This window comes from Dipodomys merriami, unplaced genomic scaffold, assembly GCF_024711535.1.
Source record: "Dipodomys merriami isolate MVZ:Mamm:240054 unplaced genomic scaffold, mDipMer1.0.p SCAF_5, whole genome shotgun sequence".
NCBI classification, from domain to species: Eukaryota; Metazoa; Chordata; class Mammalia; order Rodentia; family Heteromyidae; genus Dipodomys; species Dipodomys merriami.
This window is the reverse complement of record NW_027206068.1, coordinates 28,876,011-29,019,076: the sequence shown is the minus strand read 5'-3', so window position 1 is coordinate 29,019,076 and position 143,066 is coordinate 28,876,011. Positions and strand designations below refer to the sequence as shown.

The 143,066-nt window shown below is 40.1% G+C and overlaps 4 protein-coding genes, 2 long non-coding RNA genes and 1 pseudogene across 15 annotated transcripts in view; 3 read left to right on the top strand and 4 right to left on the bottom strand.

The window, feature by feature from the left end:
• The window catches only part of Dnajc2 (DnaJ heat shock protein family (Hsp40) member C2), a 36,458-nt gene extending 15,198 nt beyond the window's left edge, over positions 1-21,260 (top strand). For all 3 annotated transcript variants that reach the window (XM_069996308.1, XM_069996309.1, XM_069996310.1), the window contains 14 exons: positions 4,363-4,461; positions 5,809-5,950; positions 7,963-8,043; positions 9,914-9,979; positions 10,931-11,022; positions 11,424-11,545; positions 12,710-12,859; positions 15,120-15,208; positions 15,397-15,466; positions 16,982-17,166; positions 17,901-18,001; positions 18,084-18,191; positions 20,435-20,589; positions 21,130-21,260. In XM_069996308.1, the coding sequence (XP_069852409.1) occupies positions 4,363-4,461; positions 5,809-5,950; positions 7,963-8,043; positions 9,914-9,979; positions 10,931-11,022; positions 11,424-11,545; positions 12,710-12,859; positions 15,120-15,208; positions 15,397-15,466; positions 16,982-17,166; positions 17,901-18,001; positions 18,084-18,191; positions 20,435-20,589; positions 21,130-21,204 (1,535 nt within the window). In that variant the 3' untranslated portion in view covers positions 21,205-21,260. The remainder of the gene's footprint in view (positions 1-4,362; positions 4,462-5,808; positions 5,951-7,962; positions 8,044-9,913; positions 9,980-10,930; positions 11,023-11,423; positions 11,546-12,709; positions 12,860-15,119; positions 15,209-15,396; positions 15,467-16,981; positions 17,167-17,900; positions 18,002-18,083; positions 18,192-20,434; positions 20,590-21,129) is intronic.
• On the bottom strand, positions 21,202-36,101 carry Pmpcb (peptidase, mitochondrial processing subunit beta). Its single transcript, XM_069996311.1, has 13 exons — positions 35,967-36,101; positions 35,130-35,270; positions 34,078-34,164; positions 33,640-33,769; positions 30,870-31,068; positions 30,466-30,545; positions 26,250-26,362; positions 25,435-25,578; positions 23,298-23,458; positions 22,042-22,127; positions 21,826-21,914; positions 21,632-21,707; positions 21,202-21,544 (listed from the first exon to the last, which is right to left on the bottom strand). The coding sequence occupies exons 1-13, from the start codon at positions 36,063-36,065 to the stop codon at positions 21,480-21,482; spliced, it is 1,470 nt and encodes a 489-aa protein (XP_069852412.1). The 5' UTR covers positions 36,066-36,101; the 3' UTR covers positions 21,202-21,479.
• Positions 27,578-28,381, bottom strand: LOC138810076 (low molecular weight phosphotyrosine protein phosphatase pseudogene; annotated as a pseudogene).
• A 16,917-nt stretch (positions 36,102-53,018) lies between the features above and the next one.
• Positions 53,019-68,704, bottom strand: LOC138809599 (uncharacterized). 3 transcript variants are annotated; one of them, XR_011366901.1, is made up of 5 exons: positions 68,468-68,704; positions 57,207-57,385; positions 56,201-56,282; positions 55,636-55,819; positions 53,019-53,891 (listed from the first exon to the last, which is right to left on the bottom strand). It is a non-coding gene; the product is annotated as an uncharacterized lncRNA (long non-coding RNA). The 3 variants fall into 3 exon arrangements; XR_011366900.1 differs by having other exon boundaries at positions 57,220-57,385; XR_011366902.1 differs by having other exon boundaries at positions 57,224-57,385.
• Napepld (N-acyl phosphatidylethanolamine phospholipase D) lies at positions 68,557-105,085 on the top strand. Of its 5 annotated transcripts, none has more exons than XM_069996304.1 (6): positions 68,557-68,719; positions 86,816-87,122; positions 94,252-94,567; positions 94,805-94,898; positions 97,818-97,932; positions 101,574-105,085. In XM_069996304.1, exons 2-6 carry the CDS (start codon positions 86,829-86,831, stop codon positions 101,703-101,705), a joined length of 951 nt encoding a protein of 316 aa, XP_069852405.1. In that variant the 5' UTR covers positions 68,557-68,719; positions 86,816-86,828; the 3' UTR covers positions 101,706-105,085. The 5 variants fall into 5 exon arrangements, with proteins under 5 accessions (XP_069852405.1, XP_069852404.1, XP_069852403.1 ...); XM_069996303.1 differs by having other exon boundaries at positions 94,252-94,898; positions 101,574-101,731; positions 102,045-105,085; XM_069996302.1 differs by having other exon boundaries at positions 94,252-94,898.
• Positions 105,086-105,176: 91 nt separating this feature from the next.
• On the bottom strand, positions 105,177-119,345 carry Armc10 (armadillo repeat containing 10). Its single transcript, XM_069996307.1, has 6 exons — positions 119,025-119,345; positions 116,910-117,058; positions 115,878-116,012; positions 113,318-113,494; positions 108,149-108,220; positions 105,177-106,827 (listed from the first exon to the last, which is right to left on the bottom strand). Exons 1-6 carry the CDS (start codon positions 119,161-119,163, stop codon positions 106,573-106,575), a joined length of 927 nt encoding a protein of 308 aa, XP_069852408.1. The 5' UTR covers positions 119,164-119,345; the 3' UTR covers positions 105,177-106,572.
• Positions 119,346-119,504: 159 nt separating this feature from the next.
• Positions 119,505-126,058, top strand: LOC138810075 (uncharacterized). Of its 2 annotated transcripts, none has more exons than XR_011367016.1 (3): positions 119,505-119,625; positions 122,125-122,168; positions 125,714-126,058. It is a non-coding gene; the product is annotated as an uncharacterized lncRNA (long non-coding RNA). The 2 variants fall into 2 exon arrangements; XR_011367015.1 differs by lacking the exons at positions 119,505-119,625; positions 122,125-122,168 and adding exons at positions 124,003-124,312; positions 125,015-125,454.
• The last annotated feature ends 17,008 nt before the right edge of the window (positions 126,059-143,066 follow it).

Sequence of the window (143,066 nt, the reverse complement as noted above, 5' to 3'; positions counted from 1 at the left end):
TTTTTCAGGTGAATTATTTCAAATGTTAAAGGAATTTAAAATGTTCATGCTAACCATAAACTTTTGGAAAATTCATTTTATGAAGTTATTATAATTAGTTTCATTAAGAAATAATTATTGGCAAGATGGGAAGATATATGCTATTTGTAGTTAATGTAAATCTACCTATAAAACCAAAAGTGCCTATATGCCGGGAAAAAATGCAAAAATGATTACCATTTTTACAAGTTAGCAACAAGTACATTAGAAAATACAGTCATTGTAAATGTAACCCTTGGAATACCCAGAAAGAATAACCGTTGAATAAAACATAAAACTTACTGTGATAAAGGAGCCACTTATCAGTGGAAAAGGGAAAGAAGATAATAGATAATAGTAGGATTTTGAGAAATAATAAGTTTGAAAACATCCTTGTCTATATTTCAGAAAATATTTAAAGAAAAAATTTAAACAAAATATTTATTAATTTATTTTTGGGTCTGGTCATGGGGCCTGAGCTCTGGGCCTGGGCGCTGTCCCTCAGCTCTTCAGCTCAAGGCTAGTGATCTACCACTCTTGAGCCACAGCACCACTTCTGGCTTTTTACTTTTTGCTTATGTGGTGCTGAGGAATCGAACCCAGGGCCTCATGCATGCAAGGCAAGCACTCTACCACTGAACCATCTTCCCAGCCCTTAAAATATTTATGAAACTAAAAATATTGTAAGTACTAGAAGAAACCATAAAGGAAACAAATCAGTAAATGCAAATAAACATTTAAAAAAATGTAGGCACTGGTGGCTCATACCTGTAATACTAGCTACTCAGAAGGCTGAGAGCTGAGAATTGAGGTTCAAAGCCACCCTGGGCAGCAAAATCTGTGAGACTTATCTCCAATTAACCACCAAAAAACTGGAAGTGTCGCTGTGGCTCAAAGTGACACTAGCCTAGAGCAGAAAAAGCTCAGGGACAGACCGCACCTAGGCCTTAAGTTCAAGCCTCACAATCACAATCTAGGAGTGAGGGAGATAAAGTGTAAACCTAACCTTTGGAAAGGAAAGATTAGCAATGGACATCACATGTAATGAGAGGCAGAGGAGTGAGACTGCCTGAACCAGAGCTTAGCTTGGTCAGAAATGAAACAGGTTGCTATGCCTCCTTTTCCTTTTCTGTGAAATAAAGAAAATAATAGTTCGTTCTTCATAGGGTTATTGAGGTAAAGAGGCCTGCCACGTATTAATGCTCAGTATATTAATAGCCAGTTACTTTATTTAAAGTTATTCACACAGAAAGAAAATCAAGACAATCACTCTTCTTCTATGGATAAAGGATAAAAAATAGATACAAAAAATTGTAATCCTAGCTACTGAGGAGGCTGAGATTTGAGAATCAAGGTTCGAAGCCAGTCTGGGCAGGAAAGTCAGGCTCCATCTCCACCAAACCAACAAAGAGGCTGGAAGTAGAGCTATTGCTCAAGTGGTAGAGCAAAAGAACTCAGGGACAGTGGAAAAGCCCTGAGATCAAGCCCCAGGACCTGCATAAAAATAAAAAATTGTTGAGTACCATTAATAGTTGCTAGTGAAGTTGGGATGAAAGGGATGTTAACTTAGGAGAATGAAGTAGTGTAATGTTTGAAATGGAAGCTGTTCCTGTATTTATTCATTGCATCTCTATGCTTTATCCTGAGAAGAAAGTACTTCTACTCAAAATAACTCAATATTATTTCTAATACAATCCAATTATATAATAGAAATGTTTATAATCAAATATATTTGAGATCCTCTACTAAGTATTCACATTTTTTTAATGTTAACTCAGAAAAATAAAACATGATATAATGTTTTAAAAAAAAGCAGAATATAAGCCAGGACCAGTGGCTTACACCTGTAATCCTATCTACGCAGAATCCTGAGATTTGAGGATCCCAGTTTGAAGAAATGGAGGTGTGGCTCAAGTGAGAGAGTACCAGCCTTAACCAAAAATCTAAGAAATAGCATCCAGGCTCTGAGTCCACGCCCTAGTATTTATATTTATAATATAAATAACATACTTTTACATAGGAAATTATTGCACATTTTGTGGTCTGAAGGTCAGTCCTACAACTTCAAGCCTGTTAGGCAAGTACTCTGCCACTGAACTCTGCCAGAAACACAACTGAATGTTTAATTCGTATATTTAAGGAAGAAAATGCCTACAGCAAAATAGGTCAGAATATCAAGTAACTGTCTTTGGAAACTTACTTTTGGCTAATTCTTAAGCTAATTATTTTATTTTGCAATTTCCACATTAAATATGCATAGCCTTTACCTCAGAGAAAGATGTTAAAATTAGCATTATAGGGGCTGGGAATGTGGCTTCGTGGTACAGTGGTAGATTCTCAAATCTCAGCCTCCTGCATAGCTAGGACTCTACCCTCAATAACCCTGTGAAGCATGTATGAAGCCCTGGGTTCAATTCCTCACAGTGCCAGAAGTGGCACTGTGGCTCAAGTGATAAAGTGATAGCCTTGAGCAGAAGCAGCTCAGGGACCAACCATGCCCAGATCCTGAGTTCAAGCCCCAGGACTGGCAAAAAAAATCAGCATTATGGCACTCATAGGAATAGGCAGAAAGTTTTTGAAGAGACCCAGGGACACAGCACAAAGGAGAATGGCTTGACAAATGGGATTACATCAAACTAAAAAGTTTGTGCACAGCAATGGACATAGTTACTAAACTAGAAAGTCAGCCAACAGAGTAGAAGATCTTTGCCAGCAATAGGACAGAGGCCTAATATCCAAAATAAGCATAAGAATGGCAAAGAAAATGCTCATCATCCCTAGCCATAAAGGAAATGTAAATTAAAACAGCTCTGAGATTCCATCTCATCCCAGTTAGATTGGCTAATATTGTAAATTCGAACAACAAATTTTGGTGGGGACTTGGGGAAAAAGGAACTCTATTGCACTGTTGGTGGGAATATAAACAGGTACAATCACTCTGAACAGCAGTCTGGAAGTTCCTCAGAAACCTAAACATAGATCTTCCTTCTGACCCAGCCATACCATTCCTAGGCATCTACCTAGGACATCACAAACTAGGATACCATAAAGATACTTGCACATCCCCGTTCATTGTTGGCACTATTTTTGTTGTTGTTGTTGTTTGTGGGGCTTGAACTCTGGGCTTGGGTGCTGTCCCTGCTCTCTTCAGCTCAAGGTGAGCACTACCACTGGAGCCATAGCGCTACTTAACAGTTTTCTGCCCAGGCTGGCTTTGAACTGCGATCCTCAGATCTCAGCCTCCTGAGTAGCTAGTATTACAGACGCGAGCCACCAGCACCCGGCTTGTTGCACTATTTATATTAGCCAAATTGTAGAAACAGTCCAGATGCCCTAGGATAGATGAGTAGATTAAAAAAAAAATGGTATTTATACATAGTGGAATTAGAGAGACTAATAGGTCATTTGCAGGGAAATGGATGGACCTAGAACAAGTCATCTTTAATGAGATAAGCCAAGCTCAGAGAGACAAACAGCACATGTTTTCTCTCAGAAGTGGCTTCATATGTATTTTTTAAATGTATCTATTTTTAAATATATATTTTTTTATTGTAAAGATACTGTACAGAGGGGGTTACAGTTACATGAGCAAAGTAATGCGTCCATTTCCTATCAAGCATTGTTACCCCCTCCTTTGTTTTTCCCTTTCCTCCCCATCTCCCTTCATTTGTATTTTTAACTTACATTGTTATTGTAGATACAAAAAGTATCAAAACTGTCCAAAAATTCTTTGAAACTGTGGCTACATAAACTGTTCTTTTAAAGGATCTGCATTTTGATTTACATTGCCTGATTAAATACTACCAAATGTTAGCTATTTCATTAAAAAACTCTCAAAATGTGAATCTTGAACTTCAACAGTAACTTATATGATCATTATAATTATATATAGTAACTATAATGATTATCTATTTTGTGTGTGTCTGTCAGTTCTGGGACTTGAACTCAGGGCCTGTGTATTGTCCATGAGCTTATTTTTTTTTGCTCAAAGCTGGCACTTTACCATTTGATCCACAGCTCCACTTCTGGCTTTTTGGTGATTAATTGGAAGATAAGAGTCTCTCTTTCATGCCTTTGAACCTTGATTCTCAGATCTCAGCCTCCTGATGAGTAGGTAGGACTACAGGCATGAGTAACCAGTGCCCTGCTCCTTTTGCTTATTTTAATATCCAGGTTTGAATATAAAAATGTTTGCCAAGATGACTAATGTTCTTTATTATTTAAGAAATAAGATATCTTAAACTTTTAGTTTGTAGTATAATAGTATGAATTTAGAGGTAGTCTATAGCTCATCCTTATTTTTAATTTTGATGCCTAAAGTGACAAATCTGATTCATTTTGTAGATAAAGCAATGGTTTTAAAACATCATCCAGACAAAAGGAAAGCAGCTGGGGAACCAATAAAAGAAGGAGATAATGACTACTTCACTTGTATAACTAAAGGTAACAAAATATAGTCAGGAATTTCTCATGCCTAAATTGGGTTTCCTATATGTAGATGTAGTTCATTTACCTATCTCATGACTTTGTATGTGTGTGTGTGAGTGTGTGAGTGTATGAGTGTGTTAATGAGTTTGAACTCAGGGCCTCAACCAGCAGCATCAACACTTAGAGTTTGTTAGAAGTGTAGAATCTTGGATTTTGTTCCAGAACTATTTATTATTGGGAATTGAATCCAGGGCTTTGGGCCCTTGCTAAGCAAGTAGCGTTCCTTTAATCCTTTCCTTTGTGTTTTGTTTTTGAGATAAAATCCTTTTGACTAAACAGGCTAGCCAGACATCTTCCTATCTGTGCTGCCCAAGTAGTTGGCATTACAAGCATTTACCATCACACCCAGGTCCCAGATGGTCTTTTTTTTTTTAAGTTGGGTCTTACTGTGTTATTCCGTTTGGTAACCTGCTTCAGGCTCCCAAGTGCACTGATATTCTTAGAAGTGATATATTACTATAGATAACCCATTAAGTGTGTTTATTGATTGAACTACTATATATAGACTACCAAGAACTTTTGCCACTTGAGATTCTTTATGGAATTAACTATTCCTCAGCTGTGCTAGTTTAAGGTGGTTGAGTTTGGGGGTGTAGTTTAGTGGAAGCATGTCTGAGACCCTGGGTTCACTCCCCAGCATTGTAAAAGACAATATGATTATGTCATAGTATAGGCTCCACAATTTATTGGTACTTACATTGTCGTAACATCATTAAATAGATTGATACAGTCAATCGCCACTTCTGAATATTTCCATAAGTGTGATCATACATTTTATACTATTTTTGTGTGTAGTGAAGGGTGAGGATGGGGATTGGGGATTCATGACTTGCAATAGTGTCTTGTTATGTAGACCAGGCTGGCCTAAAACTTGGGGTCCTTCCTGCCTCAGGCATCTAAGTGCTAGGATTATACATGTGTGATACCATGCTTGGCTTGATGTTGTTTCTTAAACCTCATACATACACCCTTCAAGTGTAGTCTTCAGCCCACTGTTATACAATGCTTAAGGAGTGTAAGGTTTTTACATCTTTTACAGTATTGAGATCTTGGAATTTTTTAGGTTCTTCCTTCCCAGAGTCTGCTTTCTTGAGTAGTTAATACTTAAAACTTATCACTTATGTACCAGTAGTACTTAAAGGAGCTAAATACATAGTTATATCCAGAAGTACCAGCAGAACTGTTACTAAATTTAATTCTCCCTCAAAACACAAAAATAATTTCAACTGTAAAAATTAGTAAATTTTTTAAGTTTAGTGGTGTTTGACTCGTGGTGGTGTAATCTGACCTTTTTTTTCTCAGCTTATGAAATGTTATCTGATCCAGTGAAAAGACGAGCATTTAACAGTGTAGATCCTACTTTTGATAACTCAGTTCCCTCTAAAAGTGAAGCAAAGGACAATTTCTTTGAAGTGTTTTCCCCAGTGTTTGAAAGGAATTCCAGGTGAGTTAAAGCACCCTTTCTGATCATAATGCTGTATTGGCTTACTTTTTATATTGAGATTTCTATTATTTTCCACTGACAATAGTTTTGTTTCTAATATGTTAGCATAGGCTCTCATTTAAACAAAAGTTCTGCATTTCCATAACGAAATAATGAGATGTTTTTCTTATACATTTTCTTTGGGGAAGCCAAGAGTGGTGGTTAATGCCTGTAATCCTAGTATTGCAGAGACTGAGGAAGTAGTGAATGTTATCCTGAGCTACATAGCAAGACCCAAATATAAATAAATAAATAGAATTTTTAAAAAATATTTTATTATATTTATTTTTAAAATGTTTCATTAAATAGTGTAAAACTGTTTAGATGACAGGACTTTTTCTTTGTTTCCCTTTTATTAGTGGCTATACTGTGTGGCTCATTGTCAATTGAGAAAACCTTTGAATTCTTTAAAGTATGTGGAATTTGTTGCATTAAAATGTGTTTTAAAATAGTATACAGTACCAATATTCTAGTCTTTTTTTGTTGTTGTTCCATCAAAAATATCCCTTAAAATTTATATGTTAGCTTAGTTGGAAATGAGAGCTTGAAAACCCTTTGATGCGTCTTCCACGGAAGAGATTCTGAGTTTGAATACTTTCAGTTTGTTTTTGGTTGGTCATGGGACTTGAACTCAGGGCTTGGGTCCTGTCCCTGAGGTTTTTTTTTTGCTTAAGGCTAGCACTGTACCACTTTGAGCCACAGCTCTGCTTCCAGTTTTCTGGTCATTAATTGGAGGTAAAGTCTCGGACTTTCCTGGTGGCTTTGAACCTCCATCCTCAGTTTTCAGCCTCTTGAGTAGATTACAGGTGTGAGCCACTAACTCCTGGCTTACTTTTAGGGATTGCACTGTGCTGCGAAATTTGCAAACTACTTTGATGTGAGCAGTTTAGATCCATAGAATATTTTTCTTACCCTTCCTGATATTTATTGTGCAACAGCATGATATAAAGGTTTAGTGATTGTGTGTGTGTGTGTGTGTGTGTGATAAACTAGATAGCATGAGTGAGTAGCAGTGTAAGAATCTTTTCAGAGGTAATGAGTGAAGTGCTAAGCCTAAAAGACTGGCGCTAAGGTGGTTGGTGTTGTAGAATTGGAAACCCATCTGTAAATATTAACATGATTCGTGCCTGGCATTGGTGGCTCACGCCTATAATCCTAGCTACTCAGGGGGGCTGAGATCTGAGGATCATGGTTCAAAGCCAGCCTGGGCAGGAAAGTCTGTGAGACTCTTATCTCCAATAAACCACTCAAAAAACTGGAAGTGGTGTTGTAGCTCGAGTGGTAGAGCGCTTGTCTTGAGCTGAAGTGCTGAGGGACAGTGCCTAGGTCCAAAGTTCAAGCCCCAGGACCACCAAAAAAAAAAAAAAAAAAACTAACATGATTGGGAAGGCTAGGCCTACAGCTTGCTGCCTACAGCTTACAAAAGGAGCCTGAGAAAAAACATGATTTGCTATTTTGTTCCAGCCTGTGGCAGCTGCTACATTGTATTTCGTGGAATTAAAAGTAACTAATGGGTAGAAGACCATTTGTCTTTTGTCCCTCCCCCCCCCCCCCCCTTCCATCCTACCCTCAGTCTCTTTTTTTTGGGTCCGGTCATGGGGCCTGAACTCTGGGCTTGGGCGCTGTCCCTCAGCTCTTCAGCTCAAGGCTAGCACTCTACCACTTGAGCCACAGCGCCACTTCTGGCTTTTTTTCTTTTTGCTTATGTGGTGCTGAGGAATCGAACCCAGGGCCTCAGGCATGCAAGGCAAGTGCTCTGCCACTGAGCCACCTTCCCAGCCCCCCCTCAGTCTCTTTTTTTAACACCTTTATTTATTTAGCACATCACTGCTGCTGGCTGGCCATCCCCATCTTTTGCTTGGATGTTATAGGTGAGGGAAGTTAGAGGGATTGGAAAAAGCCTAGTTTTTAATACATAAAGTTGTAGGTTGACTACATAGTTTTGAGTCAGATTATTCTTATTAATATTTCAGGTGGTCAAATAAAAAAAATGTCCCTAAACTTGGTGATATGAATTCATCCTTTGAAGATGTAGATGCATTTTATTCTTTCTGGTAAGTAGATTCACTACTGTTATTACTTTACTTTTTTTAATAAATTTACTGTAGAATCTTTACTGAACAAAAAGCACACTGTTCAGAAATGAATAAAGGTTTTCATGCATGTATTGTGTATTTTCAGTGTGATATTTAGGCTTCTGTGATTTTTAGTCTAATTAATGTGATGTAGATATCAAGCATTTATTTAAAAAATAATTAAAAACAAGTGATCACTTGAATTCAATAAAACAACACATTTCCATTTAGTTATCTTCCTACTTAAGAGTACTTGACCTAGATAGTGTTTTTTGGGTAACTAAATCTTGTGTGTGTGTGAGAGAGAGAGACAGACAGACTAGAGATTGTACTTGGTGTCTGAAGTTTGCTAAACAGGCTTTCTACTATGTGAACCACTCAGCTTTTTTTGCATTGTTTGTATTCAAAAGAGGGTCTCAATCCTATAATCCTAGCTACTCAGAAGGCTGAGGTCTGTGGATCAAGTTTCAAAGCCAACCTGGGCAGGAAAGTCTGAGACTTACCTCCACTAAACTACCAAAGAAGCTAGAAGTGGAGGAGCTAGTGGTAGAGCGCTAGCCTTGAGCTTTTGCTCAAGCACTAAGGCCCTGAGTTCAAGCCCCAGGTCTGGCACCAAAAAAATAATAGGGTCTTGCTTTATGCCCAGAGTGTACTGGACTTAGATCCGTCTACTTGTACTTCCCCTCATCACTGGGGATAATGAGCACATCGCTGTATCCAGCCATGTGCTTCCACTGTGACTGGGATAACAGGAGTGCACACTGCACTGTTGATTGAAGGGAGTTCCTAAAACTTTTGTTTTTTGGTTGGGCTTGATCTTGAGCTGCTATCCTCCAGTCGCCATTGCTCAGATAGCTAGGATTAAAAGCTTGAGTTCCTGCACCTGACTCTTAATAGGGACAAGTTTAGCAAAATTCTTCCTGTGTCAGTACTGGGCTTGAACTCAGGGCCTGGGCATTGTCCCTTAGCTTTTTCACTCAGGTTGGTGCTCTGTCACTTGAGCCACAGCTACACTTTGAGCTTTTTGGTTGTTAGTTGAAGATAAGAGTCTTACAGACTTTGCTATCTGACTAGCTTTGAACCTCAGTGCTCAGATCTCAGTCTTCTGAGTGTTGGGATTGCATATATGTCACCATGGCAGATCCAAAATATTTGCTGTGTACTATACTTTCTTATTAAGTATTTAGTGAGTATGGAAATATAAAATTGCTATAGAAAACAATGACAAGATTCAGTTTTTATGTTTCTTTTCTTTTTTTTTTTTTTGTCAATTGTGGGGCTTCAACTCTGGGCCTGGGCGCTGTCCCTCAGCTCTTCAGCTCCAAGCTAGCGCTCTATCATTTGAGCCACAGCATCACTTCCAGTTTTCTGGGGGTTTATTGGATATAAAAGTGTCATGGACTTTCCTGCCGGGGCTGGCTTTGAACCAAGATTCTCAGATTTAAGCCTCCTAAGTAGCTAGGATTACAGGTGTAAGCCACCGGCGCCCAGTGCCCAGCTAAGATTTAGTTTTATCAGTTGCAGTTGTTTTTACATTCCAAGGACAAACTAGATATAAAATGACTATGACTAGCCTTGATAGCAAAAAGATGTCATTTTTGACTGAGAGGCGCTTAGTATACTGTACATTTTCATACCAAAAGCCATGTCATTTATAAAAGAAGATGACACTGAGGAATTGAGCATACTGTTTGTTTAATACCAGAAGGGAGAGAAGGGAACCTATTTATACAATTTCATCTACTCTTGATTACCATTCTTTAAAATTGCAGGTTTCTGACTTTATATTATAAGGATATTTTTCTTTTTTAAAAAATGTTTTTCAATTGTGTATTTCTGTCTATATTAGGTATAATTTCGATTCTTGGAGAGAATTTTCTTATTTAGATGAAGAAGAAAAAGAAAAAGCCGAATGGTATGTATGCAAATCATGGTATCAGCAGGAGAACGTTTGTTTGGTTCATTTTTTTTCTTTTTTCTTTTTTTTTGGCTAGTTCTGGGGCTTGATTGAATTCAGGGCTTAGGTGCTGTCTCTGAGCTTCTTTTGCTCAAGGCTAGCACTGTACCATTTTAGCCAACAGCACCATTTCCAGCCTTTTCTGTTTATAGGATGCTAAGGAACCAAATCCAGGGCTTCATGCATGTAGACAAGCACTTTACCACTAAGCCACATTCCCAGCCACATTTTATATTTTTTAAATAGTTGTGTTTCTGTCATTTTATTTTGTCTCAATAAGTAGCCCAGGCTGGCCTAGAATGATATTCCTGCTTCAGCCTCCCAAGTGCTGGGAATACAGATAAGTACACTATGCCTGGTCAAAATAAGTTTTTTAATACAATATTTTGAAATTCCTTCTCACAAGTTAAGCTACATAGCTAAATCAGTAATTGAATAGGGTATGCCTATGATATTGCCTAGGGATGTAATTGTCAGAGTAGTTCAACCTAGCAAATTATTCTTTTCTTGGTTGTTTAGCCTAGAACTTACTTTTTCTGCAATGTGTAAGAAAATTCTTTTGGACATGAATGTCCCTCAAAAAATCAAAATTAATACTAAATAAAATCACTCTTGGGCTGGGAAGGTGGCTCAGTGGTAGAGCGCTTGCCTTGCTTGCCTGAGGCCCTGGGTTCGATTCCTCAGCACCACATAAGCAAAAAGAAAAAAGCCGGAAGTGGCACTGTGGCTCAAGTGGTAGAGCGCTAGCCTTGAACTGAAGAGCTGAGGGACAGTGCCCAGACCCAGAGTTCAGGCCCCACGACCGGACCCAAAAAAAAAAAAAATCACTCTTTAACTTTATAGCCTTCCAAGATGTTATTTATATATTTTATTTATAACATAGTTTGTTTACAATATTTTGTTTTGTAGTCGTGATGAGCGAAAATGGATTGAAAAGCAGAACAGAGCAACAAGAGCACAAAGGAAAAAAGAAGAAATGAACAGAATAAGAACATTAGTTGGTAAGTATAATTAGTGTTGTTTATACAACTGTTTTCAGTGCTCTTTTGCTATTTTCTAGTTTCAGTTCAACAAATCAGTTTATAAATACAATGCATCTTAATCATTATTACCCCTTCCTTCATTTTTCCCCATGTCTCCCAACGATACCCATCCCCTCAGGTCATGTGGTTCCATTTTCACATCTGTACATTGTATATAATAACTGTATTCACTTTCTCTCTCCACTTGTCCCTCTTCGCCTTAACACCCTTCCTCCTGTAATAAAATATATTTCAATTGTTTTAAATGTTAGAAATTCAAAGGATTATTATCTTGCCCATGTAATTGTAACCCCTCTATACGGTATTTTCACAAAAAAAGAAAAAAAAAGAAATTCAAAGAATTGATTTATTTTTGGTAGACAATGCTTATAGCTGTGATCCCAGGATAAAAAAATTTAAGGAAGAAGAAAAAGCCAAGAAAGAAGCAGAAAAGAAAGCAAAAGCTGAAGCAAAACGGAAGGAGCAAGAAGCTAGAGAAAAAGTAAGCTGACATTTGGTAAAGTTGGACTGTAAATGCTCTTTAACTTTTTTTTTTGTTTTCCTTTGTTTTTGTTAGTCATGAGACTTGAACTCAGAGCCTAGGCACTGTCCCTGAGCTCTTTTTGCTCAAGGCTAGTTAGTGCTCTACGGCTTTGAGCCACAGTGCTACTTCTGGTTTTTTGGTGGTTCATTGGCAATAGAATTCTCATGGACTTTCCTGCCCAGGCTGGCTTTGAACTGCAGTCCTTAGATCTCAGCCTCCTGAGTAGGATTACAGGTGTGAGCCACTGGTTCTGGGCTTGTTTTTCTTTTTTGTCAGTTGTGGGGCTTGAACTCTGGGTCTGGGCGCTGTTCCTCACTCAAGGCAAGCTCTCTACCACTTGAGCCACAGTGCCACTTCTGGTTTTCTGGTGGTTAGTTGGAGATAAGAGTCTCAGGGACTTTCCTGCCCTGTCTGGGCTGGTTTTTTTTTTTTTTTTTTGTAGGTCGTGGGGCTTGAACTCTGGGCCTGGGCGGTATCCCTCAACTCTTCAGCTCAAGGCGAGCGTTCTTCCACTTGAGCTACAGCGCCACTTCCAGTTTTCTGGTGGTTTATTAGAGATAGGAGTTTCACGGTCTCTCCTGCCCGGGCTGGCTTTGAACCTTGATCCTCAGATCTCAGCCTCCTGAGTAGCTAGGATTACAGGCGTGAGCCACCAGTGCCCGGCTCTGGGCTGGTTTTGAACCACGATCCTCAGATGTCAGCCTCCTGAGTAGCTAGGATTACAGGTGTAAGCCACCAGCGCCCGGCTTGTTTTTGTTTTTGTTTTTTTTTAACAAAAACGAAAACAAAACCCCAGTGATCTGGAAGCAGAGAATTGGGTATTACTCAATCTGGACAGGTTAGTATAATTTATAGTTTAGATATACCTTACCAGCAGGTTTTGAGTAAAAACATATTGTATGAAGTCCTTTGATTCTATACTTACTTTTAAATGTCTATTACAATTTTCTAATAAATGTAGAACTCTACCAACTGTTTTCCTCAGATTATCCTTTAGACTTCATTCACTTGATATATCCTCTTTTTTCTAATTTGTTAATATTGAGTTTTAAAAATAAGATTATAGAACATTTAGAAATTCTAATTTTCCTATTAAAGTGATTTTACTTATCAATTTCAAAGCAAAGACAAGCTGAATTAGAAGCTGCTCGGTTGGCTAAGGAGAAAGAAGAAGAGCAAGTTAGACAGCAAGCATTACTGGCAAAGAAGGAAAAAGATATCCAGAAAAAAGCCATTAAGAAGGAAAGGCAAAAACTTCGAAATTCATGCAAGGTATGTCAGATTGGTCAGACAGACCCTGGGGATAAGTAAACCAGGTTCTCAATTAAGCTTAAAAAGTTTTCTTCTTATACTATACAACTATAATTAAACAGGTATACGTTGTATCCTGAAATATTTAATTATGAGATTACTGAAATGATTAATATTCTGATATTCACATCTCCTTGATTATCTCAATAATGTCCTTTTACAGTTGGTTTAAGCAAATTTGAATTTAAATAAGGTCAATGAAAAATCTTCAGTTGTTGTAACCTGCTTAGACAACCTAATCGAAAACTGGCCCTATCAGCAGGCTTTGGAACAGATTCAATAAAAATGCAAGTGTTGGTTATCATCTTCAGGCATTTTAGTTTGTTTTTTTTGGGTCCGGTCATGGGGCCTGAACTCTGGGCCTGGGCGCTGTCTCTTAGCTCTTCAGCTCAAGGCTAGTGCTCTACCACTTGAGCCACAGCACCACTTCCGGCTTTTTTTTTTTGCTTATGTGGTGCTGAGGAATCGAACCCAGGGCCTCTGGCATGCAAGGCATGAGCCACCTTCCCAGCCCCTTCAGGCATTTTAGTATCACATAATACTTACTAGGTAGAAGATTCGTTTTAGAAGGATGTAGTGTATAAAAGCAATAAAAGCATGGGCTCATGGGAGGTTGTGTGGCTTGAAGTCATTTGCATACTACTTGCTAGCTGTTGGGCCTTTGGGAGGTTATCTCATCACTATGATGCCTCACTTTCCATGCCTATACTATCACTGAAGTAATACCTAGTTATACATTTGAGAGATAATTCCCATGTACTCCTTGTCACATTCGGCATATAATGAAAACCCGATAAAATGTCAGAAGGCCAATTAGGAACTAGCAAAGTTGCATAGTACTCAAGATTATGCATAAATGGGACAAAAATTCTAGCATTTGGTAACCTTGTTCTATTGCTTCTTTCCAGCATGAATTAATTTACTTATTAAATAACTTGATGAGGGCCTGGGAAGGTGGCTCAGTGGTAGAACGCTTGCCTTGCATGCCTGAGGCCCTGGGTTCGAGTCCTCAGAACCACATAAGCAAAAAGAAAACAGCCGGAAGTGGCGCTGTGGCTCAAGTGGTAGAGTGCTAGCCTTGAGCTGAAGAGCTGAGGGACAGCACTCAGGTCCAGAGTTCAGGCCCCACGACCGGACCCAAAAAAAAAACAACTTGATGAGCATTTACTCTATGCTTAGCAGTTATTATAAATATGTATATGACATAGTCCTTGCCTTCAGAAGTTCACTGATTTATTAATAGAAAATTACAAGAAATATATAAACAATTCAAACACTTAAAGATGAGTGCTAGAATATGGTACCAAAAAGACAGTCAAGGAGGGCTTTATACTGAGCAAGAGCCAGAGGCCAGGAGTTCAAGCCCTAATACCAACATAAATACACAAAAGGAAATCTTTGTTTCTAGTATGATTTAACTAGTACAGCAATATGTACCTGGGATTCGAGATGAGAGATGAAAGTGTAAGAGAATGCAGAAACACAGAGAAATAAGATTTAGTGAGTTAGGGGTACCTGAATTGATGAGGAGCCAGGTCCTAAGTAGGGCTTCACATGTCTTTTCAAAGGTAATTTTTCCTAATGCCTTCTATTCCTATTAAAATTCTTTTTTGTAGTTTCATGCTTAATGGATTTGTTCAGCACAGTAGGCAGGCAAAGTTAAAAGAGGATGTTATATAGACTTTCTTGGATCCTTAGTTGCTTTTTTTTTTGTTGGTCTTGGGGCCTGAACTCTGGGCCTGGTTGCTGTCCCTCAGCTCTTCAGCTCAAGGCTAGCACTTGAGCCACAGCGCCAGCCACTTCTGGCTTTTTCTGCTTATGTGGTGCTGAGGAATCGAACCCAGGGCCTCATGTATGCGAGGCAAGCACTCTACCACTGAGCCACCTGCACATTCCCAGTTCCTTAACTTTTATGATATCTTTATTTTTTTTAATAGTGTTTTTGTTTTATTAGCCTACATTAGTTGTACAAGAATATTCAGTCATTTTGAGTCATCTTCTTTTCTTGTTCTCTTCGCACTTGGTATAATGCCCTTTATCACTAGCCGATCAGGAGGACATCTGGTGACACACAGGACATTGTGTAAGAACTTACACAATGAAGTTTACATCTGAAGTCTTTCATAGGCTCAGGCTTCATAATTGAGTAGCTAATACATGTGGATGTATTTCTGAATATCAGTAGATACAAGATTAAAGTGTTTTCATTTTGTGTTTCTAGACCTGGAATCACTTTTCAGACAATGAGTCAGAACGGGTTAAAATGATGGAAGAAGTGGAAAAACTTTGTGATCGGCTTGAATTAGCAAGGTATCTATGTGGAACTATTATTGAGGTCTGAGTTCAGGATTTATTTTTATCCCATGACCTTTGTTTATATATTTATTTATTGTGATGCCTAGGAGTCAAACCAAGGGCTTCGTGAATGCTAGACAAGTGTTCTGCCACTGAACTATACCCTCTATCGCTCATCTGTTTTTTTTTTTTTTTTCCTTTAGCTTACAGTGCTTGAATGAAACACTCACGTCATCTACAAAAGAAGTAGGAAAGGCTGCTCTGGAAAAACAGGTAATAGACACAGAATTTCTACTTTTATTAAGCATTTAAATATTTTATCCTTTTTTACCTTATAGGTTACTAAAGGCAAAACAATGTTTTTATCTTGCATTGCTTATACTCAGTGCTGTTTATTTAAATTTGGTTAAACTTACTTTTTAAATCATAAATAGTGTTTGATATGTGATATTATAGTTTTTACAGTCATTATTTGAACAACTAATTCCTCTAGTATATTCATAGGATAACACTTAAATCCAAATCTTTGTTCTATCTAGTCTGTACCTTTATTTGAAAATGAGGAGTCAGGCTGACCCAGGAATTGAATTGATCTCAACAAGTATTGCACTGTATATGTGTGTACATACATATAAATATATGCACATGCCTAGGTGCTTTTGGAGAAATCCCCAGTGCTAGTGCTGCTACAGAGGAGCTTGAGTTAAAAAAAAAAAAAAAAAAAAAAAGCTTGAATAAAAAAAAATGGAGGGCCAGTGGCTGTTGCGTGCTTGCCTTGCATGCATGAGGCCCTGGGTTCAATTCCTCAGCACCGTGTAAACAGAAAAAGCTGCAAGTGGCGCTGTGGCTCAAATGGTAGAGCACTAGCCTTGAGCTGAAGAGCTGAGGGACAGTGCCCAGGCCCAGAGTTTAGGCCCCACAACAGACAAAAAAATAATGGAGGGCCCACAGTAAATGCTGCAAGACAGGGAGGGCCACGTCATAGGGCCAGGATAGGCTCAGGGAAATCCTTGTGGAAAAGACATTGCTGAAATGAAGGTCAAGTCATTACATGAACTAAAAAGTAGAAGATTATAGTGAGTATAACTAGGAAATGAAGTTGGTTAAGAAAAATAGAAAAAAAATAAGTAGGTTTCTACTACTAGTAGGATAGTTTCCATTACTGAAAGATCTTCTAACAGAAGGGTCTGCACTGTATTTATTATGTTACTAGTGAGAAAGGTGCAATAGGTCGATTTCAAGTAGTTCTAACAATATCATTGTAAGGTTCTGGATTATGAGGGACGAGAATTCAACTTTAAAATTATAGGAATTGATGACTAGTTCTAAGAAATTGAAGAAGATAAATGAGACAAAGACAACAAATGACAAGCATTAAGATCATTCAAAAGTTTCCTTATGAGTAGCTGTGGTTTACAGGTATGAGCTACTGTCTTGGAAACTTTTTTTGCAGATATCCTTTTAATGCCCTTAATTTAATATCCTTTTAGTGCTCAGCTTATGTTTATAAGCTACAAGTATAGGGATAGCACTTATATAATAGCAGTCACTGTCCTATATTATTTTTTCCTCTTGTAGAGAATCTCTTGAGTATTGGTCAAGTTGTAGATGGCACGTGAGTCTGGGAAAACAGGGTGAAAAGCTGATACAAGTGTGAGTTCAGCTAAGGAAGAGTATAGGGTTAGAGTGAGGATAACATTGAGCTGAAACTACAAAGTCTCAGCAATAAATGAAGTACACAGTAGCAAGATCCTTGAATACCCTGACGTACCTGTACTATTTATGTAGATAGAAGAAATAAATGAACAAATTAGAAAAGAGAAAGAAGAAGCTGAGGCACGGATGCGACAAGCATGTAAGAACGCAGAGAAGTCAACTAGCGGAAGTGGGAGTGGCAGTAAAAACTGGTCGGAAGATGATCTACAATTGCTAATTAAAGCTGTGAATCTCTTCCCTGCTGGAACAAATTCAAGGTATTGGCTTTCATGAAACTTTTCAACACATACTGGAGCCTGGGGATGATGTAGCCAGAACTCTCAAGTGTTAGGTATTGTACAAACTTAAGAGATAAAGCTTCTGCCTAGAAAGGCCACTAAACTATGGGTAGTAACGGAAAATATAAATCTGCTTGTCTTATCCATTATATCAAGATGCTTCATCGCATCTTGATAGCAAGATGCTTCATCCATTTCTCTGGAAACTGAAGATCATGAAACTAAGTGTTGATGGCTGGTATTGGCTTAAGCCATCATTATGTGCCAGAAAATGGGCTTTATGTCCTGTGGTTTCCTTTGCTAGTTTGTCCTTTGGTGCTTTCCACCTTTAACCAGAGCTTACTTTATAGTCTAGTTTAGAAACTACTCACAAAAAAGACTCAGATCCAACCCATCCGCATTCTGTGGATGAGAAAAGGCAGTGTTTATATAGTTTCCTTAAGAAGTATGTGGTGGCATGCACAAATGTGTGGCTTTATTCCTTTTTTTGTATCCAGAATCAAAAAGGTTTTACCCAAATTTAAAATGAGGACTGTAGTTGATTTAAACATTAAAAACACAAGGTCTGTAGTCCAGGAAATAATGGTGTAGATTAACAGCTTAATAAGACCAATTTAAAGTTTATCCTATAAACCTTATAACTAACCCTTCTTTAGTAAAACAATGGATTTTTTTCCCTTAATAATATTGAACTTTTATACCATTTGCTCTAGATGGGAGGTTATTGCAAATTATATGAACATACATTCTTCGTCTGGTGTCAAAAGAACTGCCAAAGATGTAATTATCAAAGCAAAGAGTCTCCAAAAACTTGGTGAGTTACATTTAAAAAAAAAAAGGATGCATATCTTTTTAATAATTTGTAAGATTAAATGTTACAATTTTTCATTTCTCAGATCCTCATCAAAAAGATGACATAAACAAAAAGGCTTTTGATAAATTTAAAAAAGAACATGGAGTAGTACCCCAGGCAGATAATGCAGCACCTTCAGAACGATTTGAAGGTAAATTTTTGTGTTTCTTTAAGTTGTTAGCCATGGTTTGCAGGCTATTTGAAGACACACAAGACCTGGGATATAAGTTAAGAATAAAAGTTTAGAGGCTTGGAAGATGAAAGCTTTGTTTTGGGGAGGGTTGGGTGGGAGGTGTTGAGTTTTGTCTTTTAAAAGAAAGTCACAGATTGACTAGCCACTATTGAATTGTAGTTTTCTATTCAGATTCCATACTGTGCTTTTTCAATAGTTGCTATAAAAATCCCATTAAGATAGCTGAACAAATTATAATACCTGGGGCTGGGAACATGGCTCAGTGGTAGAGCGCTTGCCTTGCATGCCTGAGGCCCTGGGTTCGATTCCTCAGCACCACATAAGCAAAAAGAAAAAAGCCAGAAGTGGCGCTGTGGCTCAAGTGGTAGAGCGCTAGCCTTGAGCTGAAGAGCTGAGGGACAGCGCCCAGGCCCAGAGTTCAGGCCCCATGACTGGACCCCCCCCCCAAAAAAAAAAAAAACAAATTATAATACCTTATCTAGTTATTTTCCTAATTTTGAAAGATGTACTATACTTGTTGACTGAAACTTACACTGTGCTGATGAACCAGTCCTCGACATTGCTACAACTAGGCAAGCACTCATTACTGAGTGCCATTTCTCACAGGAATTTTGTTAACATTGCTTTATTTTGACATTGTGAAATTACTGGAGAACAAAAAACAATTGGATGTCACTTTTTTTTCCCACTAGTACCAGGGCTTGAACTTGTTTTCACTCTGTTTGCTTTGAACTGCTGTTCTTTGATCCTAGCCTCCTGGGTAATTAGTATTACTGTTGTGAGCCACTGGCACCTGGCATGCTTCTACCTTTTTTTAAAGAGGAATCTAGCTAACTAAAAATATTAAGGCATGTTTTAGACCACTAAAATGACATCCATCTAAGATCTTCATGGAATTAAAAGGATATCCTCAAAAAAGCTTCAAAGGCAGTAGCTTGTACCTGTAAATCACAGCTAATCAGCAGATAGAAATCAGGAGAGACCAGCCCTGACAAACCTCACGAAGTGGGATCTAGTAGTCCTTACTTTAATCCCACCTGTTCAGGATACATTTGGGTAGGATCCTGGCCAAGAGTCAGCAAGCCTTAGTACTTTAACAACAAAAAAAGTCTTTATCTGCCTTGAATACAGATAATATGTTCTCTGCCTTGCCATGAGTGCTATTTCTCTTTTTCAACTAGGAGATCAAACCCAGTTTCACAGAACATCATTTTAAGCAGTAATCAGAATGTTAGTTGTGTAAGATGCTACTGCTTTTGTTGTATGAGCTGCCACTAGTACATTATGTTACAGTAATCAAGATAGCTTTTCGACATTTAATACTGCATTTTACCCTCAGAGGTGGGTTAATATTTAGTAACTTTATTAAATACATTTATTCCTGACATGTTTTCTCAAGTGTAAGAAGTTTATTTGAAGACCTGCTTTAATGGCTTTACTAGAAGTACTCAACATTGGCTCTACAGATTTTAGCAAATATATTGAAAAGATAAATTACAACACTGACTAATTGCAGCTTACCTCAATAGCACTCTGTAGTACTCAAGTTTTGGGTACTTGGCAAAAGGTACTTGGGTACTGTAGCAAAAAGTTTTCTGTGAAAGAACTTCCTCTAACCTGTAATGAATAATCAGAAATCTTGACTTATCTCAGAACTCACAGGGTTAAGTAATTCTCAGCTTTCCATGTAGCTGGGACTACAGGTCTGCATCACCCAGCCCAGCTTTTAAGTGGTGACTTTGTATTTCTGAGCACAAAAGTTCAGCTTTAAATGTAATTAAAAAAAAAAGATCTGGTGAACATATTAGGTCTGAAGAGACTAGCAGGTATTTCCTATTATACTGTGTTTAAAAGGCCCTCAAGATTAATTTCTATACCACTGCTCCATTTGTTCACCTTTGGCTCTCCATTTCTGTGCTGCACCCCCACCCTTACCAAGATAGGTAAATGAACAAACAAGACAAACAGAAAATAAAACAAAAATAACAAAGGGGGAAAAAAAGATTAATTTCTGGGGAGGGAATTGGTTTTCTTCTCTTCATCACGTTTGTATATATTTCTTACCTGTTTGCTCAAAACTACACATGCCAGACTAAAATGGATAGCAAGATACCTATGTACCAAAAAACTCACCTGGGGAAGTGTTCAAAGACAGCTCTTCCTACCTACCAAATTTTCAAATAAATATTTTTACTAAACAGGTCCATGCACAGATTTCACACCTTGGACAACAGAAGAGCAGAAGCTTCTAGAACAAGCTTTGAAAACATACCCAGTAAATACCCCTGAAAGATGGGAAAAAATTGCAGAAGCAGTTCCTGGCAGAACAAAAAAGGATTGCATGAAACGATACAAGGTTTTTTAGCATTTATAGATTACTTGATCATTTAAATTGTAACTTAGGAAATAGTTACCATTTTAATTTTGCATGCTAATTGAGTGGTTACTTAAGAATAGTTAATGGGTTTAAGTTACTATAGAGAAATGACTAGTAATGAAAAAACTTATTAATGTTACAATACTATTATACTTTTTAAAATTATTAACATAGTAATTACAAATGCTTAGAAAGGCGCTGGTGGCTCACAGGCTCACGCCTGTAATCCTATCTACTCAGGAGGCTGAGATCTGAGGATTGCAGTTCAAAGACAGCCCAGGCAGGAAAAGTCTATGAGACATTTGTCTCCAATTAAACCACTCAGTAAACCGGAAGTGGCACTGTGACTCAAGTGGTAGAGCACTAGCCTTGAGTTGAAGAGCTAAGGGACAGTGCCCAGGCCAAGAGTTCATGTCCCATGACCGACAAAACAAAAAACAAAAAAACAAAAAAAACAACGAATGGATTATGTCTATTTTAAAACTGACAGCTTCTAATGTAAACCTTTCTCTCTCTTAGGAACTTGTTGAAATGGTAAAAGCAAAGAAAGCTGCTCAAGAACAAGTGCTAAATGCAAGCAGAGCCAAGAAATGACATAATGACAATCTTTATTATGTGTCCATTTTTATAATAAAACTGAAAATACTGTAGAGGGATGTGTGCTGCTTCCCAACAAGTTTCCTCACACAAATACCAATCATTAACACAAAATGGTTATCAGGGTGGCAGTCCAGTCCTTTGAAAATATGACTCAATAAGTTACTCAAACTTCCAAGTACATTTTTTATTTCTCCCTGTAGGGACTGACTGACATGTAAAGCCTGCAGGTCTCATAGTTATTGTTGGGAATATTTGATTATACTGGCATTTTAATTTTGAGGCCAGCACATGTTACTGCAAATCTGGTTAAAGTCTGGTAGTTGCTCAATGGGACCTGCAAATGAAAAGTAATATAATTAAAACTGAATTACAGAAAAATACATGACCAACTTTGTGCACAAGAGAAAGGAACTTGGCTTACCAACAGCAGCGATAGCTGGACTTTTGCCATAAATATATTTGGTACATATTTCTCGAACCGTCTCAGCATTCACAGCCTGAAACAGAAAAGGTGTCATTAACATTCTATATTTGGAATTTTTAGGAGACTGAGATTTAGACTATTTTTTAGCTTCTCTTTAACAAAAGACCCAACAGTATATAAAGGCTACTTACATCAATTCTTGCTTCAAGTTCAGGGATTGGAATTCTTCTATTATAACACAACATCTGTCTACCAATATCTTCACAAATTGGAGTTGAGCCTGTTAAAGAAAGTGGTAAACTAAATACTGGAATATAGATCAACCATGTATGATGATGGTTAAGTTAAGCTTTTTTGTTGTTGCAGTGCTAGGTATACTAGGCAACTACCTAAGTCTTTATTCTTACCATCAAGCTGTAACAACATGTTTGTTTTTAGAAGATTTTTCGCTCGTGCAACTTCATTCTCAGTGACACTTGTACAGAGTCGCATCCTAAAAAGAGGTTAAAAACTAGCATTGTAAAGTAGTCGGAAAATGTCCTGCAATCTGTAAGTTTATGACTTAAACAGAAATGACACTCTATATATTATACCACGACATAAGAGATTATTATAGTTAATGCCAGATGTCATTTTTTTACATGATAGTCTAGCCTCATTATAGTGGAAGAACCAGACACTGGTGACTCAACACCTGTAATTCTAGCCACTCAGGAGGCTGACATGTGAGGATCACAATTCAAAGCCAGCCTGGGGGAAAAAAAATCTGCAAGAGTTATCTTCAATTAACTATCAAAAAGTTGAAAGTGGTGCTGTGAATGTATGGTAGAGCGCTAACCTTGGGCAAAAAAGCCTCAAGGATAGGGCCCTGAGATCTCGCCACAGGATCCTGGCAAAAGAATAGTGGAGGAAAGAACTAAAAGTTACATTGTTAGCCCTTTTGCCTCAGACTACTGACTGAAACACTCATATTTGAAATACGATTTTTTTTTTTAATGTTTTGCTGGTCCTAGGGCTTGAACTAAAGGCCTGGGCGCTTTCCCTGAGCCTCTTTGTGCTCAAGGCTAGTGCTCTACCTCTTGAGCCACAGTGACACTTCTATTTTTGGGGATTTTTTCCCCCCCAGTTTTGGGGCTTGAACTCAAGGCTTGGGCACTGTCCCTGAACTTCGTTTGCTAAAAGCTAGCACTCTACCACTTGAGCCACAGCACTACTTCTGGCCTTTTCTGTTTATGTGTTATTGAGGAATCAAACCCAGGGCTTCATGCATGCTAGGCGAGCATTCTTATCATGAAGCCACATTCCCAGTCCATCACTTCCATTTTGAGTAGTTCATTGGAGATCAGAATTTCATGGGGATGATTCTCCTCAGATCTCAGCCTCCTGAGTAGCTAGTATTAAAGTGTGAGCCACTGGCGCCAGTTAAAACACAACATTTTTCTTTTGACAATGACAACTTTAGATTCATTTTTATAATCTTAGATTCCCAAGGCAGATAAATTTTGATTCTTTATCTTCCAAAAGATGAACTTTCTGCAGTACATAACAGCTTCACACATAATTTAAAAGAAATGTCTTTAAAAACACTGGTAACCACTGGTACTGCTTTGAAGGCTAAAGTTATGAGAAAACTGCCATAAGATTTAAACTACATATTTCTCACCATTCTTTTTGAACAACACGTAGCATGTCTGCAACCGTTGCTGGTTCACAAACCATATAGAGCCCCCATAGTCCTGTATCAGTGTAGGAAGTATTGAAAGACTGGAAGCTGTGGCAGAGATTGCCATGACAAGTGAGCTGGGCCAGCTTGCTAGATAAATTCTGCAAGAAAACAAGACTTGTAAGTATATACATTCAAATCGCAATGAACAAGGAGATACATGGCAAGTAGAGAACTCCCTAAAACGCTAAATAAACTACATCTCAATTGTAAATTTAAAATTCAATAAAACAACTATTAATGATCTAGTCCAATGTATAATGTAAAAGCAATGAATCCTTATATGTATGTAATGTAACAGCTATACCTACTTTAAAAAATCCATTGCAGCTTTCAACCCATTAGAACTTTTAGTTACAAATGCTTAAGGGCTTAAAATTATGCTGGATATAAAGCTTAAGATATTCTCATGACATACAGTTTCATGACATCTTTCATACAAGTCAATACTCTTGGAATTTCACTTACAGAAGAGCTATAAAAATAGCACAGTACAAAGAATCTCTTCATTTACATTTTCCTGTAATTTACTGTTGGCTTTATTTTTACTTTATATGTTTTTCAAGTTATAAGATCCTGCTAAACTTTGAACCTAGGGCCTCACTCATTCTAGGGTAGCCCTTTACCTCATGAGATACATCTCTCCAACCCTTTGTATTTTGTTTGAGTTTCACTAACTTTGGACTGGCCTTAAATTCAGTGACCTTTCTACCTCCCTCTCCGGTAGACATGTGCTACCATCACTGGCTGCATCCCTAAACACTGTGCTCTAATGAAAAACATTCATGTTTTCAGTAATACACTGAATTCAGAGTATTAACATTGATAGAGTATTATTAACTACCATATTAATAACTACTATTAACTGCTACTATGACAGCAACTTAACTAATTCTATCCTTATATTGTCAAACTTTGTGGCAAAGATACGTTTTTCTTACATACCAATCCAGGATCAGTTTATAAAACACACATGCCCGTGCTCACACACACCAGTCTTGGGGCTCTTGAACTCAAGGCATAGGTGCTGGGCTTTCTTGTTAAAGGTTGTGTTCTAGCCCTTGAGCCATAGCTCCATATCTGGCTTTTTGGAGATTAACTGGATAAGTGTCTCATTGACTTTTCTGCCCGGGCTGGCTTTAAATATGCAATCCTTAGATCTTAGCCTCCAGAGCAGCTAGGATTAGTGTGAGCTACTGGCACCGGACCCAGTTTATATTTTTAAGTACAACATCAAAGTATAAGCCCAGTACCAGTGACTCATACCTATTATCCTAGCTACTCAAGAGGCTGAGCTGGGAGGATCTTGATTCAAAACCAGGGGGGGCTGGGAAGGTGGCTCAGTGGTAGAGTGCTTCCCTTGCATGACTGAGGCCCTGGGTTCGATTCCTCAGCACCAAATAAGCAAAAAGAAAAAAGCCGGAAGTGGCTCTGTGGTTCAAGTGGTAAAGCACTAGCCTCGAGCTGAAGAGCTGAGGGACAGCGCCCAGGCCCAGAGTTCAGGCCCCACAACCGGACCCCCCCCCCCCCCCAAGAAAAAGAAAACCAACCAGGGCAGGAAAGTCTGTGGGACTCTTATCTTTAGTTAGCCATAAGAAAACAAAGTGACTCTGTGGCTCAAGGTGGTAGAGAGCTAGCTTTGAGGCAAAAGCTCAGGGACAATGCCCAGGCCCTTAGTTCTAACACCATGACCAGCCCCCCAAAAAAAGCCAAAGTCATAGTATAAATCTCTATTTTGTCATTTCAAAAAATGGCATATAAACATTCTATGAAATACAAAAAAATTTCAGAAAACTAACTTTTGCAGGGTTCTGGTGGCTCATGCCTATCTATAATCCTAGCTACTCAGAAGAATGAGATCATGGTTTGAAGCCACTTGGGGCAGGAGACAGTCTACAATTAACTACCAAAAAGCTGGAAGTGGAGCTGTAGATCAAGTGGTAGAGCAGTAGCTTTGAACAAAATTGCTCAAGGAACAGTGCTCAGGCCCTGAGTTCAAGATCCTAGACTGGCGCATGCACTCACTCATGCACATGTACAACACACACACACACAAGTTATTTTTAAAATCAATCACCATTCCTCCACCAAAAGAGCGATCCCAGTTGCCAATCAATGTGTTTGCAACCATGAGACAGATTGTATCTGGATGTGCCCAACCAACAGCTTCAACAGCTATTGCTAGATGCGCCAGAGGCATCTTGTCATCCCTCACTCGAATCTGGTTAAGAACAAAAAAAAAACAGTAGTTAAGTGCAACTGTATAACATGCTTATTAACAAACAAAAAGATTGATCAGTGCTATGCAATGTTAAAATGCTCATGACACTTTTTTTTTAATCTTTTTTTTTTTTAATCTATCAGGCCTCATTTTGCTGTGTAATTCAGATTTTCAGGAGTTATGGAATGATTACATTCACTAAAAGGTCTCCAAGTTAAATACTACATTACCACATGTAAAGGGGTGCATTCTTTTTTTAATAATTAGAAAATCTTTTTTGTTAATCTGAATTTTTCTATCTAAACTGAATTTATTTTTGTACTGCCATTGCTATTAGAGTTCTTTGTAGCTGCCAGCATCAGATCTCCTCCCATGGAAAACTACGCTTGGGTCTTGCAAGTTCTGGCTCTAACAGCTACCCTCACAAATGTACTGTGAGAAGAACTCAGCCAAGAGCAAACTCAATGTGAAAGCCAAAATTTCTAGTTATTGTAAGGTTACTTTTATGCTTTTCCATATATAAATAAAAGTGTGCCAAAGAAAAAGCACAGAAGCACCAAATTATAACACTGCTAGAAACTCCTATTAGAAATACACATTTTGTATACTCATTTGTAAATGTAACCCAATATATCTAGCAGGCTAACTTCTAACTAGGAGGCTTGCCCTACCTCACTTCCTGTGAACTTGCAGGGAGGCAGAGCTGGTATATTTCCTTTCTGTGTGCACAAGGAATCACCAAAATGAAACTTTGCTAACTCAAGCAGTTCATCATGGGAAACACCTAAATTGAAGGAAAACATTTTCATATGTATGAATTAGCAATTGCACCTAAATAAAACAATTAGCTGTTTAAACTGCTTTAAAATAAGTTCTAGTAGGTACAAAATGTACATTACATAAACTACTTTCTCTAAGAGCATACTTATTTTCTTGGTATTAAGATCTGGGTTGCATAACTCATTCTATAAAAATACATCAATATGCCAGTGTATTCACAGTAAAGATAAGCAATCAATACACAAAACCATAACTATAACAAGAAGTTCTAGGAAGTAACCTAGTAAAAAGCAAATTCCAGTAACTTATTTTTCAAAGTAGGAAAGAATAAAATGGGGTCCACCTCACTCAAAAAAGCTGTACATACACATATGCTTCATTCTTTCAGTTCTGTTGGCAGAATTCAGGAACAAATACTTTTATCTAAATTTTCTTAATACATCCATAGTAATCTACATGTTCATTATTTGACATCCAACTCTTAACAGGAATTAATCTAAGATTAGATTAAGAAATTCTTAGATTCTATATTCTTTTTGTTTTTTGTTAGTCATGGGGCTTGAACACTGGGCCTGGGCGCTGTCCCTCAGCTCTTCAGCTCAAGGCTAGTGCTCTACCACTTGAACCACAGCACCATTTCTGGTTTTCTAGTGGTTTATTTGAGATAAAGAGTCACGGACTTTCCTGCCTGGGCTGGCTTTGAAAAGCAGTCTGGGAGCTCAGCCTCCTGATTAGCTAGGATTACAGACATGAGTCACCAGCGCCAGCTTTCTATATTCTTTACTATTCAAATGTAGGACACAGAATTCAGCCAGTGAAGGACCCATCCCTTTATTGGGAAGTAGGGGTGGGGCAGGGGAGAAAGTGCTGGATTTTTTAAACTTCCTGAAACAAAAACGTTATTCTCGGATAAATAAAACTCACCTACAGTTATTTTTAAGATAAGAAAGACGGGGGCTGGGAAGGTGGCTCAGTGGTAGAGCGCTTCCCTTGCATGCCTGAGGCCCTGGGTTCGATTCCTCAGCACCACATAAGCAAAAAGAAAAAAAGCCGGAAGTGGTGCTGTGGCTCAAGGGGTAGAGTGCTAGCCTTGAGCTGAAGAGCTGAGGGACAGCGCCCAGGCCCAGAGTTCAGGCCCCACGACCAGACCCCCCCCCAAAAAAAAAAAAAAAAAAAAAGAAAAGAGTAAGTCAGCTAAAGAAACAACAGGGGCTGGGGCTAAGCAACACCACTACACTTAGGCACAGGACTAGTGGGGTGAGTTGCTGGCTCGGCTGTGGGCAGTGCTGGCCTACTGGGCCTTCTCTAGGAAGGCCCTGCAGCACCGGAGACACTGCTAGTACACCAGCTCGAAGTCGGAGTTGTTTCCATAATAGGGATCTTCAATAATGAGTTGTTTGTGTGGATCATAGCTCCCAAGCACTTTGATTTTAGCTTGGCAGTTTTTAACTTGATTACTTTTTCTATTCAAATCTCTCAGATTGCTTTCATCCATACACAGTATGTAATCGAATGTAGCAAAGTTCTTTGGTAACCTGCCGGGCAGTGTGACTCATGGGGATGCCATGCTTCCTCACGCAGCTCTGCCCTCCATAGTCAGGGGGATTTCCCACTTCATATGTGGATGTGGCCGCCCTGTCCATCCTCCAATCACCGGAAACATTTTGGTCAGCTACAAGTTTTCTGAAAACTGCTTCTGCAATGGGTGACCAGCAAATGTTACCCAGACACACGACTAGCACGGACTTGTGACTATGTTCCGCCATCTTCCCAGGTGCTCCATTACTGGATTTTGAACTCAGGGCCTCATGCTTGCTAGGCAAGCTAGGCCTCCCAACTACTCCTTTTCTGTGTGTGTTTTTAAAGTTTTTATGTCACTCCTGGGGTTTGAATTCTAGACGTGGTTGCTGATCTTGAGGGTTTTTTTTATTTATTTATTTTCTTTTTGTCAGTCCTGGGGCCTGAACTTTGGGCGTGGGTGCTTTCTCTCAGCTCAAGGCTAGAACTTTACCACAGCAGCACTTCTGGCTTTTTCTGCTTATGTGGTGCTGAGGAACTGAACCCAAGGCCTCATGCATGCAAGGTAAGCACTCTACCACTGAGCCACCTTCCCAGCCTCATTCTTGAGCTTTTTTGCTCAAGGCTAGAAGCCACACAGCTCCACTTCTGGCTTTTTACTGGTTAACTGGAACTAAAACTAACTTCCAGGCAGCAGGCTGGCTTCTAACTGCAATCGTCAGATTTCAGCCTCCTGAGTAGGATTATAGGAATGAGCCACCAGCACTGGCATGTGTTGGTGACTTTTTTAAGATAGGGTTTTGTTTTATGCCTAGGCAAACCTGCACTATGATCCTCCTATGACCCTTGTGTCACTGGGATTACAAATGCACATATTATACCCAGCTTGTTCAAGTGCCTTTATTTGTTGTTGGTGGTGGTAATGGGGCTTGAACTCGGCCTGGGCGCTGTATCTGCACTCTTCAGCTCAAGGCGAGCACTCTACCTCTAGAGCTACAGCACCACTTTTGGTTTTCTAGTGGTTTATTGGAGATCAGAATCTCATGGGCTTTTCTGCCCTGGCTGGCTTTGAACTGTGATCCTCAGATCTCAGCCTTCTAAGCAGCTAGGATTACATGTGTGAGCCACTGGCGCCCAGCTCAAGTCCTTTAAAAAACACTGAACTAAGATTTCTGTAAATGAAATAAAATATTACACAGCTTACATAATATTTTCCAAATAAATCATACGATTCAGTGAATGACAAATTATTTTTGGGATTACTACATAGGGATCAATCTTAGATAACAATCTAGATATTATCTTCTGCTTGGCAGCACAAACAGAAGACCATTGCATGACAAGGGTGTGAGATGCACACTTGCACCGTAGTATTACCATCATCTATTAATCCTCTTTGTTAGATGTGCACGATATTTACCCCAAATAAAGAGCAAGGGAACATAGAGTGGTAACTACAGCCTTAAATTGCCTATTCCATTGAATTTAAGATGCCATCGTTTATAATATATGTCAACATTTATGTTCCAACAATATAATTAAAACACACCATTAACTAGCCAAAGCTCTTACATCAACAATGCCAAAAGGAACCCATGGACCAAAGTAAAACTCAAAAGGGCAGAGAAGTCCCAGGGAGCATGGTTGCTGGGGCTTCATTTAACCAAGGCAATTTAAAATGTTTGTGTCTCAATCAGTATCAGACGTTTTAGAAACTTTGGCACATTTCAGAGTATCATGCGTATCACACAAGGACAAGTTAATGTTGCCAGGAGCCACAATAAATAACAGAGACATTCAACCTTCACTTTCATCACCTTCTCTACCCCTAGGTAATTAACTCAGAAATATAGTTAGAACTATTTAAAAATTTACAAATAAGCTAGGCACCAGTGGCTCATGCTTGTAATCCTAGCTACTCAGGAGGCTGAGATCTGAGGATCGTGGTTCAAAGCTAGCCAGGGCAGGGAAGTCCATGAGACTCTTATCTCCAATAAACTTCAGAAAACCGGAAGTGGCACTGTGGCTCAAGTGGCAGAGTGCTAGCCTTGAGCTGAAGAGCTGAGGGACAGTGCCCGGGCCCAGAGTATACTGCATCTATCCACACTGCTCTAATACTAAAAGAAAAAGAAAACTGGAAATCAATTAAAAGATACTGTTGCCTAAATTTAGGCTGCTAGGAAATTGGCAGAATCTGGTTCACAATACATTCTCATAGCTTCCTATGTACTTTCCGTGGTTAGTAGATCTATTGATTAGATGACTGAGCTCATGAAAGAATGAATGTTTCTCAAGAAATAATTTAAAATCTCAAGAGATTCTCTAATTATAGAACAGTAACTTCTCAGTATAACCATCTGTAGTTAAATTAGGCCTTGTCTTGTAAGTCAATTCCACTATGTATGTATACTGAGGTATTGAATGGTTCATTAAGATTTTCTATAAATGAAAATTACTAAAAGAAAACAAGAGTCTGGTTTCAGGCCTTTTGTTCATTCCTTCAACAGTTTGCTCTGGAAATAAAAACTCTTTGAGAAGCATATAATCACCACTGTGTTTAAATATTTATAAAAATTTAAATTGACTAACCTCCAGCAGCAGCAAGTACTATTCTCGGTCCCTTATAATGTGTAGTTATATAATCCACTAAGTCCTTACGATTTATAGATCTGTAAAAGTAAAGCAATTTTAAGGATATCAGAAAGCATGCATCTTTACATAATATACCTAAAGTCAAACAAGATCTTAAAAAGTATAACAAAAAGAAATAGGGTACAGACAGTATGGTGTCAAGATAGAACATCTTATTTATATTCAGAAAGACAGATTTGACACTTTTTTTTATTCCAGAAGAGTCCAGACAGCTGGGAATTGCATAACTTCAACGGCAGCCAACTACAATTCATGCATATTTTTAGGAGGAAAATAATTTTTTAAAACACACTTTTTGAAAATTTGTAAAAGTCATTTTTTACTGTGAAAATTAAACCTACTTGATATTTTCAGTTGGTCCCAAAATTGTCCGTCCAAGTGCAGTATTTTGATAAGCTGTGGCATGAAGATAATCAAAAACAACTTCTTGCAAATTGGTTTCAACTTCTTGCATCTCTCTAAGAATTACTCCACGCTCACGTTCAATCTCTGCTTCTCCCAATGTGCTATTTTGTATTATATCAGCAAGAATTTCTACAGCTAATTAGAATGAAAGCATAAGAAACACTAAGAATCTTAACTTTTCTATTAAAATTTTCTTAAATCAACATTAGAACTATGATACTGAGTATTATTCACTATTGACTAAATGATTAGCTTAGGAAGAAAAGATTTTCATATTTGACATAACTAAACAGACAGTATTGAAATAAAAATGTGAAACAGCCAGGTGCTGGTGGCTCATGCTTGTAAATCCTAGCTATTTAGGATGAGATCTGCAGACTGGTTCAAAGCCAGCTCAAGCAGGCCATTCTGTGAAACTATGAGAGCCAGAAATGGTGCAGTGGTATTCTATAGCATGCCACACTTCATAATTCTGGATTTGTACTTGCTGTTTTTGTCCTCTGACTGCTACTAACTTCACACCAATCCAATCGCCCCTAGATCTAGTTGCTATTTACATAATCAGCAGAGGTAGACCAAAATTCTCTTCACCAGGAAAGCCTTTCCAGGTGTTCCCAGTTTAGGTTCAGTTTAGTCATGAAATCCTCTACTTGTACTTCAAAGCAATTTTTTTATTTTTGTTTTGCCAACTCTGGGGCTTGAACTCAGGGCCTGGGCACTGTCCCTGAGCTTCTTTTGCTCAAGGCTACCACTCTTACCACATCCATCTTTTTCTGTTTATGTGGTACTGAGGAATTGAACCCAGGGTTTCATGCATGTTAGGCAAACACTCTACCACTAAGCCATATTCTCAGCCCTGTAATTATAGTTTACTTAAAAATATTAGCATAGGGAAGTGGTGCTGTGGCTCAAGTGGTAGAGCGCTCACCTTGAGTTGAAGAGCGCAGGGATAGCACCCAAGCCCAGAGTTCAAGCCCCATGACCAACAAAAAAAAAAAAAAAAAAAAAAAAAAAAAAAAAATATATATATATATATATATATATATATATATATATATATATATATTAGCATAGGCCAGTGCTGGTGGCTCACGCCTGTAATCGTAACTACTCAGGAGGCTGAGATCTGAGGATCACAGTTCAAAGCCAGCCCGAAAGTCCGTGAGACTTATCTCCACTAGAAAACCGGAAGTTGCTCTGTGGCTCAAGTGGTAGAGCACGTACCTTGATCTGAAGAGCACAGGGACAGCTCCCAAGCAGAGTTCAAGCCCCATGACCGACCCCCCCCCCCAAAAAAAATTAGCATAAATTCACTGTGCACTGCACTTCCATTGTAATATTTACAACTTGCACATAATGTACCTTAATTGAATTAATATATATTTAATTGAATGAATTTTCCAGTTACATGTTTTCTTGCATATGCTCCATGAAGGCAGATATTGTGTCTGTTTTGCAGACACTGCATGCTCATCAAGAGGCAATCAACACAAAAGAGGAATGAACAAAAATTAGTTTAAGCCAGGCACTGTTGGCTCATGCCTGTTATCTGGCAACTCAGTAGGCTGAGATCTGAGGATCATGCTCAAAGGCAGCCAGGCAGAAAAGTCCTTGAGACTCTTTCCTCCTAATTAATCACAAAAAAAAAAAAGCCAGAAGTGCCACAGTGGCTCAAGTGTAGAATGCTAGTTAGGGATAGTGCCTGGGCCCAGAGTTCAAACCCCAGGACTGGCAAAAAAAAAAAAAAGAAAAAGAAAAAAAAACTAGTTTAAAAATCCTAGAGTGTCAGGTGCCAGTGGTTCACACCAGGAACACCTAGCAACTCAGGATCACTGTTCAAAGCCAGCTCAGGCAGTAAAGTACATGAGACTTATCTCCAATAAATTACCAAAAAGCTGCAAGTGGGTCTGTGGCTCAACTTGTAGAACACTAGTCTTGAGCAAAAGAAGCTCAATGACAGCAGCTCATTCCCTGAGTTCAAGCCCCAGGACAAGGGGTGGTGGGTACTGTAGTGATATGAATCTCTCCAATACTTACATATTTTCAAATGTAATTTTCTACTTTGTAATTTACATGTAGGGCAATCTATTATTAAGTAGATTTCCCTGGCATTTTCTAAATAGAGTAGGTATAAAAATGGTGACAAATTCAGGATTTTCCTTCAAACTCTTCTGCATCATAGAGGTTAGTATTTCACTTTTTTTTTTCTTTCCTTATACCAGTTCTGGGGCTTGAACTCGGGGACAGGATACTGTTCCTGATTTTTTTTTAGCTCAAAGCTAGTGCTCTATCACTTGAGCAACAACTATATTTTTGGCTTTTTTGGTGGTTAACCAAAAAGATAAGAGATAAGAGTCTCATAGACTTTCCTGCCTGGACTGAATTTGAACCATGATCCTCCTTCAGAGTAGCTAGGATTACAGGTGTAAAACAATAGTGCATGGTTGTTTTTCTTACATTAGGAAAATGCTTTGTGTGAACTGGAGGTATAGCTCAAGTTGTACAGTACCTGCCTAGTGAAAACAAAGACTTGAGGTCGAACTCTGGCACTCTGGCACTGTTGAGAAACAGAAATAAGAACAGCTCCCCCTCACTCAGAACTTGGTTCGTTTTTTTTTTCACATTTCTAGGTCACTGTTTTACAATAGGCATAACAATAGTACAAAATTATTTTTGAAAAGTACATTATATATAGTATAATAATACCTCTTGGTAAATCTTTAGAGAATGCTTTAGCATAATATACAGTTTGTTCACGGGAGGTATAGGCGTTAAGATGAGCACCCATGTTTTCAATCTCAAGTTCCAGGTCTAATTGGGATCTCTTTTTGGTGCCCTTGAAATAAAAGAGAAAAACAAATTATGATACCTTACCCTTTGTCTATTCCAAACACTTCAGATAATGAATATGGAAGACTGGAGCCAATGTGAGTTTGGTGGCATGGACAAGTTTGGTTTACAAAACATATTAAGGTTCAATATACTAAACTGCTTTTACAAAGCAGCTAGCAGTAATGATACCAGATATTGTTGTAGGAAAATAAAACATGTCATACTAATGAAGTAGTTCTTGCCTTTAAAGCACTTTTGTACTACCTTTTAAAGAGAATGTATTTTTTTGTAAAAATAAGTCTTGCAATCTACCTTGAAAGCCATATGCTCCAGAAAGTGAGCTGTTCCATTATTCTTCTCATTTTCATATCGACTTCCAGCATCAATCCACAGTCCAACCTTAATGCAATCAAAGAATAATTAAAACAATTTTATTTTTTTTCTTTTTGGGGGAAGATAAGGGGATAATTTCCAGTAGTCTCTTTCCTTTTCCTGACAAATGCTTTGTCTTACCACTAAAGTTTCCTTGATCAGAGTGAATTGACAGTTCATTCCCATGAACTGAGACATAAAATTTTTGACTATCAGGCTAGAAATAGGTGTAGAATACGTACTTATGAGTTTCAATAATGACTTAGATTCTTGCACACACATATGTGTGTGTGTGTACTGGTGTTTGAACTCAGGTCCTGGGTGATCTCCCTTAGCTTTTCTGCTCAAGGCTGGTGCTTGGTGCTCTACCACTTAAGCCACTTCTTTTTTCTCTTTTGTCCTGGTGGCTAACTGGAGAAAGATTTTTACAGATTTTCCTGCCTGGATTGGCTTTGAACTAGATCTTCAGACTTCAGCCTCCTAAGTAGCTAGGATTATAGGCATCAGCCATCAGCACCCACCTTATAACTCAGATTCTTAACCTAACTCATTACTACAACCATTTAACTGTGGTATAAAGAACATCAGAGACTGTCAGAAAACTCTGGCCCAAAGCTTCATATTACCTGCATAACCTTGTACAAAATCATTTAACTTCCCTGAATCTGCTAATCTAGAAAAAAGGTGAGATGCTTACTAAAAAAGAATTTTTAAAAATAAGACAAAAGATGTAAAACATCTGGCACAGAATATCCCAGCAAAAATACCTCTTTATCATCACTACTACTAGCAATAAATTTAATAGAATATGAGAAACACATGGATGGTGAAAGTGGATTCACTTCCACTTGATATAAAAGTGTAACTGCAAGGTTCAGAGAAATTGCTCAAGTCAAAATAATCACCACTGGCCAACTAAAGAGCTGAAGGTTGAGTTTACTTTCTCCTAAATGAAGTGGCATCATTCAGATCAGGTTGTCTAAATCACTTACTGTGCATGTTGACAGCCCAGAATCTTCAGAGGCCACTCTAAGTCCATTTTCCAAGCATGTTACTCGTGTTTCAGGAACATTCAGAACAACTTGTGTAGCAGCCTGTGTACTTCTTAGTCTGTTTCCTCCAAAACACAATGGCTGGTTGAGGTAGAAGAAAAGCAAAACTTACTATTCTGGTATTTAATGTCAAAAAATCAAATCTATCTGAAATAGACTCTAAAATCCTCTTTCCTAGGCTGGGGATACCTTAGTGGACAACGGCTAAAGACTCCCATCTCCACCAACAACCACAAGCGGGAAAACATACAAAACACAAACAAAAACTTCCGCCTCTTTCTCAACTTCTGTTCCACTGGGATCTAGCTCTTGCCCAGTCTAAGACATCTTTTTCTTAACCCATCAATATCTTAAAGCAACATGTCTATAAGCAGTAATTATCTTTACTCTGAGAGAAACAAACCTCTCAGAAAGATTTCATATGAAGGAGAAGGCAGGCAGCTGGGGTGGAAGCTTGGGTAGGAGAAATAACCGTTACGTGTTTAGTTCCCCTGATCTGCAGCACTACGCTATCACGGTAGATAGGAGCTCTTGAGAAAGACACCCACCGCCTGGGAGTGACACCGAAGAATAAAGCTTCCCTCAGCCTGAGAACGACCCCCTGCTCCCTCCCCCTCGGCCTGCTCCCCTCCCCTCCTCCTGCTCCCTCCCCTCCCCCTCCCCTTCCCCCCTCTCCCCACTGCGCGGCGGCCCGGCCCGTTGAGCGGCGCGAGGGGACCTGCCTGCCTCGCCGAGCACCGCCCGGCACGGCGCTCAGACCAGAGGGACGAAGCTCACCTGCCCGGCGGCACCTCGGACCACGAACTTCTCGGCGAAACCCCACAGACGCCGCCTCGCCGCTGGTAATAATAGTGTTCGGGCTGCGGCAGCCGCCATGACAGTTAAGGACCACACGGGAAGATGTGCTTCCGGGGTCGTGACCCGAGGTTCCGGAAAAGAAGGCGGGCCTCATCTAGTGACGGCGACGGCATAACGCAGCGCAACGCAGTGTTCTATAACCCGGATTAGGCAATCTGTGCACACGTGTGTGTGTGTGTGTGTGTGTGTGTGTGTGTGTGTGTGTGTGTGTGTGTGTGTGTGTGTGTGTGTGTGTGTCTGTCTGTCTGTCTGTCTGTCTGTCTGTGTCTGTCTGTCTGTTCCTGGGCGCTATCCCTGAGCTCTTCTGGTCAAGGCGAGCGCTCTACCACTTGAGCCACTTCCGGTTTTCTGGTGGTTTTATTGGAGATAGGAGTCTCACGGTCTTTCCTGCCCGGGCTGGCTTTGAACCGCGATCTCAGCTCTCAGCCTCCTGAGTAGCTAGGATTGCGGGCGTGAGCCCCCGGCGCCCGGCAGTGTGAGCGCCTCTTGCTAGACACCTGGGCAATATTCCGCAATCGTGATTAGTTACCTTTATTGATTCGCTCCAAAATGCAGTACAGAAGTGTGGCAAAACTAAAAGTAACTTCAAACACGGTACAGTTTTCCTTGATGGGTGTGACTGATTGGAAAAAGCAGAATAAGAGAATAAGATCATCACAAACTTGTCTTTTTAATTTAATTTTATTGCCGAGGTGATGCACAGAGGGGTTAGTTACATTCCTAAGGTAGTGAGTACATTTCTTGTCAAACATAGTTACCCCTCCCTCGTTTTTCTTCCACTGCTCCGACCCCTCCACCATCCTCAAGTTGCAAAGTTCATTTCCAGCATGTTGTCTTGTGAGTATCGTTGTTGCATTGGTTAGCCTTAAAAGTAACATTTATTGAGAGAGACAGACTTGGTGAGGAGAGGAAGAACTGGGCCTGTCCTATTCTACAGACATACTCTTGATCAGGTCACTAATTACTGAAAGATGAACATTTTACAGACCTTAGAGCCCTATAGACAGACTTTCACATTGGTCTCTGAAATTCTTTTCTCATTACATCTTAAAGCCTGACACCTGAGCATAGTTTTCCACTACTCCTTCACATTGGTTATTTAACCATAGACCCCTTAAGAAAACTAAAAACAAAGTTTTGAGGCAAATACTATGATCTGGGTGTGTGTGCATGCATGCTTGTGCAGATCCTGGGGCTTGAATTTAGTGCCTGAGTGCTCTCCTGAGCCATTCCCACAGTTTTTTTTTTTTTGGGGGGGGGAGTTTATTGGAGATAAGAGTCTCTGAGTTCAAACCCCAGTACCCTATACCCCACACCTCCATACACACTCCTAACACTCTAAAACCAAGCTGAAAATAATAGCAGTGCCAGTCATCCAAACAGGACAGAAGACAGCATGAGTTCCTTCAAAGCCAGAGAACTAAAATTATTAAGCCTTATTCTGAGAGTGTTACTCAAAAACATTCAGAGTTGGGAGTGAAAAACTGGAAGAGAGTGAGGGAATCGGTGATACTGGCCAAAAAGAAATGTACTCTTTACCTGATCTATTTTACTGTAACCCCTCAGTATATGACTTTTATAATCCTATTTTTAAAAATTAAAAGAAAAGATTCAGAGGCAGTTCTCTATCTTTGTGGATGTCTCTGGCAATGTATAAAGTGGAGGCAAGCACTAGACTACCCAAAAAGCTTAAAAAGAAAAGCTAGCATGCGAAATGTCAAGATTTGAAAAGCTTCTACATATTCCTGGAAACCTAAAAGGAAATACACATCTGTATGACTGAGTGTATGGCTAGTGCTGTTTACATGCCCAGGGAAGACAGGAGAAAGCCCAAAGATTTCACTTCTTGCTGACCTTGAGCTTGTGTGCAAGCAGGAAATAAAGGCTAATACGTAATTGTCAACTGCCTGGATAAGAGTTGAAGGCACACCACAGGTTGGGAGGATATTTGAATCATGTAATTAATAAATGATTTTTATCTAAAATGTACAAACAACTTTTGAAACCCCATAATAAAAAAGTACCTAGCCTTATTTTTAAAATGGGTTGAAGATTTAACAGACATTTCCACAAAGAAGGTATGCAATTGTCAATAAGCCTATGGAAAAAAATGTTAATATCATTACTCTTTGGAAAATAAAAATTAAAACCAAAATGAGATACCACTCATAAGGGTTAAAAAAAAAAAAAGGTATTGCCTGGTGAGCCAGTGGCTCATGCCTGTAATTCCAGCTACTCAGAAGGATGAGATCTGAGGATTATGGTTCAAAGCCAGCCCAGGCAGGAAAGTCTGTGATCTCTTATCTCCTATAAGCCATCAGAAAACTGTAAGTAGTGCTGTGGCTAAAGTGGTAGAGAGCTAGCCTTGAGCTGAAGAGCTGAGGGACAGCACCCAGTACCAGAATTCAAGCCCCATGACCAACCAAAAAACAAACAAAAAGCCAATTATATTTTTTAAAATTTTTATTTATTTTTTATTGTGAAAATACTGTACAGGGGGTTACAATTACATGGGCAAGATAATGAGTACATTTCTTATCAAGCATTGTAGCCTCCTCCTTTGTTTCCCCTTCCCATCCCTTCCCATCCTCCCCCCGCCCCCCCCCCCAACAAAGTTGTAAAGTTCATTTTTGACATAACAACTTGTACTTTTCATTGTTGCAACGGGTAAAAGCTGGTGCATGGGGTAGAGTTAAAGACAAGTTTGAATCTGGAGATAGCTATACAAAATATATCATACTATGTTATAAAAGACTTTCTCTAAGCCATTTTGTGCCAGATATCATGCCTTTAACATGGGGTAAGTGCAAAAGGTCACGTTGCAAACACTATAACAAAACCCTTTAGTGTTTTTTCACCAACAGATACTGATGGCTCACAGAATAGAAGCAGTAGATCCAAGGCCAAAGCCTGAGCCATGCTTTCTGGATCAGAGACAGCAACTCTTTGGTGTCCTTGCATGGCCAGGAAGTTGCCTCGGTCTCCAAAAGTGCTCTGATTTCATCCCAGAGTACCCACTCTGGTGGTGTAAAGTATAGCAAAGACCTGGCTCCTGATGCTATGACAATCATGATGGGGTTTCCACAGATGAATGAATCTCAGGGACAAAGACATCCTGAGCAGTAGTCTAACCTCCTGATAGGAAGCCACAGGAACAAAGCATTCTTCCTTTCCTCAGTCTCTGGGAAGGTCACAGGACCAAGCCTCATTCCTCAAACTCACCACCATCCTCTAAGGTCAATTCTAAGTCAAGATCCTACCTCAACTAGGGAAATTATAGTCCCTTAGGCCCCATCAAAGACCAAATCACCACCCCCAAAGTAGAGTCTAGTGTCTATTTTCAGGAAAGCCTCTACTTAGGACTTGTGAGCTATAGTCAGTCAGAACCCACACAGGACCAAGCCATTCCCCGCAGCCTATTCTCTCTACCTAAGGACCCTGTTCCACGCAGGAGAGCTAGAGACTACCAGCACCCACAAAGACTAAGCCACAGCCTCTCCCCAGAGCCCTTTCTCTGCCTGGGCTCTCTCTCCTCTCAGTCCAGACACTGCATCCTAATCACAGTGGAGATGATCTGCACATGAAAGTGGTTGTCAGGTAACCTCAGCTGGACTTGATGTGACTAGCAGGAGGGGTTCCTTTCAGGCACCTGACATTCTGAGATGCCTTGGCTTTGTGTGACTTGGAGAGACAGGGAAGGACCACAGAGGGCTGTTGTCATGTGTTTTTGGACTCAGTGTTTTTATCTTTTAGTGTCAGCTACCCCTTCTGCCTTTGTCATAGGGAATGTAGAAATCAGGATGAAAAAGCATTTTAGGTGAGGTCTTGCAGGGGCTTGTTCAAGGTCTGTTTCACATGGTGAAGACACTACGTTTCATCCTTATGTCTGAAGTCTCAGGCTGCCACTTACAGGCAATGAGTATCTTAATACACTACTGTTTAAGGACTTGAAATGCATGAGTTGCCTTTGGCATGTAAAAAGAAGAGGTCTAGTTTGTACAAACATCCATAACCATATCTTTTCAGAGTTTCTCTTCATCCTTCTAAGGAATAAGCCTAAGGAAGTTGAACTTGACCATGAAAAAACTACTTTTTCAGGGAAGATCTAGTAGGTAAATTAAATTCCTCAAGCTTCATGTCTGAAAGTTTTGTCACCATTCATTTCTGGACTCATATGCCGGACAGGTTACTGTTGACAAGATTTGGGGTTTGGTAATTAGTTTGTTCAAGGCTGAATATATTCAGCTACATCTCTCTGGCCTCCCTTGTTTTTGATGAAGAAATTAATAATAAGCTTCTATGAAATCCCAAAGGTCATCTTTGGGTCAGCTAGGTAGATAAATGTTCATAATGAACCTGTATGTTCTAAATGTTATATCAAACTGGTGTTTGACCCTCATCTGAATTGAATGAAAAAATAATGTGTTCAGAGTAGCCTTCCTGTGGTCATTCTAAATAAAGGTAATGGTACTATTAAAGCAGAAACAAAAAGGGTGATGAAGAAGAGGACAGGTTTGTGTTTTGGTGAAGTAGCTAACTTTAGACTGACCTTCTGACACTGAATCCAGCTTCCAGACATTTAAATCGGTGCTGGTGAGTTTTGAGAAAGGGACTTGCTTTTCTTGCAGGCAGAGCCTGAATCCCATCCCATTGTCCATTTGCCACCTTAGCTGGGATGAGGCATGCAGTGCTGCTGGCTTCTTCCCTTGCCATGAACTCTCATGGACTATTTTGCCCAGGCTGGCTTCAAACTGCAGTCTTCCCAATTCTAACTCTACAGGGAGCCAGGGTTATAGACATGAGCAACCATACTCTGACTAGATTGCAATTGAGAGAAATATTATCAATCTAAATAACCATCTAAGAAAACTTGTGCTATACTTACATTATGATTAACTCAAAGTGTCTTGCAAGCATAAGGTTAATAATGCCTGTTATTTTAGCTAAGCAGGAGGCTGGCATGCAATGATGCCAATTCAAAGGCAACCTGGACTGAAATCCCTGAGTCCATAATCTCCCACGAACCACCAAGAAGATAGAATTTGGGCTGTGGCCCAACTAGAAGGGCACCAGCTTTGAGTGTAAAAGCCAGGGGACAGTGCCCAGGTCCTGAGGGCAAAGCCAGTGCAGGCACACACATCTAAGAAGCATCCTGAAGGCCAGGAACTGGGATGATCACAGGGGGAGACCCTCAGATGGACGGGGCCCTTGGCAGCTCTGACATCATAGAGGACATTGTGAGGTAACTGTTACTTAACTATATATAGAGGGTGGTGATTGATGGACTCTTGTAGGTAGTTGGGAGGTTGGAGTTCAGTTGGTTGGTTGTGTGGTGGGTTTGTTGGGTTTCTGGATTTTGTGTGTTGATTTGGCTTTGATTTTCAGGTTTGGTCATTTGGATTGTGATTGGGCTTTGACATTTGGACTTTGGGTTTGTTGTTTTGCCTTTTTTATTTTCCTGTTTGTTGTTTTAGTTGTAATTATTTTCTTTATATATCATTTCCTTTAATTTTCATTTTTTTTACTTTCTTTTACTGTTATTTTAGTTTTTTTTCAGTTTTCTTTTTATTTTTTCCGTTGACTTAACAATTTTGCTTCTATTTTCTTTTCTTTTCCTTGTTTTAAATTAGCATTAAGGCATTTTGTTCATTATTATTATTCATTTATTCCTTCTATATTTACTTATTAGGTTTTGTTTTCTTATATATTTGCTAGATAAAAGTTACATTTTATTCATTTATTTACATTTTATTGTTACTCAGTTATTATAGATTGTTTATATCTTAGTCCTTTATTATATATTATATATTTAATTCCATTTCATTTTATTTTATTATATTTTGTATGATATAATACAGCATCACTAGGGTGCTGTGTAGGATGACTAGCCAGAGTAGAGAGGCGAGGTCGAGGCAGGGCCGTGAGGCCAGTTCCTCAGACAGGAGCTCCTCAGGGCTCACTGCTGGGTGCTGAGGACCATCGGTGAGGGGGGCTATGCCCCCGTCGAGTTGGCCAAGCACCTGCCCACGGACACCCTGGTGGCTGTTAAAGTCTTTGACAGGTATGACAACCTCTTTTTCACCACCGAATTGGACATTTTGAAGGCTGTGGAACACCTGAACATCGTGAAGCTCTACGAGGTGGTAGAAACAGAGGAGCCATTGTACTTCGTGATGGAATACTCCTCCTGGACCCCCTGCAAAAGGTGGACAGGCTGGGGGAGGAGGAAGCCAGGCCTGTGTTCAGGCAGATCTTGAGGGTGGTCAAATACTGCCATGACAATGGCATTGCGCAGAGCGACATCAAGGCAGAGAACATCGTGCTGGACCGCAGGGGCACAACCAAATTATGTGACTTTGGCATGAGTATGCTGTTCCTGCCGGGGCAGCAGCTGGACAAGGAGTGCGGGACTCTGGCCTACTGAGCCCCCGAGATGATCAAGCAGCAGAGTTACCAGGGCCCCAAGGTGGACATTTGGAGCCTGGTGGTGCTGCTGTACTTTATGGTCATGGGCGACATGGCCTATAAAGGGGCTTGACCTGAGCTGCCTGGTGAAGCGCCTGCTTCCTGGGCGTCCGCCTTGCCCCTGGCCTACACACCCCTCCTGCGTAAACGTGCAAGTCAAGAGAGCCAGTGCGCCTGTGCGCCACCCTGCTGAGCAGCAGCAGGAGGAGGGTGGCAGGAAAGGCACTGTATCTGTGTGCCTCCCCTGCCTCCTCTGCAGCCCCTGCATAACCAGCACAGATGGGGAGACTGAGGGCAGCAAGCCTGCCCCTGCTCCAGCAGCAGCAGCCGCAGCAGCAGCAGCAGCAATAACACCGCCCCTCCCCATAGGCCACCCCAGTGAATGGACCTGCCCAGCGCCTGAGCAGGAGAGGCAGGTGGGCAGCAGGGCTGATTCTCTCCCCCCATCCTATGTAATATGTGGACAGGGGCCCCACAGGGGGAGAGGGACCTCAGCTGGGCTGCCCAGGTCCAGAAGCATCTGATGCAAACTGCAAGGGCCCAGGGGAAACAGGGCAGAGCAACAAGCTCCCCTCAGGATCACCACCAGCAGAAATGTCCACCAGGGCCACGGAGGCAGAGCTGGAGGGCAGCGCCGTTCCTGCCCCCAGTCCTGCAGCAAATGGAAGAGGCACAATCTGGAAGAGACTCAAGAGGAATGCTTTAAATGGCTTTGAACGAGTGTGCTGCTGCGGCTGCCTTGTTAGGACAGCCCCAAAGGTCGTGCTTCCTCCTGAGTGGAGAACAGCATGGACGGCCTGCAAACAAGCAGGTGAGCCCTGAGCTGTGCTCTGTGTTTTATCCATGCGTCAAGGAAATCCTTTTAGCTCATCACTTCTGACTGGTTATCTGTCTGGGAGTGGGGTGGGGAGGTTAAGAGAAAGGAGGGTATGGGGTTGGGGGGGGGGGAGATGGAGTGTTGTGCAGTTGTGTAAAGGGATAGAGTTTCAGAAGGAAGGGATGGTGACTTGTCAAGTGTCGTTCTGTGCAATTCAGTCCCTGAGTTTCCTTTCCTCCTGCAGCTCAAGTGGAGAGGCAGAAAACCATCAGCATGCGACTCGCCTTGCAGACATGCTCAACACGCCTGCAGACAAGCTTCCCTCTGATGCCACGTGGCTCCAACAACGCTCACACACTGCACACACCTCTTTTTCTTTTTGTCTGTTTTCCTACATTGGATACGGTTTCTAATGTCATTCCTGTGGTGCTCATCAACTTAAAAACTTGATATTCCTGTAACAAGATCAAATGTATTCTGAGTTTGTCTCACTCATTTTGCCCATGAGGGCTGATGTTTGACTGGGAGTTAATTGAAGAGTATAATGGAGCAACAACTAGTCTTGGCCTGTAGTCCTAGCTACAGGGCTGAGGGCTGAGTTCTTAGAGGATTGACTTTCCAAGGGAACCAGCCCACAAGTTCTTTCTTCAATATTATCATCATACAGCAGGGAGGAGGAGATCAAGCAGTAGATGGTTAACCTATTAAGCACAGCAAGTGCAAAATCCTGAGTTCTAAACACTAAGGAAGGGACATGTTGACTCCATCTCCATTAGCAGTAAGCAATGGACAGTGTTTCTCAAAAATAGGAGGTCTTAAGGATAAAAATACGGCCCCAAACTCTTGTTCTGTTTTATGGTTGATTTTTTTCTTTTGTGAAGTCCCAGAGCTTGGATTCAGGGCTTATGGACTGTTCTTGAGCTTGTTTTCTAAAGGCTAGTGATTTATGATAGCATGGCTCCACTTCTGGCTTTATTGGGGGTTATTTCCAGATAAAAGTCTGCCACTAGGCTGGCTCAGAAGCAATATCCTCAGATCTTAGCTTCCTGAGTAGCCAGGATTACAAGTTACAAGGATTACCAGCACCCAGCTATGTTTGTCCTTTTTAGAAGGACAAAGAGGCTATTAGGTAGACATGGCTCTCTAAGTCTGCCTGTAAGTGTGCAATCCCATGGTAAACTCCAGTACCAGGAACAGAGAGCAGCGGTGGTGCAGCTGCAGCATGAATGGGCTCCCGAGGGGCAAGGGGATTGATGATGGAGATGGAGAGAAGGTTGAAGGCACAACTCTGTTTATTCCAGCAAAAGCCTCAGCTATATATACTTTCTATATTTGTCACATGCGTGCATCCCATTGTTCTCAGACCCACTGTGTCAACAAGTGCAGACAGTCCAGCATCATCCTCCTATTTCAAACAATCTTTGGTTACCATACTCCCTCAAATAAGCCCCAGGCCCAGAAGCTGAGAGGAACACTTCCTCAAACAAAAGGGCAAGTACCTGCAGCCCCGAGGCTTGGAGTCAATGGCCTGGAGCCTTTGCTCACCATTGCCAGCTCCTGGCACCTCAGGGTCTGCAACAGGGACTAAGTATGCTCACAACTCAGGGGCTCTGCTGAGCTACAGCCTTTCAATTTACCATCTTTCCAGAAGCAGGAACTCAAGAGGGTCCGGTCTTTAGAGCTCCAGGAAATGGAATAGGTCTAGGAACAGACAGATGCTGCTCTCTCACACTTGAAAATCTAGCTACTTGAGAGACACATCTGAGGACTGATTCAAAGGCAAAGCAAGCAGAAAAGTTTGAACACTCCTATCTCCAATTCTTCTGCAAAATGACTGGAATTGGGGATGTGGTTCAAATGATAAGTGGCATTGAGCAACCAAAGCCAAGAGAAAGCACAAGACCCTAAGCTCATGCCCCACTCCTGGCACAAACAAAAGGAAAATACGATGCCACAGAGCTACTTCTCAGCCCCCTTCTGAGTATTTCAAAAAAGGGTCTCAGAAAGTTGGCCCACATGGAGGACGTATTTCACCAAGACATACGCTTAGAAGATGAAAGAGAAACTCTGTTCAGAGAGCAGAAAAGAAGGGAAGCTTGCAGAGGTTTATGGGAAAAGAATGTTAAAAATGTAGATGAAAGCAATTATGTAACAGACAAACTGTGCTCTTCTGACCCCAGAGGTAAGCATAGGCAAGGTGGCCTGAGACCTGCAGAGCCTGCTTCTGGCTTAGGCCTGGAGAGCACAGGATACAGTTTGATGATGGGTGATTCTTCCCTGCACCTCAGCTTCTATGACTTAAGGACTGTTTTCTTTAAGAAGAATAGCATTTGTATCTTTTGTGTATCTCACTGAATTTGTACATTATCTTTGGGCTTTACCTAATATTCTGTCAAAGCAGAAATATAGGAGGTTTCTACCTTTGGTGTTTTCTTTCATTTCTTTCTCCATTTTTTTCTTGTTCTGGTCCCAGAGCACATGGTCCTAGGACACAAGACCTGGGTCCTGTCCCTGAGCTTTTTCTGCTCAGGACTCTACCACTTGAACCACAGCTCCACTACCAGCTTCTTGCTGATTACCTGGGGATAAGAATCTTAGAATTTCTTGCCCAGGCTGGCTGGAAAAAACTGGGTTTCTCCAGTCTCAGCCTAGCATTACAAGCATGAGCCACTGGTGCCTGTCTCTCCATATTTTTATAACTTTCACGGTCTAAAGCCTTTATCTGTTTGGTGAGTTTTCTTACTAGGTCCCTCATTTCATTGAAATTAACCGGCTTGATGTGGCTCTTTTCACAACATTGTTCCAACAAAGGAGCATGTGATCTCCAGCTAATTTGATGAAGGACTTGGAGCCATCAGGGTGCAGCAGAGAGTATCAATTCAGGTTTGTATTAAGGATGCAATCAACCACCTGTCTACATTTGTGAGACAAGGGATGGCATGAGAATCAGCATTTTTCTTAGCCTTAGGCTGAATTTGACATGCCCCATCGCCCTTTAAACTGATAGTTAAGAGGCTACAAACATCTGTTTGCAACCTTAAGGAAGCATAAGATATTGAAATGCCTTAAAAAAAATCAAGAGGGTGCCAGGTGCCCATGGCTCACACCTGTAATCCTAGCTTCTCAGGAGGCTGAGTTCTGAGGATCGCGGTTCAAAGCCAGCATGGGCAGGAAAAGTCCGTGAGATTCTTATTTCCGATAAACCACCTGAAAACTAGAAGTGGCGCTGTAGCTCAAGTGGTAGAGTGTTAGCCTTGACCTGAAGAGCTCAGCTACAGCACCCAGGCCGAGTTCAAGCCCTACGACTGACAGGAAAAAAAAATTAAGTATTGGTGAGGATGTAGAGAAACTGAACACTGATTCACAGCTCGTGGCCATTTTAAATGCTAGTCTCTTTAGAAAACAATCTACTGTTTCCTCAATAAGTAATTGTCAATTCCACTTAACTCTGAAGTTACATTTCCACAAAAGTTTTTTTTAATAGCAAGGAAATAGTAGAGAAGGTATACTGCTTTTCATTTGTTGATCATTAGGTATTACAGTAACACATGTAAATAGACATAAACTCACATACACACACACACACACACACACACACACACACACACACACACACACACACACACACACACCAGTCACAGGGCTTCTTAGACAAATAGAAGTAGGAAGAGAATTTCAGGATTGTTCATCTAGCCGTAACTAATGAGGTAATAAAGGAAACTGCAAATCAACTGGAGCAAAAAAATCTTTGCATGTTTCATAAATCCTTCCTGATCCAGCCTTTTTCTGCAGTGGCCCCCTGGTGATGAGGTAGCGATTAGTGTGTTATGAGATGTGTAATGTGACAGTCTGAGCAGTTCTCTGCATTTGGCTGTGGTGCTAGCAAGCTATTATGCAGCCTGGGTTCACTGATGTGCTCTGGCTTTATTCCCTTTTGTGGCTTGCCTCCTAATGGAGAGTGTGTTGAGAAGGAAGCAGGCCATGAGTTGAATGTATAATAACCATGGGAACTGAGGTTCCAATCAATCCCTGGGAATGTGGCCCAGGGTCCCATAGGTCCATTGTGAAAGTCCTTCATGTATACTTTTCTATGTTCTGAATGGCTGGGTTTGAGTGAGTGTCGACGAGTCTCAGTGCATGTATATGCTTATAGAGTAGAGGGCTTGTCCTTGAGGACAGAAACAAAAGAAACCGTGAAGCACTTTATACAGCAACTTCACACTTCCCATGTTTCTAACTTGTGCCTATTAACTAGGAACCAAGTATAATTAAGTAAAGCAGAACGTGTGTGTGTGTGTGTGTGTGTGTGTGTGTGTGTGTGTGTGTGTGTGTGTGTGTGTAAAACTCCCTTATTCAAAGCAAGTCAACATATGTTTTCCACAGAAAACTCAGACTAGTATTGTCTTCTTTTTTTTGGCCAGACCTGAGGCTTGAACTCAAGGCCTGGGCACTCTCCCTGAGCTCCTTTTGCTAAAAAAAAAAAAAAAGTCTAGTATTCTATTGATAGACAGTTGACTAATGCAGATGGGGACAGAATTCAGATCTTAACTTACTCTGGAGAAAACTTGATAAATACCTCAATTTAAAATTCTTAGAAATACCAAATCACCTCAGTGCCAAGAAGTTTTTCTTGAGATATGGTTGTTAGGTTCTCACAGAAATATCTTGACCTGATTTTTAACAGCTCCCATGTTAAGTATCTGAGAAAAGAATGGGAGATCCAGACAGTGTGGGAATGGTGACTTTCCAAGTCACTAATTCAATGAGAGAAAAAAATTAGTGAAATACACGTTGATTAACAATCTGCCTGGATCAATTAGGTACATCTCTTCTTTCCTTCCCTGGCTGATATCACTATATCTGTGTAGAAAACTGTAACCCAGAAGCATAAATTTCATAGTAAAGACATTTTTCACAAATTCATCAAACTTTTATATTGTTTATCTTTTATAGTTTTCAGTTTGTGATAGGCAGATTTTTTTTGAATGGGTGCTGTCCCAGAGCTCTTGTGCTCAAGGCTAGTGCTCTACCACTTGAGCCATACCCCCACTTACTGCTTTTTTTTAGTAGATAACTGGAGGTAAGATTTTTACAGTCTTTCTAGCCAAGGCTAGCTTCAAACCATATCTTCAGATCTCAGTGTTCTGAATAGCTAGGATTACAGGTGTGAACCACTGGTGCCATGAAAAGCAGATTTTTAAAAAATGAACCTGATGACCTTTAAGACATTTCCCATGGAATCAAATTCTTGTGATGAGCTCACAAAGATGAAGGCTGCAAAGGTGAAGGTTTTTTTTTAATGTTTATACAGCCCATAATCATTTACTTTAAGTTAATAATCAGGAGATTATCCTGTGTTGTACCTAGTCAGATAAGCTGTTGGAGTGAAGGTCTACAAGGAAAGATTCCCAAGCTAGTTTTACAGAATTAGTTTTCTTCCCAAATACTAAAAACATCACTTTATTTTGCAGAACTAGTTTTGCAAGCCTCTGAGAGTTCTGCAGCTGCAAGGGAATGAATTCTTCCAATAATCAAATGAACCTGAAAGAGGACTGAAGCCTTAGATGAACCCCAGCCCAGCTGACATATTGATTGCAGCATTGTGAACCTGTGAGCCTAGGACCAAGCATAGATTCCTGACCTAATTTTCTGCTCATTTGTAGTGGTACCAAACTAATATAAACTTTGATAGCTAGAAGATTGGCTAGAAGTAGCTGGGTTTTTTGCCTTGTTTTATTATCAGTATCTTTCAATGTGCCCTACCAACTACCAGGGACAGACAAGGGAAAAAAATCCACCGGTAACACCAGGCTCTAATCCTGTGTGTTGGAGAGGAAATAATAGAAATAAAAATTCTTCCCTTTATCTCCTATGCCCTGCTGAAAATACAAATTGTCCTCATCACAGGCCATTCATTACCAAACCTTATTAATTTCATATCTAAACATATCCTAAGTTTATCTTTTTCATTAAATCTCCATTCTACCCTAATGTAAACCATTCCTTTCCCTCTTCTAACTCCTATCTGACTAACCCACCATAACATGAAAATACTGAAAGGATTTTATGTAATTCCCATTCAATAGATAGTGTGATTTTACAATCCCAGAACGGAGAAGTTGTGGGAGGAGGATCATGAATTCCAGGCTAGCCTAAGATAGATAGTGAGACTCTGTCCCCAAACTAACTAAATAAACCAACAAAGTACCTTTCAATGTGTTCTTAATGTTCTTTAGATAATATTTAAAGTGTTTTGGATCTTCCACCAAATGTTTTTGACCCATTTTTCTCTACCTCACATTTTTCTAGCTCTGCTGATTTTTTGTTTATCTTAAAGTCTTTGCAAGTGTTGGTTCTTGGATTTTGCTTTATTGTGTTCTAAAGAAGAACCTTTTCTTTGCCTGATTCATACTCATCTTTCAGGTGTCATCTTGGCATCATTTCTCCAGAGAATCCTTTGCACACACTCGGTAGAGATTCCATTGACTGCTATTTGTGTCATGTATGTCCAGCTAGTAATCCAACCTTAGGGCTGCTGCTTACTGTTTACAGGTGCATCTATAAAGTATAGCCTTTCCACCATGGTAACTGCCTTTTGGAAAGATGCCTGGAAGGTTATTCTCAGAAGGTCACCGGAGCCAGTCATCAATAGATAGGGAAAACAGTTCAATCCTCTACCTTGTGAGTGGGACAAACTCCTGACCTGTAATTCACGCTCCAAAATTTATGGAGGGATCCAGCTGCATTTAGAGTTTTCTTCTGAAGCCACAGCTTTGCCCAATCATATCACACTCATTCCCTTCAAAGTTCTTGTACCCACTTGCTCAATAAGGCACTTGCAAAAATATCCCTTCAGACTCTGATTTTAGAAGACCTGTCCTAAAATGTCCCCAATAAATGACAGTTTCTCTTATTGCCTTCCATATGCCCTCTTTTCCTTCACTGCACTTTTTAAAATAGCAATTTTAAATCTGCTTGTGTATTCATTTGTTTGCTATCTATTCCCATAGCCATGAGGCTGATGAGCTGTGAGCTCTTGAGGATGGAAATATACTCATTGACCTGTATCCCCAACACTAAAAATTAGTCCCATGAGAAAGCTCACAACCTGTTGAATGGATGAATAACTGAATTTAGCAGTTTTGTTTAGGATGACTATAGCTAGCAGTGAATATAAGAATTATATATTTTCTATTGAGCCATGACTTGTGTGACGCCCAGATGGCCTTGGCTGAGGTTCAGTCTTCCAGCAGAATGTACGCCCTGTCCACTTTCAGTTGCCATCCTTTGCAGACAAGTTAGGGGGTCTCTTGACTCTTGAAGTGAGAAGCAAACCAAAACAAAAACCTAAGGTGTTAACAGTAACACCTTCTGCAATTCCAATAAATTAATGTTAGTCTGAGTTTTGCAAAATATGAAGACTTTCTGTTCTTTGTTTACACACACACACACACACACACGCACACACACACACACGCGCACGCGCGCGCACACACACACACACACACACACACACACATACATTTTGCTCCTACTGGGTACCAGCACTGTTTTGTGGCTAAGGCTATAGCACCCAACATGGACAAGATCTTTACCCTCATGATACTCAGAGTCCACATGGGAGAGATGATCAATTGGCTTAGAAACAAACAGAAAGTGGCAGGTAGTGATGAGAAGCAAAAGGTAAAGGGTGAAAACATACTGTTAGGTAAAGTGGCAGGAAGCCCTTTTAACTAAGCCTTATTTCAGCTCAGTGGCTGAAAAATTATTACCCAACAAAGAGTAATATAAAAATAACATGTTCCTAAGTGGAAATACTTAGAAAGCTGAGCCTTTTTTTTTTTTTTAGGTCATGGGGCTTGAACTCTGGGCTTGGGTGCTGTCCCTCAGCTCTTTAGCTCAAGGTGAGCGCTCTACCGCTTGAGCCACAGTTACACTTTCAGTTTTCTAGTGGTTTATTGGAGATAAGAGTCTCACCGACTTTCCTGCCCTGGCTGGCTTTGAACCAAGATCCTCAGATCTCAGCCTCCTGAATAGCTAGATTACAGGTGCCCAGCTAAAACGGAGCCTTTTTTACTTATATTTTTGTTTCCTGAGATATGAGGAGGTAGAAAAGGAAAATAGTTATTAAAAAGTGGTAGCATTTCTTTGTTGTTTTCGTGTGTGTGTGTGTGTGTGTGTGTGTGTGTGTGTGTGTGTGTGTGTGTGTGTGTGTTCTGGTCTTGAGGCTTGAACTCAGGGCCTGGACAGTGTCCCTGATATTTTTTACCCAAGGTTAGCATTTATCACTTGAGTCACAACTTCACTTCTGGTTTTCTGGTGGTTAATTAGAGGTAAGAATCTCACAGACTTTTCTGCCTGTGCTAGCTTTGAACTGTGATCCTCAGATCTCAGCCTCTTGAGTACTTAAGATTATAGGCATGAGATACTGGTGCCTGGTGCTAACATTTCTTTAAAACCAAGAAAAACCAAGTTTCAGGAAAATTTGGTCCTTTCCCAAAGCACAAAATAAGTACTCTGAACATCACTGAGGGCTTTCTAACTCTGAAGTATGTGTTTTACTTCCATTACATTTTATTCTACTTCCTTTTGGATTGAACTGCAGGGATCATGCTTGCAAGGCAGGTATTCTACCACTTGAATCACACCTCCAGCTTCTTTTTTACATTGGTTATTTTTGAGGTGGTGTCTCACTTTATGTCTGAGCTGGCTTGGGTTTTGATCCTCCTGCTTGGGCTTTCTTGAGTCACTAAGAATGACAGGAGCGTGCTCCTATACCCAGCCATTGGTTGATATTGAGTTTCATAAACTTATCCTTTCCACAGAGCTGGCCTCAAAGCACAAGTTACCAATCTTTGTCTCAAGTGGTTAGGATTATAGGCTTGAACCACTGAACCCAACTTCTTTTTCTCAAAAGCTACTAACTGACTTAATTACCTTTCACTAAATATTTACAAGTAGAATTTTTAATATTGAAATTTCGGTGCTTGAATAAGTGTCATAACTAGTAATAAACTTTAATATTATGCTAGTCTCTTTTGCCATGGCATTGTTAGGCATTTGCAGTATGTTGAACATTTCTAATGTGTTGAACATTGACCTTTCATGGATTAAGGAAATGAATTAGAGATGTTTTCTTTCTTTCTTTTTATGTAGTTGCTTTCATCAGCATGTTTTATCTTTTTTTTTAATGAAAGTCTTTTTTTTAATTGTGAAAATACTATACAGAGGGGTTACAATTACATGGGCAAGGTAATGAGTGAGCATGTTTTATCTTTACATGGATATTTATTTTCCTTTTGGTAATAATTACAAATTTATTCCATATTTTCTTTTACAGCAGATTACTTATTATTTAAAGAGGCTGCAGCCACTTCTGGGTCCTACCTCTCTGATGCTATTTCTGGTTTCCCACTTTGTTGCTTTTAAAACAATTCACCTTTATCATCAGTTTCTTCTTGCAATGTATCTTTTCACATAGCTAAAAATTTTTTTAGGAGCTGGGAAGGTGGCTCAGTGGTAGAGCACTTGCCTTGCATGCATGAGGCCCTGGGTTTGATTCTTCAGCACCACATAAGCAAAAAGAAAAAAGCCGGAAGTGGCGCTGTGGCTCAAGTGGTAGAGTGCTAGCCTTGAGCTGAAGAGCTGAGGGACAGTGCCCAGGCCCAGAGTTCAGGCCCCACGACCGGACCCCCCCGAATTTTTTTTTTATAGAAGTATGTAAAGTGAGACAGTAACTGCTTGTCAAGTTCATGTTATTGGTACAGGAGGAATACAAGATAAAAAGCTGAAGTCATAAATCTAAATGCTGTGAGCCCTCACTGCCTCTTTCAATCATGGAGAAAAAGTGATATAGCCTAAAATATGGAAGGTTTGTTATGGAACCATGACCTCTTCTCTAGCAGCTCTTGAGTCAGAACAGAGTTAGTGGCATAAGAATGTGTGTTGGGCAAGATCTGTGGTCCTTACCCTGTGCCATTCAGAAGAGTACAAATATCTTTCCCAATCCCAATATGAGCTAATTAAGAGAAAGTTTCTCTAGGCACTCTATTCTAAAATATGTCAAATGGATGAATCAAAAGTAAGCAAATTTGATTAGATTAATAATTTGAAATATTAACAAATATTATTAGGAAGTTTCCCTTCATGTTTGCCAACTTGTGTCAAACAACTGGCTTTCCTTCTGGTCCAACTCTTCCAGATTCACTGCGTGTAATTCTGTTTTCTGCTAAGACCCTCGCTGATATAGAGTCCCTTCCAAACCAGAGAGTCTACCATTCTAAGTCTCACTAGGGCATTTCCCAAATGAATTTTGGCATATAACAAAAGGTGATTATACAAGCAGTCAAGCCCTAACTGATCTCTAAAGCTTTAAACAGTAGGAATCAAGACTTTGCAAAGACAACCTAAAATCCCCCTTGTTCTACTTTTGACTATTTTGCCAGTATCAGCATTCATGATGCTGGCCTGGAGAGCTTAATAAAAATATAGCACAGGGCTTGAGAGTGCTTCAGTGACTCTGCCTAGAGGTTCTTTTCACTCAGTGAAGCAGCAGATAGGAACTGCAAAGAGAGAACAAACAAATAAGAGATGAGAGGTTTTGTGTGAAGTAAACAGCATTCTGCATTATTATGTTCCTTATAATATACATAAATAGCATTTTCAATGTGTGCTTTTTTATGTAGCTGTTCATTAGTGGTCAATAAATTGCATTTTTTTTTAAAATCTATAGGATACTCTCCAACTAATTAAGTTGAAAATAGGGGACTAGGGGCTGGGAAGGTGGCTCAGTGATAGAGCGCTTGTCTTGCATGCACGAGGTCCTGGGCTCGATTCCTCAGCACCACATAAGCAAAAAGAAAAAAGCCGGAAGTGGCGCTGTGGCTCAAGTGGTAGAGCGCTAGCCTTGAGCTGAAGAGTTGAGGGACAGCGCCCAGGCCCAGAGTTCAGGCCCCACGACCGGACCCAAAAAAAAAAAAAAGAAAAAAAAAAAAAAGAAAATAGGGGACTATTTTTTACTCCATGAGTAGTTTTAGAGCAATAGCCTAAAGAGTCTCCAGGGCATTGAGACTGATTTTCTTTTGTACTTTTAGGTTGTAAGGAAATCTGATTTAAACTAAAAGGTAATGGCTGCAGATTGTGACATTGCTCATTAGCCAAGCTTGTGCTTTTGAAATTGGTGATTAGGATTTTCCTTCAGGGAGGATCAGGCTGCAAGGTCTGCACAGTTTTTGTTTCTCTACATTAGCTACCATGAATACAGAAAACACAAAAAGTAGGTCTGTCAATTTGTCTCAAATCATTCAGAGTCTAAAATAAACAGAATTTTCTCAGGCATAAAAAGAGGTTTTGAATGATTCATGAAATTCTTTCTCCTTATTAAAAAGGGATGAAAGGAATGTCAAGCAAAATAATTCATTTAGTGGAACGTCCTTTGGGAAAATATATGCAAAAGAGAGAGAAAGAAAGAGATAAAGAAAAAGGGAGAGAGAAAAGGAGAGAGAAAGGGAAAAAGAAAGGGAGAGAGAGAATGCAGAAGTATTCTTTTTTAAATTTAATTTTATTGTCAAGGTGATGTACAGAGCGGTTACAGTTACTTATTGAAGGTAATGAGTACATTTCTTGTTGAACTTTGTTACCCCCTCCCTCGTTTTTCTCCCACTTTCCCAGGGAAAGTGGGAGAAAAACGAGGGAGGGGGTAACAAAGTTATTTACAACTCTAGAGACTTTCCTCTAAAATCAGCTTGGGATAAATTTAGTAACAAGTTTGCTTAGTTGTAGATAATCTACTTGTGCTTCTTATTGCACAGTAAATCTTGTGTATGTATGTGTATTTTTCTTTAAAACATATTTCATTTGGGAATGCATTGACACAGACATAAAATGGTATTTTTGGTTTGACTTAGGTAGGGACATCACATTTACACACTACACTTTCTGGTTGATAAGATGACATTATCTTGAGAAGTATGCAAGTATTTGACTTTAAACTTTATAGTGACCATTTGATCACGTTTTATTGTTGTGTTTTGGTTCCCATACACCTTGAGCCTTACATACTTATGACCAACTTACAATGAAAAAAGTAGGTTAATATTCAATTTCTATGGAGAATTAGAACATCAAAATTATCAGAACTGTTATTGTTATATCATCATTATTATATATAGCTGTTATTATTTATTTATACAATTGTACCTATAAAAATACATTGTTCAAAAAGATATGTACTCATTACCTGACTTATGTAATATCATAATATCACCTTTATAAGAACAATAAAAAATAAAATAAATAAAAGAGTACCTTGGTGTTAAAATGATCTCTTTTTGCCATCTGTGATTGGACATACCATCTGGTTTCAGCCAATTTGGAAACAACATATTCAACTTTGATTTGTAAGCTTGGCTTTAAAGCCCTGTGTCACCTCCATCCTAGGACACTTCATCCCAGAGTTGAGCTCTTCCCTGTTAGATCACTTTTCTGTTCTCTGTTGGACAATAAGGTCAGCTTAGTGTTTCCCCCATCTCATAGGCTGTTTTTTTTTTTTTTAATGTCGTTGATACTATCATATCCATCATAGCAACTTTTTTTTTTGGCAGTCCTGAGGACTGAACTCAGGACACTGTCTCTGAGTTTCTTTTTGCTCAAGGCTGGCACTCTACTACTTGAGCCACAGAGCCACTTCCAGCTTTTTCTGTTAATGTGGTACTGAGGAATCTAACCCAGAACTTCATGCATGCAAGGCAAGCACTCTACCACTAAGCCACCTTCCCAGCCCCACATCTTATCTACCAGCAACTGGTAAACTTTCCAGGAAATATTTATTTGATTCTTTTACTAAGGATTCTTTCACAATTTAGTTACTTACTCTTTGGTGCCTTTTCTGTGCCAGGTAACAGACCTTGAGCATCTAGCGTGGTGACATGGAGCTCCTTCTTATGGGGTTTAGTCTAGTCAGAGAGACAGATGTTTAATATCAATATATAATGATTAATTTTTGTTGTTGTTGTTGTTGTTGGTCATGGGACTTGAACTCTGGGCCTGGATGATGTCCCTGAGCTCTTCAATAAAAGGCAAGCACTCTACTACTTGAGCCAAAGTGCCACTTCCAGTTTTGTGATGGTTAATTGGAGATAAGAAGCTCATGGAATTTCCTGCCTGGGCTGGCTTTGAACTGTGATCCTCAGATCTCAGCCTCCTGAGTAGCTTGGATTAGAGGCATGAGCTACCAGCACCTGGTGACTAATGTTTCTTAATGCATTGCTTAATCTCCTTGAACTACATTAATATATTTTTGGTGCTTCTTAAATGTAACATGTTATGTTAATAGTGGTTAAGTCATGAGATTATGAACTTTGTTGTCTTCTTTATGTAGTATGTTATGTCAGAGCCAGGCTCTCGACAGCTGCCTAGTTTGAATCTGGCTTTATTTTCTCACCAGTCTGCCTGCTGAGGCTTTTGGGAGAATTATAGTTGTTCTGGCAAGCAGTTAAAGGCCTGTTTTATTTCAGTGATCACTCATCAAGACCACTATGTACAGATCTGAGAAGGGGAGTTTTATTTCTTAGTTGTTTCCCCCCTGGAGTGTGATAATCTGTTTGGTTCCTGGAGAGCTAGGAAATTTACAGCTTCCTAGGTCTCAGACTTGTGGCCTCAGCTGTCTCAGCCAGGAGCTTTCTGTGAGCCATGGGTGACTTCAGTTTATAGATGTGTTCCATCAGAATCTGCCAGTTTTTAAACGTGTTCCCCTTCAACTTCATGTGTACACATTCTTCTTAGAGTCACTGTACCTTCTTAGCAGCCTGTGCAGAGTTTACAACCTCCTCCCTAGGCTACAGGCCAGATATTCTCATTGGCTGATCTCTTCCACTTACCTATCCCATTTACCTGCCTTTCTAGACTTCCAAGGTGTTTTGCTGGCAATGAATCCTGGGAACAGGCAGTCTTAGACTTGCTGATGATCAGCCCATCTTTCATAGGTTTCCACATCTTCTGATGAAAGTTGAGGTTGGTAATTTCAATGATCTCACCCTGGTCCACGCAGACCTTCCTTCTGGCATAGAGAAGAGTGGAGGTCATTGTCTTCTGAAATTTCAATATAGTCCTAAGGTTAATACATATTAAGGTTCTTAGTCCAGGAGCTGGCATATGATAAGTGTTCAATAAATGATGATCATTACTTTTATCATTAATTTCCCCCTAAATGTTATTTTGTAATAAACATGTCATATACATGGCCCCTCCTCCCAGATTCCCTTCTGGTACCAGGGTTTGAACTTAGAGCTTCATGCTTATTCAGCTCTCTTTCTTAGATGGTACACTACTTGATCCATGTCTCCAGTCTATACAAAGTTATTTTTAGCTGGATGCTGGTGATTCATACCTGCAATCCAAGCTATTCAGGGAGGCTGAGATCTGAGGACTGAAGTTCAAAGCTAGCCCAGGCTGGAAAAATCTATGAAACTCTTATCTTCAGTTAACCACCAAAAAGCCAGAAGTAGAGGTGTGACTCATCTGGGAGAATGCTAGCCTTGAACAGAAAAAGCTAAGAGATAGCACCCAGGCCCTGAGTTCAAGCCCCAGGACTAGGACACATACAAAAAATGTTATTTTTGGGCTGGGAAGGTGGCCTCAGTGGTAGAGTGCTTGCCTTGAATGCATGAGGCCCTTGGTTCGATTCCTCAGCACCACATAAGCAAAAAGAAAAAAGCCGGAAGTGGTGCTGTGGCTCAAGTGGTAGAGCGCTAGCCTTGAGCTGAAGAGCTGAGGGACAGCGCCCAGGCCCAGAGTTCAGGCCACACAACCGGAACCCGCCCCCTCCCCCAAAAAAGTTATTTTTAAACCACAAGTATAATCAACATAATGTTAGTAATGCTAATCTGTAGATTCTGGATGGATAGTGGTTTCATCTACATCTTTATATTTAAATGTATTTTTATAAGTTTTTTACAATAAACATGCATTATTTTACAATATAAAATGTTTTTTTCCAGTTGTCTTCTTCACTATTTAGACTATTGTCACAGGGCAGGTAGAAGAATTAGGAAAGTGACAACACTTGAAAGTTTGCCAGATGTGTCAGCAGGAAGAAAGGATGATTGAATCCAATTACTGAGTCTGAGTTGGACTTAACTCTGAGACAGTGTTGACAAAACAGTACTAGCTATGGCTGCATCTGCCTCTTTAGCTCTCTAGAAGTCAACAAAACAAGCCAACAGCTGTGTTTTCTGAGAAATAGCTATATCATAAACAGTCATCTGTGATATAACTGAAACTCTGTCTTCTGTGACCTGTTTAAGGCGAGGAGCAGCTGAACTCACCAGCTATTCAATATATGAACATTCTAGATTAATTTAAAGCTCCACAGAAGCAGCGACAGCCTGCAACCTGAGAGTACTTTAATTTGTACTTGCAGCCTTTATTATCATTTACAAGGTCAGACAAATCAAAGACTAACAAGACTTTATACTCCTTAACCTCTCAATTATATGCTTTTATGTGATAGTTTTAGTCTTCTGATACTTCCACCAATATGAATAACTGGATTAGAAGATATTCAGGTATCAGGAGAAAGGTGCAGGCAGGGAGACAGGACACTTTAACAAGCCACATGAGGGGAAAATCTAATTTGAAGTGGGAGATCACAATGGGTGAGGAACAAGGCTTAGAAGTCCAGAGTGGGTGTCATTTGTAAATCCAGAGAGTAGAATGAGGGTTTTTTGAGCTGGTGGTAGGACTACATTATGGAATTGAATTCATGATCAGAACTGTCACCCTTGATCTTGTCAATTCTTTCCCAGGGAGACTGGGAGATTTAGTATGAGGACCACGTGAGAAAGACTTGGTTCTGCATCCAGTGCTAATACGTAGGCCTATGGAAAAAGGACAATGGTTCAATTTTCAAAGGATAAATAGATGGCCAACGGCCAAACCTAGGTGACTGTCAGGTAAGAAAAGGAGATTTATATATCATATGAGTGTTATCAGGGTTCCCAAACATCACTACCCAAGAAAATCATGTGCAAAACTTGTTACAGAAAATAGGAAGCATAGCACAGCGCTAAGAGTGCAGATTCTGAAGACAGGCAGTTTAAGTTCAAATCCTGCTTCTGACTGGCATTAGGATATTGGACAAATTCCTTAACATGTCAGGTTCCTTATTAGCACATGGTGATGGCAGTTATACTGCTGAGAAGTTTAAGTAAGTAAATGTTAATAAAGTACTTAGAAGAGTGTAAGCATCTAGTGAACACACTCTAAGTATTAGTATTATTATTATGGCTGGTCTTACTAAGACTTCTGGAGTGAGGTCCAGCTGTTTGGATTTTGAATATATGCCAATAACTTTTCATGCAAGCAGCTGGGGTTACCTACAGACATCTAGGGAACCCCCCAAAGTCCATGGTTCTTGCTCTTTGGAGAACTGAGTAGTCACCGCTGCCGCCCCCTCCTCCTCCCCCTCCCCCTCTCCTTCCCCCTCCCCCTCCTCCTCCCCTCTTCCTCCCCCTCCCCCTCCTCCTCTCCCCCTCTCCCTCCTCTTCCTCCCCCTCTCCCTCCTCCTCCTCCTCATCCTCCTTCGGGTCTTGGGGCTTGAATTCTGGGCGCTGTCCCTCAGCTCTTCAGCTCAAGGCTAGCATTCTACCACTTGAGAAATGGTGCCACTTCTGGTTTTCTAGTGTTTTATTGGAGATAAGAGTCTCACAGGCTTTCCTGCCTGGACTGGCTTTGAACTGCAATCCTCAAATCTCAGTCTCCTGAGTAGCTAGGATTATAGGCATGAGCCACCAGTGTGTGGCCTGAGTAGGAACCAAAACTAATTAAGAGTGAATCCCGGAACTGTCCTCAAGAATTCTGGTATATTCTGAAAACCCTAAATTCATTATGGGTGCCTTGGGAAACTAAGAAGGAAAATTGTATGTACATAGTTTTATGAAGTATTACTCAGAAAGATCTATAACGACAGAGTTGTTAAGTAGCTACTATAAAATTCTAAAGTTGCCAGCCTCTGCCTAGAGCCATTCAGGAAACAGTGATGACAAATCATGTGTGGCTGTCTGCCATCCACCCCAGTTAAGTTTCTAATCAGCAGATTGCTCTGTGAGGTAGCACATACTGTTCACTCCACTTAGAAACTGACTTTGAAACAAGGTCAAAGAGAAATGCTAAATTGAATATGCAATGAGCATCTGAGGATAGCCTTGAATTAAATCATCATGCACACCAGTCTGCCTTTTCTCCAGGGCTCTGTATGTCTTGCTGAACCATGAATTCCCTGTCCTTTTGTCCTTTATGTGCATCCCACCCTGCTTTCTATTCTTGACCACCTCTAGGTAGGCTCTTCAGAATCTAAGGAATTCCTCTACTTATTCAGACCACAGACATGAATGTCTGCACCAATCACAGAAGTAGGTGCTAAAAGTATAAATAGGGAGTGTTTGCATAACATTCTGGTTTGAGAAACAAAAAAATGAAAATAGCCACACTATTACTTGACAACTGCTTTAAAAGATCTATGAACAGGGATGACCATTTTATTTGGGGAAGGTAAAAAATTACCTTGAAGGCAACTATTCTGAAGTTAAGTGTTAAAAAATGAAGGCTGGGAAGAAAACTGAAGCACAAGTGACTAACTCAGACCTGAGTGTGGTTTATAGATAAGCTTCATGGTAGACAGGGAGGGTGGGGACACTGATAATAAAGTGTGAATATGAAATTCAAAGGTAAACCGTTTTTTGCCACACGTCTGAATTTTAGATCTGGAAGGGATCTTAGAGATCCTGTGAATTAACCTCATTATTTTACAAGATAAAGCATAAAGGTTTAGGGCAGTTGGTGACTTATTTAGAACAAGACCAGGAGCAGCCTAAGTCTTCTGCTCCTTTCTCTGTAGCTTACAGCCATGCTTTGTAGTGTCCAAGGACAAAACCAGTCCTATGAAGCCTAGAAATTATGTCCTGTCTGTGTTAATTTAACAATTGTAAGTATAAACATATGGACATTTATTATATATAATATATATTATATAAATACACACATACATTTGGGTGGGTTGTTGGAATCAAACCCAGGGCTTTGAACATATTATCAAGGTCTGTACCACTGAGCTATACCCTAGACCAGAATTTGACCAGTGTCTTTCCTGCTGCTCCATTGCGTCGCGCCCCCCCCACCTTCTCTCATTCTCTCATGTGTTTTCTTTTCTTTCTCTCTCTCTCTCTCTCTCTCTCTCTCTCTCTCTCTCTCTCTCTTGGTACAAGCCCTGAGGTTTGAATTCAGGGCCTGGACACTGTCCTTGAGCTTTTCTCCTCAAGGCTAGCTCTCTAGCACTTAAGCCAAAGACCCATTTCTGGCTTTTTAAGTTCTTTTTTGGGGGGTGGGGGGGTCTGGTCGTGGGGCCTGAACTCTGGGCCTGGGTGCTGTCCCTCAGCTCTTCAGCTCAAGGCTAGAGCTTGAGCCACAGCGCCACTTCCGTTTTTTTTTTTTTCTGCTTACTCAGTGCTGAGGAATCAAACCCAGGGCCTCATGCATGCAAGGCAAGTGCTTTACCACTGAGCCGCCTTCCCAGCCCCTTTTAGTTCTTAATTGGAGATAAAAGTCACAAACTTTCTTCCTGGGCTGGCTGTGAACCATGCTTTTCAGATCTCAGCTTCCTGAGTAGCTACAATTGCAGGTATGAGCCACTGGCATCCAGCTTTTAAGTGACTTCTTAAGGGAGGATATATTGAGCGTTCACTGCTGCTCACACAAGTTACTATATACCATTTGACTTAAAACAACACAAATAGAGACCAAACATGAAATCAGTTTCTCTAGGCTACAGTGAAGGTATTAGCTTACTAGTTCCTTTTAGAAGCTCTGGAGAGAATTCCTCGTCTATTCCAGCTGCTCAGGGTTTCCTTTGCTGTGTCTTCATCACTCCAATGTCTGGGCTGTTGCCACTTTGGTTCCTCCTCCATTGACTTTTTTTTTTTTTTTTTGTCGGTCATGGGGCTTGAACTCTGGGCCTGGGCGCTGTCCCTCAGCTCTTCAGCTCAAGGCGAGCACTCTACCACTTGAGCTACAGCGCCACTTCCGGTTTTCTGGTGGTTTATTGGAGATAGGAGTCTCACGGTCTCTCTTGCCCGGGGTTGGCTTTGAACCGCGATCCTCAGATCTCAGCCTCCTGAGTAGCTAGGATTACAGGCGTGAGCCACCAGCGCCCGGCTCTCCATTGACTTTTTAAGGTATTCTTGTAATTACATTTAGGACCCATCTAGATGAGTAGGCATCTTGGTTAGTGCTGATAATGGGGCTTATTCAGCCTTCTTTGTTCTCAAAGTGGAAGCATAGATACCTGTTTGTGGCTGGGGAATGAGGAATCAAGGGGAGATAGGATCAAGTTAAGTAACTATCTTTAATGACTCAGTCTGTAGAGAATCAGATGTAGCTAAGGGGTCTGGTTGGATCTTTGCAGGGAAGAAGACAAAAGTCTATTCTTCCTGTGCCTGTAATAAATGTCATTCTTGCTGACTAGAAATGCTGAAATTAGTGTTGCCTGATCACTAATGGTGGAACTCTGTGACTCTTTCATATTTCCTTGTCTCTGGGATGGCTGTGTGTATAATTCAGAACAGAACTTCCCTTAGATCCAAGTACAAGGGCAACCTGCTCCAGGCCCTGCACTTGAGAACTCACTCTGGCCTCTTTTGGCTGTGCCTCCACCCAAGTATGCCAGAAAAACAGGCTCACTTGGAGCCTAAAGTCCTTCCCCAACCATTTTTCAGATAGCCAGAAGTTTGGATGCTGTGTCAGGAGTCCCAAGTATACTTTTAGGACTCACATCAACCTCTTTGCCATGTCTATCCACTTAATACCAAGCTGTACCAAGCTGCGTATACTGTGCCCAGAGGTGGCTACAGGGGCAACTCATTGTTGGGGATGGATGATGTCATGATCTGAATGTTTGTTTCAGGTTCACATGTTGAAATTCTAACTTACTAGATGATAATATTAAGAAGGCTTTTGAGAGGTGATTAGAGAGTGGTATCCTTATAAAAGCAGCCCCCAAAAGATCCTTTACCTCTTCCATTATGTGAAGTTAAAGTAAGAAAATGCCATCTATGAACAAGACACTGAATCTGCTAGTGCCTTGATTGTGGACTTCGAAGCCTCCAAAACTATGAGAAAGAAATTCTTTTGGTGAGTTGCATAAGTTATGATATTCTGTTATAGCAGCTCTAATGTACTAAGACAAAATAATTTGGACAATGGGCAGGATACACATGGGTAAGCTCCAGGATGGGAGAGAACAGGACAAAGCCTTGGGGCTAATGTCACAGACCAGAGGTCAGCTCTGAATGACCTCTAAGGTCTGGCTGACAGAGAAGGTTGTCAGATCAGAACAAATCCCTCATATGAATTCTGTGTGAGAATCCAACTCATCTTTATGAAGGTATTTATCAAGCAAGGATGACTAAATGTCTTTTACTTTACAATCTCTAGCCTTATTTACAGCTTTTAAATTACTAGATATGTGGAATGTGGACTTTCTTATTACTCTTGCCTTGGGCCTTGTATATGAGAAACAAGACTGTCTAGAGCAACTCTAATTGTCATGTATGGGAACATTTAGGTCGGAGTTGGCCACAGGCACAAGGCAGATCAAATGATCAAAGTGGAAAGGAATCAAGTTAAGTATGTAAAAAAGTTCAGTGATGCCTTGCCTGTAAACCTACCTACTCAAGAAGCTGAGACCTGAAGGTTGAGGATCACAACCAACCTAGGCAGGAAAGTCCATGAGACTCATTTCCAATTAACCACCAAAATGTCAGAAGTCGCGTTGTGGCTCAAATAGTCAACCTTGAGTGGAAAAAGCTGAGGGACTGCACCCAGGCCCTTAGTTGAAACCCCTGTACCAACACACATACATATACACACAGAGTTCAATTAACCCTACAAGCTATTAGAAAAGTAATACCTATTTAGGGCTTCAACTTTCCTAAAACAGGGTGGCTAGTTGGGATAAGGGAAATAAACACAATCTACATTATTGCTGAACTTAATATATTACCAAATTCAATATTAAAACTCAATCTCTAGGTTTTGAAAAACATCTGATGCTGTTTTTTAAATTATCTTTAATTTTTTACTTATCTTCAAATATCTGTAAATAACTTTGAAATCTTTAAATATCTTTGTACAAATGGGTTTCAATTCAGTTTATAATACAATGGTGTTTTATTCTAACCTTATTATAGTTGTAGAACTATATAACTACATGATAACTAAAAATATTGGCAAAATCTCAGAGAACAAAATGAGTGATTAAAAAATGGCATACTTCTATGAAGATTTACTCATTATGTTCTTTGAACCAAGAAAGTGTAGGAGTCATTTGGAAAAAACAAGAAAAAAATTCCTACAATTTCCTGGCTAACTTATCCATGTATTGCACTTGATAATCTAATGATTAGAACTAAAGTCTAATAATTTGTAATCATAAATATATATGGACTAATCCATTTTCCCCATTCACTATTTTTGTTATTGTTATATTTTAAAATGTCTAAAATTCCATTGCTGTGATTAAAATTAGTATACCAGTGCTGCAATGAACATGGTTGTGCTAATGGCTTTGCTGTCATCTTGTGTTCTATTGGCTACATGCCCAGCAGTAGGATTGCTGGGTCATAAGGTAGTTCTATATTTAGTTTTTTGAGGAACCTCCATACTGCTTCCCAGAGTAGATGAACAAGCTCATATTTCCACCAAAAGAGTATTAGAGTTCTATTGTGGTTGGATCTTCACTAATATTTGTTGTTGTTTTCTTGATGTTAGCCATTCTAACTATTCATCATGGCCAACATATGGAATCAGCCTAGATGCCCCTCAATGGAGAAATGAATCAAGAAAATGTGGTATATATGCACAATGGAATATTACTCATGTATTAAAAAGAATATTGTACCATGATAAGGAAATGAAAAGACTTGGGGGGAAAAAAGGTTGCAGTTTTCCCTCATATGTGGTAGCTAGAATGTGCCTATAAATCTCTAAATAATTACATTGATGGTATGTGAGTGGTTATAAGTGATTTAATTGAGTCTATTATAATAGGCTCTATGGAGAACTCAAATAGTATTTTAGGAAGACTAGGACAAAACCCAACAAAATCAACATCAGGAAATGGGTACTTCTAAGAAGGAGGTGGGGCCAGGGGGAAAGGGGAAGAATAAAGAAGGGGAGGAAGAGAGAATGCTGTAAGAATTGTATATACCACAAAACTAAAAGGGAAGGGGTGGTTGAACGGGGGTGCAAATGTGAAGGGGTAACACTGATCAAGATGCATTGTATTCATAAACTGATTTGTTATATAGCACCTCTACGTAGAAGGTGAAGACAGGAGGTTCATAGTTCAAGGCATAACACTGTGCTAAGTTACTGGTTGAGAAGGAAGTCTCATAAACTTTTCTCCTAGGCTGGCCTGGAACTACAATCTTCTTGTTCACAGCCTCCTAAGTGGCTATGATTACAGGCATGTAATTTACCTGTTCTAGACTTCTATAGATTCTTCATAATAAGCGATTTTTTCATTTGACTGGGTATTAATGTGGTATTTAACTGAATTCTATGGGTAGCATTTTAAATATGTGTCCCTAGACTCTAGGGACACATATGCTCTAGGCTAGGGCTGAACCACTTTGAGCCACAGGGCCACTTCCAATTTTCTGGTGGTTAATTGGAGATAAAAGAGTCTGAAGGACTTTTCTGCCTGGGCTGGCTTTGAACTGAGATCCTCAGATCTCAGCCTTTTGAGTAGTTAGGAGTACAGATGTGAGCCACCAGCACTGAACTTGAATATGCTCTGATTTGTATCTTTGAGTTTTAATGCTAAGACCTAAAATAAATTCTATGCTTAATAGATCCTTTGTGATGGTAATATGTACAGAAAATAGCCAAACCTTCAAGTTGATTTTCATTATAAAAAAAAAATAAAGGCAATACATGAGCTTAAATACTATCCTACTTCAGAAACAAATGAACAAAAAATAGCTATAAGACTTTCTGGGGAAGCGGGAGGGGGGAAGTAGGGGAATTGTATTCATTACCTTACTGATGTAACTGTAACTTCTCTGTACAGCATCTTTATAAGAAAATAAAAGACTTTCTCAGTCCAATCATGGAAATTTGCTATGGTATGAATGGCTAGGAATCATTTCTTAAGGTGTGACAATGATACTGTAGTTATGAAATATTTCAGGAGAACCAGCTGAACTATGTTGTCTGCAGCTTATTGGAATGGCATTGTAAAAACAAGTATCTTTGTGTATTATTGCTTTTGTAATGAAGGATAAGAAAGGGAGAAATGGCATCTTTCATGTTTCCTAAATACAATGAAGAACTTCTGAGTAGTAACTTTAATTTTCATTTTGGTTCAGTTTGTAGTACTTTTTTTTTTTTGTTTTTTAACTTTGCTGGGCAGTCTCTGCCCCACCCAAGTGCAAGTAGCTTTTAATTACACTTTTTAAAACAGCCACAGAAATGGAGGGACAAAGGGTGAACAAATGCAGCAGTGGTACTCACTAGGTACTGTGCTGAAAATGAACTATACAACTTGTAGGTGGGGATGGAAGAGAGGAAAGGGGTAATATTGTCCAAAAAGAAATGCACTCTTTACCTGACTTATGTAGCTGTAACTCCTCTGTGTACCTTTATAATAACAATAACATCACAACTATTTTTATAATTACCCATATTAATATATAATGTAAAATTCATGTACCAATACAAATATGTATCATACATATGTGAACATTTATAATTACTACTAAATAAATATAAAGGATTGAGGAAAAAGGCAACTGCAAACCAGTTTGAAGAGATAAGGCCCATAGTTACATGAAGTGCCTTCAGTATTACATGGATACATTTAACCCAAGATAACCCTGTTTCTGTTTCATGAACTCACCCTAGATTTTTTTCCCCCAATCATTCGTCATTGAATTCAATTTGCTTATGTGCAAGTTAATTCCTGAAATGACTAATTACAACTTGCAGTTTAAATCAGAAAGTCCGACTAAGAAATTTAAAAAGTCAGTTTTACCCTCTTTCGTTCTTATCCTGGGATTTTTTTTAAGAGGATGAAGAACTGCGGGAGCACCGCGTGGGTGAGGAACCGCGGGAGCACCGTGTGGGTGAGGGACTGCGGGAACACCGTGTGGGTGAGGGACTGCGGGAGCACCGTGTGGGCGAAGATCTGCGGGAGCACGGTGTGGGTGAGGAACTGCGGGAGAACGGTGTGGGTGAGGATCTGCGGGAGCACCGCGTGGGTGAGGGACTGCGGGAGCACCATGTGGGTGAGGGACTGCGGGAGCACCGTGTGGGTGAGGGGCTGCGGGAGCACCGTGTGGGTGAGGGACTGCGGGAGCACCGTGTGGGTGAGGGGCTGCGGGAGCACCGTGTGGGTCAGGATCTGTGGGAGCACCGTGTGGGTGAGGGGCTGCGGGAGCACGGTGTGGGTGAGGGGCTGCGGGAGCACCGTGTGGGTGAGGGGCTGCGGGAGCACCGTGTGGGTGAGGGACTGCGGGAGCACCGCGTGGGTGAGGGACTGCGGGAGCACCGTGTGGGTCAGGATCTGCGGGAGCACCGTGTGGGTGAGGGACTGCGGAGGGACTGCGGGAGCACCGCGTGGGTGAGGAGCTGCGGGAGCACGGTGTGCCCCCGCGGGCGCTGGCGTCACGCTAGCCCGGCCCTACTCCAGCCGCGCGCTTACACGCGTGCAATGCAGTTCAGCCCATCCCGGAGCTGAGCTAATTCTCTACGCTGAGGAACCGTGAGGTCTCAGCAGTGCTGTCCACGAGGACGTTCGTGTGATCCGGTGAGGGCAGGGAGGTGAAGTGGGTCTCCGGCCGGCTCGGGGCTGAGACCCCGGGGTTTTCCTTTACCAACATGGCAACGGCGTCGCGGCCTATGGGGGCGGCCATCTTGGTAAAGGCCCGGGCAACGGCCCGCGCGGGCCTAACGCTGGCCAGACGGCGGGATTCCAAGGTCACCTCAGCGAGTGATCCTGCCGAGGGCGGCGCGGCGAACCCGGCTGCCGTCTCTCGCGCGGCCCGAGGGGCCCGGCGGCCTTCGAGCGGCGGCGGCAACGGCTCACCTCCAGGATGGTGAGGCGTCGAGTGCTGAAGCGCTGCCTCCAGCTGCTGGCTACCGGGACCCAGCCGGCGCGGCGAGGCCGAGGGCGGAGGAACGCGAGCGCTGGACGCCGAGGGCCCACCCGCAGCGTGGGGGCGGCGTGGCCTTCGGCGCTGTGGCCCACAGCGGGGGCGGCCAAGGACCAGCCACAGCAGCAGCAGCAGCAGCAGCAGCAGCGGCGGCGGCGCACGCGCTTGGCAGCCCCTCGCGCAAGGTGAGCCCCGCCTCCTCCGCCCGTAGCCCCGCCCAGCCACCGTAGCCCCGCCCTCCACCGCGCGCCCACGCCCGCGCCAGCGGCCGGGGAAAGCACTGTGCGCGCTGCAGCCCGCGGGAGGAGATTCGTTCTCTCTGCAGTTCTCTCTGGTGTCTCTGCTGCTGCTTCGTCTTCCGTCTCGGTGAGGAGCGGTCGACTCTCTCCCGCCCGGGGCTGTCTAGCGGGTGGCGAGAGGGTTTCCTGGTCCCCCCAGACCTGCCTCTGCCTGCGGGTAGATGCTGCTGCACTTGTGAGCCGCCGGGCTGCGTTTGAATGTCTGCACCTGGAGGCTTGCGGAGCCTGCGTCTCCGGAGCCCGCTGGGCGAAGAGCGCTGGGCTGGCTTCCCTCCTTCCTTCCTTCCCTCCTTCCTTCCCTCCCTCCCTCCCTTCCCCCCCCCCCCGCCCCGGACTTGGGGTGAGTAGCCGCGGTCTCTGGGAGTGAAGGTCCCCCCACCTTACCCGGCTGCCTCTCCACGGATTGGATTACAAGTGGGTGTATCTTCTCTGGGTTGTATGTCAATCAGCGGGGCCACAACTTTCTCAGCAACTTCTGTCGGCTTCATCTCTTAAGTTACTCACCTTCTGGAAAGCCATTCCAAAAGGTTTCCTGGCTTTTATCTTGAAATAAGTGCGTTTATTAAAACACGGAAAGAGCCAAAACTTGAGGGGGGGAGGGGGGAGGAAGCCAGTGCTTTCTGAGTTTTCCCTTCTGTAGTTGTTTGCTTCTTAAATTGGGCATTACTGCAGGCTCTTCTGAACCTGAATTCAGATGCACCCCCGCTTTTTTTTCCCCCTGGATGAAACTCAATATAGTCCTCATACTTGTCAATATGCTTCCATGGGCACCAGGGATCTGATGTATTACACACTTCAGTTGAACTCGGAAAATACTAAGGTAATAAGTTAACAGCCTTTTAAAAAGCCATTGAGTTCTTGCCTTTGCACTTCCAATAGGTTGTTCCATATATTTTATAATGTGACTTGCCTGGTTGATTTTAGCTTAGCATTCAGTGCTTGGTATCTGATGTCTGTTTCAGAAAGCAATTCCTCAGATACAAGTCTCTGTAAATGAAGAAATATTTTCCATCTTACTAGATGGAATTCCAGCAGTTCCTATTTTGCTTCATTGCCTATGATGTAGTAACACCGACATTTGGGAAGAAGTTATGTAATGAAAGAAAGAATACCTATATCCCACAATAGTCTGGTTTTGATACAGGAAAATAGTAGGTCTGCTAAGAAAGGAATTTTATTTACAGTGAGATTTTAAGAGAGGGGCTGAGAAGGTGGCTCAGTGGTAGAGCGCTTGCCTTGCATGCATGAGGCCGTCAGCACCACATAAGCAAAAAAGAAAAAAGCCGGAAGTGGTGCTGTGGCTCAAGCGATAGAATGCTAGCTTGAGCTGAAGAGCCGAGGGACAGCGCCCAGGCCTAGAGTTCAGGCCCCACGACCGGACCCCCCCCCCAAAAAAAAAAGAGATTTTAAGAGAGAGATCGAAGAACAGGTTTAAGTCAACTTGAAATCCAAAGGTGATTTTCAGAGATTTTAGTTTGTGAGAATCCTAGTAAGTGTTCAAGAGATGAAAATACTTAGTGCATTTCTTTTACCCCTATTTTCACTCATTCCAAATTAAACTAGCCAGATACTACATTGCAAAATGAAAGTTTAAGTTAGTCCAGTATATGAAAGACATTTTACCATAAGCATTCCACTGTAAGGTTTTGGTTATACTTTTTTTTGAAAGGAATAAAGGAATATTACATTATTTTGATGCTTGTGAATTTAGAAATCTAGTTTTTGTTTTTGTTTTTAGTTATGGGGCTTGAACTCAGGACCTGGGCACTGTTCCTGAGCTCTTGCTGAAGACTTGAGTTCTACCACTTTGAGCCACAGCACTATTTCCAGTTTTCTGGTGGTTAATTGGAAATAAAAGTCTCATGGACTTTTCCTACCCCTCTTGTCTTTGAACTGAGATTCTCAGATCTCAGCCTCTTGAGTAGTTAGGATTACAGGTGTGAACCACTAGTGCCCAGTGTAGGGGGATTTTTATGTACATTTACTTTGGATTTGGAAAAATATTTGCCTTTGATTTTGTTTTCTCTTTATAGTGGGAAGTAGCTTTGGATACAGTGTGGTTTAACCATACCTTTCTACTCCATGTGAATAAGAATATGGCTGTACTTCGGGTCGTGTTGATCTTGACATTTTACATTGAACTGTATATAAGTGAAAAAGCCTGTATTGAAATATTACTAGCGAAATGAGTTGTGCAATAAACTAATCATGAAAGAATATTTTTATCTTGAAAATCTGAGAAGGCATGCATAAAACTGGCATAGAAATCACTCAACTGATTTGTTATAAAGTTCAAGTACTATTTTACTTTAACTCCTGTATTACTGGAGAATTCTACATGTCTCCAGTTTATATTCTTTACTTGACTTAAATTTAATAACCATTAGTTGTGTGTTTATTTCATTAACAGGCTTTCATGGTAGAGGATGTGTTCTGGGATATCTTTGAAGGCAGATTGTCTTAGATACAGTTTTTTTTTTTTTTTTTGTCGGTCATGGGGCTTGAACTCCAGGCCTGGGCGCTGTCCCTCAGCTCTTCAGCTCAAGGCAAGCGCTCTACCACTTGAGCTACAGCTCCACTTCTGGTTTTCTGGTGGTTTATTGGAGATAGGAGTCTCATGGTCTCTCCTGCCCGGGCTGGCTTTGAACCGCGATCCTCAGATCTCAGCCTCCTGAGTAGCTAGGATTACAGGCGTGAGCCACCAGCGCCCGGCTAGATACAGTTTTTTTTTTGCCAACTAAAATGGTTAACTAATTCCTTATAAAAATTCTTTAATATTTAATAGTTACAGTGCTCTTTCATTTTTTCTGTATTTTTCAATGATTTTCTTTCTTTCTTTTTTCCCATCAGAGACTGGGACTCGAACTCATTGTCTGACCCTTTATGCTCATTAGCAGGCACCCTACCACCTGAGCCAACCCTCCAAGCCCTAATGTTTTTATAAAAAGCAGAGATTATTAATCTAATGCTGTGGATGAAGAAAACAGTAATTTGAGAATCAGAAAGACTTTATTGATTTCCGTAGAAGTCTCTCAGCTCAACAGCTGTATCTTTTGTTAGACAAAGGTAACCAGTGAAGCCAAGATGTGGGTTACCAACACATCTGTAGACTGCTTCCATAAACCTCAGTAATGGGCTGGAAGCAGTCAGTACATTGACTGTGAAGGTCGCCATAGATGGACCAGCATAATTTAAAAGCTTCATTGAAATTTTCTGCCTACTACTTTGTACAATTTCTTTCCTCTTGAACACAGCAGATTTTTATGTTTATCCAATTTGGGAGCTTCCCAGAGTAAGGGATGCTGACACATTGAAAGTGAATACCTGTAGAATTCTGTGTGATTTTATAATCTCTCAGTTATAAGTCATCAGGATAAGGAAACACTAAACTCTCTCATTAACACTCTTTAAACTGGTCACATACTCATTTGTTTTGTTTAAGCAATGATGATTAGATGACAATTATCTATTTTGAAAGTTATTGTTTTGTACATTCTGAAGTTCCTAGATACTATATTCTTTCCTTTCCCTCATGAAAAAGACTTAAGTTCTCCCACCCTCAATTTGTGTAGTTAAAGTAGCTAATGGAAAATTAGAGAGTTTCTAGATTCCCTTCTTTAAATATTTGAGATTAAACTAAAATTAAAACTAAACTAAAATACTCTGCATGAGGTAAAATGTGTCATTTATCTTCCTATACTGATCATAAGCACATTTAAAGTGAGAACATGGCCAGTAGTGCAGACACCATCTGTAGCTGGAGCCCAGATCCCTGTAATATCATGTAACTCTGGCCTGACTTGCTTAACTATAAAGTGGTCACACAAATGGTGACTTATAGGACTGTTCATAAGGGAAGAAATCCTAGAGGGCATGCGCTTGGTCCAAGCCCTTTAATTTATAGCCCTCCTATTTATTTTTCTACTACTGGGTACTGGAGTGTGAACCTAGGGCCTTGTGCCAGCAGGCACGTGAGCCATGCCCTCAGCCCTTTTTGTGTTATTTTTATCATGAACTCTTGCTTTTTGCTGAGCAGGTCTAGACTGTGATCTTCTGTTTATTCTTTCCACCATAGCTAGGAGGACAGCCAGTGCTGCTGTGCCCAGATTTTTCTGTTAAGATAGGGTCCGTGGCTGGGAGCAGCCGTTTTCCTGATCTCAGCCTCCTGGGATGACAAGCATGTACCATTCACACCAGCTGTTAGTTGAGATGAAGTCTCTCATACTTTTTGCTTGTTTTGGCCTTAAACTAGCCTACTGATCCCAACCTCCTAAGTAGTAGTGGCGTGAACCACCAGTGCCCAACTGGGTCTCCTGTTTTGATCCTCACAAATGTTTAGGCTGTAGAGATACCTCAAAACTACTACCATATCAGAGTTGGGCTTTTTCACTGTTTCACAGAGAAGAGACTTAAAGTTCTCTCTCTTTTTTGATGGTTGTGGGGCCTGAACTCTGGGCCTGGGCACTGTCCCTCAGCTCTTCAGCTCAAACTAGCACTCTACTACTTGAGCCACAGCACCACTTCCGGCTTTTTTTCTGCTTATGTGGTGCTGAGGAATCGAACCCAGGGCCTCATGCATGTGAGGCAAGCACTCTACCACTGAGCCACCTTCCCAGGTCCAGAGACTTAAAATTCTTGAGTGATGGTTGATTTCCTTTCTCAATCTTGCCTTAACAGTGTCTCAATTTTCTGTGTGAACTCTATGTAAAGGAATGTGTGCTATTTGTAGCCTGTTTTTAAAAACTGCGTGAATGTTAATGTTGGCATACATACATTGAATATCATCATAGTGAAGGATTTGACCTAATAAACTTGATATTCTCAGCAACATTCTCTTGGTTAAGTGTGACTATGTAGTGCTTTGTAATTCTTTTGCATAGCCACCCAAATATTTTTAAAACATACTGGATAGTAGTACTTCATCTCCTTTTTTAGAATAAACTGCTCACACTTTCATTATTTTTTTGAAGATATAATAGTACTCCGAGGTATAGAATGATCAACACTTTTGATGTGATTATTGGGAAATCCCTTGGTCCCTGTACCTAACGGTGTCTCTTTATGGGACTTACTAGCAACTGTTCTCAGTAGGAAGGATAAAATACCAGGTGTTTCCATGCTTGCTGAACTCAGCCCTTCAAAGCAAGGAAAGTATCTTCAAGGCACTGTGCATATTTGTGTGAATGATATATAGAATCAATTTATTATTGATTGCTTTTTGGTATTTAGATGAAAACAATTGAGTAATTGAATAAAGTAGTTTAATTGTTTGAAATCTTTCTCAAAATTAAAATGACATTTATTTGTACAGTAATTAGTAGTTATTGTTTACCAAGAGCTTTTTTTGGTTCTTTTTTTTTTTTTTTTTGTCAGTCATGGGGCTTGAACTATGGACCTGGGTGCTGTCCCTCAGCTCTTCAGCTCAAGGCTAGCGCTCTACCACTTGAACCACAGTACCACTTCTGGTTGTCTGAATGGTTTATTGGAGATAAGAGTCACACGATCTTTCCTGCCTGGGCTGGCTTTGAACCTCGATCATATGTCAGCTTCCTGAGTAGCTAGGATTACAGGCATGAGTCACTGGCGCCCGGCTACTAACAGCTTTTTACTTCAAAAAGGAAAAAGAACCCCAAAAACTTTGTTGGAAGCAAAAAAGGCTAGCCCACTCAGTGGGATCATAATTATTAAATGCTACTAACTATGAAATGTAGCTATCTGCTGTATCCTTATAGGTTCAACATGATTAACACATGGGCTTTGGCTTTTGATGGACGCCAGCTGTGTGTGTGTGTGTGTGTGTGTGTGTGCGTGCGTGCGTGCGTGCGTGCGTGCGTGCGTGTGTGTCTTAAGTTCAGGGCCTAGGGACTGTCACTAAGCTTTTTTGCTCAAGTCTAGTACTTACCAATTTGAGCTACAGCTCTACTTCTAGTTTTTAGGTGCTTTATTGGAGATAATAGTCTCATGGCCTTTCTTGCCTTGGCTGGCTTCCAACCTCAGCCTCGTGTGTAGCTAGGATTACAGGCATGAGCTACCAGCTCCTGGCTCTGTTACCAACTTTTAATGTTTAAAAATTGTTATTATAAAGGTGATGTACAGGGGTTTCAGGTAGTGAGTACATTTCTTTTTGGACAGTGTCACCCCTTTACTCACTTTCTCTCAGTGTTCTCCCCACTCCCGCTACCCCAGCCTGTCCCTACCACAAGTTGTATCCACATAATGTCTAGTAAGTATCACTGCTGCATTTGTTCACCCTTTGTCTCTGCATTTCTATGCCCCCCCTCCTTACCGTCCCCCAAACAGATAAACAAGATGAAAAGTAAAGAAAGCAATGGAAAAAAAACCCTCTTGTTACTGTTACCATCTTTTTTACTTTATGTAAGCTATTAATCTCTGTGAACTTCTACTTCTTATAAATCTGTATTTGATGATGATAGTATCTACCTTATAAGATGTTGTGAGGATTAAGTTAGGTAATGAACATGTATGTAAAGTGTTTCATAAACAGTAAGTGCTTAATCAATGATAAAGGATATAATTATGTATGTTGCTGAGTATACCCACATTTTGATTAGAAAAGCTGTATTTTGCGAATTTATTTTATGTAATTTACCACTACCCCTCTACTTCTTAGCTACATATCCAGCTTTTACTGTTTTTATAACTCATCCACATTTTCTAGTTATGGCAGTTGTATCAGGACATGAAACATTTTGAAAGATTGCTGAAATATATTTATCCTACAAATGGAAGAAGTTCAGGCTTGATGTTGGGCCCTGACGTCCTTCTAGTTCCTTTTTGCTAGTCCATTCCTAGGATGTGTCTGAAACCTAGATGGCTTCAGACAGGTGTGCAAGAGGAATCTGCCTTCTTTTTCCTTAGGGAGACTCCTGAAGCACTATATAGGACTCATGCTTCTATCACTTTGGTCAGAGAGTGATCAAGCATGGTCTGCTGGAAGACTGAGAGACCTAGTTACGTAGCTGGTGCTCAGATTCAAAGTAGAATAGGGGCTCTGTTGCTGAGGAGAATAGACATCTTTTAGTCTTTACCACTATAACCCTATAGCATTCAACTACTCATCTTTTCCCCTTGATTTCAGTTTTCATTTTTATTAATTAGGAGTGTTAGGGAGATTCCCTTTGTGGACTCTGTGTGTGTGTGTCGTGTGTCTGTGCCTGTGTCTGTGTGTGCTGATACTTGGACTGGAATTAGGGCATAGGTCCTGTCCTTTAGCTTTTTCATTCAAGGCTGGCAATCTACTACTTGAACCGCTCCACTTCTGGCTTTTTGATGTTAATTGAAGATAAGGATTGCATGAACTTCGCTGCTGGAGCTGGCTTTGGGCTGTGATCCTCAGATATCTCAGCCTCCCTAGTAGCTAGAATTATAGTCAAGAGCTACCAACTAGTTCCTTTGTTGACTTTCACCTCTGTACTTACTTTTGCTTCCTGTTCATTCTCAGCAGGTGATATTTTAAAAATTATTCATCTCTGAAGAGAAATTAAGTATTTAAACTCCTGTTCTTTATTCATTTTATAAATATTTACTGAACATATATGTTATAGGCTGCTATATGGTGTAGACAATGTGAATTGTTACTGATATATTTCTTTCTTTTTTTGCCTTCTTGGGAGCACAGTCAAATTGGGACTCAGGTGGATTGATTTCAACTTTGTACCTAGCATAGTAGTCTTCTTCGTGCTAGTACTGAGGAAAGGACTCCAGCTTTGTAGGAAGAATAACCTTATGGTAGGCATATGCTAGGCTAGCATAAATTCTAGGTTACTAGAAAGTTACTTTGGACTTTCCTAAATGGCTGTTTCACCTTTGGGCTGTGAATAATGACTTAAAATACTGTAGTGCTTCTCATTCTTGTCTGCACATCAGAATGACCCGCAGAACTTAAAAAAAAGAAGAAAACATACCCACTTGGGGTACTACCCTCCAACAGCATTTTTATTCTCACATGTAATTTATAAGCTCCACAGATAAGTCTGACCTATAGCCAGCATTGAGTATCTTAGTAGATATAAGGCTTTGTAGTAAGACAAATACTGTTTATCACTCATATGGGAGATGAATCCCTTCTCTTCTTCCTCCTCTTCCTCCTTTTCTCTTCCTCCTTTTCTCTTCCTCTCCCTCCTCTTCCTCCTCCTCCTCCTCTATCATTTTCTCCCTTCCTCTCCTTCCCCCATCATCTCTCTCTTTCTCTCTGCACCTTCTCCCCCCTTCTCCTGGGATTTGAAATGAGAGACATTGAACTGAACTATGACCCCTAGCCCTCAGAAATCTTCCTCTCTCTCTCTTTTTCTTTCTTTCTTTCTTTCTTTCTTTCTTTCTTTCTTTCTCTCTCTTTCTCTCCTTCTCTCTTTCTCTTTCTTTTTTCTTTCTTTTTCCTTCCTTCCCTCACTTCCCTCCTCCCTCCCTCCCCCCCTTTCTCTCTTTCTTTCTTTCAGTCATGGGGCTTGAACTATGGGCCTAGGCACTGTCCCTGAGGTTTTCAGGTCAAGGCTAGCCCTCTACCACTTGAGCTACAGCACCACTTCTGGTTTTCTTGTGGTTTATTGGAGATAAGAGTCTCACAGACTTTCCTGCCTGGGTTGGCTTTGAACCATGATCCTCAGATCTCAGTCTCCTAAGTAGCTAGAATTACAGGCATAAGCCACAGGGCCCTGGGTCCTCGAATCTTTCTTGACAACCCGTTTTGGCCAAAGAAAAGAGGAGAGAAACTGTTGCTGTGGGGAAAAGTGGAGTTATTTAGACTGGAGGCAAGAGACTGGAATGCATTAGGGGCAGACTTAAGTTACTCATGATTTATCTGCAGCTGGTCTTGCCAGTTTGCCTTGTTCTTCTCATTGAAATTTCCTTTGCGCAAAAGAAACTTTTTAAGTAGGACTTTCAGCTCTGGGGAAAATGGTGTATTTGGTTAACATTAGTATCTTGAGTTTGTAATTTTTGCTCCTAGAGTGTAATGATGAAGGAGGGTGGAGTATAAAGAAGGAGGGTGGCTTTAAAGGATTATATTTCAGAACCAGAAGAGTCTCAAGGTTTGTAAGAACCTCCAGTGAACCCAGTAGGGTTGGTGAGGTCACAAGGAATGGGATCATGTAGGAATTTTTTGGAGAATTGTCAATAACTTGAGATTTGTGTGAATTAAGAAAAGAAGGCCTTTCCTTATTCAAATATCAGAAGGAAAACATATTCTATAGTTGATACTGTTTCAGTTTATTTGTGCCATTGCCTTTAAAAGCCCATTATCTGAGCATAAATTTAAAAGTGGCATATGTATGTGTATATATCACATTACCTTTTATTGATAACAAACACAATCACACAGTGGCTTACAGTTATTGAGTGCTTCCATGTGCTAGGCTAGGCATTATGAAACTAAAGCTTGAAAAAGGAAAGGTAAGTGTCAAAGTTGGGAAGTATTCATTTTAAAATATGAACTCTTTGGCATTTTTCCTGGTAATGTGCTTTTCCTGATAACAAGTCATGTGCCTTATAAATATGTTCATAAAAATATGATTTCCTAATTTTCGACATACTTCCTGCTATTCTTAAACAGAGGATACTCAATTGAACTCAGGACCTCCAATTTTCTTTAAACTTCAAGCTTCTATTATTGTTGACCTTGTATGCCTGCCTTCAAGACTCTCTCTGAACCTTGCCCTCGGTGCTAAAGATATGGGAGATGGGTGGGCAGGATCTGACTCCCAATTTACCTGAACCTTGTTTTCTTTGTAGAAGTCCCACTGCTGGTTTTTTGTTTTGGTTTTTTTTTTTTTTTCATTTACTTTTTTCTCACAAAGGGATGTACTACATGTGATATCCAGGCCAAAACAACCAGTCTGCCCTTCTGCTAGTTTATTTGTACGCGAATTAGAGGCTCCAGTAACCTCTAGTAACTTGCTTTCCATCTGTTTCTTTGTTGACAGCAGGGCTCATTAACTTGTTGGCCACAGTCAGGAAGTTACGAGCCTTTTCAGTATCATTGACTGGGGTGAATCATGCAGGGCTTTCTCTGTTAGTGTAAGCCATTTGGTATGTATGGAGGAGGACTCTTCACCCTGAGAATTTAGGCTAGTAGCTTTTTGAAATGTCTTATCCTAAACATTACTATTTATTTGGCAGAGATGACATTCTCAACATGATAGATAGTAAACCCTAATCTGTATGGCACATTATAATTAAGGTCAGATACCTCTAGATACTCTCCCTTGTATCTGGAGTATTAGAATGTAAGTAGACAATTGAACTGTTTTTTTTTTTTTTTTTCATAAGCCTTCAATTTTACTTGGGAAAGAAACTTTCTCTATGATCCAGATTCTTTTGCTATTTAAAAATGTCATAACCAATCAGGATGATATATCTTAAGTTCTTCTTTTCTATTTAAAAAAATGGCTTTATTATTATAAAGGCGATACACAGAGGGGTTACAGTTACATAAGTCAGGTAAAGACATATTTCTTTTTGGACAATGTTACTCTTTCCCTCCATCTCTCCTAGTTTTTCTCCTCCATCTCCCACACAAGTTGTACAGTTCATTTTCAATGTAGTATCCAGAGAATACCACTGCTGCATTTTGTTCCCTTTTCCCTTCACTTCTGTGCCTACCCTTAGACTTGCAAAGACATGTAAACAAACTTAAAGAACAAAAAAGAAAGAAAACAACAAAAGAAAACTTCATGTTTTCATTTATTGGAGTTCATTTTTATAAATATTATTTTGTTTTTAACCATGACTTCATCAATGCTTTAAGCAGAGGCTCTTACCAGTAAGATCTGAAAGTGAAATGGCTGTCTATATCAGATTTGTTGTGTGATCTCTGCTCAAATGTCATTTTTGCCCTGAAAACTTCCTGGTTAACTTGACCTGTAAAATTACAGTAACTTTCCTGTTCTCAGGTGAAAGCACTTTGCCTTTGCCTGTCAGTCAGCTTGGGGAGAGTGGCTGGTAGCTGGAAGCTTCCAGGGACTGAAAACGCATTGGCTCGGCCACCACCCAGAGGGAACAGGTGTTTGGTAGCATGAGCTGGCTCTTGGTACAGCCAGACTGTTACAATTTTAGAGGCAAAAGAGACTTTAGACCTACAACCCAGGCCTCTCATTTTACAGGTGAATAAAAGTGACACTTAGCAATGTTAAATGGCTTTTCAAGGGCTACAGAATTCAGTATAATGGAAGTTGGAGCCAGAAATGAAGTCAAAAAGAATTAAACTGTGCACTATTTTCCTCTTTTCCTTTCCTATCTAGTAGTTACAAAGACACATATTTCTCTATTGCTTTTCCTTATGGATTATGCTTTACCTAAGAAGCTCTGTGTGTGTGTGTGTGTGTGTGTGTGTGTGTGTGTGTGTGTGTGTGTGTGTGTGTGTGTGTGTGTGTGTGTGTGTGTGTGTGTGTGTGTGTGTGTGTATGGGTGTATGTGTGTGATTGCTTGGCATTGTAGAAGTGTATTTTTGTTAGAATATTGTCTTAAGGAATAACTAATGAATATTTAAGGTCACATAGCATGTTGAGGACACAGTTTCAAGTTCTCCAGGTATCATCTAAGTCTTTTCATACTTCACTTTCAGTTACTTAATTCTGATTATCATTTAGATATTACTATTGATTGCATCAAAAATGAATCTGTGTTTAATGATTGGTATTTTTCAAAGGGGATCACTGTGTCATTTCAATAAACATATTTAATGTATGTTTTCTAAGTGTGTCATAACATGATCTTTTAATTTGATTACTCTGAGGATTTTGATTGTCTACCATAAGTGGCATTTTACAATGGGCTTTTGTTCTTAACCTTATTGTTACTGTTTCTATTTGTAACTGAAGCTTTACTTTCTTATTTACAAATAGGAAAATAATAAAAGCTATTGTAGAGGAACATCTACAGTGGTTATGTATTTTGATGACTTAAAATGTGTTAGTAGCTTGTGAAATGACTTTTATTCAATATATCAATTTTGTCTAAAACTTGAGAATTTTCAAAATGGTTGGCAGTCTGCAGCCAAATATATTTGTTGGTTGTCCTTCACTACTTTCTGAAAGAAAGCATGTTCTCAAATTTATATTCCAAAGAGTCTGATTTTACTTTGCCTTATTCTTCTCAAAAGTCTTTTTTTTTTTTTTGTCAGTTGTGGGGCTTAACTCTGGGCTTGAGCGCTGTCCCTGAGTTCTTCATCTCAAATCTTGCATTCTACCACTTGAGCCACAGCGCCACTTCCAGTTTTCTAGTGGTTTATTGGAGATAAGAGTCTCACTAACTTTCCTGCCCCTCTGGCTTTGAACTGTCATTCTAGATCTCAGTATCCTGAGTAGCTAGGATTACAGGCATGAGCCACTGACAGCTGGGTCTCAAAAGTCATAACTTAAGGTTAGTTAGCATCCCTTTGTGAATTATTTGTGCAAGTAATTTTTTGTTTATAATGAGATGAGTGCTTTATGAGACAGATATAAAATTGATTTTTTTGTGGGGACCTGGGCCTTGAACCTCATGGCAATAGTCTCTAGTTTAGCTTTATCACTTAAGGCTAATACTCTACCACGTGAGCCACACCTCGAGCTCCACCTTTTTTTTGGTTCAAAATAAGGGTCTTTCAGATTTGTCTACATAGGCTGGCTTTGAACCCTGATCCTCAGATCTTAGTCTCTTGAGTAGGTAGGATTACAGGTGTGAGCCATCGGAACCCAGTTTAAAGTTTTTTTTTTTTTGTCGGTCGTGGGGCTTGAACTCTGGGCCTGGGCGCTGTCCCTCAGCTCTTCAGCTCAAGGCGAGCACTCTACCACTTGAGCTACAGCTCCACTTCCGGTTTTCTGGTGGTTTATTGGAGATAGGAGTCTCACGGTCTCTCCTGCCCGGGCTGGCTTTGAACTGCGATCCTCAGATCTCAGCCTCCTGAGTAGCTAGGATTACAGGCGTGAGCCACCAGCGCCCAGCAGATTAAAGTATTTTTAAGAATAATAAATAATGATTTTGTTATATAAAATCATTAAAGAAGTAAAAGTAGAATTTGAGCAAGCTAAGCTTTTAAATCTGCCTGATATTCTGGACAATCTGAAAAACAACTCAATTGGATCAAGAGGTCCTATGTATTATGTATTACTTAACCTTTCACTGAACCTAAATAATAGCAAATATAGCACATTGCAGTACTAAACCATGGTGTCAGTCACTCAATATGTAGAGGTTACTATCTTTAACAGGAGCCTAGGTTTGGGTACTTTGAGTTACTTCTGCCCTACATTTAGGTAATGGTCGAACTGGAGTTTTGTTTTTGTCTCCAACTTATGTTCTTTTCTCTTTTGTGAAGGTAAATGAGTGCAAATACATAGATTTATATTAGAAGTTCACATATCTGTATATAAATGTACACTAATTCTAATATATTTTTACTCAATTTTCAAAAGTTGTCATAACTTAGGTCTAGTGTGCTTTTAGATACTATATAATAAACTTTCTATTTTCTTTGTTTTCCTTTAGCTTCTTAGCAGAACTGGTTAAGTCAATAAAGTAAGCTAAAAATGAAATTCAGTGATAAAAAATACAGTACTTTCTTGGTTGATATAAGCTGTGAGTCCCTCCCACAGAACATTCCCCCTTTCATTCTCCAGCATCTGTACTTCCCTACTTGGATATGTCTCCTCCCACCAGCCTCCTCAGTGTCTGCCAAGGTCTTGCCTGGCATCTTATTAAATGTGAAAGATGAAGCTTCTCTTCTCAAGCCTGTTCTATGGATTCAGTGAGTTAAAATGGTTTCCTTAGCTGTTCCCCGCATCATATTAAAAGGGTCCTTTAAAAAAAGTGATAGGAGAGCAAATAGAAAATTAAAAATTTAATATTACTCAGTCAGATATAAAGAATACCGTGCTAAGGTATGCTCCAGACTTAATTTCAGCATTTTTTGTATTAACTAGGATTTTAATCACTTGAATATCACCTTCATAGTTAATAAAATATTTTGAATATTGAGATTTTATAATATAAAGATGCACAAATTCTTGGCCTAATCTTTTCATTACTATATTTTATTTTTTCTTTCTTTTCTTTCTTTAATTTTTTTATTTAATTGATTTATTTTATTTTCTTTTTTTCTCAAGGTAACGTACAGAAGGGTTACAGTTACACAAAGTAATAAGTACATTTCTTGTCAAACTTGTTGCCCCTTCCTAATGTCAGCATTTTTGTTGTCATATAATGGACAGTCACTCATTATTTAATAAATACCTACTGTAGAAATGCTGATTTGCTACATCATAATTTATGTTGAAACCCCAAATATATGTTATACCATTGTGATTCCCCCCTTTCATTTTCTAAATAATAAAGCAGTACATTCAATTCTAGGGAGTTGGCAAATTCTAAATGTCAGAGAAAGAAAGCATGAAACATTTGCTTTTGAAATAGAGAATTTTTGCGTTTGGAAAGCATTTTACCCATGTGTGCAGCTATTGAAGTAAAATATTTGTCCTTGGCTGACTTGTCTTGTCTAAATGTCACAGCTTAGACCTCTCTTTGGTTTGAGAAATAGGGGCTAAGTTGTTCTGCTATAAAATAGGCAATTGATCTTCAAGAAAATGTAGAGAATATGGGCTGGGAAGGTGGCTCAGTGGTAGAGTGCTTGCCTTGCATGCCTGAGGCCCTGGGTTCGATTCCTCAGCACCACATAATCAGAAAAAAAAAAGCCGGAAGTGGTGCTGTGGCTCAAGTGGTAGAGCGCTAGCCTTGAGCTGAAGAGCTGAGGGACAGCGCCCAGGCCCAGAGTTCAGGCCCCACAACTGAACCCAAAAAAACAAAACAAAAAAAAGAAAATGTAGAGAATGTGTGTGATGATTTCTAGATGGAATTGATGTTGTCTTTTTTGATAATGAATGGAATTGAAAAGTTCAAAGCTAGTTAGTTAGAAGGATCATACCTATATCTTCATTTCTGACCTTTATGTCATCTTGTCTTAGGTTTTTTAAGATGTCCTTTGTGAGATTGTTGTATCTACTACAAGAGTGGCCATCTGACTAATGTTGACAAGAAGCTTTTTTTTTTTTTTTTTTTTTTTTTTTTTTATTGTAGAGATACTATACAGAGGGTTACAGTTACATGAGTGAGGTAATGAGTACACTTCCACTTCCTCGACAAGAAGCTTTTTTGTATGACCTGGCTTACAGCTGGGCTCCATGAGCTGCCAGCTCCATTCAGTTACTCAACCCAAACCCTGTTTTGATGTTGATTTGTGGTCTTTGAAAGAATGTTTTGTTTTTCCTTTCTCCCTAATTGTTTAAAACCTTAAGTCCCAAAATTCATTTGGTACAATTAGGGTGTGTGTGTGTGTGTGTGTGTGTGTGTGTGTGTGTCTATATACACACATCCATCCATCCATATACATATATGTGTGTATGTAAATATGCATGTCTTTGTATGTAGCAAATACATATATCTCATAATATCTCAAAAAAAATTTGGTTATCAGCATAAAGGATAGTATATACGATCAGCTCTAATGTTTGCAAATTAATTTAAACTAAACTTGTGTGTTTTTATCTGTTAAATGAAGGGCTTAATGGATGGTTATTGTATCCTACTATTGTAAAGTCCTCAGCCTGAACTTAAATATAATTCAATTTAAAAAATAACCATATGAGATCTGAGATACTCACCCAGATCATTTTAACTTCTAGTAGAGAGCTTAAAGAATTTAGATGTTTGCTCAATTAGTAGGATTAGAGAAAAAGGAGTTAGCACTTGTGCCTGCCAAGCACTTTATGTGTATTTTATTACTTTATCCTTTGAAACAATCATAAGGTAGCAGCTATTTTACTGGTGGGAAATGGAGGATTAGAAAAGGCTATGTTATAATAGCTGTTAGGTGCTCCAAGACAATGGTAGCAGAGAAACTGTGTCTATTTTAGGTTTTGTCGGTTGTGGCTTCTTTTCTTCAGTGATTAGTCTCCAGACATGATTATTTACTCTAGCATTTGAGGAAAAAAATGTTGATTTAGTATATATGTCCCTTCTGGGTTATAGTCTTTCCCTTATTCTCCTGGACAATCTTTCCATTTAGTCACCATTGTAGCCATAAACATATTTGGCTTTCTGTTGTTGTGCTTATTTTCTGAAGGATATAAAGTATGCATTAATTCTATTTAAATAATTAAATTGATAATAAAATTCGCTAAATGTAATAGAGGCATGAAATTCATGGCAGATAAAGTGATACTCTCAATTCATTATATATCTGCAGCTTGGTATAGTTCACAGTCAAGAATTTTAAGGTCTTGAGTTAATCAGTGTGGGTAGTTATATAAGTTCAGTAGTAATAATACAGACAGCATCAGCAGGTAATGTTTGAGCCATTGTCATGTGTAATGTGTGTGTGTGTTCTTTACTAGAATTCCAAGTTGTTGTTACTAGAATTCCAAGATGTTCCAATTAGTTGTCTTAGTCATTTCATCCCTCTCCATAACCCTAGGATCAGATAATGTTTTCATCACCATTTTATAGTTAAGAAAAAAATCAAGGCACAGAGAAGGCAGGAAATGTATTCAAAGCCATATATACATACTGTATTGATTTTGCAGTTCTAATTGATTACTTCTGAATTGATTAACTTTTATATTATTAGACTATTGAAATGTCTCTCAAATAAACAATACATTATTTTTCATTTTTGGGATTTAAGTTTGAAGGAGCATGGGTAATAAATAATCTTCAGTGTAAAAATGGGTAGACCTACTGGGATTATAGGTAAGTCAACTTGAAATACTGAGGTGTCTTAAAGTAACTAAAGCAATTCTTTTTTTTTTTTTTTTTTTGAGTCCGGTCGTGGGGCCTGAACTCTGGGCCTGGGCGCTGTCCCTCAGCTCTTCAGCTCAAGGCTAGCCCTCTACCACTTTGAGCCACAGTGCCACTTCTGGCTTTTTTCTTTTTACTTATGTGGTGCTGAGGAATGGAACCCAGGGCCTCATGCATGCAAGGCAAGCGCTCTATCACTGAGCCACCTTCCCAGCCCATTAAAGCAATTCTTATTATGTGTTGTTAACAGCAATATTTTTAAAATTCAAGCACAAAAATGTTATAGATTGAAGTTGCTTGTATTAGTTGACTCATGGTTTTATAGATTATAGTCCATGGCTACTGGTTCCATGTTTCTGGACTTCAGTGTGCAGTACCATGGTAGAAGGAAGACATGGTAGACCAGAACTGCTCAACATAGGAAGCAGAGAAGTCTAGTAAGAGGATAGTAAGAAGATATCTTTTGGGAGCACATTCCTCCCCAGTGTCTCAGATTCTCTCTACCTTCCACAGTTCCACCCTTCCCAATAGTCTGTGCAGTGTAGTAACTCACTAAAGGTAGATCCCTCATACTTCAATCACTTCCCCAAAGCTCTGCCTCTGAACACTGCTTGCACTGGGGATCAGGCCTTCAATACATGAACCTTTTGGAGGGATACTTTATATCCAAACCATAACTGTGATTTAACTTCTACAGAGTACCACCATAAATTTCATATGTTTAAATGTTGTCTGGGGGGAGGGGGAGCTGGGAAGGTGGGCTCAGTGGTAGAGCGCTTGCTTTGCATGCATGAGGCCCTGGGTTCCATTCCTCAGCACCACATAAGAAAAAAGAAAAAAGCCGGAAGTGGCGCTGTGGCTCAAGTGGTAGAGCGCTAGTCTTGAGCTGAAGAGCTGAGGGACAGTGCCCAGGCCCAGAGTTCAGGCCCCACGACCAGACCCCCCCTCAAAAAAAAAATGTTGTCTAGGGAAATATTGCAGTAGCAAAAGGAGTTTTGGAAAGTTTGACTGGTATGCTGATAGGCAAAGCAAACATCTTTTTTGTTTAGTGAGCAGTGATACTAGATTGTAAAATTGTATTCTGCAAGAAAAAGGTGCATTATGTTTTTATAAGTTGGAGGACATTTTTATTGGCTAAGAAAATATGTTTTCCTGCCATTATCTTAAATTCAGAACTTTTCACCTTTTTTTTTTTAGTTCTCCAAAAGACATGGATGAAAACGAAATTAACCAATCCTCAACGACAAGCAGCCAATATCCCAAAGAAGCAGTAAAAAAACGCCAAAATTCAGCACGGAATTCAGGAGGAAGTGATTCATCTAGGTTTTCCAGAAAAAGCTTCAAATTAGATTACAGACTAGAGGAAGATGTAACTAAATCGAAGAAAGGAAAAGATGGGAGATTTGTTAACCCATGGCCAACATGGAAAAATATCTCTATTCCGAATATTCTCAGATGGGTGATAATGGAGAAAGATCACAGTGGTGTTCCAGGTTCCAAGGAGGTATAGTACTTGGCTCTTGTTGAGTGTGTTATATATACTCTTAATACAGATACTTCTTAGCTTTGCTGTAAACTATATTACCAGGCTATCTTACCAGTTAGTTAACTGTTTTCCCTATTGAATCATCATTTTATCTTATTTTTTAAAATTATTTTCAAATACTTGTACAAGAGGGTTTTAGTTTAACATCTTGGTAAGTCATTCCTTCCTTATTTCCCCTTCTCCTACCTATCTCTTCTACCAGTCTTGTTTCCTAGTGCCACTTACATGTGTACGTTCAATATTAACACTATATTCGCCCATCATTCCTTTTGCTGTTCATCTGCTTCCCCTCCCATTAGCCTCCATGCCCCCATGAAGATATTTTTGTTTCCAGATGTTTATTTAGTTAACTGTTCATTTTTCAAAGGGTTACATCATAGAATCTCACTCCTGTGTATTTCCTGCTTTAGTCAATTCATGTTATTTATATGCGTATGACCGTGTATGTATTTACTTGTATGTTTATATTTTAGACCTAACATCCATATATGAGAGAAAATACGTGTCCTTTGTCTTTCTGAGCCTTTCTTCTCTCATGATATTTCTTTTTTTTTTTTTTTGTCGGTTGTGGGCCTGAACTCTGGGCCTGGTCACTGTCCCTCAGCTCTTCAGCTCAAGGCTAGTGCTCTACCACTTGAGCCACAGTGCCACTTCCAGCTTTTTCTGCTTATGTGGTGCTGAGGAATCGAACCCAGGGCCTCAGGCATGCAAGGCAAGCGCTCTACCACTGAGCCACCTTCCCAGCCCTCTCATGATATTTCTTTCAGATCTGTCCATTTCCCCACCAATGACCCAATTTTAACTTCCTGATGGTAAATAAAGTTCTGTTCTGTGTGTGTACATATGTATACATATATATTCATGCTTACATAACACATTTTATTCTATTTTATTTTTTGTCAGTCCTGGGGCTTGAACTCAGGGCCTGGGCACTGTCCTTGAGCTTCTTTTGCTCAAGGCTAGTATTCTACCAGTTGAGCCACAGCACCACTTCTGGCTTTTTCTGTTTATGTGGTACTGAGGAATCAAACCCAGGGCTTCATGCATGCTAGGCAAGCATTAAGCCCTAAACTTTTTAAAATCCATTTATTGGTTGTAGGACTTCTGGAAGTTTTTTTAAAATAGCTTGGCTATTGTGAACATGGGCTGTGTAGGACCATTATTTTATCCTGACTTACATTCTTTTGGATAAATTAACTATGGTGTGTGTGTGTGTGTGTGTGTGTGTGTGTGTGTGTGTGTGTGTGTGTGTGTGTGTGTGTGTGTGTGTGTGTGTGTGTGTGTGTGTGTGTGTGTGTGTGTGTGTGTGTGTGTGTCTTGGCTATTGTGAACATGGGCTGTGTAGGACCATTATTTTATCCTGACTTACATTCTTTTGGATAAATTAACTATGGGGTGTGTGTGTGTGTGTGTGTGTGTGTGTGTGTGTGTGTGTGTGTGTGTGTGTGTGTGTGTGTGTGTGTGTGTGTGTGTGTGTGTGTGTGTGTGTGTGTGTGTGCGCGCCAGTCTTAGAGCTTAAACACCGAGCCCGGGCAGTGTCTGTAAGTTTTTTTTTTCCCTCAGTGCTAGATCTCTACTACTTGAGCCATGACTCTGTTTTTGGCTTTTTAGTCATTAATTGTAGATAAGAATCCCATAGATTTCCCTGTCCAGGCTGGGTTCAAACTGTGATACTTATATCTCAGTCTCTTGAGTAGCTAGAATTACAGGCATGAGTCACCAGCATCTGGCAACTATGCTTTTATGAATATGAATTAAGACCCAGGGATTAGGGGAGATAAAGTGAATAGTGTAACTCATATCCCCAGGTTCCTAGTTCAGCCTGAACATATGTATGAATTATCACCTGTGGTCTGTATAGACAGAATGCTTCAAAGCTACAGGAAGGAAGTGATGAATTGTGACTGGTAGGATTGGAAATAGCTTCACCATTAGGCTATATTAGTTGTACAAAGGTGATGTGTTCATGTATGAATATAATGTATTTCAATCAAATTCATTCCCTTTATCATTACCTCCCCTCCAAGAGTTTTTATTTCACTACCCCCCAACAGTTTTTATTACAGATCTCCTACCCATGTCTTGTTTCCTCTGTTTTTAATAAAAGCCTACAATTAGATAAAATGAAGGCTGACTTATGTTATTCAGGGATAACTATAACCCCCTACTTAAGCCTTTTAAATTACTGAAATGATAAACTGTCACTGATTCTAAAATGTTATTGTGCTATACATTGAAAATAAAAACAACAACATGGAGAATTATGTGAACATCTACTTTATTTTATTTTTCATGGAAGAAAAATCTTTTTTTTAATTGTGAAAATACTGTACAGGGGCTGGGAAGGTGGCTCAGTGGTAGAGTGCTTGCCTTGCATGCCTGAGGCCCTGGGTTCGATTCCTTAGCACCACATAAGCAAAGAGAAAAAAACCGGAAGTGGCGCTGTGGCTCAAGTGGTAGAGCACTAGCCTTGAGCTGAAGAGCTGAGGGACAGTGCCCAGGTCCAGAGTTCAGGCCCCACGACCGGACCCCCCAAAAAAAAAAAAAAGAAAGAAAATATTGCACAGAGGTGTTACAATAACATGGGCATAATAATGAGTACATTTCTTATCAAGCATTGTAGCCTCTTCCTTTGTTTCTCCTTCCCATCCTTTAGATGATTAGGGCAACTCAGAATTTAGTAATTCAGATTCTAGAAGTTGCTTTGGTTAGATCTTGGGAAGCTAGAATTTATTAAGTCAATCACAATATCAAATGATTATTTTGGAAATAATATATGGATGATAATTATATATTATGTGACATTATGGTTTGACATACTTTATCACATTATGCTATTGTTAGGTATATAAATATGAAAGTGTTTTGGAATAAACATCATTAAATTACACATTAATTATAACTCTAAATAATGAAAAAAGGTCATAACAAGCTGTATAATTTAGTTGCCTGGTCAGAAAACAATGTTTGTTTCCTTGGGGCCATTCCTAATGTTTGCCTGTTCTGGGTCATGAGTGGAGATTGCCAGTTCACAGGCTGCACATTGTTCAGATGCTGTTATTGCTTTGTGCTGTTGTTGGCTTCGTGACATTGTCTGATTGTTACTCTGAGTCGTAATCACGCATAGAGGAAAAGAGACAATTGGAGAATTTCAAGGAAGGGGAGGCATACACTTCCTGAGTTTCATTAGTTGGAGGAGGCTGTCTTAATTGTTGACTACTATGCAAGTGCTCACAGAACAGTTTACTTGGAGTGTGAGAGACACACAAAACAAACTGCCATACTTAGATGGCCAAGTAGACAAGTAGGACAGCAGGACTTTAGAAACAAGGTTCAAGTTTTAGATTCTAAACTGCATGGCCTTATTATCATCACAAGCCACCAGAAAATTCTGCTATAGTTGACTCTTCTGTGTCTCCCAAAGCCCACATGTTAGTTCCTTGCTTGATGTTAGTGGTCAAACTTTTTTTTTTATTCAGGCCTGGGGCTTAAACTTGGGGTCTATATGCTGTCCTTATACTGTTATACTCAAGGCTGAACTAACTCTACTGAGCCCCAGCTCTACTTCTAGCTTTTTGGTGGCTAATTGGAGATAAAAGCCTCATGGACTTTCCTGCCTCAGGTGATTTCCAACTTGATCCTCAGATCTCAGCTGCCTGAGTAGGTAGGATTATTGGTATGAGTTACTGGTGCGCAACTTGCTAGTGGTGAAACTTTAAGAGTTGAGATACAGTGGGAAGTCTGCTGGTCTTTGGGGATGTTCCTTGAAAAGGTTAGTGGGACATTGCCCTACCATGTGCTGTCCACCATGATATGGTGCTTTGCCACAGTCCCAAAACAGCAGGGCTTACATAATCATGGACTGAAACCTCCCAAACTGTGAGCCAAAATCAACCTTTTTTGTTTTGTAAGTTGATTTAGCTCATGTATTCATTATACTAATGGAAAGCTAACACCAACTCCATTTTTATTTTTATTTACACTTTGGAATATAAAAGTATGACAAACTAATCTGGGTCACTGAGATTGTTTTGAGGTTTACATGTCACATCAAAATATTTAAAAGTGTAAAATGCCTTCTTAGATGTATGACATTAAGAGTAAGATGTTTTTTGAAAATGAGCTTTTAACAAGAAAAAATGCATGTGGATAGTCTTAATGTAGAGCTGAAAGGCTTACAAGGAAAATTATTAGTCTTCTAGGGCTGCTACCCAGGTTCTCTTACCAGAGGCAACAACTTCCAGGGCTTTAAATTGCTTCCCAGACTTTTATCTAAAGCAAAGGAATGTATGCTGTTTCTTGACATTATCTAACAGACTTCTACATTGGTTTATATTTTAACTCAATTCTATAACCCCTCTCTCAACTCTAATGCTGCTCCTTGACTTTTCCTATTCTGCTAAAATAGATATATTAAGACTTTCTGTTTTCTTCCAAGTAGGAATTTAAAAGTACAAAGCCATTTGATGGATCTTAATGCTCTGAGTATACACTGTATGGCAAAAATGTTATTACCATCAACTATTATTATTATCATTATTATTATTATTATTATTATTATTATTATTATTATTATTATTATTTTGGCGGTTGTGGGGCTTGAACTCTGGGCCTGGGTGCTTGTCCCTCAGCTCTTCAGCTCAAGGCGAGTGCTCTACCACTTGAGCTACAGCGCCACTTCCTATTATTATTATTATTAGCTGTCCTCGGGCTTGAACTCTGGGCCTGGGTACTGTCCCCGAGCTTCTTTTGCTCAAGGCTAGCACTCTACTACTTGAGCCACAGCACCACTTCTGGCTTTTTCTGTGTATGTGGCACTGAGGAGTCAAACCCAGGTCTTCATGCATGCTAGGCAAGCACTCTTACTACCAAGCCACATTCCCAGCCCCATCAACAATTAATTTAATTGGAGGTATTTTGGTAACAAAACTATCCAGTGTTCACATATGACTTAAGAATGAGTGTGTCAAATTTAAATGTTATTTATTTTTAAGTAAAGAGATCTGTCTTTAGGCTAGAGTGTGGCCTAGTAGAGCTCCCGCTTCACTAGCAGGAGTCCCTGGGTTCATTCCCCCCAGCACTGCCAAAAATAAAAATAAAGAAATCTGACTATAGGACTTTACATTTCCTTAGACAGTAAAAATGTAACTCAGTTGGAAGAAGAGGATTTACTAAAGTGTTTAAATTGATCTTTTAAAAAGTATGATCTGCTGCATGCCGGTGACTCACGCCTATAATCCTAGCTATTCAGGAGGCTGAGATCTGAGGATTGAGGATCAAGGCCAGCCCGGGGAGGAAAGTCCATGACACTCTTATCTCCAATAAACCACCAGAAAACCAGAAGTGCTGCTGTGGCTTAAGAGGTAGAGCGCTAGCCTTGAGCTGAAGAACTGAGGGACAGAACCCAGGCCCAGAGTTCAAGCCCCATGACCAAAAAAAAAAAAAGTATGATCTAACAGTTTTGAACCAAATCCTTTTTATCTGTCTCATGGATACCCACAAAGTCTAAAGTATATCAAAATAAAAAATACATTAACAAAAATATGGCTTTATTTATGTTACTTGTAGTAAAAATTTTAATACATGAACACCTAGATAATAATGTTTCAATCCATGTAACCATGACTTTGAATCTTTGTAGTGGTCCACTTATATAATGACTGTTGGCTAAAAGCAAATTTAGCATTCCTGAAGAATAGATCCTGAGAGACCTGGTTGTATAGGCTTTGGCCTGGAATTTCAAAATACCATACTATTCTAACAATGGTTTGGACTGTAAAAGGTTTTCCAGAAAGCCTTTTGCTTCAGAAGTTTGTTTTAGATGGCTAAAACAGTATTTACTATCAGCAGTTAACCACCAAAGCACTTAGTAATTTGGAGTCCTTGCAGAACAACCACAACCTATACCTTAATTGCCTCCTATCTAGGACCAAAGTGGTTTATATTCCCAAAGACAACTGCATTACCATCTTTGTATGTGAAAGACAGGACATTGCTAAACTGATCTATAGGTGCCCTTTCAGTGTTTTTCTTTCTTTATTTTTAAGGAAATAAATTAGTATAAGTTGATAATTTATACTACAAAAATCATGGTTTAGTGCAAAGACAGATGTTTTGATTCTAGAAAATCTAGCTTCCACTCTTGATTAAATGTTTATATGAACTTGGCCATTTCTTAGTGATTCTTCTCTGTGTTGGTCTGGTTAGGTAAGATGGCAATAGTACCAATGCCCTTAAATACATGGCAAAGAATAGTGGCTGAATGGACATTAGGATTTTCCACTTTTCCCAAGAAAAGTAAAACATTGACTAGTGTACTTAATTTTGAGTCTTGGGATTTTCCCCTTTGCAGCTTTCAGAAAGGAAGACCACTAAGTTTGTTTGATCTAGCCAAGTAAATGCCAAGTGAGTGCTTGGTTTCCTCAAATAAATAAGAATCCCTTCCCGCTTCCCTCCTTTTTTGTCATGCTTTTCAAACACTGATTAGGAAGAATCACCTCTTAAGCATCTGAAAGGTAAGGAATGAGAAGAATCTACCTCTTAAAGGGTAAGGAATGAGAAGAACCATTTATGAATTTGATTTTCTAAAGTTATCATGATGCTCCACTTCAGGTTATATATACTAAAAAAAATTAGATTTACATCTGAGATCCAAGAGCTATAAAATAAATTGTCATTGGATTTCTGTACTGTTTCTAAGGACTGACATGCTTCTAGGGAAATACATCAGTCCAGTGAAGTGAAAATAGCCAAATGGCCACATTTAGGCCAATCTACTTATGGTATTTCAGAAGAGGGCCTTTGAAGAAATTAAATGTAGCAGTGTTCAGACTTTTAAAATTTCATTTCCCTTTTGTTTATTGTATTTGGGATTAGGATTACTATACTATAATTAAGTCAGATCTAGAAAGGAGTTAAGGATGCATTTTCAAGAGAAAAGCAAAAAGAAAAGACTTAGCAAGTTTATCAAATGACTTCAGTCTTCCCAATATAGCTTTTCTCACTATAATTGAGGTCAAAATTGGTCTGTGATGATATAATACCTCTTTTAAAAAATTCTGACTCTTCCTTTTCTTTTTTTATACAGGAACTTGACAAAGAGCTCCCAGTGCTTAAACCATATTTTGTGAATGACCCTGAAGAAGCAGGAATGAGGGAGGCTGGCTTAAGAGTCACATGGCTGGGACATGCAACACTGATGGTGGAAATGGATGAGCTCATATTTCTTACAGATCCTATCTTTAGTTCCCGTGCTTCTCCATCACAGTACATGGGTCCAAAGCGATTTCGTCGTCCTCCGTGCACCATAAGCGAACTCCCCTCAATAGATGCAGTCCTTATCAGTCACAACCACTATGACCACCTGGACTACAGTACTGTCATCACCTTGAATGAGCGATTTGGTAACGAGTTGAGGTGGTTTGTGCCATTGGGTCTCCTTGACTGGATGCAAAAATGTGGCTGTGAGAACGTGATTGAGCTGGACTGGTGGGAGGAGAATTGTGTCCCTGGTCATGATAAAGTCACTTTTGTCTTTACACCTTCCCAGCACTGGTGTAAAAGGACCCTAATAGATGATAACAAGGTTCTGTGGGGCAGCTGGTCTGTCTTGGGGCCTTGGAATCGATTTTTCTTTGCAGGAGATACTGGCTATTGCCCTGCTTTTGAAGAGATAGGGAAGAGATTTGGACCTTTTGACCTTGCAGCTATTCCTATTGGTGCTTATGAACCAAGGTTTGTAAACTGGCAAAGAAACATTTCCACCACATGCTAAGTTAACTTCAAAAGCTATGGTACTATGTCATTTATGATTTTAGTCCTGGGCTCAGTTTTATACGTTGATGTGGTTTGATGGGTCAGATTCAAATCGATTCTTTAAAATTTTTAAACATTTTGATCACAGTCCTTCCCATCAGATGGTTACTCAAAGTCAGAAATGACATTACAAAGGAAAAGAGACCAAGATAAAGAGAAGCATCACACATCACCAGAAGTTCATATTTCATTTAAACTAAAAGTAAACTTAACAGCCAGTAATCAGGCCTAACTCTTTAAAAAAAATTAAGTAGTTGTACAAAGCAGTTGTCATTCAGCAAAGCAGTTTATGAATGCTATGCATTGGGTCAGTGTCACTCTTTTTATCACCCTGACCCTCCCTCACAGCCCCAGCCCTGCAGACCTAACTTTCCTTCCTTTCACAGGGAGGATTTTTTTCCTATGTAATTACTTTTCTCTCCATAATTGGGATGCATTAATTCCATTTGTCTTGAGTGAGAAAATGAGGAGTTGGCTTATAGCATGAGTCTCTTTGATGGTCTTATTTCAGTATAGAATGTATCCCGTGGTGAGATTGTTTAACTCCCAATTCATTCTCCAGTGTGGTATATACTTCACATTATTTTTAGAGCTACACCATCATTGGACAATGCTTTTACAGATAATTACAGGACATTTTAGGTAAGCCTATAAGCAAAAGAGCCAGTGGGTTTTTTTTAAATTTATTTTATTTTATTTTATTTTTGGTCCCAGTTGTGGGGCCTGAACTCTGGGCCTGGGCACTGTCCCTCAGCTCTTATGCTCAAGGCTAGCACTCTACCACTTGAGCCACAGCACCACTTCCGGCTTTTTTCTTTTTTTCTTTTTTTTTGCGTATGTGGTGCTGAGGAATCGAACCCAGGGCCTCAGGCATGCAAAGCAAACACGCTCTACCACTGAGCCACCTTCCCAGCCCAGGTTTTTTTTTTTTAATGCATAGAGAAATCAGATAAATCTGATCTTCTGTTTCCATCTGATACTATAGTTGTTAACCTTTTAAGTTCACTAAAACCATTTTTCTTGTCTTTACTAACTTTATCATTTTCAGCATTTTGCTAATTTCCTTAAGGCAGGGGTAGATATTTACCTTTGTTTGGTTCCTGATTATTTACTACAATTAACATAAGTCAATATTAGTACAGTACACTTTTTTGCTTTAGTATTAGAAATATATATATATGTGTGTATATATATATATGTGTGTGTATATATATATATATATATATATATTTGCTTTGGAAGGTGTCAACTATTTATTTGGGGAGGATTCAAATAGGTGATATATTTGATGACTTCATAAACTTTGTGTTGTTTAATCATCATAGCATCCTTATAGGGTGGGTCTAAATTTATACCTACAGACTGGAAATGGAAGCTCAGAGAATTTATAGAAACTTTCTGGAGGCATTCCCAGACTGCAGGAGCTGGGATTTACTTGAGGCCCTGTGCCTCACAGAGCCCTTGTTGTTTTCAAGGCTTTGCAGTCTCAGGACTTCATTGTCTTTAATTATTCACTCAGAAGCTCACTCTTCTGCCTGACCAAACACCTCTCTGTTCAGTTTTATGATTTTTAAAATTCTAGGGATAGTAATGGGACATTTTGCTCCCAATCTTTAAAGTTTATACACTAGGCTTTTTTTTTTTTCTTTTCTGAGAAGGGTTGCTATGTAGCCCCCACTTGTTTCACACTTAGGAATTTCTTTAGAGTGCTAGGATCATAGGCATGTACCACTATGCTTGGCATTACACACTAAGGTTGGTTTCCTTACTACTTTAGCAAGTTCAAGAAGAAACTATTTCTGCAGATAGAATTGGAGTTTGAGTTTCTAATTCAGTTTCTTTGATTCATTCCTAATATTGTAAAATATTTGCCTTTCAAAATAAGAATGCATCATTAGTAAAAACCAAAATGTACACCAATTTTTTACAAAGATGAGTTTTGTTTGAGACTCAGTTATTTATACACAAAATTTTTGCTTTTATCCCCTTCAGTGGAAAAGTGAACTAAAGGGAGATGTTTTTGCCTACTGTGAATGTGCTTTTGCTAACCAGGTTTTGCTTTATGTTCAGAATCTTTTAATTTTTTCAGTTAAGCCTTGATTTGGGCCTCAGACCTGGTTTCTAGCTATTTCTCATAATCGATTGTGCTCTGTCCCAGAAATTTTCAATAGTAGGTATACATTGAGCTTATTTGGGAGACTTAGAAAGACCCTAATGCCATGTCTCAACCCAGAATAATCAGATTCATTAAAGGCACGGGCTGGGCAGCAGTAGTTACTAAAAGTTCTCCAGATGAGTCTGAAGTGAATCCAGTGGCTGAAAAATAGCTAACATGTTGCTGTTTCTGTAGGCAATTCAACTTTATTCTTAAGTGTGTTGCTAAAATAAGTGAGTTGCAAATAAAGGGATAGGGAGAGAAGTAGAAAACAACTACTCTACCAGGTTCTGGAGGCTCATGCCTGTATTGATAACTACTCAGGAGACTGAGATTGAGGATTGTGGTTCAAATCCAGCCTGGGCAAGAAAGTCTGGGACTCTTTATTTCCAGTTAATTGGCAAAAATCCAGAAGTGGAGCTGTGGTTTAAGTGGTAGAGTGCTAACCTTGAGCAAAAAAAAAAAAAAAAAGCTCAGAGACAGTGGCTTAGGCCCTGCATTCAAGCCCCAGTACCAGCACAATAACAAAACAAAACAAAAAAAAATAACCGCACTGAGATGGTGCTTGTTTCTCAGATGTCCGTAGTTCTGGTGCAGAATCTTAAAAGTGGGTTAGATAAAGCAGTAAGTAGAATTTGGAGTATACTCAAAGGTCAGAATTAACAAAATTGCTGTTTCATCAGGTGGTTTATGAAATACCAACATGTCAACCCAGAAGATGCTGTAAGGATTCACATTGATGTTCAAGCAAAGAAATCTGTGGCAATTCATTGGGGAACTTTTGCCTTAGCAAACGAGGTAAGTTTATAATAAAAATAGACTTAATTATATATTTGATCAATGGAAAGATTGTGAGCAAGCTTCCTACCATGCCCCCCAGCCCTTTTGCTTTCTGTAATTTGTTTTCAGGTAGATTTTGGATCTTAACTTGACTGGTGCTGGCCTTGAATTAGGATGCTTCTTCCTCTACCTTCTAAGTAGTTGGGATTATAGTTGTACAGTAAATCTTGATTTTGTTTGCTTTGTACTAGGTATTGGGTTGAGGTTTGATTGCTAGACTAAAGCAGAAGAACTGATTTTTTTCCTTGAAAGAGTTGAAACTTAAGAGTTCTGCTGCTAACTTGAGTGCTCAGATCAAGGATAGGATAGTAAAGCTGTCTCTTCTTTTTTTTGGATCCAAATGCTGCCATAACCAAAATTTGTAAAGAGATGTTGGATTTTGGCTTTTACATTGATTTCTGTGGCATCCTCCATATTCCAGGGCCTCTGTGCCAGTGTTTTTGTATTTTAATCTTCTCTGTCCATCTCTTCCTAAATGCAGTTTGTTTCAAAATTACCTAATATATTCCCTGCCATTCCCTAATGAGATTTGCCATTCTGTAACACAATAACCGGGAGGTCCTGATGTATCAACTGTTAGCGATATTGCCAGAGAATGGGATGATGGGATGAATAAATGAATAAATGGGAGTTAGAAAGAATGTATGAGAGAAGGAACGTGAATGAGAGAAAGACAGAGAGGGAGAGAATGAGTATGAGAGTTTGGGTTAGAGCAAGATTGATAGTGGTCTCTCAGTTGTAATCTGCTATATTTGGTGACAATTTCTTACTCTGTGTATGTGTGTGTCTGTATATGTGTGTGTATGAATGTTCTGTATGTATTTCATACATGTTATCAGTGGCTTAGATGAAGTAATAGTATTTTGCTAATCCTGTGCAAAGAAAGAAATGGAAGATTTTTACCTCAAGTGATTAGGTAGGGAGTTGTGTTCTTTACTGATATGGAGAATCATTGAGAATTATTGTGAATTACTTTGGAAGAACTACTCAATTCTATAATCCTAGCAATTTGGGAGACAGAGGTCAGGGCCTGAGATTACAGACTAGTCGAAAAAAATAATTTTCAAGACTCCATCTCAACCACTGGCCAGGCACAGTGATGAACCAAAGGACATGGGACGCACAAAAAGAATCATAGTCCAGTCTGGCTTAGGTATAAAGTGAGACTCTATCTTGAAATAATCAATGCAAAAAAGGTCTGAAGTTTAAGCTCTTAATATAATTCAAAAAATTACTCTGAACTGGGAGTATAAACACGTAATACAATCCCAGCACTAAGGGAGGCTGAGAGTTCAAAGCCAGTCTGCAGAACATAGCAAGAACATGTCTCAAAAATAAAATAACAAAAAGGAATTATTCTTGTTATAAAGCTAAACTCTGCTGGGTGCCAGTGGCTCACGCCTGTAATCCTAACTACTCAGGAGGCTGAGATCTGAGGATCACGGTTCAAAGCCAGCCCAGGCAGGAAAGTCCTCAGACTCCTATCTCCAATAAACCACTAGAAAACCAGTAGTGTCACTGTAGAGCACTAGCCTTGAGCCGAAGAGTGCAGGGACTGCGCCCAAGCCCAGAGTTCAAGCCCACGACTGACACACACATACACACACACACACACACACACACACACAAAATTTAAACTCCACTTGCTTAATTCATTAATTTATTTTTGAGACAGTCTTTCCCTGTAGCTCAATCTGGCCTTGAACTTGGAACTCTCCTGCCTTAGCCTCCTAAGTGCTGGGATTATGGGTATATGATACAATACCTGAGTTTGCTCAATTATAAAGTTGGTGAGATTTTCAGAAATGTTTTGTCTATTATTTCTAAACAATTTGCACATAAGCAAATTGTTCACTACAGCATAGTCAGAATAAAGTACATAACAACTCTAAAATTGTGTATGTATATACATGAGTATGTATATATGTATATGTGTATATTCTGTTCAGTCAAAAGGCTTTCTCACCTAATTCCAATGTTATCTTCTAGATGGTCATAATTTGCCAAAAATTTAACCTATTTATAAAAAACTCGGTCTAGGAAGGTGGCTCAGTGGTAGAGTACTTGCTTTGCATGTATGATGCCCTGAGTTTGATTCCTCAGTACCACATAAGTGGAAAAAGCTGGAAATGGCACTATTGCTCAAGTGGTAGAGCGCTAGCCTTGAGCTGAAGAGGGACAACTGCCAGGCCCATAGTTCAAGCCCCATGACTGACAAAATCAAATCAAAACAAGACAAAACAAAAAAATTCAGAAGGATATTGCCTTTTTAATCAGAAGGATATTACTTCTTTAGTCTGTTTCAGCAGATTAAAGGTAAAGAATCCTGGATTGGAGTCAAGCCAAATGCTGGTGGTTCATGATAGCTATTTAGGAAGCTGAGATTTGAGGACTGGGGTTCAAAGCCAATTTAGTCAGGAAAGTCCATGCAACAATGAACCAATAATGAAACTGGAAGTGGAGTTATGGCTCAAGGTCAGCTTTGAGCAAAAAAGCTAAAAGACAATGCCCAGATTCTGAATTCAAGTCCCAGTACTGGTGTGCATGCAGATGTGTGTGCATGCTCACACACACACACACACACACACACACACACACACACACACACACACACACACACACACACACACACACACACACACACACACACACACACACACACACACACACACACACACACACACACACACACACACACACACACACACACACACACACACGGTCTACTCCCAGCTAGAACATCAAAAGCCATTCCAGATCCACACAAATCATGCACCATAATAAAGTTAAAGCTAAGCAAAGAAATGATCAGTGTATCATGATTGTGAATTTGTATTGTTGGTGAAACAATGGTGAAATTTGGTTAAATAAATTAAACAAAAGTTATTTTTCAATGGGAAAGAATTTCATCATTTTTTTTCTCCTTATACTATGGCCTGGGCATAGTTCTTCTATCACTTGAGCCATAGCTCCATTTGCAACCTTTTTTGTGGTTAATTTGGAAATAAGAGGTAAGTCTTACGGACTTTTCCTGCCTGGGCTGGCTTCAATCCAAGATTCTCAGATCTCAGCCTCCTGAGTAGCTAGGATTACAGGTGTGAGCCACCAGCACCTGGTGAAATCTTTAAAAAAAACAAAAAAAACTTAAGGGCTGGGAAGGTGGCTCAGTGGTAGAGTGCTTGTCTTGCATGCATGAGGCCCTGGGTTTGATTCCTCAGCACCATATAAGCAAAAAGAAAAAAAGCCAGAAGTGGTGCTGTGGCTCAAGTGGTAGAGCGCTAGCCTTGAGCTGAAGAGCTGAGGGACAGTGCCCAGGCTCAGAGTTCAGGCCTCATGACCGGACCCCCTCCAAAAAAAAAACAACAAAAAAAAACTTAAAATATTTTTTTGGTTTAGGCTGTCAATTTCTATTCTTATATATAATTTACATACTAATCATCCATTACTCTTTTCTATTTTACAAAATATACAATATTTTCTATATGTATAAAATATAGCATAGACACTTGTTGCTTATATTAGTTTGAACTCATTTGAAACATTCCATCAACAATATGTATTGTTATGTAAAATTTTGTTTTCTTTTTGTCCTTTGCCAGCATTACTTAGAGCCTCCTGTGAAACTGCGTGAAGCTCTAGAAAGATATGGACTTCAGACTGAAGATTTTTTTGTCCTGAAGCATGGAGAATCAAGATACTTAAACACAGATGATAAAACTTTGAATAAATAGGAAAATAGATGAATTTTATTGGAAAGGTATCAGTTGGATAATTTTGAAAACAAAATGACTAAGAAATTCATGAATATTATGACTTTTTATGTTTGGAAACAACCTCTTCATGTATGGCTTATGTTTTGTATATAAGTTTACAAATATGATGAACAGCTTTATATAAACTATGAAAGATTTTAGGGGTGGAATTATTATTTTGGCAATGTAGATTTAAGAAATCTTATATCAATGATATAAGTATTATAATAGATATTCACTTTTTACTAAAACATTATACTTTAGTGGTAGAATTTTTCCAGGTTATAAAATATTAAATGTTTGTTTTCCTTTCTTTAGGGTCTTATAGAAGATGTCAGGTTGTCTATCTTCTTACATTTATGTTATAGCAAATGATAAAATTAACTCTTATGTGCTTATAAACCTGGCAGTTCTTGCTCACTGAAGATGACCTTGTAGGCTTTATAGTGACACACAAGTATAATCTCAGCACTAGGTAGGCCTACGCAGAAGAATTCAAGAGCAATCTGAGCTACATGGAGCAATTTTATCTAAAAACAGAAAAAAAGACTGTATGCTAAATATTAAGTGACTTATTTTGTTAAGCACTAAAAATATGCATTTGGGCTAAGTTATATTTAAGGACAATTTTTTATTGTGGTAAAATGTATTACGTAAAATTTTAGCAAAGTAGAAAATGTGTACAGCTTTTTGGTGATAAGTATATTTACAACTTGTACAAACATGAACACCATAAACTTAAAGTTTTAAGAGAGAATATTCTACTACCCATCCATAGTCCCCAAATTAAAATTCACTGATATGGGCAAGGAAAGGAGAGAGCGTAATTGATGACATTCTCTAATTTTAGTCTGAAAATCAGACTTTGTGTTAAGCACAAGTATAGCTAAAACGAAATATTTTTCAGAGGAGCTATAGATCCTAAATATGAATGGAACCATACGTTTTGAATTGAATTTTTTTTCTCTTTTCTGTATATACTCTTTATTTGGTGTTTAAGGTATAATTCACTATGTCAGTTAGAATTATATTTTGTTTTACATGATTCAGATGTCATATTTTTGTATTAAATGACCTTTAAACATGATTGTACCTTGTATTAAAAGCCCATACGAAATGCTAGTAGCAAGGAGAGTACCTGACCCCGACTGAGTTTTGGTCTTCGGTTCTGCATTCAGTTGTTTGCTCTGAAGCTGCGTAAGGAGCAAAATACATATGATAGTTTTGGAGGCCCTTCTATGTTTCTGGTGCTTATACACCAGTGAAATCAACTCCATATATCTAATCTATCACAGTCAAGATAGTTTTTCTATACCAAATGCCATCCAGGCAGTGCTCAATTTACACCTATGTATGCATGCCACATGTTAGCTATTAAATATGAATTTTAATCCTTCCATTATTTCATCCTGCATTTTCTGTTTAACTCGAAACAAAGTCACCTGTGCTCACTGTGCCTCAGTTTCCTCGTGTGCAACAAGAGGATAATTTTGACCTACCTCCAGAATATGTGTAAATAATAAAGGGATGTTTTAAAAGCACGTTAGAAATTTAAGGGATAAAAATGATTTCTTAAGATACCACTGCCTAAAATAGGTAAGTATATTTAAAAATCTAGAAGCAGGCTTAATGCTTTTTGATAGTTTTGCTCCTGTTGCAGATTTACGAATACACAATAGTATACAAACACCAAACACTAATAGTCCCATCCCACTCATTTTGTAGAATTTGGATAGTAATAGTCGAGATCTTTTCACAATTTAGCATTTTTTATTTTAAAAAGTTCAAATCACTTAAGGGAGCAGAGTTGTTAATAGATATGCATATGTAATGTAGGTGAATGTGTGTGCTTTGGGGGCATTAAAAGCACAATTTTTCCCCATAAAGTAAAATAAGCAGAAAAACACTGAACAAGCACTAACATTTTTCTTTTTTTTTTTTTTCTTTTTTCTTTGTTGGTCATGGGCTGAACTCTGGGCCTGGGCGCTGTCCCTCAGCTCTTCAGCTCAAAGCTAGCACTCTACCACTTGAGCCACAACACCACTTCTGGATTTTTCTGCTTGTGTGGTGCTGAGGAATTGAACCCAGGGCCTCATGCATGAAAGGCAAGCACTCTACCACTGAGCTACCTTCCAAGCCCCAACTTTTATACTCCAAACAAATGTGAATCAAGATGTTAGGATTCTATTGCCCTAATACTAGGCAGCATTTTTGTATCAGATTGAAAATACATCTCTTATCTCTGTGAAGCCAATTCTTACCTTGCTTGATGACCTTACCATTAGTTTTATATTTATATTTACTGTTTAACTGAGGGACTTTGAAACTTCATGATCTTTTCATTAAGAAATATATCAAACTTTATATTGCTTATCATAACGACCCTATGGTGATTTCCATTTTATCTACATTCTGAAGGGTTTATGAGCAAAATGAAAACAAAGTTTGAAAAATTTCTTTTCCCTCAATGCAGTCTAGTACATTGTAATACTACATACAAAAGATATTTATATATATATGCATATATATATATTGTTGGAACTGGGATTTTTAACTCAGGTCTTTGTGCTTATGAGGCAAGTGCTCTACCACTGGAGCCACACCCGTAGACCTACACTGTAGTATCTATTAGTCAATTCCATGTTCCTTTTTGATTAGTGAACACCATGAGTAACATTTCTATCTGCCTTACTATCTAAAGAGGAAGTCAATTAAATCACACCAAATAATAGTGACAATGTGCAATAACATACATAGAACAAAAGTATTATGTACTTTTTCTATGAATTCTTCCCCTTTTCACTGTCAATACTCCCTTTTTCTCTAGCAAGTGTGATTATTTTTCAAACTAATGGTAGAGGAAAAGATACAAGTTTCAGATTCCAATATTTCTATAATACATGAAGACAAATCCTGGTTTTTAGTGTGATATATGGAACATATATTTTCATTGAATGTGCCTTTTGAGGAATATCCCAAATGTTGTGTCACCAACCCATATATAAAGTATTTTAACCATGATACAGTGCTACTGAAGCCCACTGGGGATTTTCATTTATCATCTTACATTAAAAGCTTTGTCTACCATAAAGATGTTCTTCAAAGTTGATTTCTGTATCAGAATAACTCTGAGAACATTTTTTTTTTGGTTCAAAGATTGTGACTTCCTATGCAAAGTTGTGTATCCATATCCATGTATTTACAGTGGAAATCTAAACTACCTTTTCTTAAGGCTTTTCCTTAAATATGTAAATAGTAAAGCTTCTGCTTGCACACTGATTGACTAAATGCTAAGCATGATAGGGGTTATGAACTTGTGTATTACAGACCCTAACTTAACTGAATTCAAAGTACATCAAACTGTCATAGCTTATGGGATAAAAAAGATCATAACAAAGACATTTTTATGTTGTAACTTTAGTCAAAATATGGATGAAATTTAATAAAGTAATGCCAATGAAGAGAAATATATACCATCTTGTCAATATTTTTTTATTAAAGTTAACAATTTATGTTCATAGTTTAAAAAAAAGTAAAAGGGATATACATAGAAAAGTATGTCCCCTATTCCCTCATTGTATTCCCAGTTTACATATCAACCTAGAAATGTTTCATCCAGATAGGTATAAACATTTTTCATTTTAAAAACACATGTGACATCATACTAGGCATGATTCTTTTACATAAGCTTTTAAAAGCAACTTTATTCCATAGATGTCTTTCTACCTCAGTACTGTTAGACTTCATTCTTTCTAAAGAATAGCTTGTTATTTAACTAGTTGACTATGGACATGGGACATCCCAGTATTCTGTACCAGGATCAATATGTAACATCTTTAAATATTGGCACAACAAATGGGATGGTGTGAGTACTAAGAAACATTTTTCCTGAAAAGTTTCTATTTTTCTTTGATTATAAATGAGAATATGTCAGGTGCTGTTGGCTCATGCCTGTAATCCTAACTATTCAGGAGGTTGAGATCTGAGGATCTCTGTTTGAAACTTGTCTGAGCAGAAAAGTCCATGAGACTCTTATCTCCAGTTAACAATCAGAAGCCAGAAAGTGCAGCTCAAGTGGGAGAGCCTTAGCTCTGATTGAAAAGCCAAGTGAGAACATGGGACCCTGAATTCAAGCCCCAGAACTGGCACAGGGAGAAAAAAACCACCAAAACCAACACCCCAGAAACAAAACAATGGTGAGAATATGTTCTAGAGACTGAAATAGACTCTTGAAAACAGTATAGCTGGGGTGGACTTGAGAGCTTAAGTTCTCATTGCTACTGAGAGAACAAGGCCATTCCTGTGGCAGTTTGAAAACAATAAGTTAATCTTATTGTTTAATCTACTGTTACTGCAGAGGAACAACTGCAAGTCACTCCAAACAGAGGAAGGATATCAGACATAAAAAGGTCACTGCCATTTCATATAATGGAAATCACTAAAGTATCTCAGTGAATAGGTAGGAAGTAACTGCTTTCAGTGAATGCTCAATTTTCATTTGACATCAATAAAATGAATGGTCCAAAATAAACCTGAAAACCTGAAGTTAAAACAGGTTGACTATCTTATCTCAAATCATTTGGATCAGAAGCGTTCAAGGATTTTGGAGTTTGTACAGATTACCAGTTGAGCAATTCCAATCCAAAACCTCCTTATCTGAAATGTTCCAAAGTCTGAAACTGAGCATCATGTCAGATTAGGGATGTTCAGCCTGTACTGTGTAAAAGATGGAACGTGGTATTTCCTGTTTAAATTCAGCAGATGAAAGAAACCTTTTCTAAGGAAGATAAAGTTTCTGTGTATTAATTTTTGGACTGTATTACTTGAGAAAAATATGACTAACAAATCAAAATTTTGGAATTACTGTCACAACTTTTTCTTTCACATCCACATCATGATGATAAACTAAAGCTCTCATTTTCTGGGCGCATTCTTCTCCATATAATAGGAAAAACAATGAACCTTTAGGAAAAGGAGGCTGAATAGCTAAATGGCCTTCCATTTTGAGGCAGTTATTTATGTTGTGAAATAATGTAAGTACTCGAAGTAGAATTTCCTTTGCTACATGGCTGTCATAAAGAGAAAGGAATGATGAATCCACCTGAAAGAGGAAATAGTAAATTATCATTTTTACATCTTAAAACTGCATTTGATACTTTACATTAAAAAAAAAAATCCCACCACAGAAAACCCTGAGTGCATACCTTAATCGTATACAGTGAGTACACCCTACATTATACAGTACTAGAAATAAGAGATTTGGTGTTAAAAATAATATTCCTTTGGAACCTAGAGCACAGTCATTTATTAAAAAAAAATTCCTTTTCTTTATAGAATCTACTGCAGTTTTCATGAGAATTCATTACTTCATTAAATATTTACTGCCCAGGCACAGGACTGGTAGACAGAATGGCAGACAGAGTTCCTTTATTACTGGAGCTGAGCTCCATTCTATCAACACCACTTTTTGAATACTTACAGTGGCTTTTAATTACCTTGTTTATGTGTCATATATTTCTGTCCATTAAGCTAAGTTTTGGAAGAACAAGCAGCACCTTGTACACACTAGTGTCTTGGCACTCAGCCCGGCCTCTAGCATACCTAATCAATACTGCTATGGACATCAGGATACATATGCACAAAAGCCAAGAATAAAGATATGATGACCTAAGTATACCCAAATTGTGCAGAGAAAAAAATGTATTCTTGTTATGGAGAATTTTTTGTTTGTGGTCAGTAATGGGGCTTGAACTCTGGGCCTGAGCGCTGTCCCTCAGCGATTCAGCTCTAGGTTAGCACTTTACCACTTGAGCCACAGCACCACTCCTGGTTTTCTGGTGGTTTATTGGAGATAAAGCGTTTCTTGGCTTTTCCTGCCCAGACTGGCTTTGAACTGTGATCCTCAGATCTCATCCTCCTAGATAGCTAGGATTACAGGCATGAGCCACCAGCACTGGTATGGAGAATTTTTTTTAATGACTTTTAAAATATGCTTGTTATAAGCTTTAAGTATATGTGTGTGTATATATATATATATATATATATATACACACACATATATATATGCAAAGAATAACAGCAGTACTATTTTTCAGAGATAATCCCTGTGAGCATTTTTTTTGAGGGTGTGTGTGTATGTCAGTTGTGGGGCTTGAACTTGGCCCGGGCACTGTCCCTCAGTTCTTTAGCTCAAGGTGAGTGCTCTACCACTTGAGCCACAGCGCCACATTCGATTTTTCTGGTGGTTTATTGGATATAAGTATCTTACAGACTTTCCTGCCCGGGCTGACTTTGAACCGTGATCCTCAGACCTCAGCCTGCTGAGTAGCTAGGATTACAGGCATGAGTCACTGGTGCCCAGCTTCCAGTGAGCATTTGAGATGTGTATGTGTGTATCAAAACAAATAATGTGATCTATTTACTTGGGCACTGAGTAGTCCTTCTGTCATGGCTGGGTTTTCAGACAAATTCACAAGCAGCTTCAAAACCTGAACCTGAAAAAGGAATGTTGGTTTATTTCAGACTAGCAAGCATGGATTTTCTTTTTCTCCTATCATGCTGTCTTCTCACGGTGTTCCCCTTCCAAAATTTTGCCTGTGCTTCGCATCAAGACCTGGCTCAAACTCTACCAATAAAGTCTCGCTCGCTCTCTGAACTTTTCTAATACAGGGCACTACTCTCAGAGAAGTTATCACATGATAGTGTTCCTTATACCTTTTCCAATTACACTTCAGTCTCCACGCACAGGCTTAACCCAGGGTAAATAGCCTGACATATTATTGATACGTGAAAAAAGACCCCTGGAACAAAAACAACAAAAATTTCCTAAAGCTTAGCTCACTTTTAATGAAAATATGAAAATTTTAAAAGTTTGGTTACCAAAACAAACTAGATAATATGGCCCTTTTTAGGGCCATGATAGGCTGTGATAAATCTCTAAGGTTATCTTTTTGTGTGTGAAAAATATTTTACAGCATTTAAATTGTTATAGGATCTAAATAATTAGCAAAGAAATGATTTTTAATAAGTGAATAGATAAAACACCAGCATTCTTGTCATTCCTAAAAATCAATAATAGAAATATACTAATAGAATTTACCTTTAAAGTCACATTTTTTTTTACAAAGATACTGGAAATGAGGAACAAAGGGTACTCAAGTCAGTAATACTAACAACTGTGTGACTCACTAGACCTACAAAGGAACCTATGTCTTTTATAAAACACTTTTTTTTAATTAAGAAGGTAATGTTTATTTTAGAATGTTTTTTCTTTCCCTCTCAGCACTAGGGATTGAAACTAGGGCTAGGCAAGCACCCCTAGAATGCTTTTTACTCCAGAAAAGCAGAAAGAAAAAGGAAGTTCACACATACTTCTCTTATAAAGTTTTGGTGATTTTTGTGGTATGTATCTTGTACTCTATAATTCCTTTGATAATGTACATTCTAATTATTAAGGAGAAGGATATAAGGCTTTGCTTAATCTTATTTTTACCAACTTTTACAAAACTTTACTGTTATAAAGGTAATGTACAGAGAGGTTATAGTTATGTAAGTCAGGTAATGAGTACATTTCTAGTTATGTAAGTCAGGTAATGAGTACATTTCTTTTTGGACAATGTTATTTCCTCCCTCTCTCCCAGTTTCTTCCTTCCACCCCACCCACAAGTTAAACTTTTATAAAATTAATACATGGTCATAAAAGAATTCTAAATAGTGCAGAAGGGTAAAGTGAGAACAAAAGCTGGAGCCCTAGTCATTCTCCTAAGCTATATTCAGAGGTCATGTTTTTCAAACAGAGACTTAACATCTGAGTTGTTAAGGTTAAAAAAAAAAAAAAGTCAAGAGATTTCTCACTCTTTGGGAGCTACTGTCAGACCCCATCTGGCCTCCACACCAACAATAAATCTTAGGAAAAAACACCTGGCTTACCATCAATGAAATGTTGGATTAAGAAAACAACAGCAAAAGGTATGAAACAAATGAACCTGAACCTATCAGATAAGCCTGAATAAGTCATAAAATCCATAAAGGCTCACTAGTAGTGAGAGCAAGTATATAACAATAGGAAGAGCAATTGCTACTTAGTCTCCTGTACTAAAATACATTGCTATCTTCTGAAAAACATGAAGAAAAAAAAAATTAGAGGACAACTATCATTAAACATACGTACTGTATTCTGGCTTGAGCCCTCAAAAGTCTTATTATTTTTTCCCTTTTGTCACATGTGCTACCTGGTGGAGACTGGAGGACATTTAATCTACATTGTTAGTCTCCACTATGTGTACTTAGTTCTAAATTTGTTGTTACCGATCCCCCCACCTCCCACCCCGCCCAAATCACTATAGTATAGTGGTATCACTGCTGTAAGCAAAATAAAAAATTTAAAAGCCACTTTGGTTGTCATTTACTAAAAGAAAAATATCTAGGGCTGGGAAGGTGGCTCAGTGGTAGAGTGCTTGCCTTGCATGCATGAGGCCCTGGGTTTAATTCCTCAGCACCACATAAGCAAAAAGAAAAAAGCTGGAAGTGGCACTGTGGCTCAAGTGGTAGAGCGCTAGCCTTAAGCTGAAGAGCTGAGGGACAGCACCCAGGCCCAGAGTTCAGGCCCCATGACTGGATCGCCCCCCCCCCCCAAAAAAAAGAAAAATATCTAAAACACATATTCCTTCAAAAATACAGATGATGGATGACTAAAAGTTTACCTGCAAGTTCAAACTTTAAACTCAGCTCTGTGTGTGTGTGTGTGTGTGTGTGTGTGTGTAATGGATGACTATCTAAAAGTTTACCTGCAAGCTCAAACTTTAAACTCTGGTTTAAACTCGGGTGTGTGTGTGATGGTGTGTGTCTGTGTGTGTGTGTGTGTGTGTGATAGATGACTATCTAAAAGTTTACCTGCAAGTTCAAAATTTAAACTCGGGTGTAGACTCGTGTGTGTGTGTGTGTGTGTGTGTGTGTGTGTGTGTGTGTGTGAGATGGTGTGTGTCTGTGTGTGTGTGTGATGGATGACTATCTAAAAGTTTACCTGCAAGTTCAAACTTTAAACTCGGGTGTAAACTCGGGGTGTGTGTGTGTGTGTGTGTGTGTGTGTGTTTAAACTCGGGTGTAAACTCGGGGTGTGTGTGTGTGTGTGTGTGTGTGTGTGTGTGTGTGTGTGATGGATGACTATCTAAAAGTTTGTGTGTGTGTGTGTGTTTTGCCAGTCCTGGCTTTTTCTGATAAGTTTATTGGAGAAAAGAGTCTCACTGACTTTCCTGTGTGTGTGTGTGTGTGTGTGTGTGTGTGTGTGTGTGTGTGTGTGTTTGCCAGTCCTGGCTTTTTCTGATAAGTTTATTGGAGAAAAGAGTCTCACTGACTTTCCTGTCTGGGCTAGCTTCCAACCTCAATCCCCAGATCTCAGCCTCCTGAGGAGCTAGGATTACAGGTGTGAGTCACTAGTACCCAGCTTAAGTTCAATTTTTATGGAAAAAAAAATACTAGAATTGGTGGCTAATTTTCCAGCAGAACAAAAAACAAAAATAAAAAAATTTGTATACCATCCCAGAAAGACAGAATGTATGGAGAAAACAAAACAAAATTAGAACATACTGTCTAAAAAGTCATAAATTGCAGTAAAACAGCTCATGACTGAGACATATAGATACAGACTCAAGGCTAGATGGCCTGGCTATGACTTTAGTCAGAATTCCTCCCGGGGTCTGGGGTTCTAAGTAAAACATCAGCAAGGGATTTTTCCTATAGCAGTCATACCACACAATAAATACAGAAGTTTCCATGGGGCTTGAGAGTCTGGAAGTCATTTTGCTCCACTGGAGAGAGAGAAAATGTTGATGGGAACTTGCCTACTGGGAAATGACTGGGGAGGAGGCAAGATTGGTAAAAGGCACTCTTTTTTTTTTCTTTTCTTTTATGTGTGTGTACATTTTTTATTGTAGAAATGCTGTACTGAGGGGTTAGTTACATGAGCAAAGTAATGAGTACATTACCTCCTTTTTTAGAAAAGATACTCTTAAGAATTTTCTCCTTTTGTCTCACTGTGTGTGAATGCCTAGAGACCTGTATAATTTACTATGTCCCAGTGGTTTTTTCATTTTTCTTTTTTTAAATCATCCAGTGTCTTAACTTGTAGATTTATAGGCACATTCTAGCTACCACCAACGGGGGAAACCATGCAATCTGAGAACACAAAGGTGCAATACCTATGTGCATCTGCTCATATAAAATAGTATTTAACGAAATGGACTTCAGGAAATAAAAATGAGGCTTTTACATTGTTGCTGTTTTTGTTTTCTTTTCCTTTTGTTCTTTTATCTGTCTTTGGGAGAGTAAGAAGGGGGCTCTGAAATAGTGGGACAAAGGGTGAACAAAGGCAGTATGGTACTTACTATACAACTTGTGGGTGGGGATGGGAAGGAAAAACTTGGAGAAAGGAAGGGAAGAGAGTGACACTGTTCAAAAAGAAATGTATTCTTTATCTGACTTATGTAACTGTAACCTCTCTGTATATCACCTTTAAAATATCAATTTAAAAATGCATAAAATAATTAAAAATTACAAAGTTAAGAAGGCATGAATCGTTTTTAAAAAAAAAGACACTCTTACATTTACTATTGAATTCTTCTGTGATGTCTTGGACCAGATCTAATGAGTTTGGCTATAGAAATAGCCAACCAGATATACTTCAGAAACAGAAGCAAGATTATGGGGAGGGTCTTCTGATAATCACATCCTGATAACCTCAGAAATCATTGCAGCAACTCAATTATTATGGCTTAATATTTGTTCCTTCTAAAAGGCTCATGAATTTTTCTGTAACTGTCCCAGTGAACACAGACTATTATGTTAAAACCTGAAAACAATAAAAATTATTAGAACCTTTAATTAGTCTATATTCAATTTTGTGCTACTTTTTAAATGCACTAAGAATGCACATTTATAGGATTTACTCAAGGAAATTTCTTTCAGAGGTATCTTCAGAAATCCTACTTAATCCACTCTGTTGCTCCTTCATCTGTGTAATGACAGCATGAAGCAAAGAGCTATCCTTCATATGCCTTATTCTGTTCACTTACTAGTGTGTAAAAGTGGTTTTAAAAGATTTGCAACAGGGGCCGGGAAAGTAGCTCAGTGGTAGAGTGCTTGTCTTGCATGCATGAGGCCCTGGGTTCGATTCCTTAGCACCACATAAGTAGAAAAAGCCAGAAGTGGCTTAGTGGCTCAAGTGGTAGAATGCTAGCCTTGAGCTGAAGAGCTCAGGGACTGCACCCAGGCCCCAGAACCGACAAAGAAAGAGAGAGAGAGAGAGAGAGAGAGGGAAAGAAAGAAAGAAAAAATAATGTATTTCCTTGGGTCCAAAGAAAGAAAGAGAGAGAGAGAGAGAGAGAGAGAGAGAGAGAGAGAGAGAGAAAGAAAAAATAATGTATTTCCTTGGGTCCATGTGAAGGTTTTTAATTAATAAATACTGACTACATTTAATCCTTTCTGAAGGCCATAAATTTAAAGATAGATAGCATGGAAATTCAATTTCAATTGTAATAAGCTTGATACAATAGCTCTTTGACTTTTAATTCATAACTGCTTTACCTCCTTCCTACCTTTGTACTTCCATCTCCAGTAAGTAACACATGGAAAAGGTCAGCAATGGAGCGGCTCAGCATGTGCTGGTGGTCATTGGTAACAGTCATGTTTGTTAACAACCTTAGCCCAGCCAACTGCACAGCAGAGTTCAGGGGACCAGAGAAAATATCCTCACAGACTTGATTGATATATATCTGAAGGAAAAAGAATAGAAAATTAATCATCTTAGAGTCTTCTCAAACTTTTATTAAACAGTCACTTTTCTGTACAGTAGACTAGGGCAATTGTTCAGGATTGATTGGTTCCTCTAAAATATAATGGCATTCGACCCTCAAATTTGGTGATCTCTTAAAACCTGCCTTTTGTTAATACCTGCCATTAGGCTGAGCATCTTAGAAATATACCCCACTCAATCCAGAAGACAACTCTAATAGAGGTAGGTGTTATGATGTCCATCTCACAACTAATGACTTTGAAGTTTTTTAGGAGCTTGAGTTCCCTGTGCAATGTCAGCTAGCAGGTGAGATGCAATATCCAAGTCCTAGGAATCATGCTCTCAACACCAGTGGCCTCCCTTTTGTAGGAGTTTTCAAACTCAATCCACCTTTCTGCTTCTACTTTTCTAGGCACATCAGCATCAGGGGGAAGATGTAGGAGACCATTTTGTATCACATAAGAATCTCAACTACAGGGTCTGGGGTGCTACATCATGTCACAAATAAAGAATAAGGGACAATGTAAAATAGAATTCTTTGGACTTCTATCAAAAGTAAGTAAAGGAAAAAATATTTGCCCAAGGTGATTTTTATTTACCTACATATAATCTACTCATTATTATTTTTATTTTTTTAATTATCTTTAAGTAGTTGTGAAAAGGGTTTCAATTTAAGATGTCAGTTTATGAGTACAATATAATCTTGATCAGTGTCACCACTTCCAATAATCTTGTGCAGATCTGCTCCCTATTATTACTGACCACTGGCAAAAAATAATGAACTGCCTGCAGTACTCCTATTTCAAATAGGAGAAAACTCAATCAGTACAATGAAAAGTTTCTTGACATCATATTTTCTGTATCTGGCTATGATCTTTCTAACTTGGATGAGTTGTTTCACAGATATTGGTACTTTCCTGATTAGAAAAAGAAAACTCTTAAATGTCACCAAAAGTTCTCACTGTTAAGAAAAATTTTCCTAATTTAAAGTGCTAAGAATGATTAACTGTCCAATAAACCATTATTTAAAAAAACAAAAAAATATATCCATGTTATCAACATAGTAATGTAATAGCAAGAAGCAAAAAGTGATAAAACTTTAATATAGGTTTAAGATCTACATTACATTCAGAAGCCAACTGGCTCTCTTTGATTATATATCTATCCCTTAAAAAATAGCATTTCTTTAGTTCTTTATAAGTCACACACATCTTTTTGTAAGATCTAATGTCTGTTTGTTTTGTCAGTCCTGGGGCTTGAACTCAGGACCTGGGCACTGTCTCTGAGCCCCTTTTGCTCAAGGCTACCACTCTTACTTACCACTTGAGCCACAGCACCTCATCTGGCTTTTCCTTTTATTTATTTATTTATTTTTATTTATTTATTTTTTTTGGTCCAGTCATGGGGCCTGAACTCTGGGCTTGGGCGCTGTTCCTCAGCTCAAGGCTCAAGGCTAGCACTCTACCACTTGAGCCACAGCGCCACTTCTGGCTTTTTTTTTTTTTTTTCTGCTTATGTGGTGCTGAGGAATGGAACCCAGGGCCTCACGCATGCAAGGCAAGCGCTCTACCACTGAGCCACCTTCCTAGCCCACTTTTCCTTTTTATGTGGTACTGAGGAATTGAACCCAGAGCTTCATGCATGCTAGGCAAACACTCTACCACTAAGCCATATTCCCAGACTGATGCTAATGTCTTTCAAAGCATTTACTTTCAAAGTGTTCTGAACATCCTTTTTATATGAATCTTTTCACTGTTTCACTTCTGGTAATAAGATTACCACAGAGCTAACTCAGTTATTCGACCTCATATTATTCCTTTCTTTTGGAATTCTCTTCTTTCAACTACACTTACAGAAACAGACATTCTGAAGAGCCAGATTGGACTCCTCCCCTTCCCTTTTACAGAAACTTTGGGATTTCTCTATGCACTCAACAGTGTTTTACCTATCTTTCTTTAAATTGCTTCATCATGTTCTGCCTTGAACCACTAGTATTTGTGATTAGTTTTATCCCTCCTCACCTTTCTTAGAGAATGAATAGTATCCTATTATGTCTATTCTCTGTACCACAGAGCAGGAGTTCAATAAACATAGAATTGAATTGATATACTTTTAAAAAATATATTGAGGCTTTCAGATGTTATCTAATCTGCCTTGATTTATTTAACACTCTTAAACGAAACCTCAGTTATATACTGTACTCCTTATTGACTAATTTAGGTCCCTTCTATCTCTGCCTTGTTTAGTATTTTTTAAAATAGCAATTATTGTCTAGGAGTTTGTTAAAGTTTCAGTAACTATCTTTTTGTCATCTTCCAATATACTGGAAATCCGATGTATTTTTAATATTTCAGACAACTTACCTTTATTTTGATTTGATTTTCAACATTTACACTAAGGTTATTTAGTGCATTTAAAGCTTTCTCTTTAATGCTGTGGTTTGGATTGTTGATTTTGTCTCCAACAATTGGAATACCTCCCAGTTCACGAATAATAGCCTAAGAGGGAAACAAAAAAGCCAGGAGTATAACTTCAATATGCAGCTCCATCTTGTGGCCAAAGACATACAAAAGAAGCAAGTACAAGCAAAACTAAAGGTCAGAGTGAGAGCTGACAAGCTAGACAACCTGAATGGATTCAGTTATGTCTAAATCAATGCCATTCTTAGATGCCCAGGTTAGCTATCTCAACATTTTCCTCTTTTTGGCTTAAAATAATTACAATTAGTAACTGAAAGAGTTGAATAATAATTAAACATTTTCAATATCTTCTTAAAAATGGCTAAAAGTTACAATAAACTTTGTCACTATAAAAAACACTCCATCATAAATTCAAAATTTGCATTTAGGACAATGTTAACAAAGGACACTAGCTAGAAAAACATTACAAAAATGGCTTTACTTGTTCTCCACAGGAAAGGAAGTGGTGAGAAGGAACTATTCAAATTAGCCTTTTTAGTCTTCATGTTATCTCTACTTGGGGAAGCCATTCACATTCACTTAGTGGTTGTTTGTGTGGTCCAGGGACCACCTGCATCAGAATCACACTGATAAGATCTGTTACACAATTTAAAGTTGTAGCATTAATAGATTTAAATAAAAGGCAATATACTACTAATTGCTGAATAGATACAGTTATGAATAAGATGTTGCTGGTGACCAGCTTCATAGGGATATGGAAACATATTGATAATGTTCCTGTGAGGCTGTGCTTTGCCTAAGTAATTACAGTAATAACTACAGTTAGTAACTGAAACATGTTGTAAGCATAAGTTAGCCATATCTGTATAGATGAGGAAAGTGGGGTTCTGCAAGGTTAACTTACACAGGGTAATAATCGCTCCTAGTGTGTAAAAATTATTATAAGGAGCTTGTTTGCTGAATGAGGGTACTTACTTGGTTAGCTGAAAAGGCTGCACTGTTACCCAGAGTGACTAAGGCTTTTTCAATGAGTACAGGATCCTCAGTTGAGTCAAGAAGGTAAAGGAGTTTTTTAAGTTGTTCAGCATTTAGGACATCATCATAGGAAGCATTGGTTAAGTCTTCTGCATAAAAGAATAATTAAAATTCATTGGAAATCAGTTAGTTAATTTTTTCTATTTTTACTTTTGTTTTTATTACCGTTAATTTAACCCAAGTAAGCATTCAAAGACATCTAGGTCCGGGCCATCTTCCCAATTACTTGTACAGAAATCTCTGACTCAGAGAAATGCAAAACATTAAGTTTTGCAAGGATAGACTGTATATGTGTATGTACACACACATACATGCGTGCGTGCGCAACATGCCAGCCAATGCTAGGGCTTGTACCGAGGGCCTGTGCCCTGTTCCTCCGCTTTTTCACTAAAGCTGCCACTTGAGCCACAGCTCCATTTCCAGCTTGTGCTGGTTAAGTGGAGATAAGAGTTTCCTGAACTTTGCCTGTATGGGTTGACTTCTAAAAGCAATCCTGAGACCTCAGCCTCCCCAGTAGCTAAGGTTAAAGGCATGAGCAGAGCTAGATACATATTTATATATTTTTTCCCATGTGACAGAAAGGGAAGAACCTTTCTTCTTTTTCTTAAAACATTTCTTTAGGGGCTGGGAAAGTGGCTCAGTGGTAGAGCGCTTGCCTTACATGCTTGAGGCCCTGAGTTCAATTCCTCAGCACCACATAAGCAGAAAAAAAAAGCCGGAAGTGGCATTGTAGCTCAAGTGGTAGAGTGCTAGCCTTAAGCTCAAGAGCTGAGGGACAGTGCCCAGGCCCAGAGTTCAGGCCCCACAACCGGACCCAAAAACAAAAAAAAACAAAAAAAAATTCTTTAAGCAAGCTTGTCATTATACATTCTTTTATCCTTTGATATAAATGTTGTTTTTAAGTAAAAGTCAGTTTTATAATCCAAAAATGAGTGTCTTTCTCAAGTGCTTGGAAGCCATCTCTCAAGTGTAAAGATAAAGACCCAGCCTCATATCTGTGGGATCTTAGCCTAGGAACCTGCTTCCCTGGTTTAACTATGTACTTTACTTATCATAGAGCTGTCTTATCTTTCTAGATAAAGGCAATTAACTAACATAAATGCCCCAATTGCCAGTGAATTAGAGGCCAGCAATCAATAACATAATGTATTGTCAAGTCCTCTTATTAAAGTAAAGCCACTTTACTATTTACTTGATTTGCATCTGCCAGGCTACACAGAGAGGTGAGAAATTTGTTTTGGACATCCATTGCCTGTGATGCTGTAGGCAAAATGGCTTAATGCCTGTTCCGTAATAAAATTGTTTGATTCTCTACATTTCTCCACCTTTGCGGAAGGCAGGTTTCTGGTTGGCTGATTTCATTTTTACTTATTTTTCTAAGCTTCCATGACCTGAAACATCTTTCAGAACGTTCAGCAAAATGTCAGAATTGTGAATGTGCCAATCATTTGGTCAGATCTATTGGACTAGTCTGCCGTGAGGGGTGTGTCTCCTGTAGACAATGGTTCCAGTTTCCAGCACCCCCCCCCCCCCAGACACGAGAGATATAAGAGATGCTGGGCCACGAGGTTCAAGGTGTCTCCCCCTGTTGAGGCTGGGTAAACTGCAGGCAGAACTGCCCCTGTGATAACCTTTCAATCACACAGGCGCACGAATAATTTCATCATTGGCTCCAGCCTCCCCCCTCCCTCGACCAAGCCCACAGGCCTCCCACAATCTCGGACATCCCTTTGCCAACACAAAGGCCCAGAGCAAGCTGAAAGGGAGAGGTCATCAGCAAGCCTTTGAGAAGAAACCTCGTCCACCGCTTTGACGTCCAGCGCAGGCAGGAGAGTTTGGGGCATCTTTTTCATCCCAGGAGTGGTGCCGGTCGGGGGCTCTGGACCCCACATTCGCACAGGTCCGGGGTCGATCGCTCTCTCCACCCCGTCCGCTCCGCCGCTTATTTCACTGCGAGCACCGAGCAGCCACCGAGCCCCCCCTCCCTGGCCCGGGCTGGCCTCGGTGCCCGTCCCCGTCCACCTGCCGGGCGGCCGCCACCCCGCCCCGCCTCACCTGCAGACCGCGAGGGGCGCAGCCCACGGCCCCGGCCGCCTCGCCGCGGGCCCCGCGTCAGCCTGTAGAAGCAGTAGCAGGCGCCGGCGCCGAGGACCAGGCCCGCCGCCACCCAGCCCGCGTCCCGGGCGCCACCCATGCTACTGCCAGGCAGGGCGCGGCGGAGACGCCGCGGGAGGCTGCAGGGATCGACGCTGAAGACTCCCGCACGCGAAGGACCCGCCGAGGCAGAATGGAGACCTCACCTAGAGAAAGGAAAGGAAGGGCTGAACTCCAGTCCACGGAAGCCGCCCGGCTCAGATCCTGAGCCCTCCCACTCTTCCCGCCCAGTCCCAGCAGCTTCCTCCAGGGGCGCTGGTTCGGCGGGAAGCTCAGACTGCGCCGTCGCAGGAGGCTCGCCCCGCCCACGGCCCCGCCCCCGCCCCCCACGCGGTTGCCAGGCAACGCCCGGAAGCGGGCGGTCTTCTCGAGGCCGCGCGACTGCTGTCCAGAGGCAAAGTGCAGATGCTCAGTCCGGCCTCTGGCCATGGCTTCGCTACGCACTGCCACCCCCAGGCTCAGGAACTACTTTAAGGACAACTACATTCCTCAGGTCTGCGAGGTACTGGAGTCTCGTGGGTCGAGAGTGGGGAGTGGAAGGGACGGGAGACCGAGAAGGAGAGGAGGGAGGGAAGAGCGCGAGGAAAGGCGGATTCAGATTTGGGTACCGCGGCGAGTGTGGGCCGAGGATACGGAGCGTCACAGACCCAGGAGTGATGGTGGCTGAAGCGGAAGGTCGAGGGTCATAGACCCAGGGGCAGAGCTGCTATGAACTGTGCTCATTACCTTGCTCATGCAACTGTAACCCCTCTGTACAGCATCTTTACAATTAAAAATGTTAAGAGTACATGTAGGCCAACCTGGAAGGTTTGGACAAGCGGAGGAAGTGCCCGAGTGACAGGAGAATAGAGTGTAGTATGGCGAAGAGTGTCAGCGCTCTCTCTCTCTCTCTCTCTCTCTCTCTCTCTCTCTCTCTGTCTCTGTCTCTGTCTCTCTCTCTCTGTCTCTCTCTGTCTCTCTCTCTCTCTCTCTCTCTCTCTCTCTCCCTCTCCCTCTCTCTCTCCTTTCCCCCCTCTCCCAGCCCTGACATAAGGACCTGAAGTGGTTCTGTGGAAAAGAAACCTCAAAATCATTGTTTTGGGGTAAGAGGAATCTCCCAGGCAGACAATATGCAGGTGAATTGTAGACTTTGTAGTTTTAGGTGTAGAAAGCAGAGAAGTTTGTGGAAAATAGTTGAGAAGAACTTGCTCTGGGTTACTTCATGTACAGAACCACACGTTTAGGTCATTCATAGCCTTGACCACCTTCATTTTATAAAGCAATGGGTTTGACACTGCCCACTTCAAAGTGACACTGGAAATAGCCTGATACCCAGACATGCTTTTGACAGCTCTGTGCCTTGAATAACTGCACTTGGAGTTTGTGCAAGTTCTTAGCTCCTACAGAGATTTTTTTTCCTCTTTCATCTCTATTAGCTCTCTGGTACTCCAGGACAGCTTTTCTGAAAATACAGCCTCTTTAATTCTGTCTTAAGATTACCTTAGCTTATTTTATAAAAGGTAATCTGTTAATTTGTGTTTATAAATATAATATAAATATGAATAATATGTTTATAAAGGGTAATGAGAGTAATATGTATACTTAAAATTGGAACAAAAAGGATATGTGGCTGAGCGTCTATAATCCTAGCTACTCAGGAGGCTGAGATCTGAGGATCTCGATTCAAAGCCAGCCCAGGGAAGGAAAGTCCGTGTGACTCTTACTCTTACTCAGAAAACTGGAAGTGGTGCTGTGGCTCAAGTGGTAGAGTGCTAACTTTGAGCTAAAGAGCTGAGTGGACAGTGCCGAGGCCCAGAGTTCAAGCCCCATGACCGACAAAAAGAAAAAAATCTGTGTTGCAGTGTCAAATAACGTTAGTAGGAGTTGGTGAGTGCATTCCAATGAAATTTATGCAGCTTGTGGATATGTTGTAATGCAATAAATTCTGGCACTATGGAAAGAAATCGGTGTTTCTGTCTTTCTATATTTCTGACACGTCACCACGAGGTATGTGTGGTGGGCTGGTATAAAAAGAATGAGGGAGAGATAGCGCATAGATCTGTGCACGGAAAGAGAAGAGTGCAGATGAGGGTATGAACTTTCCTATTCAATTGGGAGGATGATTTAGTTTAGCTTCTATTTTTTGATGGTAATTTAGAAGTATTTATCAAAATGTGAAATACTAGTGTTCCTTGCCTAAGATTTTATCCTGAGGGGTCCTTCACTCACTTTCATTTCCACATTACCAGAAGGTGTAAAAGAACAGTTTTTCCAGCAACCCACAAACTATCTTAAACTCATTACTCAGTCCTCCTGATCCTATTAAAGTGAATTCCATTCTTCCCAGTATCTCTTTTATTTATATGACTCAATTTCCCAGGAATTAATCTCTCCTAAAATCCACCTCCTAGGGCTGAGAGTGTGACTCAAATGATAGAGTGCTTGCCTAATAGGCCTTGAATTCAAACTCTAGTACCACCAAAAAATTTTTTTATAAAAAGATAAACTAGTTTGAAATCCATCTACTGGAAGTTTTGATAAATAAACAGTCTTCATGAGATTTTCTTGTATATTTAACCTCTTCTGAACTTCACATATGTGTCGTCAGTAAAACCTGTTTTTCACTTACAGTATCATTTCCATGCAAAATTCTTTATTTCGTGAAGTCTGACTTTAAAAATACTAGTTTTGCATGGCCCACTAAGCTAACAATATGTTGATTGATTTAGAACCAATCATTTTCAAATACTGTCCCCCCTCCCCCAATTCTTTCACTCCTGGGAATCATGAATATGCCTTTTTTAAATAAAAAAAGCAAACTTCATTTTGCATACCTCTTCTGTTCCCATTTTTTTTTTCATTCACTGCTCTCAATTTTACTAATTCTGTTTTATGCTATGGTCTGTTCTGTAAATCTTAATTTCAGACAATTTATCTTAGAGTGCTAATTGAATCTTTTTCTTTTCCCCGTCGGTCATGGGGCTTGAACTCTGGGCTTGGGCACTCTCTCTGCACTCTTCAGCTCAAGGCGAGTGCGCTACTGCTACAGCCACAGCACCACTTCAGGTGAGAGCCACTGGCACCCAGCTCACTGATTCTTTTAAATACATTTGAGCAAGTAAAAGAATCCATCGTTCCATCCATTTTGTAACCTTTTTTTTCTTAACATGTTTATTATTGTTATTTTAAAGTCATTACCCCATACTCGAAATATCTAGATTATCTGTGGGTCTACTTTATTCATTTATTTGTTTTTTGTTGGTCATGGCGTTTGAACTCTGGGCCTTGGTGCTGTCCTTGAGCTCTTCAGCTCAAAGTGAGTGCTCTACCACTTGAGCCACAGCTCCACTTCGGGTTTCCCAGTGGTTTATTGGAGATAAGAGTCTGATGGATTTTCTTGTCTGGGCTGGCTCTGAACCTCAATCCTCAGATCTCAGCCTCCTGAGTAGTTAGGATTATAGACATGAGCCACCAGTGCCCGGTTATTGTTTATTTTTATAATTGATTATTGATCAATTTCGTGACTCTGAATATATCAAGTAAGAGTGATTTTATTGCATATTGTATAGAAATAGACACTAAACATGATGTATTCCTTCCTTCCCTTTCTTCCTCCTTTCTTTCCTCCTCCTCCTCCTTTCTCCCTCTCTTCCCCTTTCTTTTCTTTACTCCCCTACTACTAGAGTCTGACTCAGTATCTTGAACTTGCTTGGCTTGCTTACTTGGTTTGTCCTCTATCCACTTGTGCCTGTATCCACATACTTCCAGCTTTTTGCTCATTATTCTGGAGATAGAGTCTCAAGGACTTTTATGCCTCAACTAGCTTCAAACTTTCAGATCTCAGACTTCTGAGTAAGCTAGGATTACAGAGGTGAAACACTGGCAAGTAGATTTCCTTTCTAAAGAGGCAGTGATCTCTATACAGGCTGAGCTGAACTGCGCTGTCACTGCATTTCAGGCATTTAGACTCAGTCCATGTCTGCCTTGTCCCATTTCTTGGGCAAAGCTCCTCTGGGCTTAAGATTGAGATGGTATCAAGTCTTCAAGTCTCCTTACTTTGAAAGACTGCAAGTGATACAGGTGTTTTTTCTCTAATTTTAAAAATTGTTATTATAAAGGTAATGTCCAGGGCTGGGAAGGTGGCTCAGTGGTAGAGTGCTTGCCTTTCATGCCTGAGGCCCTAGGTTCGATTCCTCAGCATCACATAAGCAAAAAAAGAAAAAAGCTGGAAGTGGTGCTATGGCTCAAGTGGTAGGGCGCTAGCCTTGAGCTGAAGAGCTGAGGGACAGCGCTCAGGCCCAGAGTTCAGGCACCATGACCGGACCAAAAAGAATAAAAAAAAAAAAAAGTAATGTCCAGCCTTCACAGGTTTTTGAGCTTAACTGTTCAGCTTTCTTCCCCAACTACAGCTTTAAATTCTATCAAAAGTAGAGGATTAGGAGAGGCTGATTTGGTGGGAAAAAAAGGCCATGGGAACAATGATGAAGATACAAAGCACACAGGGCTGCTGTTATTCACACTAACTTGCAGTAACCCATCTTCACCTTACAATGCGTTGCCTGCATTGTAGAAATCTGAAGAACAAACTGAGAGCAGACTCAAGACCACCAGAGAGGATGAAGAAAGGAATTAGACTCAGTTTCTTACTTCTCAGCTAGCTCTTTCCCTGGTTCTGGTTCCTCTTTAATGTTTTCTCCCTTTATATAAACTAGTATCTGTCTCTTGTATGATCTGATAGCACTGATTATTGTTTTCTAGGTATTGTTGATATAAAGGGTGTGGGTAAACAGGCTAGGACAACCAAAATAAGGACCATGGATTATGCTTTCACAAGTTATATTGTTAAATCTAAGAATAACAAGTGTAAACATCTATAGAATTTATAATGTCATGGCAACAGAGTTAGGTCCCAAGAAGTGAATAAGGTTTTAAACTCTCTTTCCTCTCCCAGTTTTGGTAACTCAATAGTCCCTGACTACTTGAGAAGGTGTGAGGATCATTTTTTATCTTGATTTGGACAGGGAAGCTCCTATTTCAGACACAATCAAGGTGATTGTCCTTATCCCTTGCTGACACCATTCTTGGCCACTTCAACAAGTCAAAGATGACCTCAAGGAGACAATTTCAAGAGGCAATGAAACACTGGCATGGATATCCACAGAGGAGATGAAATAGTCCCTGGGACCTTTCAGGGGAGCTGATGATCTGGGGTAGGCAGTGTTACAATGAATTCAGTCCATCAAAATGTACAGGGAGCTCAGAACTTAGCAAAGCATTGTGGGAATAGAAGGTGGCAAGAAGGCAGAGCCCATCCCTGAGCACTGAATGACTTGGAGAGCACCACCTGTGACAAGGACATCTGATGCCTAGTAGCACTTGGTGTAGTGTAGGAGTGCTGCAAAGCTGGAGCAGCTTGTAGATAATGGGAATTTTGTGGACAAGATGACACAATCTCAGAATCAGTTCTTATTGGTTATTTTTAACCCAGTGATTCTCTATCAAGGTTGGATATTAACATTTCCCGGGGGCGGGACTTTTAAAAAGTAGAGATGCCTAGGCACACCCAGTCCAATTAAATCAAAATCTTAAAAAAAATTAACAGTAACCAAGCTGTGCCCAGGGACTCATGAGCCATGATTCCACTTAAACCAGGCCCCCAAGTTAGTTTTGCTTTAGTCATTTTGGGGACGGGATCATGCTTTTTTTTTTTTTTCTGGGATGATCTGGCTCATGATCATCCTATTAACAACTTCCTTTGTAGCTCAGGTGAGAGAGAATGCTGCCACGCCCAGCTACAAGCTGGGAGGGAGTCCTATTAGCTTTTTGGCCAGACTGGCTTTGAGTCATGATTCTTCTGATCTCTGGCATGAGCCATCCTGTCTGGAAACTGCTATTTTTTTTTTTTTTTACAGGAAAATTCTCAGGCAATGCAAGTACAATGGACCCACTCACTAGCTGTTGAGAACCTTAGGACTCATATTCCACCCTATAAGGATTCATAGAGTAAAGCCAAACAATTTTAACTGGTTTGTGACTTGCTCAAGATCACATACCTGGTTAGTAGCAGAACTTGGATGACAACCATGATCTCCATGGATTTCCCTGTCAAATGAACATTTATCAATGATATTCTAGACTTCACAACCAACTACCAAGTTGCCACTCAAGGACAGGAGAAGTTAAAGCTGTTTGCTCTCAAAGGATCAGTTAGGCTGGCCCTGATCCAAGTTGAAAGAAGCACTGGTTCTGGTCTCCTCACTTATAACTTCCTTTCAAATAATGCTGTTTGGGTCAGGCACCTGGAAATGTGAATGATTTCTTTCATCCCAGTAAAATCCATCATGATCTTTGGGTAAGTTTTCCGTTTTTTCTAGTTTCTGGAGGGACTTGACTTACCCAGATCCACTGAGTAGAACAAGGGGCAGGGGACAAGACCCCCAGATAAGAGCTCCAGGGCAGTTCAGTGCAATTTGAGCAGCAGGACTGAGAACTGGAGAAGGAAGAGCACAGCACCCTCCCCTGGGTGAGAGGAGACAGCATAGTTAACCCAGCACCACAGGTTTGCCAGATACTCATTTTCTTTCATCATTTTTTTTTTCTTTCTCATACAGGGCTTGAACCTTGGTCCTGAGCACTATCTCCACTGGATTCCCTGGCCTTTGGTCTTCCAGATTCAAACAATAGTATACATGACCTAGCAATCTGAAGGAGGGACAGGCAAAAATGAGTCTCAGCTTGGGCTGCAGCTCTGTGGTGGAGGACTTGCATTTGTCAGGCTTTGGGTTTGCCAGCATTGCCTCCGCATTCAGATTTCAAGTTCAAAAAGGCTTACACTTTGCTATTGTAATTCAACTTCCTACATCATACACTCACATCTAAAGTACATTCTTCCTGCATGCTAGACATAAATTGCTTTGTTATATGGCAAAAAAATCAATACCTAAACTAAAATTTAAATGAGGGAAAGGGTGGGCTGGGAGCACTGGGTGAGAATGTTCGAGGGTGACATTTGATCAAGAGGCACTGTACTCATCATCTGCCCTCCCTCCCTTCCTCCCTCCCTCCCTCCCTCCCTCCCTCCCTCCCTCCCTCCCTCCCTCCCTCCCTCCCTTCCTTCCTTCCTCCCTCCCTCCCTCCCTCCCTCCTTCCCTCCCTTCCTTCCTTCCTTCCTTCCTTCCTTCCTTCCTTCCTTCCTTCCTTCCTTCCTTCCTTCCTTCTCTCCCTCCTTCCTTCCTTCCTCCCTTCCTTCCTTCGCTGTGAAACCAAGCTGATAGCAACTCATCCACCAAGGGCAGGGAATAGATTCTCGCAGGCAGGGAGGCAGGCAGTCCAAACAAACTGGTCCTCATCCATGTCTCCGTCGCCTCCATAGCCAGCATGCCCTTACTACTCAGGCAGATCTGCGAGGCGCGCACCGCATAAGCAGCACAGAGGGTTTGTGGCAGGAGACCAGAGCCCATTGTAGGACGGAAAGGCTCTTAGCCACCTCGTTCCTGGAAGTGGAAATCCGGGCTTCAAGACGTGGGGTGTTGGGCAGAGGGGCCTCGCGTCCCAGCCGAGGCTCTCTGGGGCGGGGGGAAGGGGCACCCGCCTCTCGTCCGCGCTCGGGACCCCGGTGAACCCCGCACTCACCGGCCGGCGTGCCCGGGGCTGCCCTGGGCGGAGCCGCCGCTGCCGCTGCGCTGAGCTCCGCTGCGTCCCGTGCCGCGGTCCGGGCGGGCGGGCGGTCAGTGCGGGCGTCGGGGCGGTCAGTGCGGGCGGCTCGCTGCTCCCGTAACCCGAGTCCGCCCGCCCCGCCCCGCGGGGGGCCCGGGGCCGCGGGCCGCCCGGATCTGCCAGACCAGGGCTCCCGCAGAGCACCGAGAACTTTCTAAGATGCCCTCGGGTGTCAACGCCATGGTCCAGGGAGCCGCGCGGGCTGCGGTGCGGGGGCCAGGGTCCGTGTCCGCACTGCCCTCTGGTTTTGGCGTGGGGAGGGCTACCAGATTCGCCGCGAACTTCTGCTCTGCCAGGGGACACGGAGGTCACAGGTCACACGGGGGGTGAACCAGCGATTTGGGACCAGCTTAAAGCTGGAAAGTCCGCCTGGGCGCACCTGGGACACCTGTCTTCAGGATTGCGGTGTCATGGCTAGGAGCGCCACTGCTATGAGACCCTGTGTGCTCCCTTGTCCCTTCCTACTGTGTAGCCCTCGTTACAAAGCCGATTTAAAAGCCTGTGCATGGGTTAGAGTTAAAGGCAGGTTTGAATCTGGAGGCAGCTGTACAAAATGTATCATACTATAATCAAAAACTTTCTCTAGGCCATTTCATGCCAGGTATCATGCCTGTAACATGGGGTAGGCCTGTGTTGTAGGTGAAAAGGGTCACCTTGCAGAAACTATAACAAAACCCCTTAAGTAGTGAGTTTGTTTGTTGTTGTTTTCACCAACAGATACTGATGGCTCACAGAATAGAAGTAGTAGGTCCAAGACCAAGGCCTGAGCCATGCTTTCTGGATCAGAGACAGCAACTCTTTGGTGTCCTTGCATGGCCAGGAAGTTGCCTGGGTAAAAGTGCTCTAATTTCATCCCACAGTACCCACTTTGGTGGTGTAAAGTATAGCAAAGACCTGGCTCCTGATGCTATGACAATCATGATGGGGTTTCCACAGGTGAATGAATCTCAGGGACAAAGACATCCTGAGCAGTAGTCTAGCCTCCTGATAGGAAGCCACAGGAACAAAGCATTCTTCCTTTCCTCAGTCTCTGGGAAGGTCACAGGACCAAGCCTCATTCCTCAAACTCACCACCATCCTCTAAGGTCAATTCTAAGTCAAGATCCTACCTCAACTAGGGAAATTATAGTCCCTTAGGCCCCACCAAAGACCAAATCACCACCCCCAAAGTAGAGTCTAGTGTCTATTTTCAGGAAAGCCTCTACTTAGGACTTGTGAGCTATAGTCAGTCAGAACCCACACAGGACCAAGCCATTCCCCGCAGCCTATTCTCTCTACCTAAGGACCCTGTTCCACGCAGGAGAGCTAGAGACTACCAGCACCCACAAAGACTAAGCCACAGCCTCTCCCCAGAGCCCTTTCTCTGCCTGGGCTCTCTCTCCTCTCAGTCCAGACACTGCATCCTAATCACAGTGGAGATGATCTGCACATGAAAGTGATTGATTGTCAGGTAACCTCAGCTGGACTTGATGTGACTAGCAGGAGGGGTTCCTTTCAGTCACCTGACATTCTGAGATGCCTTGGCTTTGTGTGACTTGGAGAGACAGGGAAGGACCACAGAGGGCTGTTGTCATGTGTTTTTGGACTCAGTGTTTTTATCTTTTAGTGTCATTTCCCCCTTCTGCCTTTGTCATAGGGAATGTAGAAATCAGGATGAAAAAGCATTTTAGGTGAGGTCTTGCTGGGGCTTGTTCAAGGTGTGTTTCACATGGTTAAGATGCTACATTTCATCCTTATGTCTGAAGTCTCAGGCTGCCACTTACAGGCAATGAGTATCTTAATACACTACTGTTTAAGGACTTGGAATGCATGAGTTGCTTTTGGTATGTAAAAAGAAGAGGTCTAGTTTGTACAAACATCCATAACCATATCTTTTCAGAGTTTCTCTTTATCCTTATAAGGAATAATTCTAAGGAAGTTGAACTTGACCATGAAAAAAACACTTTTTCAGGGAAGATCTGTAAAAATAAATTCCTCAAACTTTGTGTCTGAAATTTTTGTCATTATTTATTCATTTCTGAAAGACCCATATGTGGGACCCATATGCTATTGTTGACAAGATTTGGGGTTTGGTAATTAGTTTGTTCAAGGCTGAATATATTCAGCTACATATCTCTGGCCTCCTTTGTTTTTGATGAGAAAATTAATAGGCTCTTTATAAATTCTGAAGGTCATCTTTGGGTCAGCTAGGTAGATAAATGTTCATAATGAACCTGTATGTTCTAAATGTCATATCAAACTAGTGTTTGACCCTCATCTGAATTGAATGAAAAAATAATGTGTTCAGAGTAGCCTTCCTATGGTCATTCTAAATAAAGGTAATGGTAATATTAAAGCAGAAACAAAAAGGGTGATGAAGAATAGGACAGGTTTGTGTTTTGGTGAAGTGGTTGACCTTAGACTGACCTTCTGACACTGAATCCAGTTTCCAGACATCTAAATCTGTGCTGGTGAGTTTTGAGAAAGGGACTTGCTTTTGTTGCACACACAGCCTGAATCCCATCCCATTGTCCATTTGCCACCTTAGCTGGGATGAAGCATGCACGTGCTGATGGTGTCTTCCCTTGCCATGAACTCTCATGGACTATTTTGCCAAATTCTAACTTTAGGGAGCCAGGGTTACAGACATGAGCAACCATACTCTGACTAGATTGCAATTGAGAGAAATATTATCAATCTAAATAACCATCTAAGAAAACTTGTGCTATACTTACATTATGATTAACTCAAAGTGTCTTGCAAGCATAAGGCTAATAATGCCTGTCATTTTAGCTAAGCAGGAGGCTGGCATGTGAGGATGCCAATTCAAAGGCAACCTGGACTGGAAATCCTTGAGTCCATAATCTCCCACGAACCACCAAGAAGATAGAATTTGGGCTGTGGCCCAACTAGAAGGGCACCAGCTTTAAGTGTAAAAGCCAAAGGACAGTGCCCAGGTCCTGAGGGCAAAGCAAGTGCAGGCACACACATCTAAGAAGCATCCTGAAGGCCAGGAACTGGGATGGTCACAGGGGGCTATGCCCAGATGGGCGGGGCCCTCGGCTGTTGTGACATCATAGATGCCATTGTGAGGTAACTGTTACTTGGTATATATAGAGGGTGGTGACTGGTGGACTCTTTTTTTTTTCGTTTCATTTCAAATTTTTACTTTTAAACTGAAGGTTGATGACATCTGTTTAATCGCATCAAGGTAATAAGTGTGTGGATCTCCTTAAAGTCTATTATTTCTTTTTTATTATTATTGTGAAAATACCATATAGAGGGGTTCAATTACCTGGCCAAGAGAGTGAGTACATTTCTTATCAAGCATTGTTGCCTCCTCCTTTGTTTCCCCATACCATCCCTTCCCCTCTCCACCCCCTACCCCTGGTGGACTCTTGTAAGTAGTTGGGAGGTTGGAGTTCAGTTGGTTGGTTGTATGGTGATTTGTTGGGTTTCTGGGTTTTGTGTGTTGATTTTGTTTGATTTTTGGGTTTGGGCATTTGGATTGTGATTTGGCTTTGATGTTTGGACTTTGGGTTTGTTGTTTTGCCTTTTTTATTTTCCTGTTGTTTTAGTTGTAATTATTTTCTTTATATATCATTTCCTTTAATTTTCATTTTTTACTTTTTTTACAGTTTTACTGTTAGTTTGTTTTTCGTTTCTCTTTTTAGTTTATTTTTTCTTTAACTTAACATTTTTGCTTCTATTTTCATTTTCCTTGTTTTAAATTAGTATTTAGGTGTTTTTCATTATTATTATTCTAAATTTCTTCCTTCTATATTTATGTATTAGATTTTGTTTTCTTACATATATTCGTTAGATAGTAGTTACATTTTATTCATTTATTTAGTTCAGTATAGCTATTATTGTAGATTGTTGACATCTTATTCTTTTATCATATATTATATATTTTATTCCATTCATTGTATTTTATATTTTGTAACATTTAATTCTGTTTTTTTCTATTTTGTTTCATTGTATTTTGTTCTACTTGGTTATATTTGATAATCTTTGGTTTTGTTTTCTTTCTTTGTTCATTAATATTCTCCCTGGTCAGCATCGCGAGGTCCCGGCAGGGCTTTGAGGCCAGTTCCTCAGACAAGGAGCTCCTCAGGGCTCACTACCTGGTGCTGAGGACCATCCTTGAGGGGGGTTTTACCCCCATCAAGTTGGCCAAGCACCTGCCCACGGACACCCTGGTGGTTGTTAAAGTCTTTGACAGGTATGACAGCCTCCTTTTCGCCACTGAATTGGACATTTTGAAGGCTGTGGAGCACCTGAACATCATGAAATTCTGAGATGGTAGAAGCAGAGCAGCAGATGTACTTGGTGATGGAGTACTAGATGGAGGAGACCTTGTGGACCACCTGCAAAAGGTGGACAGGCTGGGGGAGGAGGAGGCGGCCAGGCCCGTGTTCAGGCAGATCTTGAGGGTGGTCAAATACTGCCGTGACAATGGCATTGCGCACAGGGACATCAAGGCAGAGAACATCCTGCTGGACCGCAGGGGCACAGCCAAATTATGTGACTTTGGGTTGAGCACACGGTTCCTGCCCGGGCTGCAGCTGGACAAGGAGTGCGGGACTCTGGCCTACTAAGCCCCTGAGATGATCAAGTAGCAGAGTAACCAGGGCCCCAAGGTGGACATTTGGAGCCTGGTGGTGCTGCTGTACTTTATGGTCATGGGTGACATGGCCTATGAAGGCAGGTCATGGGTTGTACTCAAAAAACAGGTTTTAGATGGCAAGTTTGACATACGAGAATGTTTTTCCCCTGAACTCCGAAGAATGTTAGCCTACCTAATGACGGAGGACCCCAAGAAGAGGCCCTCGGTGAGGAAAGCAATGCGCCATCCCTGGCTCAAGACAACTAGGGTAGCCTCACCCAGCCCCAGCCAGACTGCTGTGAACCAGCCGGACCCTGCCACCCTGCACCTCCTGGGCACTTATATGGGAGTTAACCCAGGAGAGGTGCGGGCAGCCCTGTCTGGCAGGATGTTCAACGCTGCGATGGGAACCTACTGGATTCTACAGGAGCAGCAAGACCAGGGGCTTGACCTGAGCTGCCTGGTGAAGCACCTGCTTCCTGGGCGTCCGCCTTGTCCCTGGCCTACACACCCCTCCTGCCTAAACGTGCAAGTCAAGAGAGCCAGTGCACCTGTGCGCCACCCTGCTGAGCAGCAGCAGGAGGAGGGTGGCAGGAAAGGCACTGTATCTGTGTGCCTCCCCTGCCTCCTCTGCAGCCCCTGCATAACCAGCACAGAGGGGGAGACTGAGGGCAGCAAGCCTGCCCCTGCTCCAGCAGCAGCAGCAGCAGCAGCAGCAGCAGCAGCAGCAGCAGCAACACCGCCCCTCCCCATAGGCCACCCCAGTGAATGGACCTGCCCAGCGCCTGAGCAGGAGAGGCAGGTGGGCAGCAGGGCTGATTCTCTCCCCCATCCTATGTAATATGTGGACAGGGGCCCCACAGGGGGAGAGGGACCTCAGCTGGGCTGCCCAGGTCCAGAAGCATCTGATGCAAACTGCAAGGGCCTAGGGGAAACAGGGCAGAGCAACAAGCTCCCCTCAGGATCACCACCAGCAGAAATGTCCACCAGGGCCACGGAGGCAGAGCTGGAGGGCAGCGCCGTTCCTGCCCCCGGTCCTGCAGCAAATGGAAGAGGCACAATCTGGAAGAGACTCAAGAGGAATGCTTTCATTTATTTATTTTTAAAGTAAGATTTTATTGTGAAAATACTGTACAGAGGTGTTACAATCACATGAGCTAGGTAATGAGTTCATTTCTTATCAAGCATTGTTGCTTCCTCTTCCTGCTTTGTTTTTTCCGCTACCATCCCTTCCCTCCCCTCTCCACAACTACATTCACCCCCCCCCCCCACCTAAATTGTAAAGTTCGTTTCTCGACACAGCATCTTGTACTATCACTGTTGTAATGGGTCCACCTGTATCCCTATTTTTTTGGGGGGGGGTCTGGTCGTGGGGTCTGAACTCTGGGCCTGGGCGCTGTCCCTCAGCTCTTCAGCTCAAGGCTAGCGCTCTACCACTTGAGCCACAGCGCCACTTCCGGCTTTTTTCTTTTTGCTTATGTGGTGCTGAGGAATCGAACCCAGGGCCTCAGGCATGCAAGGCAAGAGCTCTACCACTGAGCCACCTTCCCAGCCCCCTGTGTCCCTATTTTAAATGATTTGTTTTTTTCCCTTCTTCTCCCCAAATTATATCAATATTAAATACAGTTATACCATAGGGGACGGACATACAAACAACAAAAAAATCATGTGGTATCTTATAAAGACATTAGAAACAATAGCAAGAAAGAAAAAAACAGCTGTGTCCTTATCTTGGGGTTCATTTTGCTTAACATCATCTTTTTTTTTTTTTTTTGGTCAGCCATAGGGCTTGAACTCTGGGCCTGGGCTCTGTCCCTCAGCTTTTCAGCTCAAGGCGAGCGCTCTACCACTTGAGCTACAGCGCCACTTCTGGTTTTCTGGTGGTTTATTGGAGATAGGAGTCTCACAGTCTCTCCTGCCCGGGCTGGCTTTGAACCATGATCCTCATATCTCAGCCTCCTGAGTAGCTAGGATTACAGGCGTGAGCCATCAGCGCCCGGCTGCTTAACATCATCTTATCTGACCTTTTTTCCTTGTCTCAGATATATACTATTTATTGCAAATAAGGGAAACCATGGGACCTATTTTTCTTTGCATCTGGCTTACTTCACTTAATGTAATTTTTTTCCAAGTCTTTCCATTTCCTAACAAATGGGGCAATGCCATTCTTTCTAAAGATGGAGTCATAGAATTCCATTGTGTATATATATACCACATTCTCTTGATCCATTCATCTACTGAGGGGTATCTGGGTTGGTTCCATATCTTAGCTATGGTAAATAATGCTGCAATAAACATTGTTGTGCTGGTAGCTTTATTATGGTCTTGTTTGTGATCATTTGGGTAAACGCCCAAAAGTTGGATTGCTGGGTCATAGGGGAGCTCTATGTGCAGTCTTTTGGGGGAATCTCCATACTACTTTCCAAAGTGGTTGAACAAGTTTACACTCCCACCAACAATGCAGTAGAGTTCCCTTCTGTCCACATCCCCTCCAGCATCTCTTGCTATTATAGTCCATTATTATAGCCATTCTAACCGGGGTGAGGTGGAATCTCAATGTTATTTTGATTTGCATTTCTTTTATGGCTAGGGAGGTTGAGCATTTCTTCATGTGTCTATTGGCCATCCTTCTTTCTTCTTCAGAAGAGTTTCTCTTTAAGTCTTTAGCCCACTTATCAATTAGGCAGTTGTTTCTTTGAGGATTTGTTGTTGGGGATTTAATTTTTTGAGTTCCAGGTATATTGTAGATATGAGACCCTTGTCTGTTGTATGGATAGTGAAGATCTTCTCCCAATCCGTGAGCTTTCTATTGATCTTGCTAGCTATGTCCTTTGCCATGCAGAAGCTCTGCAGCTTCATCCTGTCCCATTTGTCCAACCTTTCTTTGATTTGTTGTGTTTCTGGGTCTCTAGTGAGAAAATTTCAGACTGCCTAGGAGACTTAGGGTTTCTCCTATTCCTTCCTGTAATGTTTTTAGGGTGTCTGCTTTGACTCCGAGGTCTTTGATCCGTTTGGAGTTGATTCTGGTGAATGATATATAAGGATCTAGCTTTAGTTTTCTACAAGTGATTAACCAATTTTTGCAGCACCATTTACTGAAGAGGTTGTCTTTCTTCCATTCTATTTTTTTTAGCTTCCTTATCAAAGATTAGGTGGCTGTAGGTTTGTGGGTTCATTTCTGGGTTTTCAATTCCATTGGTCCTGAGGTCTGTTCTTGTGCCAGTACCAAGCTGTTTTGATTACTATGGCTTGGTAGTAGAGTTTGAAATTTGGTATTGATATTCCTCCTGCACTGTTCTTTCTATTAAGGATCGTTTTTGCTATTCGGGGTCTTTTATTGTTCCAATTTTTGGATTGCTTCTTGTATTTCCTTGAAGAATGAGGTTGGAATATTGATAGGTATCTCATTGAATTTGTAGATAGCCTTGGGAAATACTGTCATTTTCATGATGTTGATACTTCTGATCCAGGAGCATAGGAGGTTTTTCCACTTCCTAAGTTCTGCTTTGATTTCCTTTTCAGGTTTTTAAAATTTTCATCATAGAGGTGCTTCACTTCTTTAGTTAATTCCTAGGTATTTTATTTTTTGTGGGGCTATTATGAATGGAGTTGCTCTCCTGATTTCAGCCGTGCTCTTCTCATTGTTGGCATACATAAAAGCCATTGATTTTTGAGGGTTAATTTTATATCCTGCTACTTTGCCAAAGTTTCAAATCAGCTTGAGTAATTTGGGAATGGAGTCCGTGGGATTCTTTAAAAAAAGATGTCATCTGCAAAGAGGGAGAGTTTTACTTCAACTTTCCCTATTTGGATCCCCTTTATGTTTGCATCTTTTCTTATTGCTGTAGCTAGACATTCTAATACTAAATTGAAAAGAAGTGGAGAGAGTAGACATCCTTATGTCCTTCCTGAGTTTAGAGGAAATGGCTTTAGTTTTTCACCATTAAATATAATGCTGGCTGTAAGTTTGTCATTGCCTTTATTGAGGAAAGTTCCATGGATTCCTAGTTTTTCCAGAGCCTTCATCATAAAGGGATGTTAGATCTTGTCGATGCTTTTTCTGCATCTATTGAGATAATCATGTGGTTCTTATCCTTGCTCTTGTTGATGTGATGAATTATATTAATTGATTTGCATATGTTGAACCAGCTTTGTATCCCTGAAACGAATTCTGTTTGATCATGGTGTATGATTTTTTGGATGAATTGTTGGATTGGCCAAAATTTTGTCGAGAAGTTTTGCATTGATGTTCATCAAAGAAATGGGTCTATAGTTCTCTTTCTTTGATGAGTCCCTGCCTGGTTTTGGGATGAGGGTTATGATGGCTTCATAGAAAGAGTTTGGTAGTGAACTTTCTCTTTTAATTTTATTGAAGAGTTGGAGGAGTGTTGGTGTGAGTTCTGCTTTGAAGGCCTTGTAGAATTTCGCTGTAAATCCATCCAATCCTGGGTTTTTCTTAGATGGGAGGTCTCTTATTGCTGTTTCTATTTCGATGCTTGTTATGGGTCTGTTAAGTTGGTTTAACTCATCCTGGTTTAGTTTTGGCATATCAATATTTGCTAGGAAATTGTCCATTTCTCCCAGATTCTCAAGCTTATTAACATAAAGTTTTGTGAAGTATTCCTTTATAATGTTCTTAATCTGGTTGTTTATGTGGTGATGTTTTCATTCTCAGCTCTGAGTTTATTTGGGTGTGTTCTCTTTTTTTTTTGATAAGATTTGCCAAGGGTCTGTCAATTTTGTTAATTTTTTCAAAGAACCAACCTTTTGTTTTGTTCTATTTTTTTTATTCTAATTCATTTAATTCTGATTTAATTTTAATTATTTCTTTCCACCTACTGGATTGGGGTTTATCTTGCTGCTCTTATTCAAGGAGGTTCAAATATCTCATTAAATTGTTGGTTTCAGATCTCTCCAATTTGTTGATGTAAGAACTCGGAGCTATAAACTTGCCTCTGAGTACTTCCTTTGCTGTGTCCCAGAGGAGCTGGTAATTTGTGTGTTCATTTTTGTTGTCTATCATGAGCATTTGAATTTCCTTTCTAATCTCTTCCATGACCCACTGGTGATTCAACTGTGTGTTGTTCAGCCTCCATGTGTTACAGGACTTTCTTTGGTGGCTTTTGGTGTTGAGTTCTAATTTTATTCCCTTGTGGTCTGAGAGAATGCATGGCATGAGTTCCATGTTTCTGAATTTGGACAAGTTTGCTTTGTGACCTAAAATATGGTCTATTTTGGAAAATGTTCCATGTGCTGCTGAGAAGAACGTGTATTGTGATGCTGCTGGGTGAAATATTCAGTAGATGTCTGTTAAATCTAGTTGATCTATGCAGTTGTTTAGTTGTTGTGGTACCTCTGTGGAGTTTTTGCCCAGTTGATCTATCTAGTGGGGATAGTGGTGTGTTAAAGTCCCCAACAATTAATGTCTTTGGATCTTTGTGAGATTTAAGGAAAGTATTGTTTCTTGGATAAATTTGTGTGCTCTGTTGTTTGGTGAATAGGTATTTAGAATTGTAATATTCTCTAGAAGGAGATATCCCTTAATTAGTATGTAGTGACCTTCTTTATCTCTTCTCACTAATTTTAATTTGTAGTCTATTTTATCTGATATTAGAATTGCAACTCCTGTCTGTTTATGGGGGCCGTTTTCTTGGTAGATTTTATTCCAGCCTTTCACTTTCAGAATGTTTGTTTTTATGGGCAAGGTGTGACTCTTGAAGGCAGCAGATAGAAGGATCTTGCTTTTTAATCTAACTAGACAGTCTATGTTGCTTAACTGGAGATTTAAGTCTATGAATTTTGAGAATTAGGACTGAGAGGTATTTGGTAGTTCCTGCCATGTTATCCACCTTCTTGGGGCTGTGACAATTGGTTCTTAGATTCCTATGGTTCTTAGATTCTCAGTTTGGGTGTGGTTCCTTGGCCTTTATTATTGTCTTGTTGGTTTTCCATGTATAGGACATCTTTAAGTATCTTTTGTAGGGCTGGTTTGGTGGAGATATATTGTTTCAGTTTTTCCTATACTATGGAAGGTTTTTATTTGGCCTTCCCTTATGAAGGAGGGTTTAGCTGGGTACAGTATTCTTGGTTGATAGTTGTTTGTCTTTAGGGCATGTCATACATCATTCAAAGCTGGAGATCTTTCTTCTAATCATAGCTACTCAGGAGGCTGACATATTGAGGATCCCAGTTTAAAGCCACCCAGGGCAGGAAAGTCTTTGAGATTTTATCTCTCTGGAAGTGTGGTCCAAGCAAACATGGCAAACAGTGTAAAGCTCTGAATTCAAATCCTAATAAAAATAAAAACATAAAGTCATTGTATTCAAACCTGTTAACTTATTTATTATTATTAATTATTAATTATTAATATACATAGGAGCAAAGTAAATAGTGTTTGACACCATTGTGTTACTGAAAAGAAAGAGATCACATATGAAAAAGACTCAGAGCAGAGCATGAACAACAGGTAGCAATGCACAGTGCTGTGACATGCCAAGATAATTTATTAAAAGAGTATCTGAGCCTGGCACAGGTAGCTCAGGCTCAGGTCCTAGGATGGCAGTTTTGGCTATGGGCCAAGAGATTTCATCCAGCCTAGCATATTTGAAGCTGAGGCAGAGTTGCCACAACCTGAGTTCAAACCCTGTGACTGGCAAAAAAAAAAAAAATAAGACCCTCACTTGGATCTTGTACTATTTTATTCTGCCATCCCTGGCATTTGAACTCAGGGAAGTGGCGCTGTGGCTCAAGTGGTAGAGTGCTCGCCTTGAGCTGAAGAGCTGAGGGACAGCTCCCAAGCCCAGAGTTCAAGCCCCACGACTGACCAAAAACAACAACAACAAAACAACAACAACAAAAAGAAATTCAGGCCCAGTTCCCAGGTCCTGAGACTTCAAGCCCGAAGACTGGGAAAAATATTTATCTACATTTATATTTATTTACATATATAGTATATATTATACCTAAGACCCAGGACTGTCATAAAAAAAAACTCCAAATGTAAAACTTGGCTTCTTACTCCACCTATAAATTTTTGGCAGTGCTGGAATTTGAACTCTGGGCCTAGATTCCTCAGTTCATCAATAGCTCAGTGGTAGCACACCAGCCTTCAGCAAATTAAGTGCCAGGCAGTTCCAAGGACCTGAAATCAAGCCCCACAAGTGGCCAATATATAAATAAGATAGATGTGTATATATACATATATTTATATATATATGTATAGAGATGTCTATGTATTATTAAATTATACATAATATATTACCACCAATTTTTTAGGTATTAAATTATGCCTCCATTTAATTATCATGGTTGAATACTTAAAGTATTACTTAAAAATTAGTCAGTGTCCTATTATTATTGTATATAATTTTATAATAGAATCATTAACTACTAATTTAATGATTACTTTTATAATATTCCCTTAGTATTCATATATATATATATATATATATATATATATATATTAATGAGTATCTTAGCACCTCTCACCATTTGTATGTGCCAGTCCCAGGATTTGAACTTTAGGCCTAGTTTGCCTGGTTTGGCTGTGGCTCCACTGATAGCACACCAGCCTTCAGCAATGAAAGGTCATGCACACTTTCCAGGCCATGTCATTAAGACCCAGGATGGTCACAATGCAAAGGAAAAAATGTGAAAACTCTGTCTGGAATTTCCTGCTTTTTTGTTCTCCGTTTTTTTGTTTGTTTGTTTGTTTGTTTTTGCCAGCCCCAGGAATTGAACTCAGGTCCTAGGATACCAGGTTTGGCTGTGGGTCAAGAGGTTGCACCTCAGCCTAGCATAATCGAAGCTCAGGCAGTGTTGCTATGACCTGAATTCAAGCCCTGTGCATGACAAAAAAAAAAAAAAAAAAAAAAGGCCTTGCTTGGAACTTGCACTATTTTATTCTGCCATCCCTGACATTTGAACTCAGGAGCTGGGTAACTCCATTGCGCTGTGGGTGAAGTGGGAGCTCATTGTTCTTGAACAAAAGATATTCAGGCCCAGTTCCCAGGACTGTAAAAAATAATATGTATATACATTTATATGACATATCTACCTGTATATCATATAGTATACTTAAGACACAGGACTTTTACACATAAAAATAAACAAGTGAAAATTGGCTTCTCCACCTATAAATTTTGGCAGTGCTGGGATTTGAAATCAGAGCCTAGAATCCCCAGTTCATCAATGGATCAGTGGTAGCGCACCAGCCTCCAGCAAATTAAGCCACTGGGAAGTTCCAAGGAACTGAGACCAAACCCCAGGAGTGGCTAATATATAAATGGATAGATATGTAGATTGCTGTATTTATATATAGATATATAATATTATATAATATAGAATGAGAGATATCTATGTATTATCAAATTATATCTATTACTATTAATTATTGGGTAATAACTTATGCCTCCATTTAATTATCATGGTTGAATACTTAATAAAGTATTAATTAAAAATTAGTCAATGTTCTATAATTATTGTGTATAATTCTATAATAGAATCATTAACTATTAATTTAATTATTACTTTTATAACATTCCCTTAGTATTCATATATATAGCAATGAATTTCTTAGCATCCCCCTCCATTTGTATGTGCCAGTCCCAGGTTGGACACTTATAGCCTGCCAGCCTGCAGCAATAAAAGGTTATGTCCATTTTTCAGGCTGTGCCATTAAGATCCAGGATGGCCACACTGTAAAGAAAAAAACCATGCAAAACTGCTGTCTGGAACTTCCTGCTTTTTTTTCGTTTTCTGTTTTTTATTTTTTTGTTTTTGTTTATTTATTTTTGTTTTGGCAGCCATGGAAGTTGACCTCTGGTCCCAGGATACCAGGATCTGCTGTGGCTGAAGGGGTTGCACCCAAGCCTTGTGTAGAATTGCCAAGACCTGAGTTCAAGCCTGGTGCCTGTCCAAAAAAAAAAAAAGGCCCTGGTTGGAACTTGCACCATTATTCTGCCTTCCCTGGGGTTTGAACTCAGGGGCTGGGTAACTTTGTTGCATTGGGCGTGAAGTGGGAGTTTACCATCCTTGAGCAAAAGAAATTCAGGCCCAGTTCTCAGGGCCTGCATTTAAGCCCCAGGACTGGCAAAAAATAATATTTATATACATTTTAATATATAACATATATTTACACACATATTGTATATCATATCTAAGACCCCAGACTTTCACACACACACACACACACACACACACACACACACACACACATATACACACGTAAAAATTGGCTTCTTACTCCACTGTAAAAATTGGCTTCTTACTCCACTGATATATATTTGGCAGTGCTGGGATTTAAAATCATTATATTGAATGTAAATTTCCTAGATTGGTGCCTTTCATCATAGCTACTCCCTATTTCACCAATAGAAATACATCCTTTGCTTTGCTCTCTGCCTTCATAGTATCTGGGATTATAGGCATGAGCCATCATGTCTGGCAATTGCTGTTTCTTTACAGGAAGACTGCCACAGGCAGTGCAAGTACAATGGAACCACACATGAGCTGTTGAGAACCATGGGACTCATATTCCACCCTACAAGGATTCACAGACAGAGTAAGGGTCAAGCAATTTAGTTTGATTGTGACTTGCTCAAGATCACATGCCTGGTTAGTAACAGAGCTTGGATGACAACCATGATCTCTGTGGATTTCCCTGTCAAATGAACATTTATCAATGATATTCCAGACTTGACAGCCAACTTCCAAGTTGCCACTCAAGGACAGGAAAAGTCAAAGCTGGTGCATCTCAAAGGATCAGTTAGGCTGGCCCTGATCCAAGTTGAATGGCCAGAATAAGGAGCGCTGCTTCTGGCCTCCCCTCTTACTCATTCCTTCTAAATAATGATGTGTGGGTCAGGCATCTGGAGAAATGAACTTCTTTCATTCCAGTAAAATCCATCATGACCTTTGGGCCACTTTTCCATTTTATCTAGTCCAGGAGGATCTTCACTTACCCCCAGATCCACTGAGTAGAACAAGGGGCAGGGGACAAGACCCCAGATGAGAGCTCCAGGGCAGTTCAGTGCAATCTTGAGCAGCTGGGCTGAGTGCTGGAGAAGGGAGTGCACAGCACCCTCCCCTGGCTGAACAAGGAGACAGCACAGTTAATCCAGCACCACAGGTTTGCTAAATACTTATTTTATCACCCCCCACCCCAACTTTTTTTTTTTCTATTTTGGTACTGGGGTTTGAATCTTGGTCCTGGGTACTATCCTTGAACTTTTTCACTCAAGGCCAGAAATCTAACACTCGAGTTGTCTTACCATTACTTGTGATATTTGCTGTCTAACTGGAGATGAGCTTCTTAGTTTATATTCCCAGGCTGGCTTTGAACCCCAGTCCTCAGATCTCAGCCTTTTGAGTAGCTATGATTATGGGCATGAGCCTCTGATATCTAGTCCAAAATGGTTCCTTATGCTGCCTAATCATTCCTAGTGCAACCTTTGCCCTTTTAAGATACATCTACTATCCTGTTGGTTTCCAAGGGATATGGTACTCACATAACATAAAAACTATATTTATTGCAGCATTATTTACCATAGCTAAGATATGGAAGCAACCCAGATGCCCCTCAGTAGATGAATGGATCAAGAAAATGTGGTATATATGCACAATGGAATTCTATGCCTCCATCAGAAAGAATGACATTGCCCCATTTGTTAGGAAATGAAAAGACTTGGAAAAAATTATATTAAGTGAAGTTAAGCCAGGCCCAAAGAAACATAGGTTCCATGGTTTCCCTTATTTGAAATAACTAGTATATATCTGAGACAAGCAGAAAAGGCCAGATAAGTTGATGTTAGGTGAAATGAACCCCAAGATAAGTATTCAAATGTTTTTTTCTTTCATGTGATTGTTTCTAACATATTTATAAGATGATTTCTTTGTTGCTTTGTATGTCCCTCCCCTATGGTACAACTCCTTCTTTCACTGTATTTGATGTTGGTATAATTTGTGGAGGGAAAGGGAAAAAAACAAATCGTTTAAATAGGGATACAGGTGGACCCATTGCAACAATGAGATGTACAAGTCGTTATGTCGAAAAATGAACTTTACAACTTTGGCTGGGGGGGGAGAGGAGTGAGGGTGGGGTGGAGGGGTGGGGGGGAGTGGGAGATGAGAAGGGATGGGAAGGGGAAACAAAGGAGGAGGCAACAATGCTTGATAAGAAATGTACTCATTATCTTGCCCATGTAATTGTAACCCCTCTTTATGGTATTTTCACACACACACACACAAAAGAACATAACTTTTCCTAAGGGTGACCTGCTAGGATGTATGGGAGGCAGAGTGAGTTCCAGTTTGAACTTTACTGCTCTCTTAGCAACCCATGGGAACAAAACTGAGTGAGAAACTTCTCCCAAATGCAGCATCAGTACTGGGAACACCTCAGAAACACTTTTCATGAGAAGAGTCAGAAAAATAGAAAAATGAGAAAGACTGACAATGTTTAAGATAAAACTTAATCTTGCTTAATAAAGTAACAGGAAGCTGAGGGCTGGTTGACTGCCCTGTAGTCCTAGTTCCTTGGTTGGATCATGGTTTTTGGATAGGGCTGAATCTTACATCTGCAAAGTTGTAAATGTATATTTGCTGTCAGAGAGACTCTCCATTAATGTCTGTTTTAGGCTCTAAATACCAAGTTGATAGTG

Excerpts from the sequence above, each read along its gene's own strand:
- Pmpcb (XM_069996311.1), bottom strand. The coding sequence starts at position 36,065 with ATGGCGGCTGCCGCAGCCCGAACACTATTATTACCAGCGGCGAGGCGG. Across the intron at positions 34,165-35,129 it reads CTGGGCTGTCAACATGCACA|GTTGGACTGTGGATTGATGC; the intron begins GTAAGTGATTTA and ends GATTGCATTAAG. Across the intron at positions 21,545-21,631 it reads TCCAGCTATCGCTGCTGTTG|GTCCCATTGAGCAACTACCA; the intron begins GTAAGCCAAGTT and ends TTTCATTTGCAG.
- Napepld (XM_069996303.1), top strand. The coding sequence starts at position 86,829 with ATGGATGAAAACGAAATTAACCAATCCTCAACGACAAGCAGCCAATAT. Across the intron at positions 87,123-94,251 it reads GTGTTCCAGGTTCCAAGGAG|GAACTTGACAAAGAGCTCCC; the intron begins GTATAGTACTTG and ends TTTTTTATACAG. Across the intron at positions 97,933-101,573 it reads CTTTTGCCTTAGCAAACGAG|CATTACTTAGAGCCTCCTGT; the intron begins GTAAGTTTATAA and ends GTCCTTTGCCAG.
- Armc10 (XM_069996307.1), bottom strand. The coding sequence starts at position 119,163 with ATGGGTGGCGCCCGGGACGCGGGCTGGGTGGCGGCGGGCCTGGTCCTC. Across the intron at positions 113,495-115,877 it reads AAAATCAAATCAAAATAAAG|ATATATATCAATCAAGTCTG; the intron begins GTAAGTTGTCTG and ends TTTTTCCTTCAG. Across the intron at positions 106,828-108,148 it reads AAGGACTACTCAGTGCCCAA|GTGGATTCATCATTCCTTTC; the intron begins GTAAATAGATCA and ends TTCCTCTTTCAG.